Source organism: Sinohyriopsis cumingii, chromosome 13, assembly GCF_028554795.1.
Source record: "Sinohyriopsis cumingii isolate HCF-2022 chromosome 13, ASM2855479v2, whole genome shotgun sequence".
Classification (NCBI taxonomy): domain Eukaryota; kingdom Metazoa; phylum Mollusca; class Bivalvia; order Unionida; family Unionidae; genus Sinohyriopsis; species Sinohyriopsis cumingii.
In genome coordinates, this window is record NC_142973.1 from 3,996,450 (window position 1) to 4,140,628 (window position 144,179).

The following is a 144,179-nucleotide window of genomic DNA, read 5'->3' on the forward strand; positions in this document are numbered from 1 at the left end:
TTACAGGGACCCCTGGGTCAATCTACGTACAATGGAAATTTAACATGGCGAAAAATCGTGGGTCAATCTACGTACAAGGGGAATTTAACATGGGAATAAATCGTGGGTCACTCTACGTACAAGGGGAATTTAACATGGGATTTTTTTTTAAATTTTAAAAAAAAAATTTTTTAAAAAAGGGGTAGGCAATGGAAAGGCTATCTCTTTTCGAGAAATATGGCTGGCCCTGAAAAGGGCCTTTGGGTTTTCTTCTTCTTCTTCTAATTTCTTCTTTTCCTCCACCAAGTTCTTATTTTATCTCCTACACTCTTCTTCTCTTTCTTTTTTTTCTTCTCCTCTTCTTTCTTCTTCTCTTCCTCCTCTTCTTTCTTCCTCTTTTCATTTTCTTCTTCTTTTTCAATTTTTTCATTCCATTCTCTCATCCTTATCCTTTCCTCTTCATCCTCCTTTTCCTCCTTGATTTCTTTCAACAGATCACTAATGATTACCTTCATTTTTCGTAAATTGTTTATCTCCATCTTCACTCTATGGGGACTATAAGAATAGTGATCCTCGTTTAGGTTAACCAACATTTGCTCAAACATTCCTAAATTGTCCATGACGTTTTGCAATTTTTCCATTTTGTTAAGGTGGTTTGACGCCATCTTCTTTGTATTCTTTGCAGAATGGTTTGAACAACTAATACTGTGGGTTCTTATACGAAAAGCGCGAACGTGAAGGAAAACATCCCCCTAAAACATAAAATGGATCTTACCTAGATGATGACCAAACATCGCGCGTACGTGAAGGAAAACATCCCCCTACTTTTTTCATATAATATAACCCTAACTATACTCTTCACATACGCTAAGAAACCCATAATCTACTATTCACACTAACTTACTTCACCATTTACAAACACAAACACACAAACACACACTTCCACTATTAATAAAGAGTTAGTGTTTATATTCACACTACTCTCCCTCTACACATTGGCAAATTAATAGTTATTTCTTTTCTAGAGTATTGGGTAGCCCTGAAAAGGGCTGTTTTGTTTGGAACTTCATGGACACCTGGTTAATGGTGGCACCTTCCAGGCCTGGCGCCACATACACATCTTATCCCCCAGTTACTTTTTACCTTTTGGGGGCAGAGAGAGGAGGCAGGATATGTTGCTTCAGAATCCCAATTTTCGCTCTCTGGGATTTTGAAATTTCTTCTCTCCTTTTCCTCCTCCTCTTCTTTGTTTCTTCTTTCCTCTTTATATCTTCTTTCTTCTTCTTCTTTATATCTTCTCTCCTCCTCTTCTTTGTTTCTTCTTTCCTCCTCTCTTATCCTTCCCTCCTCGACAATGGCTTCCGCGGCCAGTTCATTTAATATGCGCCTGGCATATTCCAGATGCACATGAAGCTCCAACAGTTTCTCAAGTCTCGTGTTCATTTTTTGGTGTTGATCAATCAACAAGGGTAGCTGGACTGCCCAGCGAGTTTCAATTTATACTGAAAGCGCGGACGTGAAGGAAAACATCCCCCTAAAACATAAAATTCATCTTACCTAGATCATGACCAAAAAAACAACAACAACGCGCGGACCTAAAAGAAACACTCACTCACTTTTTTATGCTACCCATCACTATTTTAAAATTTTTTATAAATCACTTCAATAGACTATCCACATAAGCAAAGCAATCCAATCTAACCCCAAATATACACCTCAAACACCAAAAAAGACATAATTTTAATCTACTATCCACACCATCCTACTTTATCACTTACAAACACACAAACACACAATCCTATACACAAACACATACCCTCAAAATTTTTAAGAAAGAGTTAGTGTTTATTTTCACACTACTCTACCTACACACATTGGCAAATTGATGGTTATTTCTTTTCTAGAGTATTGGGTAGCCCTGAAAAGGGCTGTTTTTTTGTTGTTTTTTTTGCTATGGCATTCTTTTTTAGTTTCTAAGAATGCGATGTCCTCTGAGGATAGACTTTCTGGCAATAGGTCTGCTTCTTCGGAAAGAGAAGAAGAACTCTTTAGTGTCGATACGGCAATCGACAAAGCCTCTGTCAGCTTCAGGTTGCTGTTGCTGCTGTTGCTGTTGCTGTTGTTGCTGCTGTCTCTGAAGTCTGTACTTCTCTGTCCATTCTTCTTTCTCCCTGTTCATTTCTTCTCTGAAGAGCTCTTCTATCAGGTCTTCAGTGATTTTTAACATTCTCACATTCTCTATTTCTTCTGGTTTCGGTATCAGACTGTGTCTGACCCTATGCAAATTCACGTAGGCTTCGTTGAGCTTAGCTAGTTTGGAGCACATCTTCTTAGGAGGATGAGTCGACAATGGATGGCTAGACTGGGAACAACCCGGTTCTTAAAGTGAAAGCGCGGACGTGAAGGAAAACATCCCCACACGATTTTCGATTCGCAACGTTCAGTGATTGTCATGAGAGGGATAGTAAGAAATGAAAGAGCATCAATTCAACATTCTTATAGCTAAACAAAAGACAAAGGCATTTTTTCAAAACACAACATTTTTTTATTCAAAAATCACTTAACACTAAACAACAACTCTAACATTTTTAACAATAATCCAACACTATAACATCAAATAATTTTTTCAAATCACAAACTTTTTTCTCAATGGACAATCTACTTTAAACAGGGCTGACAACGTTGTGAATGAAATTGTGATTTCCACTGTTGGAAATCATTAGGCCATTGATGGACACTACGTTTCCTAGCTTGAGACAAAAGATAAGCATAATGGTCACAAAACCATCGATCTACTTTCACATCGTTTCTAGCAGAAGAACGAGGATCAAAATGAGTCACTAAATGTTCTAAGGAATAGCCCAGGCTGCGATGATGCAGAAAATACACACAGTACTGTCCACACACCAAGGAATCTGTGCCTTGTAATTTCACGTTATTGAATCGGGTGGTTTGAGCATTTCTTCTCATAAAGTCGATGATATCGTCTTCCAAAGGGGGCAATCCGTACGAATCGAAATATTCCACACATCCTTCTTGAGGAAAGTAGACGGCTACCCAGTGGGTTCCTGGGAGATGACTTTCGTCCGTGTTGATCACGTAAGCTTGATGGTCTTTAGGTTTGCGATGAGGGAGTTCATCTTTAGCACAGACGACAGGATTCCAAGAAGCCGTATACGAACTATGGTTCAAAAGGTAATAAAGTTCCCAGGTATCCATTGATTTGTGTTTTTTTTCTTCTTCACAGGTAATAATAAGTCGTCAATTCGATCCTGACTTTTTGCTTGAAAATGTCTGACGAATAAACGGTTATTCGTTCTGTTTCCTCACTCTGATTCAGGAGAGCTTCGATACGATGGATCTCTTGAGTGGTTAATGGTGGACAAGAATGTTCACGCAAGTCTTTATACCACTGGTGCAACACGTCTTTGTTTGAGATGAGACTCCAAGCTTCGTCCAGATACTCGTCCAATTTTTCTTCTTGACTCAACATCAGGCATTTATCGTGTTGAATTTGACTGGGATGATCGTTTTGACATCCATAACAATTTTTCTTGATCAATTCCGTCATTTTGTCGACCAAGTGTTTGGCAAAACAGGAGACTAAATGAGCTTCTTGTTCTGGCCATCTCGACTTCATCATGACAATTTCTTCGTCTTTGTCTTGGGATTCTCCTTCCACGGTCTCCTCACATTTCATGTCCAAAGTTTCTTCACTAGGTAAAGAGGGATAACAGTCTTCCATGGCTTCTAGTAATCTAGAATGACTTCTCTCAAACTGTTGATTTCTATTGTATTGTCAAATTCTGCATACAGGATCACGTTCAACGTTGGATCAGCAGGGTCTCGATTTGCAAACTCAATTTCCACACGAATCTGGCCAGATTTTATAGGGTGGAAATGTCCCTCGTCGCTGCCTTGGTCTGGAGTGAAATCGAAAGCCCACAAAGCGTAGCCTCCTGCATAATCTTCGTACGTAATACCGTGACTGGTATTGGTTCCTAACTGTCCGGTGGCTTCGTACAGGGACAAGTACGATCTCAAGTAATTGTTCTGGGCAAAGTTAGGCTCAAAGGGTCGTGTACACAAGGTCTTGCCGTCACGACTGACTTCGATTTTGGACACGCTAGAGTGTCGAAACTCAAAAGGATTTTCGTTATGAAGTCCATTGAAAGCTGAATTCCTGACGATACCAACGATCAAACGCTTGGGTAACTGTCCTTGGAACAGATGATCTTCGATCATGGATCGCTGTCCAACAGGAATGGTGAACGTTTTCACTTCCACACGTCGTATGGGATACTTGGCGGTCGTTCTGCTCAACGTCTGACTGATGTCGTTTCCCACTTTAGGTAACACTTCCACACGGCGTACGTAAAGTCTGGCTTCTTGGATAACAGTTTTGTATTCGTTGGCATGGGCCATCAAATGGAAAGCGGCAGTGCTACGATTCAGTCTCAGGCGAATATCAACTCCGTTCAGTAAATACTTTTCTTGTAACCACATGTCCAAATGCAAACGATCCATCAGTTCTAAACTACGTCCTTGCAAAATTTTAGTTCTACGTGTGTTAAACCCCACATTGTGAGGATTGTCATCTTCTGTCAGGGCTGTGTCGCTAAACGTGCCTGCACCTGCCGTGTCAGGTTTCCATACCACGCAAGCATCCAGATGAGTATTCTTGGCTTCTTTTCCGTACGTCAAGAGATTTTCCAAGTAGGCACGATATGGGTAAGTATCCATGCTGCTGCTGACCAGTTTGTTATTCAAGTACAAGTCCACTTCGCTGAACAAGGAATGCATGAAATTGTTGACGGGCGCTACCCTATCATTGGCTCCAGGATTGGTGTTGTCAGTTTTGATCACTTTGACTTTCAAATACAGGTAACTGCTATTCAGATCGATGTAATCTTCGGGTTGTCCTTTGATTTCGAACTCGATGGGAGCGGAATCCGTCAAAGAGGAGACGGGATGAAATTCCACCCACTGGGATTCTTGCATCGTCATCATGGTGGGGGGCATGGCAAACATATCCAGTTCCGTCTTGGAACAAGCACATGACTCTCGGTGCATCATTTTTTCTGTGTCTCAATAATCGAAAACGTCTAAGTCTCGAACGGTTCTTCTTTTCTTGGCTTTTCTAGCTTGAAGTCTGGTGAAAGGGTGTTTTCTTCGTCGTCTCTTTCTGCCTTGTCCTTGCTGAATGCCTGACTCGGTAACGTGCAGGGCATTTATAGGTGTGTCTCGTCGGCCTAAAATGTCTTTACCCGTTTGCAGCAGGACATTTTTGCCTGCCCTCATGAAGGCTTCTTTAGGGTTTTGTTTGTCGATGATGACATTTTGGAGAAATTCTTTGCCTTGCGTCAGTGCCGCATCTTTCAAGGCGTGCAATCCGCGTGTCACCATCGGTTTCAACACCGGGGCCACCGAACGAAAGGCCGATTTTAACATATCTCCTAAACCGTGTCCTCGCTGTCGTGCAACCCCTTGGTACACTGGATACATGACTTACTTACGAATCGTGAGATAACCGTTTTCGAAAATGGAGTTTCACCGTGACTTTTCCTTTGGTGAATGGAATATTTTGTCCCAAATCTCCTTTTATAGTAATGTTGACCGTGTCCAAATACGACTTGCTGACCGGCAAATAATGAGGATGGACAATTCGCGGTGAACGTGGTAAGTGTTTCCACCTTCCTCGTCAGCGTTTGCGGCAGAATCCACTTTGAAAGGAATGACACGCAGTAACGGCACGGAGGTGTGTCCCACCACGTTGTATTCCACCACATCGGAGTACACGAACATCAAATTCAGTCCTTGGTTCAGTTCTACTGGGGTACGAAATAACTTGCTAAAAGACTCGTTGTCGTAAACGATGGGTAATTCGTTGTTCTTGAGTATGCTCATTCTCAGGTTCATGTCTCCGCCCAACATGTCAAACAATTCAGGACAAAATAAAATGGACATGATTTTACTCCGCTCAAATCTCATCGAGAAGCGACGAGCTACTTTGTGGTACTCCATGGTGACACTTATTTTGGCATGCTCCAAAGCTTTCCCAAACACGCCATTAAACTTGGCAGCTATGACGTTGACCAAATGTTGACCACTGAAATAATAACCTGGGGGAATTAAAAAGTGGTAGGTCCATTTTTGAGTTTTCTCATTATAGATTTTATTGTCATACGTGACTTTCTTATTCAACTCCTGTTGCAATGACTCGTCATGAACTTCCACATTAAAAAAATTTTGATTGGGAATGACATTGAGGACTTGGGTCGGGTGAATGATTTCCACTAAAGCCACTTCCCAATGGGCTTCGTGATCTAAGGGGATGGCCTGAGGTAATTTGGCCGTGTAACAGCACAACGTGTTGTGGGGAAACACCTCCATGGAACTGTCACTGGGTAAGGTTAAGTAAAATTGGTTTTGGTGACTCATAATTCCAGAGTTCTGTGGCTGTCCGAGGGAATATTAGTGGATGTCAGAGGTGTGTCTCCGCCCAAAATGGGGTTCTGGTTGTGGTTGTTGGAGTGGTGACTGGCACTGGCACTGGACACAACGTTCCCGTTCGAGGAGAATTTCAGGGAGGGATTGGGAAGCAGGTAACCGATGCAACTGCTCAATAAAATGGTCCACAATTGTTTGTCTCCTTGTTGCAAACTCAAATTGGCGATGGCTGCCCCGATGACACAATACACCACGAAGATTTGGCAGAAAAAGACGATTTGCGTTTTAGGCACACGTTCTCCACACCACACCCACAAGGGTTGTTTTTGTAAATCTTGCACAGAAGAACTAGGGGAAGAAGGATTGGTCGACGTAGCTGCGTCTGCTGCTGTGTGAAAGGGCATGATGGTCACTTCTTCTTTTTATAGTCGATGACTTGCGAAGCGTCGATCCAAGAATCGAAACTGGGTGGATATCCTTTCCAACGTACTTTGACTTCTTTGACACGTCGTTTGCCCACTTTACGGGTTCTGCGTTCGAGAATGCTTTCGATGTCGTACACGTCGTCTTCTTTTTTGGTGACACGTTGTAACTCGGGCAAATAAAACGTTCCTTTGAGTACTTCTCCGTTCATGTCTTCCAATTTATAGACGGCAGGATGACGGCCATGTACTCGTCCAGTGACGCGAAACAGTTCGGTCGTCCAGTTAGGTAAGTAACCTTTGTCGAAAGTGCGTTTGGTTTTGCCAATGCGCACCCAATCTCCCACGGTCAACTCTCCACTTTTCTTGGGGACAGCCCTCGTCGGGGACGTACCGAACAGGCGCTCGAACACCAGCACTTCGTTGTCGGGAGTCACGTCTTGCGGGGCACGTCCGATGCTTCGATGGTAAGATTGGTTGTACGCTTGCACCAGGTGCGGTAAGATGTCGATGTACTTCAGAGTGTGGTGATGCGTAAAATATTTCCACATGCGTTCTTTCAAAGTACGTTGAAAACGTTCCACGATACTGGCTTTGGTTTCGGGATTCTCGGTGGTAAAAAAATGAATGTCACGTTTCTTTAATTCTTTTTGGAAAGCTTGGTTCAGAAATTCGGTGCCTTTGTCCGTTTGCCATCGAAGAGGGCGACGACCGCTTTGTTTCAACACCCGTTGCAGGGCTCGCACTAACTCGCTGCTGGATTTGGAAGTCAAGGGCACGACCCAGGCAAATTTGGAAAAGACGTCGATGACACAAAACAAATATTTGTAGCCGCGATTGTAGCTGGCCAAATGAGAGACATCGGCTAAATCGGCTTGCCATTGATGATCGATGCCTTCCACTCGGGTGCGACTTCTGGCAAACTTGCGTCGAATGGGTTTGTGTAAAGTGTAGGTAGCTTGTTCTTGTAACCATCGTTGCACTTGAGGTAAACGGAGACTTTTCAGTCGAGTTTTGGCAGCACGATACAATTTTTGAACTCCTGCGTAACCTGCAGGATGGGAGGGATCGTAGTAAATGCTGGCTAAGACTTTTTCCATTTTTTGTGTTGGTTGATGTGTTAATAAGGCACCCACTCTTGGAAGAGGCTACTCTTTTTCTCTTGGGGTATTTTCTTGGATTGCAAGGCTTTGCGTGTGCGACCAGCAATAGGTGTCGAAGAGGAGGAGGATGTCTGTGCAGGGGATATCTGTTCTTGTTTCACTTCTGTCTTCACTTTCTTTTTCTCTTGTGATGAAGAAGGGGTGGCCATCATCTTTTTAATCCATCCAATTCTGGAGGTAGATGGTGTTGTTAACTTGCGTACTTTTTCTGGTGGAGTTAGAAACCCTTCCTCTTCTTCTTCTCCTTTTTCTGTCTTGACCACTGGTACTGGTACTGGTACTGGTACTGGTGATGGTGCTGGACTTTTCATCAAGGTCTTAAAATCTTTCAGAGTGGGTAGAGCTGTTTCGTCTAAAGCTTTCTGGTGAAAGAGTTGCAATCGTTGCAAGAGTTGACCGTACTTTTGCGATTTTTCTGTTTCGGACAAATCTTGGCGATCCATCAAGGACTGCAATTCGTGTTGTAACTGGGACATTTCGCTCAAATTGGGATTGGGAGGTAAATGCGGGGTGCGTTGTTCTTGCCACCGATGGTATTCCATCCATCGTTTGTAAGGCACTAAAGCTAGTTTTCGTCCTTCCATGGGGTTGTCAGGGATGAATTCTGAGATCTTGGGACTTCCGAAGGCCTTTTTATCTTGCTCCCATCAGTCCTCCCAACATGGTTCCCAAGACTCCTTTTAGTATGGGGCCTAACAAGAGAGGTAAAATGCCTCCACGTTGGACCAACATCTTCTTTTTTTGACGAATGGGAATTTTCTTTTGAACCATTTTCCGAAGAACGTGACGATGTTTGCCTAAGCATTGTTTCTGGTGTTTGGACAAAGGGATCGTGCCTTTCAAAACGTTCAAACAACATTCGCACACGGTATCGATGACCTCTTTGGAGGCCGTTTGAATGAGTTTTTTTCGTAGGGGTGGAGAAGCTTTGGACAGGACAGATAACAGGTCCCCATGTTTGGCTAAACGTGGTGGCAGTCCTTTCCTTTTTTTTCCTTGGGGTTTTCTGGAGGGTGACATTTTTGCTTGTGGGTTCCGGGACATTCACCGAACAGACACTAACGTCGATGACTTAACGCACACCCTTTTATCTTTTTTTTTCTGGGACTATCGCTTTGTCATAAAGGTGACAATGTTTTTCCGAAAATCGCCAAGGAATCCTCCCCTTTGTTGACGCCTCTTTTTCTTGGAACGACTGTGTCTTTTTTTAGGGTAACGTCGATGCTTGGCTAAGCGCTTTGTCGGATGACGCGTCTGCCTTTGTCTCTTTCTTTTGTGGCTTCTTGGAGGTGACATCTTTTACAAGTTCACTGATACCCCCGACTTGGTCACAGGTCTTTTTATACTGGAACTCGTCGCCACTGATTGTCTTTACGTTTTATCAGTTTGAGGACAGGCATGACACGTCGTGCAGGGGTACGTAACGGACTAAATCGAGCCAGTTCTTGCTTGGACAAATCCAGTAAACTTTGTAACATGCCCGATCTTTCATGGACTTTGATTTTGGGAGAAGGTACTTTGTGAGCAGCAGCCACTGCCGCTAAATTGGAAGGTCCTGCCACTGGGGAAGTTCTTTTGGGGGTCATCAACGGAGAAGTTCTTGGTGTGATCAACGTCTCCAAGTACTCTTCAGTTCCTGGTGACATCAACGGAGAAGTGGACAAACGTGAGGCTGCCGGAGACGCTGTGGCAGGTCGTGGCTTGCGAGTGTAAGGTTGCGTCCTGGCCGAAGTGCCTCTCTTGCGACTAGTTTTCTTCTTCTTCTGTGGACTTTTCTTTTTCTGGGGACTTTTTCTCTGTTTCTTTTTCTGGGGGCTTCTTTTCTTTTTCCGGGGTGATGGTGGTGGTGTCTGGTAAGAGGAGGGTCCTGCCACTGGAGAAGTTATTCTTCTTGGGGACCTGGTCTTTTTCTTTTTCTTCTTGGGGCTTCGTTGGACTTTTGTCTTGGGGATAACTTTGGGGGCATTAGGATCCCATCTTAAGAGTGAGCGAATGATGACCCCTCCTAGAGTACCGCTCCCTCCAGGTTTCAAAATGATTTGTTTTTTGGTTTGAGTGTCGATGCGGGGATCGGCCAGTTGGACCAAAGCGACTTTGTTTCGATCGAAAAAGCGTTGGGTTTGATGAGGAATCTGAATGATTCCTTGGAGTAATTGACGTGCCGTCACCGTGAACCATCGTAAGACTTCTTTGAGACTAGCTTCTAAGACACGGGCTCGTGTTTGTGGATCTTTTTCTCGGCTGATGCCATACAAGGCACGAATCAATTTGACGGGAAGATGCGACTGAAGGGACGTCATGTTCACACTGTGTGAGACAGACGAAAAAGGGTCTGAGGTTTTTATAGATTTTTTTCATGGGGAGTGAAATGAAGTCGAGGACGGAGACGTGTACAGGACAGGCCCTCCGTCTTGGCACCAGTGGTGAAACAAGTGGGTACGAAATCGCAAATCCTCGGGGGTCGTAGGTTTCAAATCGACGAGTAAATAGGCGTGTGGCGTTTGAGTGGCATCGTCGTACGCCTGAGTCAGCCAAGGCGTTCCTAACTGTTTGGCTAAGACTTGCACTTGCGATTTATCTCGAGGGCTTTTAAACAAGACCACGTAATGCGCATTGAGACTGATGGTGCGATGGGCTTTACTTTGTTGAAACAAATTTTGGGTGATGTAAACGACACTGGCATTACGGTGATGCCCTTTGCGCGTAAACCACAATTTAATTTCTTCTTCGTCTTCTCCTAACATGTCGTCGAAAATGACCAAATGGGTTAGACGGGAGTCAGAGACGATGCCGTCGTCTTCTTTAGGAATGCCTTCCACAAACACGATGGAATCGCCTTGACTTTCTCGCAAGAGGCTGTACGCCGATTGCCACTCTTTGTAACACCACACGATCCGTTGAGGGGGCCGATCGATCAAATGATGTTTATGTTCGATCAAACGTTTGACGAATTCGGTTTTGCCTGAACCGCTAGGTCCAGCAATGAGCATGTTAAAGGGATGGCGAAGATACAAAGCCTCCCAACTGGCACGATCTAAGTGTTCGTCGATGACTTTGACAGTAGAGGAAGAGGGAGCAGAGACAGCAGAGGTAGCCATGGTATGAGAAATGTCACTTGTGACACGAAAAAACAAACAAGACAAGAGTTTATATACTTTTTCAGAACACGTTTATTGAATGTTTCAAATATGAACACGAAAGACAAAAATACATACAACCCAAATAGTGATGTACAGGAATATAAAACACAGCAAAGCGATCAAAGTGGAATATAAACAAGTGTCTGTACAACATGTTTTGGTTAACCAAGATGTCCTAGGGACAGTGTGTAATGTTCTTACAGTCTCTACATGAGGTATTGTCACACAAGTGTCCTCCCGGAATGACCTTTCAGGCATGTCCATGACAGTCCTGTCCTGAAGCGAGTGGTTGTTCTCGGTGACGGGTTCTTCTGGCACCGTCACTAACACAGGTTGAAAAGTAACTTTTTTCCTTGAACAACTCTTGTGCATACTGGGCCACTTCTTGGGTCCAAGCCTCAAAACCCCCCTTTTTCCAATCACGAACATCTGTCCAATGAGGGTGTAAGTCACAAGCTACACACATATCGTCATACACGTCTTGGGTCGCTAAAAGTTGACGAATCTTTTTTTCCTGTTGAGGTCGAGAAGTATCCAGATGAAAACGCAAGGCTTTGAGCAAAAGGAGTTTTTCGTGACCATTTAAGGCCATGGAGGTGGTAAGTACTGATCGTAAAGAGTCCACAAAGAATCGGCTGGTAAACGAAATCCCAGAAAACAAGTCACTAAGACACACACCACTTGTCGTCCAAAATTGAATGGATACAGTTCTTGTAATAATTGATGGTAATGATCCACGGTTTGAATATGGTCATTGAGTTCCTTCCACGGAATCTGTTGGATGACATGTGACATAAACCGTGGCATGGCAGCCTGTTTTTATATTCTCTTTTTTTCGGATGCAATAGACGTACTTTCTAGCCAGAGATCTTCGTTCTCCAGTAGGGAATCTAAATCTTGCATACTGTAACCGAAACGTCAGAGTTCGTTTAGGTGTTTCCTCTTCCTCTAAGTAGATTCCACGTAAAATATGTTGGTAATCCTTTAACTTGTCTTCCTCAATGTATTGCTGTAGGTGAATCTCGAAGTAACCATAATTATGAACATGTCGATCATTAGCGACCTCAAAGTTTTGAACAATGTCTGACCATTGAAAGAATTTCTGACGAATCAGTTCTCTTATACCATTCAAGTACCAGTGGTTAAAGATCTGGTGACGTATCGGATGCAATTGTTCTTTACGTTTCACTTGTATTTTCACCAGCTCTCGGTAAATGCGTTCTCACAACTCCACAGGTAAGCCCAAAATGTACTCTTGTAAAGTATCCATAAGTATATACACTGTTTTTGGAATCGTTGGGTGGTAGCCAATAGCCTCGTTTAACTTTGTGCCTAATGTAATATCCACTCATAATCAGTCTTCTTGTACTTTGGAACAGAGCATAATTTAAAAACGGATGAATCACTTTGAGTTTACGTTTCACTTGTATTTTGACCAACTCTCGGTAAATGCGTTCTCTCAACTCCACAGGCAAAGCACGAATGTTCTCTTGTAAAGTATCCATGAATAGGTCATACTAAATCCTCTTTGGTCTGACACAAGAAATGTACTCTTTGCACAAACATGGTTTCACTTCAGTGTCGAATTTAAATCGTTGAGTCACTAATCTACACATTACAATTCGTTCAGAAGTTTCCTCTTTCACCAAGTTGACATTGTGTGAAAGATGTTGGTAATTCGTTAACTCTTCCTCTGGAATTCGATGCAGTACGTTTACAATGTAGTAGATAGAATCGTCAATACCAAACCATTCCTTTTTATAACCAGGAGGTCGTTGATCAATGTCTGTCCAATGGAACACTTTCAATTGAATCAGTCCTTGTATAGCCTTCAGGTACCAGTGGTTCAAACACCGGTGACGTATAGGATGCAATTGTTCTTTACGTTTCACTTGTATTTTGACCAGCTCTCGGTAAATGCGTTCTCTCAACTCCACAGGCAAAGCACAAATGTTCTCTTGTAAAGTATCCATGAACAGATGATTATGGTAAGAAGTTACTTCAATGTCTCGGTCCCACTAAAGGTAAGTAATGACAATTCGGTGACCATCGAGCATGTTCTACGTAGGCCGAATCTTGCGGTTCCCAGTGGTGAAGTGACACACCGCAACTGAAGCACTTGACTTTATCTCCTTCGCCCAAGTAGAAAAATCCGGCTCTGGCTAATTCTTCGGGGGTCGGTCCTCCCAGATACTTTGGCCATTTTCCTTTGAACGATTGAAGACGATTTTCAAAGTCGCAGTATTCCGACGAACGCACAGGAAACGAATATTCGTTTTTCACAGGTTCGTTTCGATGAGGGTTGAGTGAAATGGGTAGGAGTTTGCTCAGGGCTGGATGACATCCGTAGGGAGGTAAACGTGAAGGTCGACATTCCCCTTTAAAACGAAACCCAGTAAAATGTCCAAGAGGACGAGCAGCATCGCTTTCGCATCCCACAGGTTTGACACGCACAGCATCACTTTCCATGACAGGGGTAGGGGCACTAAAGTTCCCATGATGCTTTACGGCATCGCTCAGGTCACAAGGTACAGCATCGGTCCCATCGCAAGGCTCACAATCGCACTCGTCTGCAAACTCCGTTACGCAATTACAATGGTAACCACATGGACAATCGCAGTTTCCTTCCGGACATTTTCCGTCGCAATGCATGGGTCTTATCCATCCAATATTAGTCACACTAGAGGAAGATACAACTTTTTTACAATCCCCAAACTGAAACGATGTCTTTTTCAAAGTATTCATCTTGTTCGCTCGGTCTTGGTAGTCACAATGAACTATCGATCTTGCCTAGGGTTCCTTTTTTATATACAGACCAATACCGACGTGACCGTACGGTAAGGTGAAATGATTGGGAAGTCGAACTCGCTTCTGGTATACAATTTGATAGACTTTTTCCAAGGGCCGACTGACGATGTGGTGAGTGGGTAAACGTACAATTTTGTTCGGTTGGTAGGTGGTCACTTTAAAGTTTCCATCCTCTCCCGATTGCAAGGCTTCTTTCAATACCCCAAAGTTGACCACTCGACTGGTACGATAATTCAGAGTCAGTCCTTTCACTTTGCACGTCGTGTGCACTTCTCCTTGTTTGTCACGGTATTCGTAGCCGTAATTTTTGGGACCGCCACTGACGAAACTTAGAATCTTGTCGTCGGGATGTTCGTCTGTCCAGGCTCCTAAACGGTCTCCTTCGATGTTAGGGTGATGTTGAATCGGGTGATGGATGTAAATGCAACTGTCCGTGTCAAAGTACAGGACGCGTTCCCCTAACAGTTCTAAAGCTTCGTACAATTTTAAGCGAGCATGGGCTGTCACGTAAGCCGCAATGATGACATTTCCAAAAGGGTCGTCTTGTACAAAGTCCAGATCTTCTTCGTAATTGACCAAGATTAAATTCTCTCGAACGACGTCCACGTGTTTCATGTATTTGGTTTTATCGTGAATCATCTGGAAGTAGCGGGAAGGTTCTGTCAAATATTCCGTCTTGGGTAAACACGGTCGTTGTGCCATTTTACCCCACAAGCAATTTAACATCACTTTGGCAAACGATCGCCTGCCTTCGTTTTTCTCGATGTGGTCTAAAGTGATGCCTTCTTGTTCCCGGTATTTCTCTTTGAATTGTATTTGGTCTTCGGGAGTGTGACACCAGGAAGGATAGCCGCTGGCTTCTTGCTTCAGTTTCAAAAAGGCATCCACGTAGTCGGCGAAAATGCCTTTCTGAGTAGGGTCACCCTTGTGGTATTGTTGTGTCTTGGGAAAGTGGCAAATTTCGTACACTTCTAACAGTTGGTATCCCATGTCCAGAGCTTTGAACAATTCTACGCTGACCCAGGTTCCCGTCAAGGCACGTTCTTCCTGGGTGTGCTGACAAGGTTGGTCTTGGTTGCACGTTTCGGCACAAGTACGGCACAAGGGAAACATCAGTTTGCCTTGACAATGGTGAGGTAAGACGGGATGGTAGAGGTTGGTGGGAGGCAAAACTTTGCACTTGATCAAGCCTTCGTATTGTCGAATGTTTTTCAGGTCGATGTGTTCCGTCAGCAATTGTGGGTGCCCTACGGGAAAACGACAATATTTGCACACGTAGGGATACAGCGAACACACGTCCAAGTATTTGATTTCTTCTCCTTTCTCTTCGTCGGCTTGGTACAGCAAACAGGTGGCATTGGTCCTTCCTCCGTACAAACTATCCCTCGGGTTCAGCGGGTCCATGAACTGGTAACTTTCCACGAGGCGTTTAAACTCGGGATCGGTTTTCATACGGTGATCGTACTCGTGTTCCCACATTTCCACCACTTGGTATCCTTCCTGTTCTAACTTTAGGCGTCGCTGACAAGTGTCCTGGTACAAGTCTTCCATGGTTCGTTGCAAAAACTGATTTTTAGTACCACGGTCAGGGTAACAGACGGGACATCCGTGAAACAAGCAACCGTTAAACTCGTACACGATCTTGGGGTTTTCTAAGTCCCAGCCATCTACCGAATACGTTCCGATGGTCTTTTCGCCCCCTCCGTTGCGGGCATGCTGAATCCACTTGTCTTCCTTGTCGCACAAGTAATGTAACCAACGTAGGGCTTTGACCGAGTATTGACGCTTGACATAGTGGGTCGTTTGAGGACTGATGACAGCCACGGTGTTTTCAGGCATGAATCGTTGGCGGTACACTAAGGAACACGCTTTGGCAATGGTGCAAGCTTCTTTCAAAGGATCGACCCCTCCGTGTTCCATGAACAGTTCTCGAAATTTTCCACAGCAACGTCGTAAAATGTCCACGTCGGAACGACAATACTTTAACATTTCTTCCTGAAAGTCGAAGGGGTCAGAGGCATGAGCCTGGTACCAAGCGTAGAAAGCTTCTCGTTGTTTGGTACGCATGTTGTCGGGGTCGTAATAGTGAGCCTCAGGTAAATGGGGTAGAACGGCATGTTGATTGGCTTCCGTATTGAAAAAGTGTGGAAAGTACCCTTTAGCCATTTCTGTCATTCCAAACGTTTTAGGCATTCGACTCAAAGGCATGGCCAAGTAACTCATCGAATCTTTAAACTGTACTTGTCCCACTTGCATGAAAATGATTTTGGCTCCGTTCAAAGTCACTTTAGGACGCTCGGTGCCTTGTTCCGTATAGTACCTCAAAAGAAACTGTCCATCGTATCCGGAGAAATTGTGAGCCATCACCGTGGCATGACGATGACAATCTCCGTAACGTTCGATGTCCTCTTGGCTCCACGTCTTGTCGATGGGGTCTAAGACCCATTGTGCAAAATCGGCTAACGTGTTTGGTCCCCGAAAGATTTTTTCACGTCCTCCAGGAATCTTGCTGCAGTGAGGGCAATGACTGAAGATAGGTTCTTGAATGCACTTCTCGCACGCTCGATGAGCCACGCAGAAATTAGGAATGTGAATGCCAGTCTCTTGCATGCATTCGAAATCGAAAAAGATGAAATTGCCTTTCTTCTTGTGACCGTCCTCTTTCTCTGGTGGGGGTTGGTATTTTTGCACGTAGCATTCGTGTTCCAAGTCCACGATGTGGTGACAAATGTGACATTTTTTCTTTCCTCGACATACGTGTGCCTTGGTACTATTGGTACGTATGCCTTGTCCACACGTAGGGCACAATCTCAGCAGTTGACAAGCGCATTTCTTCTGTGAACCTTGCGTCTTCAGATGTTGTTGGTAACAGGTAGGGCTGACAAACGTGCGCAGACAAGTTGAACAAGGCACTGGTTCTTCGCTCAGACAGGGTGGAGAGGCCAAACATCCTGAGCATTTCCATCCACAATGTTTGTGTTGCTCTCGATTATTATAACCATAGTCACATTTCTCACAATAATAAACATATCCCAGGAATCCAGTGATACTGGTAATGGTATCGAAATGGTCATCGTGATGATAAAGGTGAATGTATTTTCCGTCCTTAAAATCTTGGCCTCGAAACAATAGAGGCCCGCGCATTTCTTGAGGGTGCACTTTCAAGGTGTATCGTGGAGCTAGGACATCTTGCAATTTTTGCATCTCGGGAATGCCACAAGGTGTGTCTTTGGGCAGTCCGGCTTGTTGTAACAGGAGTTCTGCTTCGTTTCGTTGTTTGGCTCGGTCGGAACGTTGAATAGTGTTCCAGGTTCTTTTCCATTCTACCGTGTCGTTCTTGTTGGCATAGGTTCGTCCCACCACGATGGCACGGGCTAAACACATCTGGTCATGAGGGTTGTTAATTCGGACGAGACTCGTTTTGGTGTTGCGAAGGTCGTCCACCAATAACATCTTTTTGCGTCCAGTCCCTTGAGGAGGAGAGACGTGGGTCATGTCCAGTGTGGCTTTACCATCGGTGATGTCAAACTGATCATTAGATTGTTGTACGTGTTGAATCTTGTCCATGACTTTGGAAGCAGTTAATTCTGCAGGGGTGCTAAACTCGATCCAAACAGGGGATTTCAAACCGTCGTGTTGTATGGAAAGTCTCAAGCGATCGTCTTCTTTGGGTTGACATTGTCGCTTGAGTGAAGTGAGCAAAGAATCCCACACCTCAGTTATGAACCCTTCTGCTTTCTCTAACGGCACTTCAGCCTTGAAATCTTTAAACTTCACCGTGTATTTGTAAGCCGTGGTTCTAAATTTTCTAGAGGAGCGCTTTTCCGTCTCTCGAATGGAATAGTAATTTTCAGGGTTAACTAAGGGTGATGAACTTGGTTTAGAGGGTTCGGATTCTGGTTCACTCATGTCCTCTTCAAAATCACTGGCATGAATTTGTGCCAAGATCTCAGCCCTGGTACGAGGCGATAGATCACGTTTCTGCCTCTTACTTTCTTCTTCTTTCTTCTCGAATGAATGGGATCGTTTCATCTTGAAAGCAAAAAGTCAAATGACTCAAGTTCAAACACCATAAACTACTTTATAGTCATAGCAGACCAGCGTATATAAAAGGGTGTGTGTCTTGTCCTTTCACTATTCATTTCACTCTCGAGCCGAGCACAACGATGGAAGAGACTGACCAGATGGAACGTTTCGTCAGAGCTTTGCGAGGGGTCATTAGAAAATTCTCTTCAGACCAGCCTACGGACTACTCTCCTTCCTTTAGAGATAAAAGTCAAGATACTTGCTATATCTGTCAGAAGAAAGGGCATTGGTCTTCAGAGTGTCCAGACCGTCAAAAAAGAAAAAAAACAGGGGATAAAAGAGACAAAAGTCAAGATACCTGTTATTATTGTAAAGAAAAAGGACATTGGTCTCCAGATTGCCCAAAAAAGAAACAAGAGGAGTCAGAAGAAGAGAGGAATTCTTCAGAAGAAGAGAGGGATTCTTCAGAGGAAGAGAGGGATTCTTCTGAGGAAGAAAGAAGACAGGTGAAGAAAAAGAAACAGGAGAAAAAAAGAAGAAGGGAAGAAAGCGAGGAGGAAGAAGAGGAAAAGAGTGTGACGGTGAAGAAATTCAAAAAACAGAGAGACTAAACAAGGAGAAAAGAAGAAATTAATGAACTTTTTATTAAAGTGTTGTGTTATAAATTGTGAATTGGATTGTAAAAAATGGAGAAAAGAATAAATGAATGATATAAGGTAAGTGTCTTTGAGTTGTGATTTTAAAATAAGAAGCTACACTCACGCACTCATACACAGACACGTATTAAAAGGGTAACATGGGTGAGTTTTTTTTTGAGTTATTGGCAAATTGAAATTGTATTTCTTTTCGAGAAATGTGGGTGGCCCTGAAAAGGGCCTTTTTTCTTCATGGTGTAGGGGTGAGTTTAAGCAATCAATTTTAACTGCCTTAAGCCTTTGCCACGGCCAAGGCCTACTTCTGGACTGCGTAATGTTGATGATGATAATGATTGGGTTGAAATCACTAAGGGTGGTACGGTAGGCTTAGTCACAGGGTTGACATGTTTGGCTCGGGAAGGTCGTATTCTCTTCGGTCGTGATAAAGAAGTCTGATACATTTGTTTCAGACTTCTTAACTCCGCTAAAATGTCCAACAGTACCGTGACCGTTTGATTTTCACCCTCTTGTTTCTTTGCTGCTACTTCTTCTTGCTGTTGTTGCTGTTGTTTTTTTCTTACCTCTTCTTCTTGCTGCTGTTGCTGTAGGAGAAAAGTCTGTTCCGCTTCCTTTTGTCGTTGTATAAATTTCTCCAATTCTTCTTTCTGTCTCTGTCTAAAATTCTCCACTTGCGGTAATGAAGAAAGTAACGAAGGTTCCGGAACAAATTCTTGCGAGGAGAGAAAATCCACAAAATCCCAATTCACCTCTTCTGAAAGTAAGTCCGGGTTCCCTTGGGCAGTCTCCCCTGCTGGTGCACCCCACTGGATCGTTTTCTGAGTTTCCGTCATGTTGAATCACTGTCGCATAGATTGACTGCACACAAGCGCTAGCGAATCTATATTGACTACGTGACGTCACAGACTGCTCTCTTCGGATTGGATGCGAGCTGACTGAATTCTGTAACGCGTGTTCGGATTGGTAAATGAACTCAATCCGTTTCAATCCTTCCTCCGCCTATAAATAAGCGCCGTTCAATGCATTGATTCACCTGTTCTCGTCGCTTCAAGATGTGGACTACAGTTGAGTCATCCACGCTTGTGTCTTCCATGATGTTTCGGACAGACTTGCTCATGTATGTCCGATCGAAGTGGACCGTTGTCCACAGGACAAACACCAGCCTGTGGATACGTAGGATCTACGTCGAAAGACAAGGATGCCTGAAAAGAGTGCTGATGTACGGACCAACAGTAAGACGCAGCCTAAGGACAAGAAGAAGACCAATGCGGTGCCATTTATGTTAATGAATACATTAACATAAAACCCAAAGGCCCTTTTCAGGGCCAGCCATATTTCTCGAAAAGAGATAGCCTTTCCATTGCCTACCCCTTTTTTAAAAAAAATTTTTTTTAAAATTTAAAAAAAAATCCCATGTTAAATTCCCCTTGTACGTAGAGTGACCCACGATTTATTCCCATGTTAAGTTCCCCTTGTACGTAGATTGACCCACGATTTTTCGCCATGTTAAATTTCCATTGTACGTAGATTGACCCAGGGGTCCCTGTAATGCTAATTCCCATTGTACGTAGGGTGACCCCATTCACTACTATTGCTGGTCTGCCAGTGGATCTTGTCACGGTGGATATCTTATGTGTGGTAACACTCCAAATGGGATCAGTCGCTCTTCGTTTACCACCTTCAAGTTCACCTGGTTCATATAAATATCTTACAGTAACATTACCCAGTATTTGCTGTTTTTCTTTCTTTCGTTGTAGTGGTATATTTTTTTGAAAAACACCTTGTGTTTTTGTGATCGCGATGGAAGGTTTCATGTTGGTTGTTCGAGTTATTTCATTATTTAGCGCAGTTATCACGCTTGGTAATCTTGCAACCCATTCGCGCGATCTCGCATCTTGAATAAATTTCCTCGCGTATTGATATCCAAATAACCGCTCAGCAAGTGTTCTATTGAATCGCTCAACAATTGCCTGATCACGGTGAATTTCAGTGTGTCCTCGTCGTATGGTGACGTTATGTTGTTTCATCAACGATGATACTGCACCTTGAAATTCTTTGCCAGGATCAACTTGTAATAAATTTGGCCAACGTAGACCACCTCGCCGATAAATTCTTTCAAACGCAGAAGCAACCTCAGATGCTGTTTTAGTTGTTAACGGTTCCGCATCTTTGTATCTACTGGCAACATCAACTATGGTTAACGCGTACTTGTATGTGCGTCTTCGGATAGTATCATGTGGCAGAAATAATATATCAGCCTGATGAACCTCATTTGGTACACTAACATCGAAATGCGCGAAGTGAATTTGTTTAGGACGCGGTAGATAAATTTGCCATATTGCCTGTCGGGATAACCAATTTTTGGCAACCGCGCGTGTTACTGATGCCGCGCTGGCAAGTTTATTAATTGCTGCGTTACCTCTCCAGTATCCGCTTGGGGAATAATAAATCGACTCCATTATATACCAGTACCTAACGCTAATTTACCTTTCATTGCGGATTTTATTAACCAGGATGTTAACTTTTCTTTGAAAGATTTATCAGGGATGGCATTTAACGCATGAATTAATTTCACATCCGCGAGATGGCGCTGTTGCAAATCCTTGCTTCGGTAAGCTACATCATGAGCATGGCACGCACTATCAATAGCGTTTATCGGATACTCACCGGGTTTTGGTTGATCCTGAGCATCAAGTCTGATATCAAGTCGGGTTCCTGGACCACAGTAATTATATCCTGGAAGATGTTTTTCTCCTGGGTATTTAGCCCACGGAGCTCCTGGCAGCGCTGTTAACTTGGCTGCGATATCACCTCCGCTTTTTTTTAAAATAAATCTAAATTTTTTGTGCCACATCGTTCACACTTGCCTGTAAGCGCTTGTCGATTATTTTTGTTGTAATTGTTGTCGTATCCGTAGTTGGGGTACGTGCTCGGCATTTCACACAATATAAATCCATATTTATTTTATGATATATTAAATGGAAATCACTGACTTTTCCGCGACAAAGCGACGAGAGCCAATCAAACATAACTCAGTGCTACCAAATTCTATCCGAATGATTATCATAGGTCCATCTGGGTCGGGTAAGACACAGTTGTTACTTAATTTAATAATGAAGTGGATGACGTGGGATAAATTATATTTGATAGCCCCGTCTGTGGACGATCAGCGATGTTATCAAGTGCTAAAAGATTTTAACGAAAGTGCAAAATCGATAAACGACGAAGATGTTATTGATTTTATAACTGACATCGAAGAAGCTCCATCCGTCGACGACCTTGATGGATCAATTAACAACTTAGTTGTGTACGATGATGTAATGTTGGATAAACAAAAAAATCCAGCCAGAATATTCTCCCGTGGTCGACACAAAAACACTGATGTCATTTATGTGACTCATCGGTATACACAAATTCCAAAAGAGATCAGAGATAATTGTAACGTTCTTGCAGTGTTTAACGGAGTTGACGCACACACGCTGAGAAATATTCATCAGACTTGGTGCAGTGGCGACATGGACATAAATAGATTCAGAAATTTCTTCAGTCATGCACAGCGAAAACCACACGGGTTTGTGACGATAAATTTACATGATCCTCGGACACGATACCGAGTTGGGTTAGATACATTTTTTAACTAAAAATCCTAAAATATTTTACATGATAGCAGCAGAGAGACTGACCCACCAACGTCGTCGTCGACGTCACCACGTGAAGAAACATTTTTATAGTGAGTTATCGCTGTCGAAATAACCCTTCTAGCCAGAAAAGAGGATTTAGTCATCATAGTTTCTGGCTAGAAGGGTTATTTTTGTGAAATAAGAACTTCTATCAGAAAAGTTTTCGATAGATGGTCCTGTTGGACGAAATAGTTGGTGGGCCCAGTCTCTCTGCTGCTATATTTGATCGGATTTATTTCAAATTGATGGCTAAATTTGCGTAAGTTTTGTTTGTTTTAAAAATGTGTTCATTGGTATTTTAACCATTGTAAACAGATTCATCTTCTAATTTGACAAAATTCGTCTTTCTTTTCTTTTTTGTGTTTGGTTATTTCTGTCTCTTCTTCTGCTTCGTGACAGATCAATCACATTGCCGTGACCGCTTCATCAAACATTTTGCTTGAAAGAGAACCAGTTAACAATCATGGCGACATTCAACTGGATTTCTGGTTTTCAGAAATTGTTTGCATCAAAGTTTAAGTTCCACGGTTGTAGAAAACTATATAATTTTACTAGAAGGCACAGATTCCGCATTGCAAATGTTGGAGCGATGGCTGCGACTGTTGCAGCTGTACAGGAGAAACCGAAATTACAAGTAAATTGAGACAAAATTGGAATTTACTGATCCGATACATATTTTCGCGGTAATCTATAGCTATTTTAAAGTTGGCACTTCAAATGATATCAGCTGCTTCTTTAAATAATTCAGACAAAATAAAAAGTAACTAAACTTCGATATATGGGTTACAGTTAATTTAATATCGTCCGTAACTCCGATATCGCGAACGTTATGCATTTCAACCTCTCATCGAAAGGTCAAGACACTCGTATTGTAGAGATGGATGGTAGTAGTCGCTCCTGAAACTGTTCAACCTTTGGTTATTATTACTCCATCAGAGACTCTATGACTGCCTACTGGTTGACTTCTGGGGGTCTCGTGACTTAACATATTTTCCTGTCTGACTTCATTACAAATTTTCAGTATTTACTGATATTTTTTTAAAAATATTTTCAGGTAGAATGTAAAGCTATAATCATTTTTGTTGTTGTTGCCATTTTCTGTATGCATGTTCCACAAAGTGCATGTGGAAGTGTAAACAAGCCTAAATTATGTAATCTAACAATGAAATAGACATATACATGTATTACTGTTCTGTAAATATATACCATCATATTATCACTAACTTGCATTTGGAACTGTTTTGTGCAGTTTGTACTGGTGTTTTATATTTCAAGTTATTAAAGTTAAATGGACCAGCAAAATTGGACAGAGTAGTTAGGCCTAATATAAAGTTTTTTTAATTTCTTTTTGTCATGAAAATCATTTACAAACATGTCAAGGAAAGAAGTAACCATTTTATTATTGTTTCATTGTGATTAAAAGTTTCCACGTATGATTTTACAAAGTACTACCCTATTATATGACTACTTCTTTTTGGCACAGTTTTGGAAATCTTCAGAAAGCAATTGAATTTTGAAAGTTAAATCTAAATGGTAGATGCCTTTTGACAAGTAATACTAAGAGGAAACTGATATTTGCTTCTTATTGCCATATCACAGTTTAAATGTTTGTAAGGGTTGCAGTATCTCTATCACCTCCTGAAATTTGAAAATGCATGGGCGTTATATGTCAAGCCCAACTGTAACTAACACAAACCCGGATCCTACATCGCATAGACACTGATCTACTTGTACATTATACAGTAACATATCTGGGTCTGTGCAGTGTGCATTTTAACTCAACTTATAAGTGAGTTTATTGTTTTGAGATCATAGACTCATAATATACAGTGTACGTCAGCAGCCTAGAAGAAACTGATTGGTTAGGAAATTTACTGGTGATGGATCAGCATATGCATTTATTGTACAATTTTTCTAATCACAGCAGTCATAAATAAATATCTTTTACATTCATTACCAAATTTGTTGTTATAAGATTTATGGATATGTCATATTTTGATGTAACACTAACACTGTGAATATAAAATTTTTAAATTGGTGTAACTTTCTTGAGGGTAATGCTAATCATAATAAGTATACACTGATGATGTCATAGTGTCCCCATGACACCTATTACATACTTGAAAAGTTATACCCCTCTTTCTGTGTTATGGAATCACAATAGCACAAGAGGTAGAGACTGTGTCAGACTTGTAATCCAAGGGTTGCAGGTTCATTATATGCTCAGGGCAGTATAGGTTGACTGTCTGTGTGTGTCCATAGTACTTGAATCCCATTTCCTTAGCATGATATAGCTAATGATGTGTTAAAAGTGAAAATAAAACCAACAACAACAAAAAACTTACCAGATGTACAGATATCGTGGTATTATTATTATTTTTTAAAACTTGGTTCCGAGTGAGTGAGTGACATTTGGAGTTTTAACATAGCTTAAAATTTTCCAGTCATATTGCTACAATGTCTGCAGTGTGGCAGTTTATAGTGATGTCTAGTACTGGGACCTGCCACAGACATAAAGCATTGTGTCCCCACCCAGTCACATTATCCTGACACCTGGCTGACCAGTTCTAGCACTAACCTCTTAATTCTGAGTGTTTAGCAAGGCAGCTGTTAGAATTATTTTTATAAGTCTTTGGTATGACTTGCTGGGGTTCGAACCTGTAAACTCCCGCATCTGAGGTAGATACTCTAAGCACTTGGCCACCGAAGTGGTTCAGGTTCTGTTTGTTATTACTAAATGCATATTAGGGTATGGAATATATAATTATAAGTTTATAAACTGTGTTACATAAAGTAGAAGCATTTGAATATTAAATAAAACATGGGTTTCATTGAATGTTTTGCCTTGTCTTTTTCCACTAAATTTTTAACATTGAATTGCTGCTGACAGATTGCATCATGGAAAAAAAAATCCATAAGTTGGGGCTGTGAATAATTACGTTGTGACCCAGGGATCAGAACCCAGTTGTTTGGGAGATACCCATAGTCCAGTGTAGGTTGCATTAATGTATTGTCCTTTTCTATCAAATTCCTACTGGTATTTTAAAGTCACATATTTGCACCAAATTTTAAATTGAGTTGACCAAACCCACCGTCACCCTTGTTTGGGTGACACATTTGATTACAAAAAAGTATTTGTAACATTCAGTATTGGAGTTTTCATCAGAATCAGATTGGTAATATTAGGGTTCTATAGAAGTTTTCATCAGATTCAGATTGGTAATGTTAGGGTTATCTGGGAGTTTTCATCATATCCAAATTGGTAATATTAGGGTTATCTGGGAGTTTTCATCAGATCCAGATTGGTAATATTAGGGTTATCTGGGATTTTTCATCAGAATCAGATTAGTAATATTAGGGTTATCTGGGAAGTTTCATCATATCCAGATTGGTAATATTAGGGTTATATAGGAGTTTTCATCAGATCCAGATTGGTAATAACAGGGTTATATAGGAGTTTTTGCCAGAATCAGATTGGTAATATTAGGGTTATCAGGGAGTTTTTGTAAGAATCCTGATTGGTAATATTAGGATTATCTGAGAGTTTTTGTTAGATTCAGATTGGTAATATTAGGGTTATATAGGAGTTTTCATCAGAATCAGATTGGTAATATTAGGTATCTGGGAATTTTCATCATATCCAGATTGATAGTAGTAGGGTTATATAGGAGTTTTCATCATATACAGATTGGTTATATTAGGGTTTTCTGGGAGTTTTCATCAGATCCAGATTGGTAATATTAGGGTTATCTGGGAGTTTTCATCAGAATCAGATTGGTAATATTAGGGTTATCTGGGAGTTTTCATCAGATCCAGATAGGTAATAATAGTGTTATATAGGAGTTTTCATTAGATTCAGATTGTTAATATTAGGGTTGTTACATATATCTGATTTAATTCATATTTATTTTAATTTAATTGTTTGTCAGTTTTAAAATTTTTATTCTATTATATGCTATTATAATGTAAATTTATTCACTGGAGATGGTATTTTTCCATAAAATTGGTTGACCTGAATCATTCTTTTTGTAAACACCAGGTATTGATCTAAATCCTGACCTTGTTTCAGAATTTGTAGCAACCTTCGTAAACAAGTTCAATTTTATTTTAAAATGATTGGATTTTGTCAGGGTCATTTTTGGTGTACTTGACATAAACACGATCACATGACCCCCCTTTTTGATTTTGCAATTCCGGTTTTTCCATTACTGCGCATTTGTTAGTTTCAATAGAGATGCATAGAGAGAGATTTCTCAGTTTTGGGCTTGTTACAAGTTATTTTGTTGTAGCCAGATTTACAGTTGTAATTTTCTTCAGATCAGTTGGATTTCAAAAGGATTAATTCTTTTTTTCTCTGGAAATATTTTGGGGAGTGCTCACTCAGAAATTTTGGAAAGACATTACTTACAAATTTACTTTGGATTCCAACACTGGAGTGTCATTATTTGTATTTCTACAAGGAACTGTAAAAGACAACACAATACAGACTTCACATATGTCATCTTCATCCATCTTGGATTTTCCACTAGGATTCGAACTTGAAATTATTAGAACATTTATTACTAGGACTTTTGCAATTTAATTCGTGGATATTCTTGGATTATTTGTGGATTTGATTCTTGAAACCGTAAATTCTTCTCCTTTTTTCAATTTTACAGAATTTTTCCAGGGAAATAAATTATTTGTTAAATTTTAAAAAGCTTGTTGTTTTCACTCTTTCTGTGTTACTGTTTATTCGAGCCTAAACACATAATAGGGTTATATAGGAGTTTTCATTAGATTCAGATTGGTAATATTAGGGTTATGTGCTGCACAAAAACTTCACTGAGTTGAATTGAGTAAAAATATGTACCAGTCAGAGGATAACTTTTGACCTCATCATGCTTGCTGTTTCTTGCATTTTTTCTTTCAAAAAGTAAGTCATAAATTTAATTCGGATTATCAACTGCATGTGGCCTCTGTGTCATTCAGATCCATGGACAAGTGATAAATTCTGCATGATGACTGTTTTTCAGAAATGTACTCATCTATAGCAAGTAAATCCAAAAATATTTGCTCAGCCCTGGTGTTTTTATATCCACACGTCATCTTTAAAGAGTCTCATGTATCAGATGACATGAATGTAGCAAGAGTTGGATCACTCATTAAAATAAGAAGGCAATTTGTAGGCCATCTGTGGAGACTTGAGGAGCAGTATTCAACAACAATGAAAAATAGGCCTGTGGATCTCACTAAAGATGTGTACATTCTTAATCAGAAAATTCAGAAGCGGCCTATCATTTTGGCAGAGTCCCACAGATTTACACATGGGGGTCCCCTGTGAGCATGGCATTTGGAAATAGACTTTTAGGCAAGTTTGATATGATATTGAAATTAAAATTTTCTTCCATCACTTTAAAATTACTTTTTCTCTATAGATATATTGTTAAAAATTACTAACATGCGGGACCCCTGTGAGCGCAAGAAATCAGTCTAATTGGCCTTAGGCCGGCTCTGAGAAAATTGAATCATTCTTTTAGATTCTTTTTTCATTTAAATAAAATTTAGTACATGCTTTATTTTATACTTCTGTCATATAATTTTGAAGGTAATTGCATTTTTTCACTCACTACAGACTTTCAGGAGAAATATCTTTTCCAATAAAAAAAAGTATTAATAATATATCATATTTCTAATTGAAGAGCAGTTCTTTCATTAAATTATATACTTGAGATTTTCAGTGTTTCTTCCATCAATTCATACAAAATTTCAATGAAAATAAATTGGCCTTTCTTTTTTATATTGCATATGAATTTCATATTTGTTTATAGAAAGCAGTTTAACAGATTTAGTAATCAATTAATATTTCATTGATAGATGTTTCATAAAATGTTCAATCATTTAAATTTTGTAATATTATTGCAGACAAATGAAATATACAGAAATGGATGATGGTGTCCATATACTGATTATAATTTTTCTTTACAGATGCCAGATTCCGGTAAGTTGTCAACAGAATACCTAATAAAAAGTGCTAGTGTAGCTACAGTGGACTCAGCAAGTGCTCTTCTCACACAGACCACAGTGGCTTTGGTGCAGGCAGAAAAGGAATATGCACAGGTTTGAGTTATCATATATACTCACTTATAAGTTGAGTCTTTTGGACAACAGCATAGACCCTGATATACTGTCACATAATTTGCCACCAGATTAGGGTCTGTGTTGTTTTTCTGATTGCCCAGCAAACTGTATTGACTCTTATCTGTTGGCACATTATGTGAAAGCATATCTGGGTCTGTGCAGTTTGCAGTTTGATCTGAGTTATAAGGGAGTATATATGGTACATGTGTGTAAAAGAAGCAGCTTTATTTGAGTTATAAGTAACTATATATGGTACATGTGTGTAAAAGAAGCAGCTTTATTTGAGTTATAAGTGACTATATATGGTACATGTGTGTAAAGGAAGCAGTTTTATTTGAGTTATAAGCAACTATATATGGTACATGTGTGTAAAGGAAGCAACTTTATTTGAGTTATAAGTGACTATATATGGTACATGTGTGTAAAGGAAGCAGCTTTATTTGAGTTATAAGCGACTATATATGGTACATGTGTGTAAAGGAAGCAGTTTTATTTGAGTTATAAGCAACTATATATGGTACATGTGTGTAAAGGAAGCAGCTTTATTTGAGTTATAAGTGACTATATATGGTACATGTGTGTAAAGGAAGCAGCTTTATTTGAGTTATAAGTGACTATATATGGTACATGTGTGTAAAGGAAGCAGCTTTATTTGAGTTATAAGTGACTATATATGGTACATGTGTGTAAAGGAAGCAGCTTTATTTGAGTTATAAGCAACTATATATGGTACATGTGTGTAAAGGAAGCAGCTTTATTTGAGTTATAAGTAACTATATATGGTACATGTGTGTAAAGGAAGCAGCTTTATTTGAGTTATAAGTGACTATATATGGTACATGTGTGTAAAGGAAGCAGCTTTATTTGAGTTCATTTTCTAAAGTAGCTTTGTTTCTGATATGAATATATTTGAAATCGATATTCTTATATTAGAGTTGATATGAGAAATTCATTAGGACTCAAATCTATATGATAATATCACACATTTCTTTTGGCGTCAGGGACTCTTCAGATAAAGTCGGAGAGAAATGCTGCTTTCGCATCATGGGTATTTGTATGACTGTCTGTCTGTAATGTCCTAAACTGCTGTGTGGAAATTCACCATCTTGGTAGTGTATACAAGTTACACTGTGTGGAAATTTACCACTCTTGGTAGTGTACTGTATATAAGATATAATGTGTGGAAATTCATGACTTGTGATCTCTTTTTGCAAGCTCATCGTTCAGACTTGGTTTTTGAACAAATACTGTATACATCAAATCCCATTATTATTAATAATAATAATATTATTATTATTATTATTATTTGTAGTAGTAGCAGCTTTACATATATTACATGTATTATTGTTATTACATTATCAATAGATTTAGTAATGTATTACATGTATTATTGTTATTACATTATCAATAGATTTAGTAATGTATTGCATGTATTATTGTTATTACATTATCAATAGATATAGTAATGTATTACATGTATTATTGTTATTACATTATCAATAGATTTAGTAATGTATTACATGTATTATTGTTATTACATTATCAATAGATTTAGTAATGTATTACATGTATTATTGTTATTACATTATCAATAGATTTAGTAATGTATTACATATATTATTGTTATTACATTATCAATAGATTTAGTAATGTATTACATGTATTATTGTTATTACATTATCAATAGATTTAGTAATGTGCACTATTCAGCTCATAAAATACATGTACTTTGTGACCTCGCTATAACAAGGTAGTTAGGAGCCAGAGAACCCAACCATGTTATAGACCAAAGCATGTTATAAGCAGCCAGGTCACTTAGCTGAAGAAAATGCATTTACCCCCAAAAAATCAGGGTGGGGTGGGGTAGGTAATAGATGCAGGCAGTAAAATACGTGTTTCATTGGCACAGTTACCATCTTAAATTGATGCATATTAAATGAGAAATACACCTCTAGTGAAAACAGAGAAGATATATATAATAGTTTATAATAGTTTACTTTATTTAGACAGCCACGAATGGGTATATATACGTGAATACTGTTTAGATATACATGCCTAATATATAGTATGAATAGAGTATCAACACCGTGTACTCACCCGTGAATATCAACATATACATTGAATCCACAATACAAGCGATTCCATTGAAAATATGCATACACAGAGATTTAAAATAAAAGGGCCATAACAAAGAATTCTGCCCTGCACTTGCCGGCACCTTGTGAATATGTTAACTTGGACATTAAAAACATTTTTTTAAATACCAAATTTGGTATTTTGGATATTTTCAAGAACATTAGAGATGGTTTCAATATGCATCAGTTCAAAAAAATGAGGAACGTACTTATATTGGATTCCTGAAGGTCTTTTGGCCAAAGGTAAGGCCCTTACAAAGACATCTTGTTATGACCCCAGGGACACATGATGGTGGTAGTTTTAGCACATGACTGTTGATGTGGATTTTTTTAAATAAAAAGAAATGCTGAGCTGCTGTGATGATGAGTTTTATTTTCCTTTTGACTTCCAATGAGTTTTATTTTCCTTTTGACTTCCGATGAGTTTTATTTTCCTTTTGACTTTCGATGTGTTTTATTTTCCTTTTGACTTCCGATGTGTTTTAATTCACCTGGTCAGAGTTAAGGAGTTTTCTTTCTTTTTGACTTCGGATGTGTTTTAGTTCACCTGGTCAAAGTTAAGGAGTTTTATTTTCCTTTTGACTTCCAATTTGTTTTAGCTTACCTGGTCAAAGTTAAGGAGTTTTATTTTCCTTTTGACTTCCAATGTGTTTTAGCTCACCTGGTCAAAGTTAACGTCCATCATCGATCTGTTCATCAATATTTCTGATCAAATTCTGATCTTAAGATGTAAGTTTATATCATCAAGACCTCGGAAGAGTTTGATTACAAGTGACATCCAGATATATTATAGAGATAATCTAGCATCAGATTGGTTGAGCTGATGAAAACCCTGGAGTCCACAGTTGTGATCATGTATTTAAGATTGTATCTAAGCTAAGTTAGATTATGGATGTAGCTAAGTTAGATTAGGGTATCATCCATTAATGATGTAATACTGCATCTGATTGGTGGACCATGTAAACACTCTACAGGCCATATCATCCATTAATAATGTAATACTGCATCTGATTGGTGGACCATGTAAACACTCTACAGGCCATATCATCCATTAATAATGTAATACTGCATCTGATTGGTGGACCATGTAAACACTCTACAGGCCATATCATCCATTAATAATGTAATACTGCATCTGATTGGTGGACCATGTAAACACTACAGGCCATATCATCCATTAATAATGTAATACTGCATCTGATTGGTGGACCATGTAAACACTCTACAGGCCATATTATCTGATCATTAAAGTCTAAACCGAGTTAAATTAAGAGTGACACCCATTAGAGGTGCAAAGTATTGCCAGTATAATGGTTTAAGGCTGTATGCTTTTCTGGTGGTACTTTCTGCTCTACTTTTTCACTGTACAAGTACTTCTGTTGTCTCCATCAGTACAAAATCCACCGAAATTCCGGAGCAATTTTGTTACTAATTTAATGGTATTAAAATCAGGTTTTCATTCTTCATGAGAAAATAATTCAATGGATTATATGAAATTGGTGTTTGTTGGCATGTGATCTTATATGTAGAGGTAATAAAATCTGTCAGCATAAATGTGGCATATGATTTTATAAACAGGTGCTTGCTGATGCATGTTTAACTATAACAGACTTTTATGTTAAGCATGACAGAGTTTTTCACCCACTGATTTTATAAACTCACAATTTTTTTTTCAGGCTTTGTTTGCCTTAGCAGTGTTGATGGAATACAAACTGAAAATTTTGGGAGATGAAACTGAAGAGAGTCGGATTTGGGGCCTCATCATAGAAGCCAGGGCTCTTGTCAAGCAGGCTAAACTGAAGAAAGATGTAATTCAATCTTTAGGCAAAACTCTGGATAAGAATTGGTTAAATTTAGTGTTATTGAACTAATTACATTTATAAAATTGTTTAGCAGCTGGATTTGAACAGTACAAAATACAAACTTATCATACTAGACTGAGTCTTATTCATCAAGATGCTGATCATGCCTTTGAGATCATTTTGAATGGCTTAGTGACCAAGAATAAGTTAGGGTTTTTTCACATATGGCTGTTCATTTTAAATATGCCATGGTACCCAGGCTGTTCCATTTAAAAATACATGTTACACAAGGCTATTCCATTTAAGGGAAGGCATTTTTAAAATGTATACCAGGGTACTCTTATTACTCAACAAGATCATATGACAATCATACAAAATTATAAATTGCATAAATGGGTGACTACACCTCATTGAAAGTGTCTTCCCTGGATCCCAAGTATATTTCAATTCAAACATGAACAAAACATCCAAAACATATCCTACAAAAACATCCAGAACATATCCTACAAAAACATCCAGAACATGTCCTGATAGTGTGGTTTTCACATCAAAAGTGCTATCATAAAACATGGACTGTGCTCATGCCAGGAGCACTGCACTTCCGACTTTGGACTAAATGCTTAAAATGTCTTGCATAATTAGAACACAGAAAGGTTCTTGATGTGAAGAAAAAAATCCATCTACAACAGTCTGGTTTTAGTTGTGCATGCAGCACATCATCGACCATTAACAGTGGTATGATGAAGGTAGCAGCGCTGACCAGTGCACTGAAACTTTGCTGTGGGAAGGAATCATTGTACACTTAGTGTAAAAGTAAAGGAAACAGTGCTAATCTGAGCCTGATTGTCTTTTATAGATTGTCTTTTAAACGAATCTTAAAATGTGAGGGGACACTCTGAACTATTGGAAAAACTTTTTTAGTAGCTAAAAATAAAATGTAACCATGACTTTGGATTTGCATACTGAATAGTTGCTTGACCTATGTGTTATCTCATAGGATCCTTTATGGTACAAAGGGTTCAGTGAAATTAGAACTCAAAAAAGTTCCTTATATGATTTTAGTCTCTTTCTTTACATAAAATATGAAAATACTTTTATTTATATTTAATTTAATTGTTTGTTTGTTAGATTTAATTTTTTTATATTCCATTACATGCTATTGTAATGTAGCATTGTTTACTGAATTTGACATTGTCCAGAATTGAAACATTGTAACTAGCTGCTGACCTTCAAAATCAGTGACAGTTTTGGTAAACAACTTTTTAAAAAAAATTTGTCTCAGAGTAAGAATCATTAAGTTGATATAAAATATGTGTCCATTGGTAAACAAACTTCTGTCTTTTCCAGAAGGATAAACTTTTGACCCTCATCCGGGATTCTGGCTATTACAGACATCATCTTGAATTTCATTGGGATTTGAACAGAGATTCACTTAGAACTTTTCATTGATAGGATATATATATATCTGCAAATAATTAGCATTATCATACAGGTTTGAGAATTTTAATTCCATTAATAATATCAAGCATTCTCCTGCCAAATCCAAGGATAGAACTTTCAGTTGTTTTTGTGTATATTTGTAATCCTATATTATTATTTCTGTATTCCTCGATTTCTGTTTTAGGAGTCTGGAATGACTGTACAGATAAGAATTAATTACTAGGTCAACATGTAGGTATATCTTGGGCACTAACTCTGAGGCATCATTTTTTGGTGATGTGTGCATGGTTGAGATAGTATAGGGATCAGTGCTTACATGCAAGGCATTGGGTGTAGTTTACCCACCACCTGGGTTTGAATCTCTGTAGTGGACAAATTCAGATTCTCTAACCTGTATAATAATGCTTTTTATTCATATTTATCAAAATTATGTTTGTATTATCCATAGGATCAAGTGATAGTACTTTTTATTCTGTTTTGGTTTCTATTTGCAATTATGTGTGTGTGTGTGTCTGTGTGTGTGTGTGTGTGTGTGAGATCCCAGAGCAGCCATGATTGCCACACATGACAGACAAATAAGCTGAAATGATCATTTGTTAATTCAACTTGTCAGATATTGCACATGAAGTTCCCATAATTATGCCATGCAATTGTTTGGTAATGATGTCTCCATAATTATCCCATGCAATTATTTGGTTATTATGTTTTCTACACTTGAGCCACAAAGCACAAGACAAAATAGATGTATAAGCTTATCTACTAGATTTATCATAAACCTGTTATTGAAGAATTAGGTTCTGTTAGTCAGCCTCTCACACCATGTGTTATTTTAACTATACTGTATGTTGGTTTGATAGTACATACAAGTCCCTAATTGAAAAGAACGTACATACAAGCAACAGTTACAACTAACCTTCATTACTTGTTTTAAGACCAGCTGAAATAAAACTTACAGTTGGAAATAAAACTTAAGTTGGACTTTATGAGAAATGCTTGTATTTTCAAAGTAGTAGGTCTGCTTGTTGTTAGTTAATTGTCATAATACTTCTTTTGGATGAAACTCTTTAGTTCTGAAACAAAATAAATCATGTTTATAGTTTGAGATAAACTTTGTGAAGCTTGGATAATACTAAATCATATCTTGAACCAAAAATGAAATATTTTCTGGTACACTTGATAATTAAGTATGTCAGTATTTTTATATTTGTAGGGTACATAATAAGGGGCAACATGGGTGAAACAGCTGTCTCATTGCCTTTCGTTTTGTTAAAATTGGCAGAGAAATCAAAAATTGACTATATCTTTTCAAGTTACTTCACTATCACCTCCTTTCTATTGTTCATCAAGTTTGGTTTATTTTGTTCAGAAAAGAATATAGACTCATCCTTTTTTCTGTTCCATGAGCAATGTGAAACAGTTTAGACATAGCATTTGATATGCATTTTGATCCACTTGTTAATGTCTGTGTTACATTTGATGATGTTCCTGGTTATCATTGTCCATCTGTCAAAAATTTCTACATATTCTCAAAGACCACAAGACCATCAAATATGGCATGAGGGCAAAGCCCAAGTGGAATGTGAATTGTCATGGTTGAACAAATATTGATGTCACCTCCAAATAAGGGCATTAAATTGTTTATAATGGCAAATCAGAACAAGACAGGGAAACACCTTTGAGTGAGGGAGACATTGTTTCGTTCCCTAACATGCGACTCTCTGACACTGTTTTATGAAGTAAATTACATTAAGATGTTGGCTGTCTGTTCATATGTTACCTGTTTTGTTTCTGCACAGTCTACAGTTTCCAAACTTTGTGGATGGCTTGCACGTGGTTAACTTGAGGGTCATAGGTCACTGTCACTGAAAGAAGAGGAGTGGTTTTCGTACAGTAACATTAGTTCTGTAGCACACAGCTGGACCAAAAACTTTGTGGACAGCCTGCACTTGTGGCAAGCAAGCCTATTGAATTTGGAGTAAAAGGTCAAGGTAACATTTCTGACAGAAGAAAAATTAATTTTGCACAAATATAGTTCTGTGTACCATCATCAAAACTTGTGGATAACTTACACATTAGGTAAGAAAGAAGCATATTAATTTTGGGGTCTAATGTCAAGGTCACTGCCTGGAAGAAGAAAAAGGGTTTTTGCATGTGAACTATAGTTCTAGACAATGTACCTTGATCAACATTTGTGGACGGTTTGAGTTTAAGGTATGAAAGATCAAAGGTCAGGGTCATTGTGGTTGAAATAAAAATGGGTTTTGCAGAATAGCTTTTGTTATGGAGATTATTCTTTTACAGAATTTTCTGGATGGTTTGCCAGTAAGGAGGACTATAAAACACAGTGTAGGTGTGTAATGTGCAGTTCACATTACTTTTGTAAAATTGGTGAGTTAGTCTTATTAGAGTACACATATTGGTGTTTGGCTAATTTGAGTAGTGCCCATTTCAGCACCACTGAAACTGATTACCGATTCAAGTCTGCCACCCAGTTTCAGATCCATAGATAGTCAGCATATGTGCTTATTTTAGATGGACTAAAAACACATAAAGTAATTTTTTAATTTGTTAAAACTGCACAAAATATTTAAATTTAAGTATTTAGTCGAATATTTTCAGTGTTTTGATCCTCTCAAAGGCACATATCATGTTTTATAATGTCACATTTAAACATTATACACAGTGCTATCAGGACATGTTCTGTGTGTCTTAAATGATAGTACCCTTCTTCATATACTCCAAGAGAACAATAAATTTATTATTATTGCATCCAGAATATTCTTGGTCATTAAGATCAAAATTTATTATAAAAGACATCTAAATGACTAAGACTTTGATATCATAAGTCTGAGTGTATCAGTAGATAAGAGGAAGTTGCTATGGTGTCTAGTGTTTGAATCCTGGAGAAGAAGTCAGTCATATAATTCTGTGAGACTTTCATTAACGGAAACCATGTGAACAGCCATGAAAAATAGATTGAGATGCACTGCTTACTGTGAGTAAAAGTAGGTCACAGAGATATATATTTTACATTAGAGTTAGGGTTAGGTTAGGAGTATTGATTGTTTGCAGCAGTGTAAGCAAGACTGAATTTTGGAGAATTCTTGTAAACATTTTGTATATTTTTTTGTTTCATGTAGTTGAGCTTATGGCAAATGGATATACTGCATGTCCTTGAATGCTTCGTGCATTGCATATTCATCATTTCCTGTGTCAACCACTAATGACCTTTCTGGTTTTATTCATTTTGACTTTATGATGGAAAGATCATTGCAAACTATTAATGCCCACAAAACTGAAAGGGCTATGTGTTTACTGTAAATTTAGAATTTTTTAAAAATGATTAGAGAACATATGTAGATGTACTGATTTTAAACTCCGTTTTGAAAAAAAAAACACTTTCTACCTTTTTATAATAATAATGTAATAAAAATGTTTGAGAAAAATCTTTTAAAAATAAGAAATAATCTTGTGCAACATTTTGTTAATATATCTTTTGTTTTAAATGCAGACTCTGGAGTTACTAATGTCCATAGTAAAGAATCTGATGACATCAGCGGCAGAAGCTGCTTATCTTTCAGGTATATTTATCACATTTGTAAATGACCAGGCATGAGAAGTTTTGGGATCAATAAGATTTGTTATTCTATAATGACTTTCTCATGAGGAACTTTTAGTGTCATCTGCTGGGATATAGTGCCTAAGCCAAAGACCAATGCACTACCAGACAACACTTAGTGTCATCTGGTGGGATATAGTGCCTGAGCCAAATGACCAATGCACTACCAGACAACACTTAGTGTCATCTGCTGGGATATAGTGCCTAAGCCAAAGACCAATGCACTACCAGACAACACTTAGTGTCATCTGCTGGGATGTAGTGCCTAAGCCAAAGACCAATGCACTACCAGACAACACTTAGTGTCATCTGCTGGGATATAGTGCCTAAGCCAAAGACCAATGCACTACCAGACAACACTTAGTGTCATCTGCTGGGATATAGTGCCTAATCCAAACAACCAATGCACTACCAGACAACACTTAGTGTCATCTGCTGGGATATAGTGCCTAAGCCAAAGACCAATGCACTACCAGACAACACTGTAAAATAGCAGGTTCCAAATGAAAACTAGATTAAGTACAGTGCATGACCCACCGGACACCAGCATAGCAAATGAATTTCAAATTAAATTTGCTAGTGTCTACATGTCCAAACCCTGATGTTGTTTATCAAAAAAACCACTGCACATAGGTAACAGCAGACTTAAAAATGTAAGTACTTGATAGTAGTGCCTGTTGGAACATGCCTATTGCTGGGTATTCAATACTGGAATCAAGGGGAAATGCATAATATCTTAATATAAGTCCCATTGCTGGGTGTAATATCCTGGAATCAGGGGAAATGCATGTTGTCTTAATAGAAGTCCCAGTGCTGGGTGTAGTATTCAGGAATCAGGGGAAATGCATATTGTTTTAATATTAGTCACATTGCTAGGTGTAGTAACCTGGAATCGGGAAATGCATACTGTTTTAATATTAGTCACATTGCTGGGTATAGTATCCTGGAATCAGGGGAAATGCATTCTGTTTTAATATTAGTCACATTGCTGGGTATAGTATCCTGGAATCGGGAAATGCATACTGTTTTAATATTAGTCACATTGCTGGATGTAGTATCCTGGAATCGGGAAATGCAAACTGTCTTAATATAAGTCCTATTGCTGCTTATATTATCCTGGAATCAGGGGAAATGCATACTGTCTTGATACGTCTTATTGCTGGGTATAGTATCCTGGAATCTGGGGGAATAGCATACTGTCTTAATATAAACTGGAACTTGCGAATTTATTATTTGATGAACCAAACATTAGACTGACCCTATATATGCCCGTATTTCGTCAAATATCAGACTGACCCTATATATGCCTGTATTTGGTCAAACATCAGACTGACCCTATATATGGCCGTATTTGGTCATTAAAAAGTAAATAATTCAAGATGAGCACATACTATGTCTAATGTAACTTTGGAATTACAGCTAAATCATGTATGGAATTACAGCTTAATCAGCTATGGCTTGGAATTACAGCTAAATCAACTATGGCTTGGAATTACAGCTAAATCAACTATGGCTTGGAATAACAGCTAAATCAACTATGGCTTGGAATTACAGCTAAATCAACTATGGAATTACAGCTAAATCAACTATGACTTGGAATTACAGCTAAATCAACTATGGCTTGGAATTTTAGCTAAATGAACTATGACTTGGAATTACAGCTAAATCAACTATGGCTTGGAATTACAGCTAAATCAACTATGGCTTGGAATTACAGCTAAATCAACTATGGCTTGGAATTACAGCTAAATCAACTATGGCTTGCACTTTGGGCAAGGAGAGAATATGCTGATTGTGGTAAAAAATTCAAAGATCAAGGTCACAGTGACATAAATAAGTGTAGAGTTACTATAAAATAATTAAATTACAAACCTAATTATTGCTTCAAAATTTTTAAGGCTGGTTTCTTGTTTTGAGAAGGATGTAAGTTGATGATGTTGTGGTCAACAGCTCAAATGTCCAGGTAAAATGCCCAGGTCAAACCAATCCAGACATTATAACTTGTGTTTGACCCGATCTTGCAACAGACATCAGAAATTGTTTACCTTTGTGGCAAAGTTGCAACCTATTTCTTTTAGGGTTTAAAGATCAAGTATGCAAGGTTGATGTGCACTGAGTCAGGTATGCCCTGCTTACTATACATGTACTGAATTATTAAACATGGGGTAGACATATACATGTATTGAACCTTTTGTGGTACTCTTCTTTACAAATTGCTGGCAGAATCAGTTTATATTTTGGAAACTAAATGCTTTGTTCAAAATATAACTATGGCCTTCATGGTCTACTATAAAACACTTTCACCACATCTTGTTTGAATATGTAATGTTTTGTTTCTTCATAGAAAGAAATGCACAAGATTGACATAAGTGATATTATTTATTTGTGTAATTTTAGCTTCTCTAAATATGTGATGGCCTGTCAATCAACATCTGTCTTTATGTTAGTGCTAGCTTGTTATAATTACTCATCCTAAACTGTTTGGAAGATTATCCTGAAACAATATACACACTTGCATCCCATGGTCTAGTTGGTTCTAAATGAAAATGGTGCTGCACAACTCCATCTGAATGGGTAGTTATATCAACCTGAGGTTTCACTAAAAGTCTTCTTATTATAATGTCTAGTTGGCCCTAAATGAAAATGGTGCCAGTCTAACATCCATTATTGCCACCAAAACAAACAGCTTAAAAATCTTGCTATCACTACTTCTCCTGAATGGGTCAACAGCAGACTTCTTATGATGTTTAGTTGGTCCTAAATAAAAATGGTGCCAGTCTGACATCAGTATGGCCACCATCATGGACATCATGAAAATCTTATTGTCACTACTTCTCCTGAATGGAAAGTTGGGTCAACAGCAGACTTCTTATGATGTTTAGTTGGTCCTAAATAAAAATGGTGCCAGTCTGACATCAGTATGGCCACCATCATGGACATCATGAAAATCTTATTGTCACTACTTCTCCTGAATGGAAAGTTGGGTCAACAGCAGACTTCTTATGATGTTTAGTTGGTCCTAAATAAAAATGGTGCCAGTCTGACATCAGTATGGCCACCATCATGGACATCATGAAAATCTTATTGTCACTACTCCTCCTGAATTGAAAGTCATATTGACATGGGAGCTTTCACCCAAAGACCTATTATGATGTCTAGTTGCTCCCAAATGAAAATGGTGGGATCTGACCTCTAATATGGATGCCAAATTGGCCATCTTGAAAATCTGTTCACTACTCCTCCATTATGGATGAGCATATTGAGTTTTCACAAAAAGACTGCTTATGATATCTGTCTAAATAAAAATGGTGCTGATTCAGCATCTAATATATACCTTTTGAAAATCTTAATGGAAAGTCATATCGCTATAGGGTTTCCACTAGAAGACTCCATATAATATCTGGTTTTTGCTAAATTAAAGTGGTGCCGATCTGACCTCTAGTATGGCTGCCTTGATAGCCATTTTGAAAAGCTTGTTATCTCAACTCTTCCAAGATAGATAGCTAATCAACATGGGTTTTGACCAAAAGGCTTCATCTTATGTGTTTAGATGTTTCTAAATGAAAATAGTGCTGATCTGACATCCAGTATAGCCACGTTTGCCGCCACCTTGTTTTATGCTACTGTTCCTGAATGGATAATCAGAATGACATGAAGTTTTCACCAAAAGATTTCTGATGATGTCTAGTTGGCTCTAAGTAAAAATGATGCTGATTGGACATCCATTATGGTACTACAGAAGACATACAGGGATTAACTCTATAAACAAAGTGTACAACCTGGTTGCACCAACTTGAATAGATGACAGCTTGGTGACTGGGATGTAATCTCTGTAACAATGGGGAAAAAGCCAAAGACAACAAACATCACAAGACTTTAACACTATCAATCAAATCCCTCAAACAGTTCTCACTTGCTGGTTTAATAGACAAAGACCTTAGTCACCCCCAGGCAATACAGATTAATTTTAAAGACCAGCAATATATGTGACATGTACATTAGCCTGGTTTACAGACTGTACCATCTGTCACTATATACAAAATGGTTGCCAGAATCCTTTATTTTCCCTTCTTTTTCATGCATGTTTTTGATAAGAACAATCTGTACTATTCACGTGATCGTTCTTACAAATACACGATACAGTCATTCATAAAGCTGGATACTGGGTCCTACTCATAGTCTACATATTGGCGGTAGCTATGATGGTCCTGCTACGATAAGGCCGGGAACCAGGCTAAGTGCTTGAATACTCTGCAGGTACTTTAGACTGGTTTACAGCAGAAAATATGAAACACTATAAGCGTACCTAAAAATTTCATATTCTGGTAGCCAGCCTATTTTTCTTTTTCTTTTTTATTCGTTGTCATCAATCACAGTTAAACATTTTTTTTTAGTATTAATATACAAACAATACCCAGATTATCTCACTTCCTGAAGTGCTTCCAGATTTAAATAAAAAGAGTAGTTTTATAAAAAAAAAATGGCCTTAACAAACAAATGGCCCAGATGGATATAATATCACTCACCTGGCTAACATAACATAACAGTTGATTATTGTACTAAGCAGGTTCATGTAATATGAAAGAAAACAGCCTAAGTAAACTATCTTGCCAAACTTATATTGATTTTATATCTTTATAAAATTTCTTTCAAAAGATAAAGGTATAATAAATATGCACAGTAACTTGCTCATATCTTAAGTTATCCATGTTCTTAATGATAATAAACACAAATAGTTCCAAAATATGGCTTCGTGGGTGGTAACAAGTTTAGTCAATCTGATGCAAGGTCACGTCTTAGAAAAGCGTGGTTCCTGCTTACTTTCAAAATTGCCCAAGATCTTATTGACATAAGCCTACATTCCAATTTTGATCTTATTGACATAAGCCTACATTCCAGTTTTGATCTTATTGACATAAGCCTACATTCCAATTTTGTTCTTATTGACATAAGCGTACATTCCAATTTTGATCTTATTGACATAGGGCTACATTCCAATTTTGATCTTATTGACATAGGGCTACATTCCAATTTTGATCTTATTGACATAAGCCTACATAACAATTTTGATCAGATTATGGCATCCAGATTAATAAGCTCAGCCAATAAAATGTAAGGTCACCTCATTTGTATGCATGGATGTCAATCATTATTTAACAGTCCATGATAGTGATGACATAAGTATGTACTCCAAGTTGGATGAAAACTTTGGCCTCTTTAGTGGTAACTGTGTCAGCCAATTAGATGCAAGATGACCTGATTATGCATAGATGCATTCCTGAGGTTATGGCATAAATTGAAAGTAATATTCCTATAGTATACTTGTAAATTGGTCAACAATTCCTCAAAGTTTTGAAGTAATGATTATTTATGTATAATTGTCAAACAAATTATTTTACCATTGTCATGGCAGGTTCTTATTCTTGAATTGCGTGTCGCCTGCATTTACGTAAAATATTTGACCTTTGAAAAACCTCTTTCAGTTGTTATTTGGTAGAAGTTGATTATCTCTGATAATTTATTATTTATCAGGTGCAGAATATGCAGGAATAAGTGCAGGAGAACGATTGCACAGTGCAGAGAGGCATGTAGATGCCATGTGTGAAAGTGAAGCTGCCAAGGCAAAACTTCAAGAAATTGAGGTTCGGAGCATTGAGGTTGAAACCAAACATGCAGAGGACAAGGAGAGAAAAAAGAAAAAGAAAGAAAATGATTCAGAACATGTGGGGTCAGATAGTGAAACAGTTTATTCAGAATCTGAAAAAGGAACTTTAGGTAGCAGTCCCATATTGGATACTAGTAATGAGGCTGACTCATTGTGACAAAAACAGAACGAACTTGTACTAAATAAACAGTTAATAACTTCCAAATGGTGTCCCTGTTTCATTCACCTGGTGTGATACTTTACTGGGACTCATTTGAATAAAAGCAATGCATATTTTTTAACACAAGGATTATAACATAATTTAAGGTTGATCCTGTTGAGAAGTTAATCTCTCATGGCAAAAGATAGTTTTTATTTGTTTACTTGTCAAGCATTCAAGTGAACATGTTTGGTAAAAGTTGAAATAGAAGAGTTTTTGAACCTTTATGAAAATGTGAAATTTATTAAACAAATGTAATATATGCCATGAGCTCTTTGTAGTGAGTTTCATAACGTTTCAGGTGTAATAAACTTGAGCTTCATGAATAATGCGTTTTTGTGTTATTCCATACTTTTGCTATGTAATATTTATAGATATTTTGTCATAGTGTACCATAAGAATAGTATAATGGGGTTTTAAATAGCTGACAACAGTTTTACATAAGATTAGCATAATGGGATTTAAATAGCTGACAACAGTTTTGCATAAGATTAGCATAATGGGATTTTAAGCTGATAACAGTGTTACACAAGATTAGCATAATGGGAATTAGATAGTGGTAACAGTGTAACATAAGATTAGTATAATGGGATTTTAAATAGTGATAACACTGTAGCATAATGAGATTTAAATAGTGATAACAGTGTAACATAAGATTTGTATAATGGGATTTTAAATAGTGATAACACTGTAGCATAATGAGATTTAAATAGTGATAACAGTGTAACATAAGATTTGTATAATGGGATTTTAAATAGTGATAACACTGTAGCATAATGGGATTTTAAATAGTGATAGCAGTGTAACGTAAGATTAGCATAATGGGATTTTAAATAGTGATAGCAGTGTAACATAAGATTAGCATAATGGGATTTTAAATAGCTGATAAATGTATAGCAACAGATTAGCATAATGGAATTTTAAATAGTGATGACTGTGTAACGTCAGATTAGTATAATGTGATGTTAAATAGCTGTTAATGCAATAATGTCATAAAATGTCAAGAGTGAGTTCATTTGCTTCTAACAAACTTCAATATATAGAACTCTTTGCAAGCTAATTTAAGTGCAGTGTGTTGAAGTGTGGCTTATTCAGTTAATATACATGGGTAATGCAATGTGTTGAAGTGTGGCTTATTCAGTTAATATACATGGATAATGCAATGTGTTGAAGTGTGGCTTATTCAGTTAATATACATGGATAATGCAATGTGTTGAAGTGTGGCTTATTCAGTTAATATACATGGATAATGCAATGTGTTGAAGTGTGGCTTATTCAGTTAATATACATGGATAATGCAATGTGTTGAAGTGTGGCTTATTCAGTTAATATACATGGATAATGCAATGTGTTGAAGTGTGGCTTATTCAGTTAATATACATGGATAATGCAATGTGTTGAAGTGTGGCTTATTCAGTTAATATACATGGATAATGCAATGTGTTGAAGTGTGGCTTATTAAATCAGTAGATAATAGTGCAGTCTGTTGAAGTGTGCTTTATTAAAATGAGTACCTGATTAATGCAGTGTGTTGAAGTGTGACTTATACAATCAGTGTACATGATTAATGCAATGTGTTTAAGTGTGGCTTATTAAATCGGTGTACATGATTAATGCAATGTGTTGATATGTGGCTTATACAATCAGTGTACATGAGTAATGCAGTGTTTAGAAGTGTGGCTTGTTTTGTCAGTGTACATGAATAATGCAGTGTGTTAAAGTGTGGATTATTCAATCAGTGTACATGATTGATGCAGTGTGTTGAAGTGTGGCTTATGAAATAAGTGTACATGAGTAATGCAGTGTGTAGAAGTATGGCTTATTGAATCACTGTACAAGATTAATGCTGTGTACAGAAGTGTGCTTATGAAAAATATGTTGCAAGCACAGATTAGAAGGAAAAATACAAATTTGAAGATGTGAACTTACCATAAAGTTAAAAAACATTTGTATGTATTAATAGACCTTTTCATCAGAAGGTTCCAGAAACTGGAGTTCACAGTGGTCATCTTGAAAATGTTGTTATCACAACTCCTCCTGAATAGTTGTATCAGTATGGGTTATTTGCTAAACTCCTATCTTATGTTGTCTACTTGGTCCTAATGGTGCCATTCATATAGTCACTGTGCCTGCCACAGTGCCAATCTTGAAAATCCTCTTCATGCTATTTCTTATGAATGAGTGGTCATATCAATTATTATGCTAAAATTCTCTCCATTGTACATTTAGAAAATATGCACAACTTCATCTAATACCTGTCCCGTTTTCAGATATACCTAATAACTGCAAAGCAGAAGCATATCAACAAACTATCTTGCCTTTTGATTTATTTTAGAGTTATTGCCCTTTCTGAATGCAGTGTGTGGCCGAATCTTGTGGACACAATTTGTATTATAGTTTTTGATGGATTGCTGTGAAACCTAGTACATATTATGTTCATCATTTGAACATACTGACAGCTGGATACAAAATGTTGATAGTCATGGAGTGCTGTTGGGAAATCAGTATGGCTTCAATATCAGCTAAGTTGAAATTTTTTTTATATTAACTTTACCTGACTGGATTGTCATATAAACAAGAGATTTTTACACAAAGACTTCTTATCATGTGTGGTTGTTCCAAAATGAAAATGGAGACAATCTAATATTCAATATGGCCACCACAGCAACCATCATGAAAATCTTGTTTTTGCTACATCTCTTTAATGAAAGACTTCATATGGTGTCCATTTGGTCTTGATTAAAGCAGTTGTGTCAGTCTGATATCCAGTATGGCTGCCAAGCAGCACACATGCCAACCCCGATAGAGGTGTCAAAAAAGTGTAATCTGAGCATAAAAAGTGTACTCGATATATTATATGCCATAATTACAGTGCACTGTATGGAAAATGTACATTTATATTTACAACTAACTTGGATCTGCAGCAGGTCAAAGTTCTTGGCAAAAATGGGTAAATCTATGTGGATTAGAACCAAAATACAAATACAAAAGTGACATATTATTTACATTCAACACTCACTCTAACTAGTCTACCAGTCTATCTTTTGGTGAATGATTGTGATGTGCACATATTCTGTTATATGTTCCAACTCTTGTATTATATCACTCTCATATTCTTCTTTTCAAATTTGCAAAGCGGTGTTGATTGGTTCTTTTTCTGATTGGACATGTTTTGAAGTTGAAAAAGATCCATTTTCTTTAACAATTTTCATCCACATTTCACACCAAAAAAAGTACCATTTCGCTTAACATCTTGCACCATTTTCTTTAAAAGTGCAGACTGGTCAATTAACTAGTTTGATTATCAATGAATCTGCAAGGCAAAGTTTCAAATTAAGATACCTGTTTTCTTGGAAATGGGTCATATACATTTGCTATAAACAGAAAATAAGGAAAGTACATGGAGGTCAGGGATAAACTCTTACACTAATCTTATACAAAAGTAAATTTTTAAAGATTACTCTAAAATTTATATGATGAATGGGATTAAAGAGATGATAGTAAAAATGACAAACACAACTCTATTGCTTTATCTTTATTTGATTGTTTAGTGTACCAGAAAAGAGTATTCCGTATACAGGTGAGTGTAAGATGCAATTAGGTGAAAAAGAGCATAATGATTACGAGTGAAAGTGGCTTGTTCTCAGTGACAGGTGTCATACGAATAACATCGTCCCTCTGAGTGCCTCATTCAAGCAACTGGCCAACATTTTTCTCTGGCTCTTTGAGGAGAAACAGTTGGTCTCAAAGGCTTCAGCTCCATGATATTGGACACATTCTAGCATCATGGTAGATGTGATACTGGGCATGATAAAGAGAGAAGACAGTTTTAAGTCAATTCTATATCTCCGAGAATATTTACCCAATCACATTACTTAAAAACCCTCCCAACAACCGTGCCATGCAAGCATCCTCGTTAGTATATCACTCGGCTAAAAACTAGCGACACCTGGCAGTGGCAAAAGGATGTAATGGGCAAGATATATTGCCATTTGTCTATATAAGGTAGACAGTATAAAGCCAATCTTTGTCTTTTAGTAGGGCTGGATTCTCGAGGTAGCAGGCTAATATTCCTAATGTAATGTGATTGGGTAAATATTCTCAGAGACACTTAATTTACTTTAGACTTTACATTGCACCCAGTATATAACTGGTTGAAGAACCCAAGAAAGCCTGGTTAGAACCACCAACCCACAGGAAGCTACTGGCAAAATATCTCATGTACCCTCATCGGGACATGTCTTTGTAAGAACAAGATTTTTATTTATCTATTATCTGATAACCAAATTATGAAATATCTTGCAAAGTTGTAAAACTGTTCTGTTATTTAAAATGTATTTCATGAAAAAAGAAGACAGCAATGTTTGTGATACAATTGAATTTATTAAAGTTTTTCTTAGCTTTAACAGTATATAAACAATAAGAAAACAATTAAAACACAGATTGTAATGTAACTTGGATAAAGCATAACAACAGCAACTACTGACACATTATACTTTTGTAAGAGTGAATACACAAGATATTATTTAAAAACTAGAGTACTGTGAACACATTATGACCATGTTTAACAGTTAAATGCTGACACTGCTTTATACTGGAGATTATTGACCAATCACCCTGACCTTTGGTCAACATATGTGGTCTTAAACTAAATTGGCTATGCAGAAATCTTTAATTTCTTATATGATTTACCATGACCTTGACCACCGACTCTAATGGTTTCTTCATTATGTTCAATGCCAATAATCCACAATATGAGCTTAACCTATGTGTAAATCATCCACCAACTTTGGTCAAGGTACTTGGTCAAGAATTGACATTTATTTGCAGAAACCAATTTTTTCCTGCGAGTTACAGTGACCTTTGAACTTTTGATCCCAAAATTAAAAGGCTTCTTCTTTAGCCCAATTGCAAGTTTGGACCTGCTGTTATGTGTAACTAATTCTATTTTGTGGAAACCATTTTTTTCTTTTAAACACACTACGCCTGATCACTGACCCCAAAATCGACAGGCTCCTTATTTATCCAAAGTACAAGCCATCCACAAAGTCTAGATGGTGGAAAAAACAAGTTATTGTGAAAAAACAAAAAGATGGATAGACATACCATAAACTTAAGGTGGAGGTATAATATCTGCAGAATACCTTCCATGTGAAAATGAGGCAATACAATAAAAAAAATATTTCTATTCATACATATTATGCTGATATGTTTCATAGAATTTAGTTTTAACGCTGATATGTGTTTGTATAAATATAAAAATATATAAAATATTCAATTTAATGGCATCAAATTGACACAAAATAGTTCACTAATATATTTTTTCAGAGCAGGCATAAAAAGGATCATCTAAGTTACACATCAGGGGGATCACTATCATAACGTAATGGATTTCCAATTAAAATGGGGATTTGTCTTTTTTCATCAAGTTTACAAATCTGATCTTTATTCTTCATCTCTGATACATTTTTTTTTATAAATGTCAAGATCTGGCACAGACATTTCTCTTCAGGTAAGATATTATCTGAAAAAATATAGTACACAGGAAGTAACATGCATGTATATAAGAGGCCTGAGTGGACCTGAGATCATTCACCCACTTAGCATCTGTCTATTAGCCAAATTCAGCATAAACTGTCCAAAGGTCCCTATGCCAGGAGGCTTCTATTCCAATTATGTTCATCTTTCTTTTACAATAAAGTTGTGAAAATGTTTTTCTACCTATTAAGTGGTTAATTGGCATCATTTATAAAAAGTTTAAGGCCCTTTACAACAGGATGCTTTCTTTATAGTTGGTCCAATTCTATTCAACAATTTTATAGAAGAAAAAAAAATGGTTAAAATGTTTATTTTAACAAAAATGACCATATTCGATTGCAGATTGGCATTACTGGTATAAAAATGTAAGCCTTGAATGTCAGGATGCTTTCTGTTGATTTGGTCAAATACTGTTGAGCAGTTTTTGTGAAGTCACTGAAAGGTTTTTCTGTTTTAGTCATATTTAATGGCAGATCAGCATCCATACTTGTAAGCTTTCTAGGACACAGTTTCCTGTTAAATTTGGTACAATTCAGTTCAGTATTTTTTAAACAGAAAAAAGCATTTTAAAGGTATTTCTGTTTGAGTAATAGTGGCTATATTTGATGGTGAATTGGCACCATTTCATGCCAAGGTAATTTCTATCAATATTGGTTAAATTTCTGGGGAAAAAAGTAATTTAAACACTTTTCTATTCTTTGGGGAATTGCAGCAAAGATTTTGTAAAGGTCTTCATGCCAGGATGTATTCTCTCAAGTTTGGTAAAATTCTATTCTGCTAGCAAATCTGTCATTTAAAGGTGTTATTATTACTGGTAACAGTGGCCATATCTGACAGATCAGCATCATTTGTAGAAGCTTTAAGCAAGATTTCTGTCCAATGTGATCAAACTTTGTAAATATTTTTTTTGTAATGGTGGCCATATTTGATTGCTGACTGGCATCATTTGTAAAAAGTTATTCATGCTTTCTGTCAAATTTGTCTGTTCAGTGTTGTTTTAGAAGTCATCATTCAATGTCTATAGTAATAGTGACGATATTTTCCAGCATTCTGGCAAAATTTATTTAAATCTGAAAGCACTTCAGGCCCCAATGCTGTGCCAAATTTGATCAAAATTGGTCAAGTGCTTTTTAAGAAGTTTAATATAACAATAGTGAAGCACAATGCATGATGGATTCAGGGCCATATCATAACACGCATGAATCTTCACAGGGCCTTACCATAACACGCATGAATCTTCACAGGGCCATACCATAACGTGCATGAATCTTCACAGGGCCATACCATAATACGCATGAATCTTCACAGGGCCATACCATTACATGCATTAATCTTCACAGGGCCATACCATAGCACACATGAATCTTCACAGGGCCATACCATTACACACATGAATCTTCACAAGGCCATACCATAACATGCATGAATCTTCACAGGGCCATACCATAATAGGCATGAATCTTCATGCATACTGATTAAGATATGATTGTCTTCACTAACCTTCACATTTTTTTCAAAAATGTGCTTAATGAGTTGAATCAAATTCCAATATTTTACACTTGATAAATAAAACAAGAAATGTCTAACAGAATATTCCAGTGTATTGAGTGCATTCACGATCCCACTCATTCAAAACCTGAAATGTCCATTTTTGTTGTATCAACCTCACATGCTTTGTGTAAGGGAGATTAGTTGCTGCAGAGATGCAGTAATTAGCTTTGTGCCCAAATGAAGAATTACAAACATGATCCCGAGTTATTAGTCTATCAACAAGGGTTTTTATTAGAAGATCCTGTGGGCCTGCTCTTACTGTTGGCAAAATGCTGCTGAGTTTGAAGGCTCTGTGAGATTTGGATTGTTAATGTAGCTTTGAACAATTTTCAGTTCATATCGCTACGATGTCTGCAGCATGATAGTTTATAGTGATGTCTAGCACTGGGGCATCATGCCGAAGACATGTAGCATCATGTCTAACCCAGTCACATTATCCTGACACCAGACAGACCAGTTCTAACACTAACTTTTTAATGGTGAGTGCCAAACAAGGCAGCAGCTAGTACCATTTCTGTAAGTCCTTGGTATGACTCCACCAGGGTTTGAACCCATGGCATCCTGCAGTTGAGGTGGATGCAGTGTGTGTGTGTAAATATATATATTAAGAATGTAAAGTTTTACAAAGACAACGGTTTGTTTTATTAATTTGTCTTGTCTATGTTTTGTATTTGCCTTTGAAAAAGACTCATTAAAGAGTCAAAAGCGCTTTGGCTCGTTAGATACTAGTTTTGCACTGTTCGTAGGCAGTTTATTATACATAAATAAATAAATATATATATATATATATATATATATATATATATATATATATATATATATATATATATATATATATATTCAATGATCTAAGTTAAAGAAAACTTAAAAAGCTAACAAATGTAGAGGTAAATGCATTTGTAAATATAGGCTGAAATTAGTGCCATAAAACACAGCCTTTCAAAAAGTACTTACAATATATAATAACATTGTTGAAGGTATCAATATTCAGAAAAAAGCATACTGAAAGTATAAATGGATATAGGAGATTCATTCATTCAGAGAGTGTGTCACTCACAAGACATTGAATCGGATCTAATAATTAAATGTTACAAATGCAAATACACTCTAACAGCTGCAAACACAAATTTCTAGCAAGGAAAAATTAATCTGAGTATTCACAGCTTCTATTTGCTCTTGATTTTTCCTTTCACCCTATATACAAATGTGGTTTCAATGTTAAATTACAGAAGTAAATAAACTCACCTCTGTTCACAGAAGACCGTAGACATAAACAAGTCTCCCAACTGACAGAACTTTATCCAACCATAAACATATTTACGCAGTTTCTTTTTGCAAATATGACTCAAAAAGAAATTTGTTTACATGTTCTGTACAGAGGTACTGTTCCAAATCAAATACTGCCAATATCTGGTAACAAATACGTTACAGTAAATGTGGGAATTTCTGCATCCAGTAATCCTATTTCACATGAAAATTGCAACAATGTATTATTTAGTTGTGAAAGTTATATTTTAGAGTAAACATGTACTCTAGGCCTACTGTGTACCATATCAAACAATGTAACATCTCACGCATTGATCATTCTGTTATGAAAAATGCTTTTGTCTTTATAAAATGTTCTGTTTATTCAGATGGACACTTGTTCTTTGAATTATAGTTTGCAAAGAAAGTACAATCTACTTTTACTAGTTCAGCTTTTGTTTGGGACAAAAAATGAAAGGTGCACTGCGTGACAGAATGAATGAAATTATTCATTCTTCTGTCTAAATAATTTCATTTGAAATAATAACCATGTTATAAAAAGAATCTCAAATGGGTAATGATTTAATATTAAATTTATGAAACTCATTGAATAATGTCCAGCTTTTGCTCACCAATGCTTGCAAAAGCTGGACATTATTCAACATGTTTCATAAATTCAATATTAAATATTACCTATTTGAGATTCTCTATGTAAACTATGACAAAATAAAAAATTGCAAAAAAAACCTCATAAGTATTCATAACAAAACAATTTTAATAATAATAAAGTGAAACCTGTCTTAACAAATATCTCAATAAAAATATGCCTGTTCCAAATGAACACCTAGGAACCTAGTTTTAATTTGACTAAATTAACTAATATCTATTTATAGTATATATTTATAGTATATGGCTTAAAGGCATATCATCATAAGCCTGGCTAAATAGTGCTGAGTCAGCCAAGGCATCTCAAAAAGGCATATAAAACAAAAATTGTAATGGCAAAATAAGTGAAATCCTCAAAATACAAAGTAAAATGTTTATATAAAACTGATTTTTTGAATAAAATATACCTTCTCAGAGTGAACATCTCACAGGCTGCTCCCAACTGTTGCTTTTTACAGGTGTCAAGTCTATTATACCACCACCAGTATTCTACGTACAATGCCAACAGGGAACCTTATGTAGAGACGATACCTGTCCTCATCTTACAAAACTGAATGTCCTTAATAGACAGGTCTTAGTGTTTGGTACATCATATATCTCTTGCTAAAATGATTTCTACTTTTAATTCAATCTGAGCAACAAATAACTTGTATAAATTATTAAAGATGATAACGATCATGTGAGTTGAAAAAATCAAAACATTTTTTATTATCTTGCATAAAAACTTTAACTTTAAGTACCATTTTCATTTACAATCAACAAGACATTATACAAAGTCTTTTAATAAAACCCCAAGTTGACATGACCATTCAAACGAGTAGCAATAAAAAGCTTTTCAAAATGGCCACCTTGATGGCTATACTAGAGGTCAGATTGGCATAATTTTTGTTTAGGACAAACTAGACATCACAGAAAGTTTTTTTCTTCATGACAACTGTATGTACCATCTATCCAGGAGTAACAATGACAAGATTTTCAAGATTACCACCACTCTACTGGAGGTCAGATTGGAATCATTTCTATTCAGTGCCAACTAGAAATAAAAAGAAGCGAAAAACCCATATGACTTTCCACTGAGGAGCATTGATAACAATTTTTTTAAAGATGGCTGCCATGTTGGCCAAGCTGAATGTCAGACTGGCACCACTTTCACTTAGGATCAACTACACATCATAAAAAAAAATCTTCTAGTGAAAATCCCATGTTGATATGACCATCCATTGAGGTGGAGTAGTGATGAAAAAGGTTGTGAAGATTATCATTGTGGTATCTACATTAGATATCTCTGTGGCACCATTTTCATGATAACCAACAAAACTTTCAGATTAATGTGTGGAAAAAAAACTTGAACTAACAAACAGACAGACAATGGATGACAGACCTTCCCATAAGCTTTTTGCTTCAATACCAATATATGTAAAAATTAACAACTTGTATAAATTTCCAATGATTTACAGTTTACATCAATTAACGGGTAAGACATCAAACTGGTTTCCTGATAAAGCAGAGCACAATATATCCAAGTATTCTGAACATAATGGTGAAGAACAGGAGTGGCAGAATGTATTGCCAGTAGTTCCAGGTGACATTGTAATACTGTAAAACCTCCTTTGATGGAATAGTATGAGAAGTGATGTTGGGTTCTCTGCATGACACGAACACAGAACTGTTCCTATTACTGGCACACCTGTACAAAAGAAAAAAACAAGGATTCAGTTTAACTGCACTGTAACAATGTGTCTTAACTACACACTGTGCTATAATGTAACAACACTGTAACAACGTGTCTCAACTGTACAATGTGCTATGATGTAAGAGCACTGTAACAATGTGTCTTAATTGCACACTGTGTGTGTTATGATGTAACAGCACTGTAACAATGTCTCAACTGTACACTGTGCTATGATGTAAGAGCACTGTAACAATGTGTCTTAATTGCACACTGTGTCTGTTATGATGTAACAGCACTGTAACTATGTCTCAACTGTACACTGTGCTATGATGTAAGAGCACTGTAACAATGTGTCTTAATTGCACACTGTGTGTGTTATGATGTAACAGCACTGTAACAATGTGTCTTAATTGCACACTGTGTGTTATGATGTAACAGCACTGTAACTATGTCTCAACTGTACACTGTGCTGTGATGTAACAGCACTGTAACAATGTCTCAACTGTACACTGTGCTATGATGTAAGAGCACTGTAACAATGTGTCTTAATTGCACACTGTGTGTGTTATGATGTAACATCACTGTAACAATGTGTCTTAATTGCACACTGTGTGTTATGATGTAACAGCACTGTAACAATGTGTCTTAATTGCACACTGTGTGTGTTATGATGTAACAGCACTGTAACTATGTCTCAACTGTACACTGTGCTATGATGTAACAGCACTGTAACAATGTCAGTATTTTGGATTTCTGGTTCCATCTGTTGAGTGCGATGTGTTTATATTTGCAACAGGAAAAAACAAAACAATCCAACCAAACAAGTAACTCCTCCACCAAGTACATAAAGATAAATGTCTAAGACCCAAACTATTTTTTTTACAGTCTTATGCAGTCCTTATTCATCCTAAAACTTTCAAAATTCCATGTATTTCTACTCGAAGAAATTGTTAAGATTCAAAATCATGTACCAGAGTGGTAAATAAATTCAGTATTGTAGGAGGAACTGATTTATGCTGACCTAGAGAAAGCAGTATCTACAAATTCTGGACACAGAGTGAACATCACACCACAATACAAACATCTATAAATTCTGGACACAGAGTGAACATCACACCACAATACAAACATCTATAAATTCTGGACACAGAGTGATTATCACACCACAATACAAACATCTATAAATTCTGGACACAGAGTGAACATCACACCACAATACAAACATCTATAAATTCTGGACACAGAGTGAACATCACACCATAATACAAACATCTATAAATTCTGGACACAGAGTGAATATCACACCATAATACAACATCTATAAATTCTGGACACAGAGTGAACATCACACCATAATACAAACATCTATAAATTCTGGACACAGAGTGAACATCACACCATAATACAAACATCTATAAATTCTGGACACAGAGTGAACATCACACCACAATACAAACATCTATAAATTCTGGACACAGAGTGAATATCACACCATAATACAAACATCTATAAATTCTGGACACAGAGTGAACATCACACCACAATACAAACATCTATAAATTCTGGACACAGAGTGAACATCACACCACAATACAAACATCTATAAATTCTGGACACAGAGTGAACATCACACCACAATATAAACATCTATAAATTCTGGACACAGAGTGAACATCACACCACAATACAAACATCTATAAATCCTGGACACAGAGTGAACATCACACCACAATACAAACATCTATAAATTCTGGACACACAGTTAACATCACACGATGATAAAATGGAGTTTAAACCAACACAATATGGGTTTGTATTTTAACTGATCTATTAATGAAGAAAATTCTTCATGTTGTAGATAATGCATACTGATATAATGGTGAGAATATAGTTAATAATAACTTACTGAACTGGAGGAGCATCATGAAATTCCAGAAACATCAAAGAATGGAAGGAATAGTGCAGGAAGGAGACATATTTCAGCCAATCCAACCAGAATGGCAAAGACCTTGTGAAAAGGCCACCTGTAACAATTTTATAATGTAATAATCAATATTTCTTTGTGTTTTAGAAATTTGGAAGAAAACTTTACATGTTTCATAAATCCGTTCTATAGAATGTTTTATATTCAATTTACACAATGATCTTTTCAATGTTTTGATACCAAGGTTCATACAAGATCCTTACTTTGATACCAAGATTCATACAAGATCCTTACTTTGATACCAAGATTCATACAAGATCCTTACTTTGATACCAAGATTCATACAAGATCCTTACTTTGATACCAAGATTCATACAAGATCCTTACTTTGATACCAAGGTTCATACAAGGTCCTTACTTTGATACCAAGATTCATACAAGATCCTTACTCTGATACCAAGATTCATACAAGATCCTTACTTTGATACCAAGGTTCATACAAGATCCTTACTTTAATACCAAGATTCATCCAAGATCCTTACTTTGATACCAAGATTCATACAAGATCCTTACTTTGATACCAAGGTTCATACAAGATCCTTACTTTAATACCAAGATTCATACAAGATCCTTACTTTGATACCAAGATTCATACAAGATCCTTACTTTGATACCAAGATTCATACAAGATCCTTCCTTTGATACCAAGATTCATACAAGATCCTTACTTTAATACCAAGATTCATACAAGATCCTTACTTTGATACCAAGATTCATACAAGATCCTTACTTTGATACCAAGATTCATCCAAGATCCTTACTTTGATACCAAGATTCATACAAGATCCTTACTTTGATACCAAGGTTCATATAAGATCCTTACTTTGATACCAAGATTCATACAAGGTCCTTACTTTGATACCAAGATTCATACAAGATCCTTACTTTGATACCAAGATTCATACAAGATCCTTACTTTGATACCAAGGTTCATACAAGATCCTTACTTTAATACCAAGATTCATCCAAGATCCTTACTTTGATACCAAGATTCATACAAGATCCTTACTTTGATACCAAGATTCATACAAGATCCTTCCTTTGATACCAAGATTCATACAAGATCCTTACTTTGATACCAAGATTCATACAAGATCCTTACTTTGATACCAAGATTCATACAAGATCCTTACTTTGATACCAAGATTCATACAAGATCCTTACTTTGATACCAAGGTTCATACAAGATACCTACTTTAATACCAAGATTCATACAAGATACTTACTGCATAGGTCCACATAGTACCACACTTATTTTAATTAGATTGAAGATGGTGCTGATTAACGACTACAAAGAAATGAATCTAGTATCATAACTCAGTGTGTAAACAGTTCTCTATAAAATATATAAAAGTGAATCTAGCCTAGTGTAAGTCTAGTCTATGCAAACCATTCAGACATGATTTTAGTTTCCATCTAAAAAGCTGAAAAAATTTTAAGTGGGGTTTGGGGGTCCTCCCCCAATGGGGTCTCGAAGAACAGCGCCCCCGATCTGAGGATCCAGTGTAGCCGAAGGCCCCCAGCCAAGAGCACGGTTTACACTCATATTAACCGGGTGGGATATTTCGGATTAACAACAGAACACGTAATGACGACACATATATATGATTTAATGTGGCGATTTATATGAGTAGTGGATTATGAAGATGTGTGCGTATTTATAATCCAAATATTGGATCTATTTAACAAAAAAACGCACAGTTTCAAAGATGAAAAAAAAATACAAATAAATTTAGTTCAGTAACCCTAAAATACAGGATAAATGATTTCACAAATGATTCAATAATGGAAAGATGAATATAGTTCACTCAAATAGTAAACAATGTAAGTCTTTACACATAGTAAAAAATGTATTCGCTCAGGTAGCTAAATTATGTCACTAAACAAGAACGGATATACAATCTATCCTTCCAGTCCTGAATAATACACTGGGTCTTACTAACCCAGAATTAGCATACAGCTAAAAATACATGTGTGGAGATGCACTCCGTCACCCGTGCACCTTATCCGCTCCACAGCTCCTCTGAATCAATTTCACAACCAATATAGACTCCGGACCCTCGGAATACTATGATCACTTGAAACATTAGACCCTCCGGACACTTGAAATATTAGACCCTCCGGACCCCCTGGTCCTTTGACGGCTCTACAGCTGGGTCACCTTAGTCACTCTTGACATTCCAGACGCTAGACATTAGACGCTCCGGCACCTTAAACGCTCCGGACACACGGACGTTTCTACCCTCTGACAACACCGGACACCCCGGATATTCCTACCATCAAAACACTCACTCACTCTCAGCCCTACAGCTGGAGTTGTGCGAATCCTTTTAGCAGGCCGCTTGCTGACAAAACCATTAGTATTGTCAAACGCATCTGAAACACACAAAAAGCATACAAATATAATAAAACAATTTCAGTGCTCTGTTATATCCGAAATGATCCCACTTCTGACACCATTTATTTCATGTGCATGTCAGTGTTCACATTGTAATTAAGTCACAATAATTTCTCAATTTTTGCAGCAAATATATTATACTTCTCTCTTTTCATAACAAATCTGTAAAATAAACACCCAAGCACATCAACTACCGGTATATACAATTAATCCCATACATTCACTTGTCTTTTTCTCCAGTGGACACAACCTGTTGATATGCCTCTCAAGCTCTTTTTGCGGCTTTGGCAAAGATTTCTTTAGCCTTCCTTTTTGTCACCACTTACTTTTTGGGCTCAATGTGCAATCATTTCTTTTCCTTCTCAATGAGAGTCTCTCTCCTTTCAAGCTGGTGCTTGTATTGGTGACATGCAGTGTGCATATTCTGACAGAGGGCTACATCGGTTCTTTCATGCAAGAAATCTTTCTTCTTATAGTAATTAATTGCACTTTCCCCAGATGCCTTCTGAGCTTCAATTTTTCCATATGCAACTTTTTTGTAGGTGCTGTTCCAAACTCTTCCGACTACAATTACTGTAATTCACATATTTATTGCAGAAGTCACAAAATGCCAGTCCTCTAGCATTCAGTTCTCTTATAAACCAATTAAATTTCCATCAACTTTTCGCTCCAGCCATTCCCATGTTTTTTAAACCTTTATGCAATTTTTTTGTGTTATGGTCTCTCTCAACAACACAGTACAACACGTTTTGCAAGCATGCTTCTTCTTACCATTGCCATCAGTTTCCATTACACGAAGATTCATTCGATGAATTTAAACCTTTGATGAATCAGAATACTCTTTACGAGTGTCTTGTGCTAACTAATATATGGAACGAATAATTTACAAGGGTTGCTGCAGAATGGGAGGGTCAGACTGTTTTTAAAAAACCAGATCAGAGATGATATAAAAAAATGGACTATATCAAGAAAAACCCGATTCAAGTAAGGAGAAAAGTGGAATTCCACTTTAAAATGGAGAAAAATGTCTGACCATTGCAACTGTAAATTAGACTGAAATGGTTGGAAAACAAGACCCGATATTTACTGGCCTCTATTGATCAATCCACAGTAAGAGATTTGTTAATTAAGAGTTCTGGTTCTCAGGAACTCTTTAAACAAGAGTTACTTCTCTTTTAGTAAAACAAAATTTAACATACTTGTTTGTGTCATGAAAATAAAACTATATTAATGAGAGTTTACCATCACGTTATAGTCTTAAAATTCATAGATATTTCAAGCATATGTTAATGCTAATAACAAACTGCTTTCCACAACCTGAAATTTTAAAAGTAAAAGTGTACATTTTGTTTTTACCCCCCTCCATCATTGGCAAAGATGAAACTGTTATGAAAATTTTACATCCAGCTGGCAATTGCCAAATGCTCAAATGTATCATAATTAAAATGGCAACAATTTTCATGCAGCTTATAATTGTTACAAACCATGAACTCAAATTTCCAACAAACCATGTACTCATAGTTCCAATACACAAAGATCCTTCTGTGAAAATAAATAATACCAATGCACTGATTTAAATACAACTGAAAATGTCATTTTCTCCAAAACCTTGACAAATGATACCCATAAATAAAATATGAACTGACAGCTAAAATATATTATGAATCAAAACTACTTATGCTGTTTTGTAGTTTTATTTAAGCTTTGGAGATTTATGTACTGAAATTGATTTGTACCATGTAGCTGGCAAAATGGCGATCTTATTAATGGAACAAAATTAAACATGCTGTTTGCAGTGTCATTCCAGACTTGGGATGCTGTTTGCAGTGTCGTTTCAGATCTGGAGATTCACGTTTTGCAAATGATTCATACTTTGCAAGATAAATTAATTTAACATCATCCAATTATTAATAAAAACACATCTGCTCTCTACTCAAACTGAAGTAACTTATGATTATCCAAATTCATATTTACATGATAACTGAAAGAGAATGTGTTAATGCAGATCATTTAAATGCTAATTAATCTAACAGTTAGGTCTACTGAAGTATAACGTTAAGAGCTTGCAACGAATTAACCAGACCAGATAAGCTCTGTATCAATTTTTATAAAAGGCTTCTCATATTTGTATATCTTGCTAGCTATATATAACCATCGTCTATTTCAATTGTGATATATTAAATCTTGCTAGCTATAAATAACCAATGTCTATTTCAATTGTGATACATTAAATCTTCTGATGCACATACACACACACACACACACACACACACACACACACACACACAAACAGCTAATCTGCTAGAGCATCACACATAATCCAAGGATTGCAGGTTCAATACCCAACCAGGCCAGCCCATCAGTTGCCCGTGTGTGTCTCTGGGAGAAAAACTTTATTCCCATTTCCTTGGTATTCAGTGATGTGTTACCATTAAGACTTAACATTATACGATCAATCAATGATTAACTGAACTGTTAAACATAAAAAACATTAACAGAGTCCAGAAATTTATTAACTACGACCAATAGTACAATTAATTTTAAATATACTCTTGACAATTCCTTGACCCATATAATGGTAATTTAGTGGTGTATTGGTAATTTAGCCCCAAAATCAATAGGCCTCTCCCATACCTTAAAGACAGACCAGACAACCAACTTAACACAGCTCTAAATTATTCAGTATTATTTATCTTAAAATTCTGACTCGATACAATCAACCGTAAGCTAGATATTTCATTTTAAATGTACATGTAAAAATATTCCCATAGGCCATGTACAATCATCTTCCATTACTCAAGTCCCAATGACATCACTGGGGGAACCCATCGCTATGAATCACCATTGTTCTATCATTGTTGAGTGCAAAGTTTCCTCCAATTGTTTTTGGAGTGCATGCTTTATTAGACATGTGAAAGAGGTCTATCATTGGTGGATGAGTAGTTTGATGATATATTTACCAACATTTTTGGACATTTACATTTTGGGACATTTACATTTAGGACATTTACATTTTGGGACATTTACATTTCGGACATTTACATTTGTGGACATTTACATTGTGGGACATTTACATTTTGGACATTTACATTTTGGGACATTTACATTTGGGACATTTACATTTTTGGACATTTACATTTTGGGACATTTACATTATTGGACGTTTACATTTTGGACATTTACATTTTTGGACATTTACATTTTGGGACATTTACATTTTTGGACATTTACATTTTGGTACATTTACATTTTTGGACATTTACATTTTTGGACATTTACATTTTAGGACATTTACAGCTTTGGACATTTACATTTTTGGACATTTACATTTTAGGACATTTACAGCGTTGGACATTTACAGCTTTGGACATTTACAGCTTTGGACATTTACATTTTAGTACATTTACATTTTAGGACTAGGACATTTACATTTTAGGACATTTACAGTTTTGGACATTTACATTTTGGGACATTTACACTTTTGGACATTTACATTTTGGGACATGTACATTTTTTGGACATTTACATTTTGGGACATTTACATTTTGGGACATTTACAGTTTTGGACATTTACATTTTTGGACATTTACAGTTTTTGGACATTTACATTTTTGGACATTTACAGTTTTGGACATTTACATTTTGGGACATTTACATTTTGGGACATTACATTTTTGGAATTTACATTTTAGGACATTTACATTTTGGGACATTTACATTTTTGGACATTTACATTTTTGGACATTTACATTTTGGGACATTTACATTTTTGGACATTTACAGCTTTGGACATTTACATTTTTGGACATTTACATTTTAAGACTAGGACATTTACATTATAGGACATTTACATTTTTGGACATTTACATTTTGGGACATTTACATTTTAGGACATTTACATTTTAGGACATTTACATTTTTGGACATTTACATTTTGGACATTTACATTTTGGGACATTTACATTTTTGGACATTTACAGTTTTGGACATTTACATTTTGGGACATTTACATTTTGGGATATTTACATTTTGGGACATTTACATTTTTGGACATTTACATTTTGGACATTTACATTTTGGGACATTTACATTTCGAACATTTACATTTTGGGACATTTACATTTTTGGACATTTACATTTTGGGACATTTACATTTTTGGACATTTACAGTTTTGGACATTTACATTTTGGGACATTTACATTTTTGGACATTTACATTTTTGGACATTTACATTTTTGGACATTTACATTTTGGGACATTTACATTTTTGGACATTTACATTTTGGACATTTACATTTTTGCACATTTACATTTTTGGACATTTACATTTTGGACATTCACATTTTTGGACATTTACAGTTTTGTACATTTACATTTTTAAAAAAACATAAATCATATGTTTAAGTCAGAACATGGGGTGAGAGAGAGAAATAGTACTTTGTGACTGGTCAGTGAAAATTGTTTTGAAGCATAATGAGTTGCAGCTAAAAGTGAATTTAATTATTTTAAATTAACCATGATTGGCAAAAATAATGTAACATTAAACCACAAGAATAAAAGAGTGAAGGAAAGAACAAAATGCTAAGGAGAAAGATTAAGGGAGGGAACAGAACAAGTGATTAGGTGCAACCTCAATGCCATAAAAATAGAATATAAACAACTATCAGTTTTACTGCTGGCTAAAGGTCAACAGAAAATACAATTTACACATTCCTTACACAGACTTTATGCAGACTACTACAGCATCAGATGAATTCAAGACAGGCATGACTGGTGGTCTAGCCCATCCCACCGCCTTAAAAATCGCTGACAATTTCAGATCTTAGCTCTAAACCTGGGACCATGAGGGCAAGACAAGTTTTTATAGACAGTTATGAATCAATTATCCAACTTCACTGTTAATTGCTAGGATATATTAAGGCTGTTAAATACAGTGTTCCAAGTCAAGTGGCTTCTTGTAATATAATATCCATAGTCAGGATCGGAAATTATAAATTAACAATGGTTCAATGATCAAATATCCATTGTTAATTAACTGATGGGCTAGAATTGTGGCTATTAAATACAATGCTCTATGTTAGATTGTTTCATTTAATATAAATAACACCTAAACACACATGTACTGAATATACAAGACTCTTTTGAAATGATATCTGTATTGTCAAAAATACACAATCAACATAAAGACAATGGATTCCTTATTTGGTATCTATTACTATTGTACAAAATGTCTGCACATTTTTGTGTGTGAAGTAAATAATTAAAAAGATATAAAAATTGTCCTTTTTGTGGTGATTCTGGCAAGATTTTGAAATGCAAGTCAGTGCTAAACTAAGTGAAATATCTGAATGAAAACGAAAATAGATGTCAGATGTAGTCAACATATTTAATGAATAAATGCACATCATTTAAACAATATTGCAAAAAAAATTAAGTTTTATTGGCACTATCATTGACTATTCTGTATGATGTCCACTACTCCCCAATGAAGTCACAAGCTCATGCATGCATAATGGCTGTTTACAAAAGGTTACTTGGTTTTTTCTGTAGAGATTGCATTTTTATGATAATTAAACAGCTGTATTTTTAGATCCTGTGAGTAAATATGCATAAAATATTGATATGAAATGTCTAACAAATAAGAATTGATGATTGCATTGTATTGCATTCTGGTCTACATTTTAGTACAAGTCCTCCATAAACACTGGTCCAGGTGTGTGGTCTACATTTAAATACAAATCCTCCATAAACACTGGTCCAGGTGTGTGGTCTACATTTAAGTACAAGTCCTCCATAAACATTGGTCCAGGTGTGTGGCATACATTTAAGTACAAGTCCTCCATAAACACTGGTCCAGGTGTGTGGTCTACATTTAAATACAAATCCTCCATTAACACTGGTCCAAGTGTGTGGTCTACATTTAAGTACAAGTCCTCCATAAACACTGGTCCAGGTGTGTGGTCTACATTTAAGTACAAGTCCTCCATAAACACTGGTCCAGGTGTGTGGTCTACATTTAAGTACAAGTCCTCCATAAACACTGGTCCAGGTGTGTGGTCTACATTTAAGTACAAGTCCTCCATAAACACTGGTCCAGGTGTGTGGTCTACATTTAAGTACAAGTCCTCCATAAACACTGGTCCAGGTGTGTGGTCTACATTTAAGTACAAGTCCTCCATAAACACTGGTCCAGGTGTGTGGTCTACATTTAAGTACAAGTCCACCATAAACACTGGTCCAAGTGTGTGGTCTACATTTAAGTACAAGTCCGCCATAAACACTGGTCCAGGTGTGTGGCCTAGAACTAAAGTCACCATGTAAAACTTTTTTTTCTTTTTTTTAGTCATATGACTTTGACTTTTCACTTTTTGACTACAAAAAAATATGCATCTTTTCTTAGCCAACATGTAAGTGATCCACAAACTTCAGTGGAGGTATATGGTTAATAAAAATTTAGTGATGAAATCATTTTTCTTTATTTTAGTCACAACGACCATGACTTCTGACCTCAAAATCAGTTTGTTTCTTCCTTATCCAAAGTGTAAGCCATCCATAAGGCATGGCCCTGGTCAGTGAGGTACTTGTAATATTACTATTCAGAAGTCATTTTTCTTTGTCACAGTAACCCTCATCTTTGACCTTTTGACCCCAAAATATACAGGGTTCTTCCTTACCCCAAATGCAAGCCATGATCCAAGTTTGATAACTGAAGATTTAGGAAATGTAATCCTAAATCAACTGTCTTCTTACTTACCCCATGTACAAGCCATCTGCAAAGTCTGGTAAAACTGTTAATGGTTAGACAACTAGAGCTGTGCAGAAATGATGGATGGTCAAATCATAACATGGCATCTCTTGACCAAATTTAAGGGCTTTTCAAGAGTTTGTCATAACTTTGTTCAAGGTTTTCCTTAAAATAATGTACCTACTTTTAAAGTTGAATTCTGTATTCTTATTTATGTTATTTATGTAGGGTGTATCTTCCCAATTTTAAAATAAATTGTGAAAAGTTTGTCTTGAAATATAAACACCAACATATACACCATAAACAAATACTGCCATTACTGATTTTCCAAACTTTGTTAAATAATTTCATGCCATCAAATCATTGTATTGTATCTTCCAAGCTATAAAATAGCTGCACTGTATCTTCCAAGCTATCAAATCATTGCATTGTATCTTCCAAGCTATTAAATCACTGACTGTATCTTCCAAGCTATCAAATCATGCATTGTATCTACCAAGCTATCAAATCATGCATTGTATCTTCCAAGCTATTAAATCATTGACTGTATCTTCCAAGCTATCAAACCATTGCACTGTATCAACCAAGCTATCAAATAATTGCATTGTATCTTCCAAGCTATCAAATCATTGCATTGTATCTACCAAGCTATCAAATCATGCATTGTATCTTCCAAGCTATTAAATCATTGACTGTATCTTCCAAGCTATCAAACCATTGCACTGTATCTACCAAGCTATCAAATCATTGCATTGTATCTACCAAGCTATCAAATCATGCATTGTATCTTCCAAGCTATTAAATCACTGACTGTATCTTCCAAGCTATCAAATCATGCACTATATCTACTAAGCTACGAAATCATTGCATTGTATCTTTCAAGCTATGTCCATCATTTTACTTCTTCGGGTATTCTACCATATCATTCAATTTTTCTTCCAGATTATTTCATTTCTGGACCTTTTCTTTCTTTTTTCCCCCAAGACAATCAGACTGAATGGTAAAATGTCAATTATCTTGTAGCTCAAACATGTTAAAAATTTTGGGTTGTGACATGAGAAAATCAACTCTATTAACTTTAATTAATCCATGATGCACAGAGAAGTCATAATAACATTATGGAGCAAACATGTCTGACGCAGATGTGTTTATTGATTTTACTGATACAAATTTTGACATGTGACCGATCAACAAAACTTTACATCTGCACATGTGGCTAACTATTAAGCTAATCATTTTGGAGCAAACATGATGAAAATGAAACCATATTTACCTAGAAGCATGATTCCCATCTGTAGCATGATGGACACAGTCATTGCCTCAGAAACTTCCATACATGCAATTCCAACAAATAGTCCAAAACTCTGAAAAATTTATTTGGTTTATTTTTATTCATGTTACTTTAATTAGGCAACAAGATCTAATAATGTAGTATCATTTATTTCAGTGGGTCTCAATTTTCTTGGTTTTGTTTTAAAAAAAGACATTTTCATGGGTACTAACTCTCTGCCGGTATTTAATTTCATGGACTAACATCAACAAATCCCCCAAATAAAGAATAGAAAAGAGCAAAACTACAACAACAAATGATGGACACATTAATGGAGAAAGCTATAGCACAAATCAAACACCTGTCAAGTTAATTCACACTCAAGACTAAAGCAAGCCATTATGGCAAACAACACTAAACTAATAATTTATTAAAGTATATGTACACGATCTCTTCCTTTAAACACAGTCAATAAAGTTGCACCATCAATTACTTTCTAACAACCATGGCATTAAGACAGTGGATGAAAAGTGGAAATTCAACTTAGATACCCATCATTTTGGATAATGTCATCATTCCACATGTGAACTTAAAAATATGACCAGCTGATCCTTGCAATTAGCAAACAATGTTCACCATCTGATGTCTTCAGAGAACATAAAGTACAAAGATACTATCTAAATTAAACAACAATGGAATTATTCCTTGCTCTGAGCTTGCCTCATGCATGAGCCACCTTCAGCCACTAGATTTATTTCAAACCTTATTAATAAAGCAGATTCATGCTGAATGAATAACTGTGGCTCACACTGAAAGATCAGACCTCATTATCCATGACTTTTTCAGGGTTATTTACCCAACAACATCTGTTTGTACCAACCAACTGGTTTGACACAATTCTGATTCATGGGTTTGATCCTGAAGTCAGTGAAGTGTGAGCTTCACTATTCTGTGGTAATTAGTGTATATTCAGTCTTTCAATAGTAATTGTTCTTCAAGCAATACACTGTTTGTTTTTTAAGTAGATTACAGAAATGATGTTGACTTAACACAAAGCTTTGTTGATCTCTAGTAATGAAACAGAGTAAAACATGAGCGGCAGAAGACTTTCAGATGCTGCTAATTTTTTGTTGGGTCTTTAAATTTGTTGTTCAGGGCAACAACAAATTCCATGAAAATTGATACCCCATAAAAATTGATACCCCATGAAAATTAGTGATATGACAGTATAATGCTAAGTCCTCATGGCCCACCTCCCATCTCAGCTCTTAGCGTTTGGTAGCATTTCATGTGAAGGAAACTGGAATATTTGGAAGAAGTCAACCAAGTCTGTGAGTTATCCAGAAATTAGTTCTTTTGAGCTGCACACCTTCTGAACCCATGAAAAAGGATTTATATGAATTTTTTTAACATATGTTAGGAATCATTGCATACAATTTCTGAAGGTTTGGCACATTTCCATTTAAATTTTCTTTTGTTTTTCTTTAATGAATCTTTATTGTCTTTTGTAATGTTTTATATTGCTAAATAATTTGACTTTTTGATAACATGACATTTTAATGTCTTTTCCGTGATCCAGTCATTTACCTGTCCTGCAATAGAATCAATAAACACTGTTCCCAAGGTGGCAAAGAAGGCAGCAATACCATTCAACCCTATGACCCAGTAAGCAATCACAACAAAGACAGTAGGCTGAATAATAATTAGCAATAATTCACTGGTCATCTTAGCACAATAGTATGCAGAGAGTCGGTACCATCCTGCACTTCTCTCCTTATTGATGACAACCCTCTCCATAGGAACTGCAATTACAAATATATTATTAATTAATATATTATTAATTTGTGGAATGCTAAATGATTATCAAATAAACTAATGTATGTCTCTTCTCATATACTTTGTGACTTTGCTTTTCCTTCCATCTGAAAGTTTTTTACTTACCATATCATTTATACATTCCTTTGCTCTTAAATTGACAGGAAGTTTTGAAGTTGTTACATTCAATTAATCTCTTAAAAAAGATACTGGATATACATTATTTATAAAATTAACTCACAGTACAATCAAATACATTCTATTGCAGTTTTGTTTACTTTCATGAGTAAATATTTTTGTGTTTTTGTAGAAAAAAGACATTTTCTTGGGTATCTGAATTGTTGGATTTGCTTCAATCTAAGTTTGCATATTTACTGGTATTTGATTAATTTCTACAAAATACCCCACACAGAACAAAATCAACAAAAATATGCCAAATGATGGTCACTGAAACAGTTAAAATACTACTACTACCAGTATGCACACAAATAAAAGACCTGTCATGGTCAATCCATTACACCATATTTCAGTCTGCGCGCTCAATATCAAACACAGTCAATCCATTACACCATGTTTTAGTCTGAGTGCTCAATATTAAACACAGGTCAATCCATTACACCATGTTTTAGTCTGAGTGCTCAATACTGAACACAGTCAATCCATTACACCATGTTTTAGTCTGAGTGCTCAATATCAAACACAGCCAATCTTTAATGAAGTACAGCTATATGATCTTTACTTAAACCACTGTCCATACAAATGCATCATCAGTACAGTCTGACAATTATGGCATTAACACAGTGGCTTAACAGTGGTAAAAAGTTATTTGGACAATGCCAGCATTTCATACGTAAACCACATTTCATACGTGAAAAAAGTACATGACCAGTTGGCCACTGCCTTCAGCAATCAGCAGCAAGTGGCAATCTTTCTTTGTACAAAGCACATCTAAGTGTGAAGACTATCTGGAAATCTTTCTTTGTACAAAGCACATCAAAGTGTGAAGACTATCTGACAATCTTTCTTTGTACAAAGCACATCAAAGTGTGAAGACTATCAAAGTGTGAAGACCATCTAAGTGTGAAGACTATCAAAGTGTGAAGATGGTCTAAGTGTGAAGACTATCTAAGTGTGAAGACCATCTAAGTGTGAAGACTATCAAAGTGTGAAGACCATCTAAGTGTGAAGACTATCAAAGTGTGAAGACTATCAAAGTGTGAAGACCATCTAAGTGTCAAGACTATCAAAGTGTGAAGACTATCAAAGTGTGAAGACTATCTAAGTGTGAAGACCATCTAAGTGTGAAGACCATCAAAGTGTGAAGATTATCTAAGTGACAAGACCATCAAAGTGTCAAGACTATCAAAGTGTGAAGACTATCAAAGTGTGATGACTATCTAAGTGTGAAGACTATCAAAGTGTGATGACCATCTAAGTGTGAAGACTATCAAAGTGTGAAGACCATCTAAGTGTGAAGACTATTAAAGTGTGAAGACTATCTAAGTGTGAAGACTATCAAAGTGTGAAGACCATCTAAGTGTGAAGACTATCAAAGTGTGAAGACTATCAAAGTGTGAAGACCATCTAAGTGTCAAGACTATCAAAGTGTGAAGACTATCAAAGTGTGAAGACTATCTAAGTGTGAAGACCATCTAAGTGTGAAGACCATCAAAGTGTGAAGATTATCTAAGTGACAAGACCATCAAAGTGTCAAGACTATCAAAGTGTGAAGACTATCAAAGTGTGATGACTATCTAAGTGTGAAGACTATCAAAGTGTGATGACCATCTAAGTGTGAAGACTATCAAAGTGTGAAGACCATCTAAGTGTGAAGACTATCAAAGTGTGAAGAACATCTAAGTGTTAAGACTATCTAAGTGTGAAGACTATCGAAGTGTGAAGACTATCAACATGTGAAGTCTATCTAAGTGTGAAGACCATCTAAGTGTGAAGACTATCAAAGTGTGAAGACCATCTAAGTGTGAAGTCCATCTAAGTGTGAAGACCATCTAAACGTGAAGACTATCAAAGTGTGAAGACCATCTAAGTGTGAAGACTATCAAAGTGCAAAGACTATCAAAGTGTGAAGACTATCAAAGTGTGAAGACTATCTAAGTGTGAAGACCATCTAAGTGTGAAGACTAAGTGTGAAGACTGTCAAAGTGTGAAGACCATCTAAGTGTGAAGACTATCTAAGTGTGAAGACTAAGTGTGAAGACTGTCAAAGTGTGAAGACTATCTAAGTGTGAAGACCATCTAAGTGTGAAGACTAAGTGTGAAGACTATCAAAGTGTGAAGACTATCTAAGTGTGAAGACCATCTAAGTGTGAAGACTAAGTGTGAAGACTGTCAAAGTGTGAAGACCATCTAAGTGTGAAGACTATCTAAGTGTAAAGACCATCTAAGCGTGAAGACTATCAAAGTGTGAAGACAATCAAAGTGTGAAGACCATCTAAGTGTGAAGACTATCAAAGTGCAAAGATATCAAAGTGTGAAGACTACCTAAGTGTGAAGACTAAGTGTGAAGACTGTCAAAGTGTGAAGACCATCTAAGTGTGAAGACCATGAAACTGTGAAGACCATCTAAGTGTGAAGACTATCAAAGTGTGAAGACTATCAAAGTGTGAAGACCATCAAATTGTGAAGACCTTCAAAGTGTGAAGACTATCTAAGTGTGAAGACTGTCAAAGTGTGAAGATGGTCTAAGTGTGAAGACTATCTAAGTGTGAAGACCATCTAAGTGTGAAGATGATCTAAGTGTGAAGACCATCTAAGTGTGAAGACTATCTAAGTGTGAAGACTATCAAAGTGCAAAGACTGTCTAAGTGTGAAGACCATCTAAGTGTGAAGACTATCTAAGTGTGAAGACTATCTAAGTGTGAAGACTGTCTAAGTGTGAAGACCATCTAAGTGTGAAGACCATCCAAGTGTGAAGACCATCTAAGTGTGAAGACCATCAAAGTGTGAAGATGATCTAAGTGTGAAGACCATCTAAGTGTGAAGACTATCTAAGTGTGAAGACTATCAAAGTGTGAAGACTATCAAAGTGTGAAGACTATCAAAGTGGGAACACTGTCTAAGTGTGAAGACCATCTAAGTGTGAAGACTATCAAAGTGTGAAGACTATCAAATTGCGAAGACCATCTAAGTGTGAAGACTATCAAAGTGTGAAGACTATCCAAGTGTGAAGACTATCAAAGTGGGAACACTGTCTAAGTGTGAAGACCATCTAAGTGTGAAGACCATCTAAGTATGAATACTATCTAAGTGTGAAGACCATCTAAGTGTGAAGACTATCTAAGTGTGAAGACTGTCTAAGTGTGAAGACCATCTAAGTGTGAAGACTATCTAAGTGTGAAGACCATCAAAGTGTGAAGACCATCTAAGAGTGAAGACCATCAAAGTGTGAAGACCATCTAAGTGTGAAGACTATCAAAGTGTGAAGACCATCGAAGTGTGAAGACTATCTAAGTGTGAAGACCATCAAATTGTGAAGACCATCTAAGTGTGAAGACTATCTAAGTGTGAAGACCATCAAAGTGTGAAGACCATCTAAGAGTGAAGACCATCAAAGTGTGAAGACCATCTAAGTGTGAAGACTTTCAAAGTGTGAAGACTATCAAAGTGTGAAGACCATCAAATTGTGAAGACCATCAAAGTTTGAAGACTATCAAAGTGTGAAGACTATCTAAGTGTGAAGACGATCTAAGTGTGAAGACCATCTAAGTGTGAAGACTATCTAAGTGTGAAGACTATCAAAATGTGAAGTCCATCTAAGTGTGAAGACTATCAAAGTGTGAAGACCATCTAAGTGTGAAGACCATCTAAGTGTTAAGACTCTCAAAATGTGAAGACTATCAAAGTGTGAAGACTATCTAAGTGTGAAGACTATCAAAGTGTGAAGACTAAGTGTGAAGACCATCTAAGTGTGAAGACCATCTAAGTGTGAAGACTATCTAAGTGTGAAGACCATCTAAGTGTGAAGACTATCAAAGTGTGATGACTATCTAAGTGTGAAGACCATCTAAGTGCGAAGACTATCAAAGTGTGAAGACTATCAAAGTGTGAAGACTATCTAAATGTGAAGACTATCAAAGTGCAAAGACTATCAAAGTGTGAAGACTATCTAAGTGTGAAGACTATCAAAGTGTGAAGACCATCTAAGTGTGAAGACTATCAAAGTGTGAAGACTATCTAAGTGTGAAGACGATCTAAGTGTGAAGACCATCTAAGTGTGAAGACTATCAGTGTGAAGACTATCAAAGTGTGAAGACCATCTAAGTGTGAAGACTATCAAAGTGTGAAGACTATCTAAGTATGAAGACTATCTAAGTGTGAAGACTATCTAAGTATGAAGACTATCTAAGTGTGAAGACTATCAGTGTGAAGACCATCTAAGTGTGAAGACTATCTAAGTATGAAGACTATCTAAGTGTGAAGACCATCAAAGTGTGAAGACTATCTAAGTGTGAAGACTATCAAAGTGTGAAGACCATCTAAGTGTGAAGACTATCAAAGTGTGAAGACCATCTAAGTGTGAAGACTATCAAAGTGTGAAGACTATCTAAGTATGAAGACTATCTAAGTGTGAAGACTATCAAAGTGTGAAGACCATCTAAGTGTGAAGACTATCTAAGTGTGAAGACTATCAAAGTGTGAAGACTATCAAGGTGTGAAGACCATCAAATTGTGAAGACCATCAAAGCTTGAAGACTATCAAAGTGTGAAGACTATCTAAGTGTGAAGACGATCTAAGTGTGAAGACCATCTAAGTGTGAAGACTATCTAAGTGTGAAGACTATCAAAATGTGAAGTCCATCTAAGTGTGAAGACTATCAAAGTGTGAAGACCATCTAAGTGTGAAGACCATCTAAGTGTTAAGACTCTCAAAATGTGAAGACTATCAAAGTGTGAAGACTATCTAAGTGTGAAGACTATCAAAGTGTGAAGACTAAGTGTGAAGACCATCTAAGTGTGAAGACCATCTAAGTGTGAAGACTATCTAAGTGTGAAGACCATCTAAGTGTGAAGACTATCAAAGTGTGATGACTATCTAAGTGTGAAGACCATCTAAGTGTGAAGACTATCAAAGTGCAAAGACTATCAAAGTGTGAAGACTATCTAAGTGTGAAGACTATCAAAGTGTGAAGACCATCTAAGTGTGAAGACTATCAAAGTGTGAAGACTATCAAAGTGTGATGACTATCTAAGTGTGAAGACCATCTAAGTGCGAAGACTATCAAAGTGTGAAGACTATCAAAGTGTGAAGACTATCTAAATGTGAAGACTATCAAAGTGCAAAGACTATCAAAGTGTGAAGACTATCTAAGTGTGAAGACTATCAAAGTGTGAAGACCATCTAAGTGTGAAGACTATCAAAGTGTGAAGACTATCTAAGTGTGAAGACGATCTAAGTGTGAAGACCATCTAAGTGTGAAGACTATCAGTGTGAAGACTATCAAAGTGTGAAGACCATCTAAGTGTGAAGACTATCAAAGTGTGAAGACTATCTAAGTATGAAGACTATCTAAGTGTGAAGACTATCTAAGTATGAAGACTATCTAAGTGTGAGGACTATCAGTGTGAAGACCATCTAAGTGTGAAGACTATCTAAGTATGAAGACTATCTAAGTGTGAAGACCATCAAAGTGTGAAGACTATCTAAGTGTGAAGACTATCAAAGTGTGAAGACCATCTAAGTGTGAAGACTATCAAAGTGTGAAGACCATCTAAGTGTGAAGACTATCAAAGTGTGAAGACTATCTAAGTATGAAGACTATCTAAGTGTGAAGACTATCAAAGTGTGAAGACCATCTAAGTGTGAAGACTATCAAAGTGTGAAGACTATCAAAGTGTGAAGACTATCTAAGTGTGAAGACTATCTAAGTGTGAAGACTATCTAAGTGTGAAGACTATCAAAGTGTGAAGACCATCTAAGTGTGAAGACTATCTAAGTGTGAAGACCATCAAAGTGTGAAGACTATCTAAGTGTGAAGACTATCTAAGTGTGAAGACCATCAAAGTGTGAAGACTATCAAAGTGTGAAGATCATCTAAGTGTGAAGACTATCAAAGTGTGAAGACCATCTAAACCACAAGGGATTATGGACAGACTCCTACTACTAGAACTGACAGTAAACAAAATCACACTGATACAAATGGTTTGAGAATCAGGTCATAGAGGACACAAAGGGAAAAGGATGACATCACTGGTGAAGATCAATGTTTTGTATAAGTGGAACATAATTCAGGCTAAACGGATACTTATCTTCCATAAGAAAATGTCTGAGAGATCAGACCTAATTATTTGCGGCTTTGAGAAAGCTGTGCAAGTGTAATTCCACAATATTAGGATTATTTGCATGAAAAATATGTGAACCAAGAGATTTGACTGACAAGATCTTTCACTGTTTCTGTCTAAAAGATTCACTTAAGTGTGAAAGTGTGAATACTGTACTGTAACTGATTTATATATACAGTGACATGCAAGCTTTAGTACTGTACTGTAATTAGTTGATATACAGTGAAGTGGATATACAGTGAAGTGGAAGCTTAAGTACTCTACTGTAATTAGTTTATATGCAGTGAAGACTGAGAATTAGTACTGTACTGTAATTAGTTTATATGCAGTGAAGACTGAGAATTAGTACTGTACTGTAATTAGTTTATATGTACAGTGAAGACTGAGAAATAGTACTGTACTGTAATTAGTTTATATACACAGTCAAGGCTGAGAATTAATACTGTACTGTAATTAGTTTATATGTACAATGAAGTGCAATCTTTAGTACTGTCCTGTAATACGTTTTTATAAACACTTAAGTGTGATCTTTAATGCTGTACTGTAATTAAATTTTAAACACTGTATAAAGTGTGAGCTTTAGTACTGTACTGTAAATAGAGTGCATTCATGAAGATTTAATTATCAAGTGTGCTTGAAGCATTAGTTATAATATTTAACAGCTATGTTAATTTAGATTAAATTGAATGGATAAATTGAAATGCTTAGGCTGACCCTGTCTTAGAAACTTGTAAGGATGTCCATCAGTAACTGCACACATTCAGGCTGACTTCAATTAGTATGGAGTCATGGCCAGGGAGCGGTGTTGCTGGTCCCTCAAATCATGTGACGCTACAGGGGTGACAAGACCTCAGAATAATGTATCCACCTCAAGTGGAGCAGCTCTCAAAAGATTCTTGCTGTGGTCCAGCAAGACTTCACATGTCACCAAGGAGACATCCCTGTGGTGATGGAAAATATCCACAGACAGCACCACTGACATGATGTTTTTGCCACAGCCTTCAGCAAGTGCTTAAGCACTGATGGACAAAACAGTTTCTCCTTTACCAGGCTAAAGCATGTAGCTGAAAAGAGAGCAGCATGGAAGGTGATCATCACTAGGTTCAAGCCACAAACTCCAATGCCTCCATGACATCTACAAGGATACAGGTCCCAGCTGATTTCCCCAAGACTTCTACCAGGAGACAAGCCCAGTTCCGAGCTGAAATCCAAAATTAAGACATAAAAAGTCTGGGAGAGAGAGGTGGCTTAAGAAAAGGCCAAGCAAGGTAATGAACCTGACAGCTGGAGGCAGAGACCAGCAGCTGGAGTGACAAAGAGGAAAAAGATTCCTTATGCTGCCTGGCAGATTCTTGATCCATGGATAATTCTGCAAAAGCTTCTGAACCATTAGCAGGGTGCAGGAGTAGCAAAAGATCTGAATGAGAGCATGACCCAGAAAGCTTCTCCAAATGGGAGATAATCTCAGTGTCCTCAGCCACAGAAAACTTTGGGCACAAATCTGGGGAAGAAGGCAACTAGACTTCCTTCTCCTCCAACACCTGACCCAACAGGTTGGAAGGAGTTCTTCAGAATGAAAAGGAAATTCTGTCCTGAACCCTCTCCTGAGGCTAGATAAGGCTGTCTATCTGGCATCCCTCAGCAGAGAGGGAGACATTGAATTAGGCTAGACAAGGCTGTCTATCTGGCATCCCTAAACAGAGAGGGAGACATTGAATTAGGTTAGACAAGGCTATCTGGCATCCCTCAGCAGAGAGGGAGACATTGAATTAGGCTAGACAAGGCTGTCTATCTGGCATACCTCAACAGAGAGGGAGACATTGAATTAGGCTATACAAGGCTGTCTATCTGGCATCCCTCAGCAGAGAGGGAGACATTGAATTAGGCTAGACAAGGCTGTCTATCTGGCATCCCTCAGCAGAGAGGGAGACACTGAATTAGGGTTTGTGTCATCCCATAATCATTCATAGGGAAAAATGGGACTAACACTACCATTGGGTTCAATGCGATTACTGATTCCTAAATAATAGGTGTACTATTGCTTGAATGGCATATTCCGGTGACCAGTCAACAATCAAAGACTGGTCAGCACCGAAGATCTGACAGACATGCCTTGGTGCTATCAGAGCAAGATCCCTGCCTTTAACCATCATTGAGTTTGTGTGACTTACATAGGTCAGTCACTGGCACTATGTCATCTTACAAATGTCAGTCACCGGCACTATGTCATCCTTGAGAGGGTGCTGCTCATCCATTCTAGGAAGGCATGACTTGCACACAGACACTTTTTCTCCATTAGGAGGGGTGAAGGGTCTATCCTTCAAGCCAAGCATCCGGTATACTTACCCTAAATACCATTGAGTATGAAGGGGTACAAAGAAAAGAAGCACAGTCTGCTGAACAAGGAGCAAAATCCTTTGAAAATTAGCACAAGGAACACAAAACACTTTCAAACAATGCAAGATGAAAAACATAAAAAAGATTATTATTGGCCAAAAAAAAATTTAAAAATGACAATAAAGGCAATTTATATGAAACTGACAGAAAGATATAACACTGCAAACACTTCTGAAATCATAAGTGAAATCTATCTGGAAATTTAAAAATTTAAAAATTCATATTTTGTCATCTTCTTTCAAACACAGCAACTATATAGATGGACATTAAGAAATCAAAGAATTTACAATGCAAATAAATGTAGGTTTATTGTATTTAACTTACATGATGTTACAGCATCAAACAAAGGAATGAATCCCCAGTGAGCAGAAATGAAAAACACCTGAAAATAAATATTCTTAAAATGAACTGATTTCATAATATAGCAAAGCATTTGATATCACATAAAATTTTTATTTTCTTTCTTCTAATCCAGAAATATTTGGTTCAACATTTGGGGAACTGTGATTGTACATGCTACAAATATCCATGAGATTTTCCCTCTCTTCATATTAGAAATTTACTCCGATACAATTAAATGGTTTCTATGAATCTGACCTCTAAACTCTAAATTCAGTCAACAGGCAAACAGGATACACATTTATTCTGAATAACAATTCTGAATATCATTCAGAACCATATCTGTAGTCAGGTAAAACAACACACTATACACCTGATGCTCAGTCAGGTAAAACAACTCACTATACAACTGATGTTTAGTCAGGTAAAACAACTCACTATACAACTGATGTTTAGTCAGGTACAACAACTCACTATACACCTGATGCTCAGACAGGAAAAAACAACTCGCTATATAACAGATGCTTAGGTAAAACAACTCAATATACACCTGATGTTTAGTCAGGTAAAACAACTCACTATATAACTGATGTGTGGGTTAAATATTAGGATCATTATTTTGGTCTGAATCAAGTATATTATGTTTACCATGTTCTGTATTATAATTTTAGTAAATACCTTGTCTATTTATAGTTTGGATTGTTGTGCCTTAGTTGTTTTTTAAATATATAACCTTGTTTATCAAGAAATTATTCATTCACACTGCAAGATCTTGAAGCAGAATCATTTGTTGCATTCAGTATTTCATTTGGGCCAAAATTATTTATTCACGTTATTATTCTCTGGAATTACAAAAGGGTAAATGCTAATCTTGGACAAAGACATTCATCTGGAATTATAATCAATTCAAACAAGGATATCTTGGATTACATTGTTATGATTTATCAAAAAACTGTTGGCACATCATAACACTTCAGGCCATTTGTACATTAGTACATTCAAGACTACAGGCACATAAACACATTCAGCATTGGATCTTATTTGGAATAAAACTGGAGTTTAATCTGAATTGTATTCATTAGAATTTGTGAAAAACTTTATGGAGTATGTGGAATTTAATTCGCATTACTGCAAGTTCATTTAGAATTTTCCCTTTGTATTCTAGGGAAATAAATTATTTGTTGAATTTTACAAATCTTGTTGGTGTTCATGATCTTCTATTACTTTGTTTAAGACCATAGAGTCATCATACCATCAACAATATAAAAAATAATGTACACAGATACATGCCAAAAGCAAAGTACTTTAAGATAATATTTGCCATGCATTAAACATACAGTTTAATACTGATCTGTATGCTGGTATGACTGATGAGCAGGGACAGACAAGGGACACTGCGTGATGATGCTATGCAACACCATTCTTAAATTTTGCCATATAAAATCAAAACGAGGTGTAAGTAGCTTTAATTTCACCAAACCATTCTGAAGATAGGCAGTCAAAATTTGCATACAGAGATCTTACACTTTCAAAGCAGACAAAAGAAAACTGAGGACATTTCTGATTTGCATAATTTTGTCAAATTCATTACTTTAGTAGATTCTATGTGCCTAATTTTTTGAATCTGTATGCATAAATGGCTTTACTTCCTAAATCTCTGCAAAGCTCAATGTTTGTGATTTTTAATCTGACCATGAAAACTGCAAAAATACCACTTATGAAAACTTCATCAAATACAGTATATTATTTTAAATCATAAAATTTGCAGTGAGTAAATGATGCTTAAAAACCATACTGTTATTTTCAAACAACACATTTTAATAGTAAATTATATTTCTCTGAGATAATTACCTGACAACATATTAGGAATTAATGTCTGCTACTTCCTTAACCTAGCCTAAACCAGAATGACAAAATAATTAATCTTTCCCAACTACCAGTATATACGATAGTGACTATAAAAATAGTACCTTTGTAATGAAACTCATCCAAGATACTATAATTACCTCCCCTTGCAGTCACTAACTGGCTTTTTTTGTTGTTGTTGTAGGGTTTAACGCCATTTTTCAGCACAAGATAGTCTATACATGGCGGCCAGTATTAATGGTGGAGGAAGAACCCGGAAAAACCCCAGAAAGAACCACCGACCCACGAGAAGCTACTGGCAAGCTTTCTCACATAACCACATTAGTCGAATCCGAGACTCGAACCGACGCAGACAGAGGTGAGATGGCAGTGATCCGTAATGGTGAGCGCTTTAGACCACTCGGCCACTCGGGGCCCCCACTAACTGGCAACCTGTAAACCAGATGATTATCCAGTAGTTTAAGCTTGAGTGATACATGAACAAGGATACTCATATTTGTGTTCTGTGGGCTTAATCATAAAGTGATCAGGTAAGTATTCAAGGAGAAATATAAATTATGATAAAAAAAATTTATTTCTCCATTAAATACATTACTCAATCACACTAACATCATGAGAATAGATATGAGGAAAAAGAAAGGCATGAACATTCAACCTCTACCTTAATCACTACTCAGAGGACATAATGGTATGGGTGCTCATGCAAAGGATAGAACCACCTACTGAAAATCAGCAAAAATAAGGGATAATAACTAGAAAAACGTGATTATCACAAACACAAATAAACAGTATGAAGAAATGTATGGCATTTCCTAATCAATGAAACATTCTAAGCAAATCCAGTACAAATCTGAAGTCAAAGCCCATGATGTGGTTTTACTGGCCTTTAGATTCAGTGGACATCTGGGCAACTGTCACTGATACTACCATATACAGTTTTCTTCTCTACAAAGCTACATGATTTAGATAAAAGCTGGAGACAGTCCACTGTGTGTGCCTGTTAAGAGCCTTAATAATGTCTTGAATTCAACAGTTGCACTGAATGCAAGGCTCAAAGAGATGACTCCAATCTTATAAGCTGATACTGTGTCAGATTTTAAAATACACAGAGTGAAACACTCACTTCAGCAAAGAAGAAAAAAGACAGGGGAGTAATGTCTTGCTTTTCCGAATTCACCAGAATGCTTTCAGTTCATTTAAGGTAGCACCTGAAAGTATGAACTGGGTCTTTGAACCTTGTTTCTATTGAAGGATATAGAGAGGAAAGGGAGTGAATGCTGAGATGCCAACCTTGACTGATATGAAATAGGAATGTTAACTTTAAATTCTGAAAACTAAACGTAAAAGAAGGAACACTTAAAATTTCTATCTGATAAAAATAAATCTCACTGGTACAGTCAAAGTGTGCCTTACAATCATTATTACCAGCATGCTTAAGTCCATAGAGAAAAGACTGCAGATACTTGGTATTCATTTGTTGTTGATACATTGCATATCCTGTTTTAATTTTCACAGCATGTGTTTTTGTTGAACATCTTTCTTCCACTTTCTAAGGTAAATTAGGGCACTTAGCCAATGTGAATTTGATAGGTCAAAATTCAAAAGCACTTAGCCAATATGAATCTGATTGGTCAATATTCAAGGGCACTTAGCCAATGTGAATCTGATTGGTCAATATTCAAGGCCACTTTGCCAATGTGAATCTGACTGGACAATATTCAAGGCCACTTAGCCAATGTGAATCTGACAGGTCAATATTCAAGGGCACTTAGCCAATGTGAATCTGATTGGTCAATATTCAAGGCCACTTAGCCAATGTGAATCTGACTGGTCAATATTCAAGGGCACTTAGCCAATGTGAATCTGATTGGTCAATATTCAAAAGCACTTAGCCAATGTGAATCTGATTGGTCAATATTCAAGGGCACTTAGCCTATGTGAATCTGATTGGTCAATATTCAAGGGCACTTAGCCAATGTGAATCTGATTGGTCAATATTCAAGGCCACTTAGCCAATGTGAATCTGATTGGTCAATATTCAAGGCCACTTAGCCAATGTGAATCTGATTGGTCAATATTCAAAGCTAGTTAGCCAATGTTAATCTGATTGGTCAATATTCAAGGCCACTTAGCCAATGTGAATCTGACTGGTCAATATTCAAGGCCAGTTAGCCAATGTTAATCTGATTGGTCAATATTCAAAGCCACCTAGCCAATGTGAATCTGACTGGTCAATATTCAGTTGGTTCTGTAATACAAGCAGATATATATACAATCATACAGGGATTACAATCAGTCATGATTTAGACATAATGGTCTTCAAACTGAAGTCTGCCTATATAAAATTTTATATGACTACAAAATCAGAATCTGACAGAATCATAACTGAATAATCTGAGGAATTATTCTGCCAAAACTGAACTGTTTGGTATTGTGTGAATGATCAATTTATTATTAACCATGAATGACAACTAGATCTTGGCCACGAATCCAGAATAAACTTTGGTGAGTGTTTAAAATTTTATTTCTCATTAAATTACATAGTCTACATGGGGCAAGATTAATATACAAAACATAGACAACATGTGCACTAACTCAAGTAGCTCTCACTCAGTTAGCCGTATGATGCAATGGGGTTTAGCCTACAAACATCTGCTAGAAGGCAGGCAGCTTGGCAGGCTTTGTTGGGAGAGCAGCTAGTATTTGCTGATGGTAAAGAGTTAAGTTAATTCCTAATATCAATGTTATCAAAAAATATATGCAACAGAGAAATTATTTTCAATAACACAGCTTCCTCATTAAAATTTGGTTCAAATTCTGTATTCTCTAAAGTACAGTTACGCACAACATATGATTGAAAGAAAGTAACTGCATACTGCCCCCATCCTATCCCATAGAGTTTCTTCAGTTCTTGGCAGCTGGAAGTAGATGAGACATACAATGGCACAGATCAAGAGGTTCTCCAGGATTTTCATCTTTTCCAGGATTCTTTTCCGAGATTCTTGGAAAGTGCGGAGAGTCAGCTGGGTATACTGTGTGACAAAGCATGTTGGCCATTTTTTGTTGTCATCATTAGTTGGTTTCTCAAGGTCAAGCAAGCTCATATGAATACTGCCAGGGTCTATTAAGAGATAACAATCTTTGAGATATTTCAAAAAGCAACAATTTTCAAGATAATGTGATATACAAAAAATGAGTTTCCCAGTTTAAATTTTTGTGTGTGTCCATAATAACATGCATACATGTATTAAAAACAAATGCTAATAAAATAGTTCCCATTAAAAATTCTTAAATCCTACAAACAATGTCTGAATAACTGTTCACTTTTTAACTGAATATCTGCACATGAATGACTTTTTAGGGCAAACTGAGTAAACTGCCTTGCCCTGAATGTGCAAATTGTTTAGAAAATTATTTTCATCCAAGAACACTTACATAATGACAATCAGGGAAACTAACTCTGCTATCCCCTGAATGCAGCACTCCCAAAAAGATGAAAAGTTCATCTTTTCATTTAAATACCATACAGACCATGGTGACTCCAGTTTTAAGCTGAGCAAGACATCAACTAGAATTCTTGCATTCAGGAGGTGGTGTTCAAGGGTTTTATAATAATGTGATTGACATTTCCCTTATTTTCACTTATTATGGCAGCAGGCAGTTGGAGAGATGTTTGTCCTCCTCTTCCAACTCTAATGATGCTCATAGTTAGACATTCTGAAGTCAGCAACACATGATCTCTTTCCTCATCAGCTGTTTTTATTCAGTCCATTCCATAGCAGGATCTAAGTGGGTCAAGGTTATCCCCATACTCACATTGTGGGTTATTCTTATCAGGGTCTTCATCCATATCAGTGTAGAACATCCCCACTGACATGGACAAACTATTGCCATTGTTTTTAAATGGATCATGAAATCACTCGAATGGAGCCACAAACAAATGACTCAAAGATTGGGTTGTCCAGGCAGGTCTTGCTATTGCTAGTATGGCTGGCTACTTAAGTATTATGCATGGCTATGGGTTGGACAATCAGTTAGATGGTTGGCTCTGGAACCACCTGTTCTGATGGTTGGCAAAAGAGACAGATCGGTCAATTCGATCCTGTATTCTTCCATATACGATGGCACTATCAACCAGTTTTTGACATGGCTTATCAAAGTGATGTACCTCCAGTCACTAGACAACAGACATGGCCTTCCAAACAACTGAACTGTCTGGTCAACTGCCAAAGCTGCAGTGCACAGCATGAAAGAATGCTGAAATGGATCACCAAGATCTGAAAAATACACCATGTGCTCAGAATCTGGCCTGAAGGCCATGCTCAAACATTTATGCCCACTGGTCTGCCTAGATAAAGGAGATGGAGGGACCTTCTTATATATGCTCTACTTTCTATATACAGCCTTGTAACAGTCATGCAGACAAACCTATTCAAAGGCCAGCAACTGCAGCATCACTTTACTTCCTGTACCAGTAAACACATCAGCTCTAACAGCATCTGGACAGACAATAGGTACAGCAACTCTGCAATCCGTGGTTCTCCAATGCGCCAAAGGTAATTATCACAGCATTGTACATCTAATTTGGAAGGGGTTACCAACAGAATGTCCCTCACTATGCAAGCAATCAATACCATCTTTGGGTAAAGGCTCAAGACATCACAGTGCTCCATACAATACTTTACACATGTCATCTTGCTACTGATGCTTTTCCACAATGCCATGGAATGAAGATATTCTGACCATAATATACACACACTGCATGCTGGGAAATGAACACTGTGTGCAAGCATGAAACAATGTGCAGCCTCGTTAGCTTTATACTTCTTACACTTACTCCATTATCATAACCACTGTTTAACTGAAAGAACAAGAAAGTCCAAAAGATGGGAAATGAAAGTTTTCACCAATCATAGCAACATACGTTACTTAAGCAGAAATATATATGCCGTGAGTGCAAATAAACTGCCAACAATACACATCAAAGATACTATGTTGAAGCACGAGGTCAGAATAAAGTCCACAAATGTGAAAGAATTCACATAAACATTGATCAAAAGCACACAAAAAGATAATGATTACCACGTGTAGTAAAAACCTTAGTATACTCTGATATACAGACTTTCTTGATGGATGGGTTGAAATCAAGAAGATATACATAGGATTTCTGGAAGTCTTGCAGGACTATATTGATAGTGTTGATCTGAGGCTGAAAGCTCAAGTCACCATGCATTGGTAAAGGGGAGGTAATAGGCAAGAGTTTCTTCCCTTAACTATATGTCGTACTGATAGAAAAGTTTTATTATTTGAAAGGGCGGGATTCAGGAGCCTGAGTTTATTTTCCATACATTAATGTAATCAGGGAATCTATTCAATGGAAAAACACTATGACAGCTAACAGGCAACCAATTCTTTGTGTAGCAAACTAACCAATGAGCCACTTTGGCTGCCACCTACAAACAAATTAGGAAAAGGTACTTGGCTTAATTATGAAGCATAAAACATTGTCCTTTTCTGAAAATCTTACAAAGAAGGAATGGAGTACAACCAATGTGATCAGTACAGGCATGACAAAATTATTAAATTCTGAGTGTATATGAATGAGAATTGGTTTAATTATACTTAAAAATATAAAAGGGTAATATGTATGTCAAAAATTGCACAGAATAAACCAAACATTTAAATACTGATACATGCATGTATATCAACATCTCTTTTGTGCATATTGCATTTCTGTAAACCCGATGAGCCAATTAAACATAATTCTGAGAAAAGGACACACAGAAAAAGCTGCCATTGTTGCCTGTTGTGCTAATGGACAAAACAAATTTCATCCTTGATTATACCTGAAATATTAGCATCCACCTCAACATTTGCAGCTGATGCTGATGGTTTCCTGAGGATCTTGTAAATAGCTCCTCTTATCTTGGTGTTGATATGTGATGGCTTTTCAGGTACATCCTCCTCTGTTGAAACAGACTGCAACATATTTCCTGCAGCAGGGTACTTCCTGAATAACAAAGAACAAAAACAGATAATATTTTCTAATAACTTGTATGAATGTAAACTAAAAGAGCAAACTAAAATTAGAAATTACATGCCTCTTTTGACAAGTAAATGATGAACTGCATTTGTTAAATACTTTTGCTATGTTGCCAAAACTTTATGCAAATAAGTCTCAAATCAAATTCATCTTAAACAAACCTACCAAGTCTAGATCCATTTAGGTAAGTAAAATGAGAAACAGACATGTCAAAACAGAAGTTTAACTGTAGCTGTCATAATAACATGGTGAATTTTTTTTAAAATTTCTTGTTGTTAAGAAACCATGAATTTAGAGTCCCAAAGAATCAGGTTACAGCCCAAGAGAAGTTATACTTTCCTACCTGTAATTAAGTAAATTCTTTCAGACTGCGAACAAAAGTTTAAAAAAATATCTCACATGGTTAATAAGGAATTAAAAGTGTTAATTAACAATTATTACAGTCTACTTCTCTGTATTCCACCACCACTAGGCTACATGTCTGAGGAAATGTTTACTAATGACCACTTCTTAACTACTACGATAGGCAACTGATAGTAATTTTCACTGCCAAAATAGACCAGTGACTGCTGGGTTTAACTGATCTGCCAGCAAAATCGTTAACTGATGGCGCGTATGTAAGCAGTAATTTCAAGCCTGATACCACCTAAATGGGTAACTGTGGCAGGAATTTACATTCTACAAATAATTTTTACTTTTTCATCAGATAAATATCACTTGTTCCATTGTTTTTCTTATGAATCATTTCACTGTACATTCCTGCACAGTATTTGGTTAAAACAATATGACAAGAAAACATTCCTACCTGTTATGATACTCTGTCCTTTTCCCTGAATCAGGTACAGTTGTCCCCACTGCAGGGTTCCATATTGGACTAGACTAATTGCCATGAATGATAGGCAAATCCCCATATACCCTGGTAGCTTAAAGAAGCTCAGTCTAGATATCCCAGAATCCTCAGAGGCTGCAATCAAGCATGCAAGCAAAACATGAAGCAAGCAACCAAAAACCAGTTAAACAAACAGAAGCAGTGAATAAGTATATAGATAACTTTTAAAATGTATTATCTCATGTGATCAAACCTGGTGCAAAGGTGGAAAGCAAAAGCATTACCCAGAGCACCTTTTACAGGATTCTTCTGTATAACTAGTTAAGCAAAGTTCATGCAGGTTTGGTAAATGGGATTCAAATGTGTGGTAATACCACTCTATGGTATGGACATGCAACTAACAAAGGTGACACGAAGAATCATTTAGGCTGAGTCAACCAAAACAAATTTGGTTCCATTAAAAAATTATTTTTTAGAAAGAATGAGTAGGCTTCATTTCCAGATTTTCTAGATCCATGGGAACATTTGGTGGTATGACAGGATTGGAAGTAGATGATCCTGGTTTAACTCAAACCATATGAATTGGTACATTTTGGTGTGCTAGCCCCTTTCACAAAACTGAACAGTTTTCTTTTTTTCCTGGACTGACTTTCTTTATTTTTCTTGTAAACTAAAAATTAGCTGATTCATCTGAGGATGAATGGTGAATACTTTTACACTGAAAAGCATATGACTACAGTTTGCTGTTGCACTAATTCAAGATTCTAATTAACTTACTGGTATTTATTTCCCTTCCAGGATTGAAATAACTAAAATGCATTCAACTGCAAACCAGTCAAACCTTGAGAAAAGATCAAGTCCAACCAGTGTATACATAAAAAAACATCTTAATTTATCATAGATGGCCAAGGAATAAAAATCTTCATCCACTCTAAATGAAAACTGTGAATTATAGATGCATTTTAAGTATATGGTGGGCAAAATAATTCATAAAAAGTGAAACAGCATCTCAAATGTGGATGCACAACTTAATGCCATCCCTGTACCTGGTATTACCTTAGGAAAAAAATCCAATAAAACCACTTAAAACTAATCTACTAATTTCACTCATTTGCTGGAACAAGTGGGAAAGACTCTGAGCCCAAAGATTTAGCTATTCTGTTCAAAATCTTCCTTTGTGTTCTGCTGATTGAAATGTTCATTAGTTAATGTGCCTGGCTTGCGACTGAAAGGATGAATGAGAATTAGAACTTTACCATTGGATTAGCCAAGGTTGGCTACTATGTTGTCACTGGGGCAAGGCACTTTACTCCAATTGCCTCAAACACTAATATAACTACTTGTATGAAATCCTTTGTGTTCTGGAATGTTTTAGAATTTTGCCAACCATGTATGATTCCTATATAAAGTGAAACCCAACTATAACATGCTTCATTAGAGCGTGAATTCAGACAAAGCATGAGAGTTACAGGGGTTTCTGTAGTTTTGCAACCATTTTACCTACTTCTATAAGTACTACTACAAAGTTTGAATACAAAAACAAAAAATAGTTTTATTTTATAACTGAGTAAGATGTTTTGTATTCCTGAAGAAAAAATATATCATTTTCTTTATTTTTTAAAAGATGTTAGCTCATTAACAAGCTTATAATCGTTAATATAACTAATCTTCAACCATGAAAAATAAAGCCTTTGGATGTTCTTTGCTTTTTTCTTCAATGCATCCTGTGAACAATTCTTTTTTCAATCCAGGGTTGTTGTTGTTGTTGTGGGTTTTAACGCCATTTTCAGTACATGATAGGCTATGCATGGTGGCCAGTATTAATGGTGGAGGAAGAACCTGGGAAAACCCTGGAAAGAACCACCAACCCATGAGAAGCTACTGCCAAGCTTTCTCACATACCCACACTGGCCGAATCCTAAACTCAAACCCATGCAGACAGAGGTGAGATAGCAGTGATCCATAATGGAGAACGCTTTATACCACTCGGCCACTCAATCCAGGGTAAGCAATAGCCAACAAATGTTTGCTCAGTCATCCAGCATACTCAACCAAGCACGAAACAGTCTTAAAAGTTTCTCACCCAAATGTTTAAATCAAATAATGTACATAATGTTCAATCAACAACCCACTTTAATGGTAAAGTTATATTATGTACAACTTGAACGGCTGTGGACCACTGACACCAATATGACCATCTGTGTTGTACAGGTGGAGGGATATGCTAATATAATCAACCATACAACAGTTTTTCTAAAAGTAAAACAAAATTATAGTGATTTACTGCACGTACTAATAACCCTATTTTCAGTCAACCAATGACATGGCAACATCCATTCAGCAAGTTGCACCTGCATATCAAGCAGACAATTATGACTATGGTAACTGTTGGAAAACAGGCTGGCATTCTTTGAAGGTACGATAATGAGAAATTTTGATGCAGGCCTAATAAGTTGTTGTTGTTGTTGTTGTTGTTGTAGGGTTTAATGCCATTTTTCAGCACACGATAGGCTATACATGGTGGCCAGTATTAATGGTGGAGGATGAACCCGGGAAAACCCTGGAAAGAACCACTGACCCACGAGAAGCAACTGGCAAGCTTTCTCACATACCTACACTGGCTGAATCCAAGACTTGAACCCATGCAGACAGAGGCGAGATGGCAGTGATTCATAATAGAGAGTCCTTTAGACCACTCGGCCACTCGGGGCAACCCCTAATAAGTTGAATCTGTGAGCTAAACACTGATGCTTAAGTTATTATACTATGTGAAGTGTAGACAGAAATACCAGTGTCAATTATTAAATAGATTGTAGAAGCATTGGAAAGTGTCCTTTTCTGTAATTTTATATAATTCATATGTAAATTTTAAGAAATGATAAGACCCCCTGTGGTTTTCTAAATTAATGATGTGAGTCATTTAGCATGAAATTAGGTACTTTAATTCAAATGGAATAGAATAGAGTCTATTAGCATGAAATTAGGTACTTTGATTCAAATGGAATATAACAGAGTCTATTAGCATGAAATTAGGTACTTTAATTCAAATGGAATAGAACAGAGTCTATGAGCATGAAATTAGGTACTTTAATTCAAATGGAATAGAACAGAGTCTATGAGCATGAAATTAGGTACTTTGATTCAAATGGAATAGAACAGAGTCTATGAGCATGAAATTAGGTACTTTGATTCAAATGGAATAGAACAGAGTCTATGAGCATGAAATTAGGTACTTTGATTCAAATGGAATAGAACAGAGTCTATTAGCATGAAATTAGGTACTTTGATTCAAATGGAATAGAACAGAGTCTATGAGCATGAAATTAGGTACTTTGATTCAAATGGAATAGAACAGAGTCTATGAGCATGAAATTAGGTACTTTGATTCAAATGGAATAGAACAGAGTCTATTAGCATGAAATTAGGTACTTTGATTCAAATGGAATAGAACAGAGTCTATGAGCATGAAATTAGGTACTTTAATTCAAATGGAATAAAACAGAGTCTATGAGCATGAAATTAGGTACTTTGATTCAAATGGAATAGAACAGAGTCTATGAGCATGAAATTAGGTACTTTAATTCAAATGGAATAGAACAGAGTCTATGAGCATGAAATTAGGTACTTTGATTCAAATGGAATAGAACAGAGTCTATTAGCATGAAATTAGGTACTTTGATTCAAATGGAATAGAACAGAGTCTATGAGCATGAAATTAGGTACTTTGATTCAAATGGAATAGAACAGAGTCTATGAGCATGAAATTAGGTACTTTGATTCAAATGGAATAGAACAGAGTCTATTAGCATGAAATTAGGTACTTTGATTCAAATGGAATAGAACAGAGTCTATGAGCATGAAATTAGGTACTTTGATTCAAATGGAATAGAACAGAGTCTATGAGCATGAAATTAGGTACTTTAATTCAAATGGAATAGAACAGAGTCTATGAGCATGAAATTAGGTACTTTGATTCAAATGGAATAGAACAGAGTCTATGAGCATGAAATTAGGTACTTTGATTCAAATGGAATAGAACAGAGTCTATTAGCATGAAATTAGGTACTTTGATTCAAATGGAATAGAACAGAGTCTATTAGCATGAAATTAGGTACTTTGATTCAAATGGAATAGAACAGAGTCTATTAGCATGAAATTAGGTACTTTGATTCAAATGGAATAGAACAGAGTCTATTAGCATGAAATTAGGTACTTTGATTCAAATGGAATAGAACAGAGTCTATGAGCATGAAATTAGGTACTTTGATTCAAATGGAATAGAACAGAGTCTATGAGCATGAAATTAGGTACTTTGATTCAAATGGAATAGAACAGAGTCTATGAGCATGAAATTAGGTACTTTGATTCAAATGGAATAGAACAGAGTCTATGAGCATGAAATTAGGTACTTTAATTCAAATGGAATAGAACAGAGTCTATGAGCATGAAATTAGGTACTTTAATTCAAATGGAATAGAACAGAGTCTATGAGCATGAAATTAGGTACTTTGATTCAAATGGAATAGAACAGAGTCTATTAGCATGAAATTAGGTACTTTGATTCAAATGGAATAGAATAGAGTCTATTAGCATGAAATTAGGTACTTTGATTCAAATGGAATAGAATAGAGTCTATTAGCATGAAATTAGGTACTTTGATTCAAATGGAATAGAACAGAGTCTATGAGCATGAAATTAGGTACTTTAATTCAAATGGAATAGAACAGAGTCTATGAGCATGAAATTAGGTACTTTAATTCAAATGGAATAGAACAGAGTCTATGAGCATGAAATTAGGTACTTTAATTCAAATGGAATAGAACAGAGTCTATGAGCATGAAATTAGGTACTTTAATTCAAATGGAATAGAACAGAGTCTATGAGCATGAAATTAGGTACTTTAATTCAAATGGAATAGAACAGAGTCTATGAGCATGAAATTAGGTACTTTAATTCAAATGGAATAGAACAGAGTCTATGAGCATGAAATTAGGTACTTTAATTCAAATGGAATAGAACAGAGTCTATGAGCATGAAATTAGGTACTTTGATTCAAATGGAATAGAACAGAGTCTATTAGCATGAAATTAGGTACTTTGATTCAAATGGAATAGAACAGAGTCTATTAGCATGAAATTAGGTACTTTGATTCAAATGGAATACAACATAAATATTCTAGAAACTAAGCATCTTCGTGCAGATTTTCAATGGAATTACTATATGGATGCAATGAGTGAGTATACTTAAATTGCCAAGTTTCTTGTACACATGTACATATGTACCACTGCCAGAACATAAAATTAAACATTTAATGACTCTTTTATTTATCTTTTCTTAAAAATGCATAAGGTTGGTAACTGTATCAATGAAGCCTGTAGTTTGGTGCCCAACTTTGAAACCCCCACACACCCCAAGACATGACTGACTGAAAACCCACACATACCCCAAGACATGACGGACTGAAAACCCACACACACCCAAAGACATGGCTGACTGAGAAACCCCACACACCCCAAGACATGACTGATTGAAAACACCCACACCCCAAGACATGACTGACTGAAAACCCCCACACACCCCAAGACATGACTGACTAAAAAAACCCACATCCAAAGACATGACTGACTGAAAACCCCCACACACCCCAAGACATGACTGACTGAAAACCCCCACACACCCAAAGACATGACTGACTGAAAAACCCCACACACCCCAAGACATGACTGACTGAAGAAAAAAAAACACCCCCCCAAGACATGACTGACTGAAAAAACCCACACACCCTAAGACATGACCGACTGAAAAAACCCACACACCCCAAGACATGACTGAGAAAAAAACCCACACCCCAAGACATGACTGACTGAAAACCCCCACACCCAAAGACATGACTGAATGAAAAAACCCACACACCCAAAGACATGACTGACTGAAGAAAAAAAAACACACACCCCAAGACATGACAGACTGAAAACCCCCACACACCCCAAGACATGACTGACTGAAAAAACCCACGCACCCCAAGATATGACTGACTGAAAAACCCCACACACCCCAAGACATGACTGACTGAAAAAACCCACACACCCCAAGACATGACTGACTGAGAAAAAACCCCACACCCCAAGACATGACATACAATAGTTTCTTCAGTTAATGGACTTGCTTTGATATTGCATCATACGGTACATAGTAAGAGTACAGCACATTGTGTGGATCCTGACCATCATATATATATATATATATATATATATATATATATATATATATATATATATATATATATATATATATGATCAACCTGGATTTTGCTGCTTTGATATGAGTGATACACTAAAGTCTTACTTACTTGAACATAAGAAATGTACATGCTGTTTAAACACTTTTCTTGTTTGTTATGACATTTTTTTTTACAGTTACTGTATTTGGATGCATAATTTATGTACTATGTAATTTTCACTCAGTCTCAACTTCTCTCCACATGTTTAGTTACACAGCAAGCTGTGTATAATCATTACCTTTGCCTGGACCTGTTTTTGCTTTCCCTCTTTTTTCAACTGCATCTGCAGGCTTATCGACAATAGTAAACAGGATCACAATTGAAAATCATATAGCTACTAGACCTGAAAACATCAAAGGATAAAAAAATAGTGACTCATGATTACAACATCAAATATAGCAGAAAACGTTTTTATTCCAACCTACCTGGCATGCACTTAGTTCAAAACACTCTGCTGATCATAAGAAATTTCAGACAGGTAGGTTGTAATTACAAATGTGAATGATGTAAGATTTAAAAATTTCAAGGTGCTGTTTAATTAACTTAAATATCAAGACTGCAGAAACATCTTTTTAAGTCAACTGATTGTTGTATTCTGAAAACATACAATAATGCCACTGTATTTTTGTTACAAAACACCAGAACTGGACTGACCTTATGAAAACAATTTTGAAGTTTATCTTTTTCCTCCACAACTGGCCCTTGTTTTTCTCTTAAGAGATAAAAAGGTATCTCCACTCTTAGACAGTTGAAATTCTCTAACTGCTCCATGTTAACTGAAACTGATCCTCCTCGGAAGCTAAGTATATTTCTGATTTCTGTTTTTATTTTCCAAAATCTTCAAGACTCAAAACAATGGAAACATCAGAATAAATCAAACTCTCTATCAGTGAATGCATTTTTAAGCAGTGTCTCTGCCATTTCATTCACTTTTCAATGATAATTTAGTGTTGGATCAAATTTCTTTGTAGCTTGTTCTACAACATTTTTTAATTTTCATACAATAGGACAAAAAAAAAAGATAAAATAATCTTGACAGCTTTACCTTCAATTACCATGCCTGTTTTCCAGCCCGAGGTAAGTATAATGTATGCAGTGATGAAGGGACCCAGAGTACCAGCTACATTAACTGATGTTGACAAGATGCTCCACATGGTCCAAACTTGATTCTCCAAGTACACTAAAAGAAAAGTTTTTTCAAAACATAAATAATTTCAGATTTTAATATCAACTAATTTTTGCAAATGTTACCCGCTCTAAAGGTAGCCGATAAAATAACTTGTGTTGCTTTAATGGCTTAAAAGAAAAATTCTGGTTTATGGTTTCCCAAACAACTTTATTATTTAACCGCTGATCCTGGATTTTTTTGTGCTTTCTTCTAAAAAGAAAATTTAATAACATTTTTTTTTTACCAGTGAGTCTGCATGTGGATTAATTCCTTAGACCTGGTTAAGGCTATAAAGCAGGCATGTGTAACTTCCTCCAATGCCTGAGCTGTAAGAGCAATTTTTAACACCACACCCTATGATGTAAAAAGGCTGATAAGACCACAGGGCTATAGTTTGCACATGCCTTCTACAAAGCATAATAGTCACTGAGATGCTTTTATTAATTTGCAGTATATTTAAACTGCTTTAAGATATAGACTAAAGATGGAAGTGGTAAGCAATGACAGACCTATGTACCATTATTTTCAACTGCCCAGCCCCCACACTCAATCATTTTGCCATCAAAAACTTCAGTTAAACTAAACTGGTACACAATTCTTGTATGACAAATTTCTTTGGATGACCCAACATCATATAATGTGAGATAAATCAATAGTTCACATGGTGCTAATACAACAGACTTGGACTAGATATCAAAATGTTATAGTAATGGTATCATGCCCATAGACAGGCATTATTACTAATTGAAAACAAATTTAGATTGCAGTTCATTACAATAAATACTGGTAATTTAATTAAACAAGTACTGACCTCTTTGTCAGTGAAAAAAAACATTTTCAAACCTTCAAATTATATCAGGGCTTTGTGTTGGCCAACATGAGGTTTACTGGTTCATATGACTTCATATTTGACCCCAACAAAGCCTATTTTTCTATACTGTCTGATAAAGAATTTAAATTTTGAATAACTTTAACAATTAATCATACTAATATCATAATCACTAACTAGAATGCCACTCAATGTACTTCTATCCCTCTTGTAGTTCTAGTATGGTTATGAATCCAATTAAATTGACCAGATTTTACATTAACGATGCTACTTAATTTATATCACTCACTGTTTTTGGCTCATGGCAACCAATTATAATAAGATCACACAACACTATACTTGTGTTTTCTAAAGCACTATCATCCCTTGTTATAAAGTTCCCTCACTTTTAAGGCTCTCAGGAACAGTAATATAAAGAGGGACTGATTATAGGTCTACACCAACTATACGTTAACATACTGTCAAAATTTTATATTAATTTCAATGCAGCATGGAATCCTCCAGAAAAAGGGGCGACTGGGTTTTCTCTGCATTGTATCAGATGCCAAAATTAGTAGAGATTATGCACATTCAGGCAGGTATATTTGTTTCCCCTGTTCTTATGGGTTCCCTAATCCTACCGGAATTTATTATTTCTGTTTCACATCAACACATCCTCTGATGGTCATTTATAGTGATAGTTTGGTTAATAGGAAGTATTTCATCTTAAAAAATATTAAAATCTCTCAATGTTTTCTTTTCTGGAAACTGAGAAAAAAAAAAGAATGAATTAACGGACAATTTCACAAGATCTACTTTCCCATTTTACACCCAATACAAATATAAGGCCCTTACATCTCACACCAGAAGCCAGGTCTCATCCTGCATGACTGAATACACACAATGGTTTTCAGTGATGTCACTCTGGTCACATTATCCTTGTTTACATATTGTTTGCTGCCCATGGCATGGTAGACAATATGGGTTGCTGAACTTAAACTTTGACCTTTTCCCAAAATGGTGCACTTATTTACAAATCTTGCTATAATTAATGATATGCCAAAATATATCAATGAAAATTTAATCCCGTAATTAATATTAATTAATACATTAAAAAGAAAGCAGTAATGAATAAATAGACAATTATCTCTAATACTTAACAGAGGCAGAGAAAATAAGCACAAACAAAATGGAAGAGCAACATGTACAAAAACAACGTAGCCACATAATGAATGAATGAAATGTATCCTTTAATAGTACATCCATAAATGACGTGCAAGCAAGAATCAGTCATAGAAATATGAGGATGTGATTCTGCAAAGAAAAGCTTTTCCATAAATTAAAAAAATAGGATTTAAAGAAGAGCATGTTTTGACAATAAAATAGCAATGTGTGTAAGAAAAAGTATGGAATTCAAAAGTCGACAATCCAGAAATGCTTGTTAACTACCAGCTGCTGATTGCTGTAAAGTCGGGGAAAAAATATGTCTTATAACACATGACTCACTTCTTAAACTACTCAGAAATTCAAGTATTGAGAAAATAATTGTCTTATGGTGCCTGAGCATTACCTCTTCAATAAATAACTGGATATAAAACTGTATTTACTCAAATTGTTATAAATATGCAGACATCAAAACTACTGTCAACCAGTAGATATCAAAACTATTGTCAATATGCAGACATCAAATTTATTGTCAATATGCGGACATCAAATTTATTGTCAATATGCAGACAATACAATACTTCTCAGCTGTTTGCTCATCATAATTATTAATGGTAATTATAGCCAGTAATTATCAGTGTCTGATAAAACTGCACATCTAAGAAACAAACAGCAGAATGGATAATAAGATCACTCACCGCTCATATGAATTAAAGTCAGGTACTTTGTCAGCATGTTGGAACAAATGCCAAGGTCTTGAATTTAGAAATCAACAAATATTCATGAGATTTCCATCTACAAACACCTTTATGTGTCTGATTGTAAGGAATAAATTTGACATTTTTTGTACTAATATCCCTGTGGCTAACCACACTGTACAGGTGGCCATCCTAGAATGGTGTGTGTGTGTGTGTGTGTGTGTGTGTGAGATTTGGATTTTTAACATAGCTTTAACAATTTTTCAGTCATATCTGCCATGTGACGTCTAGCACTGGGGCATCATGCTGCAGACATGTAGCATGATGTCCCACCCAGTCACATTATACTGACTCCAGGCCAACCACTTCTAATACTAACCTCTTAATGCTGAGCGCCAAACAAGGCAGCTGTTAGTACCATTTTTGTATGTCTTTGGTATGACTCTGCTGGGGATCAAACCCACGACCTCCTGCATCTGAGTCGGATGCTCTAACCACTAGGCCACCGGCGCAGTTCTTAGAACGGTAATTTTAAACACAAACCCATTTGTGTCAAGAGATTCTAGACATAAAATGGGGTTGGCAACTAGTGGGGGGGGTAAGGGTCATTCAAGAGAGGGGCCACTGTACTGATTATGATTTGGCATGTTGTTCATGTAACTCTTTTCATTTCAAAATCTGTCAGGACCAAGCTATAGTGATTACATCATTTGCCACGAAAATACAAGACTCTTGTTTTAGATGGCAGTAGCCACAATTCCACTGGATGTATATTGCAAAATTGGCATAACTTACAACCAACAAGTATGCCACTTTAATTACTGTCTTTTATTTATGATTCATTTCTTGTTCTGTAATTAATAGCAAAGGCATCATGAATGTATTCCTACACAGTTTTTAATGACTGTAAATTGGGAAAGTTTTTATTAAAAGAAATACGGCATAGACATCCTATAATATCTCCATTATTAACAGCAAAGGCTTCATGAAAGTATGTCTACAGTAGGTTTTGTGCATGAAAACTTTGTGCCAGTTGAAGTAAGATTAAGTTCAAGGTCACAATTGTTACTTTTGGCTCTAGGACTGACTCTGAATGGATACCTGATTGGCAATTCTCAAAGTAATAATTTTGCATATATAGCCACTGGCAAGACTGTTAAGTGTTATCACACTGTCTGCAATGATGAACATAAGTGTTACTTCTATCTTGCTGTCCAAAATAATAGCCCCCAGCAAAAACTGTTACTGGTATCTCACTGTCTGCAACAATGGTCATAAGTGTTACTTCTATCTTGCTGTCCAAAATAATAGCCTCCAGCAAGTGTTACTTGCATCTTGCTGTATGCAACTATAGCCACCAGCAAAAACATTGCTTATATCGCAGTATCTGCATCGAAAGCCACCAGCAAAAAAATTACTCGTATCTTGCTGTCTGCTGACATGAGCAAGACAGAAAGGAAAAAGAAAATCCCTTGAAGGGACTGATCCTCTACTGCCTGAACTTTTTTCTCTCCAGAAATCAAGATTTTTTTTTAACTGCAGAGTGCTAAAACATTGATTGATATTCTTAAATTATAGCAAGATTTTCAAACTGCTCAGTGTTATGGCTATACCAGACGTCAGATCAGCACCATTGTCATTAATGACCAACAAGACATCATTTTCATTTAAGACCACACACAGAGCATGAGTCTTTTATTAAAAACCAATGTTGATATAAGAATCCATTCAGGAGATGTAGTAATAGCAATATTTTCAAGATGACCATACTGGATAACTATGCAGCTCCATTTTGGAATCAATGTGTGTATAAAGGGTTATAACCAATCACCCAAGTAGTTTTGGAGTAGCGATAATAACTTGTGATAATGGATGAACAGAGATAACATTTGAAATGAAGAAAATGAATTTTACATTCTAAGCAATATGATCAAAACCTTCTCAATGATCGAATAAAAACAACTAATGATTTTATTGCTTCTTTAGGTATGGAGCAATTAGTAAATAAACCCATTAGAGTAACATGCACCTGTAAAACACTTACAGACCATATTTACACCAACAGAAAAAAGCAATGGTTCCTAAGATTGGTTTGAGTGACCACATTGCAATTTTTCTAAAATGTAAAAGTCAATAGCAATCAAATAAAAAAATATCCACAAATCCATTACTTTACAGTTAGACAATGTTTATCACTTGCAGTTCTTCATGTTATATTACATTACAGGTCAAGTGAAAGTGTATAAAGAGGGATCTGATAAATAATTCATTCTTATTTTTAAATCAGCCTGTGGAATACCTTTGCTATCAGAGTTTACAGTTGTGTTCAGATATAATTTCATAGGAATTATTTTTTTAATTATTCATTGGTTGTTGTTGTTGTTGTAGGGTTTAATGTCATTTTTCAGCACACGATAGGCTATACATGGCGGCCAGTATTAATGATGGAGGAAGAACCCTGGAAAACCCAAGAAAGAACCACTGACCCAGGAGAAGCTACTGGCAAGCTTTCTCACATACCCACATTGGCTGAATCCAAGACTCGAACCCATGCAGACAGTGGTGAGATGGCAGTGATCCATAATGGAGAGCGCTTTATACCATTCAGCCACTCGGGGCCCCTAAATTATTCATTGGAATTATTAGGTCCTCATTGTCTTTGGATAAACACATTATTTTGTAATTATTGTGAACTCGTTCAAAGACATTCAAGATTGCATCATTGTGGTACATCATGATATTCAAGACTATCGAGATCCATTTGGAACATTATATTTTTGGATTTGTGATACTTAATTTGCTGCCTTCACTTTTTTGTTACATATGTTAAGACCTAGTGTCATAACACTGTTTGTTTTACATATTGCAAGAAACCAGCTTTACACAAAAAGACGAGAACTTAATGTCAACGCATTTCTCAGTATACATTTTGTTTTCACAAATTAATGTTATTAATTTTTAAAGTGTATGTTTTAGTGAAAAACACAACAGTTGCTAATACAGAGTGACCCAACTGACTAATGTTCACTCAAGGCATGAAGCTACAGTAACAGGCATAGTGGCTGACTTCAACATAACTTTGTTTTTTCACTGAAATTAGTTTTTCACAAAATGAATGGCCATTGATTGAGTGCAGCAGTTAATATAGTGTACACAATTCCATGCTTTACAAAAATTGTCATACTCTGTTAGAAACAATGTTATTTTCTAAGTTTATAGATAAAGCTACACAATGACATATTCTAGCATAGCTCACATATCCTATTTTTTAATTGGAAGATATTACATTATTCTTACTGAATAAATTCTGAAAAGAATTTTTTAATACATGATCAAACATGTATGGTTTAAACAGTAATGTATTCATTTGTCTCCTCTTGAGTTTAATTTGTATCACTGCTTTCAGTAATTTGTTCAAAGTGGGTCATGCAACTAGTATGGAATTTAAAGTAAGAATTAAAAGAAAACTATGAAAAATTAAAAACCAGAGCAACAAATGCTTTATGAAATTTAATTTACTGAGAAAGAATTTCAGTGGTACCACATGACTCAGAGCAGAATCTAATTTCTGCATGCATATATGATTAGTTATACATGTAGTTGAACAGGAAAGTACAATGTATGCTCAACAATGTGACAATGGGGAGATATTCTGGAAATTTAAAACTATTTTGTCAATGTTACACACATTCGTCTGTCCATATGCACAGCTAGGCCACTACTAAACACCACTAGAAATGTTGCAACTGCATGGTTTGTGCAAAAATATGAAACTGAGACATGCAATAGTCCAGATTAGGACTAGTAGTTTCTCCTATCTGTTTGTTTAGAGCAGTGGTTTTTAACATTGGTTTGTGGTATAAGCCCTGTGACCCATCAAATGCTAAAAAACCAGTTAAGAAGGAAATTTCAAATATTTAAGTTTGAACAGCATGGTGACCCAGATTTGGGTTTTGAGCATTGATTCTCACAGTGAATGCAATAAAATCAGTGAGGGTGCTATTTATCCCCTCTACAGCCAAAATAAAATTTGTGATGGATTTCCACCGGACATAGTGGGCAAATCCTTGGATAATCCATAATCCACAATGTATGTACTGTAGATGATACAGATCTGCTATAGTTTGGATTCAGTGCAATACACATGTATTTCATTATCCCATTAAAATATATTTGGTCAGATCCTACTTTTTTTTAAATCTAATCTGGAAAGCACTGCTAAGACTTAAATTTTTTTGTACAAATGCTTAATTTTTAACTTTTCAGAATTTAGTAAAAGAAATTGGGTTGGTTTTTTTATGATTCTTACTCTGCTTAATAATATTATCTAATTACCTGTAAAGATTTACCTGGAAAAGCTAAGGCAGTCAGTCCAGATGAGAAAAGTGCAATGGACAGCAGGTATTTGGATCTAACTGAGTCAACTAGGATACCACATACAAATTTACTCAAAGTGTAGGCCAACATTTGGCTGCTAGTAATTAGCCCTGAAAAAATTTCAAACTTTCATTAACATGTAAATTTAACATTAGTAATCACCACCATCATCACCGAGCTCTGAAAAAAGTAAAACTTTCATTGGTATATACACTTATATTAATAAAGTCATTGTCACGGAATTGTATAAATTCCTTTATTTATTAAATACATGTACTCAAGTTTCATTTTTTTGTGTACAACGATATCCAAGGGTGATTTATGCATACTGTACAATATTTCAAAACCCATGCAAAGTGCTTTCAATGGGAAAAACCGAATACTTCCAGCACACAAACATGTATGTCTGCACCATCTGTGTATAAATGCCTCACCGTAAGACTAAATCTTCACATTACGGAATGTCTTGTGAGCGGTCTAGTTACTTACTTGCACATCTTCAGCTGTAGAGGTATGTGAGTTATTCATTAATTTCTTGTGCACAAGCTATAACTATTGTACTACATTTATTTTTTTAATATTTTCTATGTAGCTTCGGCTTACACAGTATAATGCAAATATTTTCTATTCTTGTTTGTGACTTAGCATGAGATTTATATTAGCAATAAAAATGCATTTTATTAAGAAACATTTAGTACCATGGGATTCTTATTGGACACAGGCAGGTTCACTTCTGAACCTTTTTGTTGCTTTGTAATCATTGTGCCTATAATTTAATCTGTATAGCTTACCATATATAACATCATTATGTTTTATCATAAGTGCCAGTGTCATGCATAGTACACGATGTTAAATTTATTTTCAGCTGATCAGAGTCAACGTCTTACCAGCTGTAGAGCTAACCAGAGAAGTTGACCAAAGCACATGTAAAGCTGAATCATAGCAGCTGACAAGCTGAGTGAACAGTATTGCTGGTCGAGTGGCAGGTGATTGTGAGACCGATTGGTTGGCGCTGACTGCTTGTTTGACCAAGGAACTGAATGGTGGTCAGTGACTACCTGGAATACTGACTGCTTGATTGACCAGTGTTACTAGTAGTCAAGTGTGCTGGTAATGGAGTGTGTAACTCCAAGCATGTAATCTATTAGCTGTGGGCTAATTTTGGGGTTTGTAATACCCAGTGTTTTGGGATTGTAAAGATATTTTATATATCTGTTCCTTTGTTTTCACCATTTTACTATTTCAGTAAAATACCTCATTTTTCACTATTTGAGTGAAATCATTTTTTCTATTTTTGTAAAACACTTCATTTTTTTCATCATGTGAAATTACTGTGAATCATTCACCTTATTCCTTGTACTGTGTGAAGTCGTTCATTTGTATTTTCATTTATTGCATTACTAAGTTCATGCAGATTATGTTAATTTGTCCAATCTCTGGATCTTAAACATGCATATATTAATCATATTTCTTTTCTCATTCAAGTCATTCATCATTAAACATTGTATTTGTATCACCATCAAAAGTGTTCTGTTATAAATCCAAAATCCAACAAGGTTATCCTGTTACAGTCATCACCATCATCATCACCAATTCATTCATCAATACAGCAGAACCTGTCTTGAAAGACCACCCCTTCTGCCAAAAAATAATTGTCTCACAAAACAGGTGGTCTTTCATAACAGTGGTCACTCAAGAGAGGTTTAAATGTATACAGTCAGCTAAAAAGCTGCAAAGTAATGTATCTATAACAAAATCAGACTCATTAACTTGAGGTGGCAAATGACAATATCCTGCTGTCAAGTGAATTTTCCAATCCATCGTCCAATCAGGCAAGTGCTGATTGAAGAATGACCAGAGATTATTGTCATGAAAAGGAAGTTCTATTGAGAATACCAACATTTTTTTCCATGAAACTCCAAACTTTTATCAGAAATTTGTTTCTCTTTGATAGCAATCTCATTCAAATATTTCATGCACACTTTTTATTACTAATAATGCTTAACAGAGAAAGAGCCGACTGATTTCAGTCTGAAATTAACCAACAAAAGTTGTCAGAAGGGTCACAAAATAAGTTCCAGGAAAACAACATCCTCACAATCAAATTTACATAATTAAAATCATCAACATCAACATTGTCTATAATATCTGCTTAATAAGAGGTTATTCTGGGTGATTAAACAGTTTTAATACTTGCTTGACTGGGAGAGTGGAATTTGGGGATTTTTCAACCACTGAATCACTAACAGTTTATTCACAAAATTAAAAATCAGTCCAAATCTTGATAATGCTCATGTCTGGTTTCACCTAACAGCTTACATTTTCACACACATTGTAATTTCAATTAAACCTTGGTGCATGTATTTCCATATGATGCATGTATGCAATGGCTGAGAGCACTTAGGTATATGACTGGCCAATGAGTGATGTTGGTCTTGCTGACCAGCAACAGTCTGGAGTAAAAGCCCATTGATTTTGCAATGTGAACAATCTCTACCACTCTTTAGTGGAGAAGACTGTTGATTTCTCACTGCTTAAGGTCTGCATTGAATGGGTACTTGGGGATGTCAGTAACTGATGGGACCCTGGGCAATTGGGGAGAGGCACTGAATGTGATATGGAGGCTCATTGAAACAACTTACCAGGTCCCTCAATTGTCATATCAAATACTTTTTGATTCACCAGCAAAAAAAGAGAAGTATTCTCCTCACCTGAAAATAGGCAGTCTAAGAGAAAAACTGGAGTAAAAATGATACCCTTCTCTATGCTTCTTGTCCACATTTGTACTTGAGTACAGTGTAGGACTACTTCTATGGGTATCCTTTCTATCCTTTGATTTCCTTCCTGAAAATATCTCCTCAACACATGTGCCCAAGGAATATTTCTTTCTGGAGTAGCCTGCTTACATACTTCTTCCACCTAACCATTAAAGAGGATGCTAGAAGTGAATGGCTGTGATCTAAGTTTGGCTTTATGGTGGTCTTTTAAAAAAGATGTAAGTGGAGAGCACTGCATCTCTTTCTGCCAGTTGTAAATTTGTCATTATTGTCAAGGCACTGGCTGGTATGTGCTGTGATGCTTGATTCTGTACTCACAATATTCAGGAGAACAGACTCCCACACATGTCCAGTCGGAATTGTCGTTGGGGTGGATAAACTTTCTCATTGTTGGAAGATTGCCACTGAGTCTAAGTCCAACACTGACCCTATCAAGATCACATTCTGGACTAAGTGTTGTGTGTCCGGACGGGTTTCCAATACATCTCTACTGAGTAGAGTTTGGAAAACATCTGTTTACTGCTGGGGTGTCTGTTTGAAACAATCAGAAACATCTATTGACAGCAGGGTCCTGCAATTTTTAGTGTAAGCAGCCTGGAAAGTCATCCCCTCAACCTGACTGTGGTAACAGTTTGAATACCAGTCAATTTTTCCTAATTAGCAAGTCAACAGATGCTGGAACTTGGGATAAAGCTGTTGATGGGAAAGAAGGAGGTGGACAAAATTTTGGTGGTAACAAGCAGAAGACTTGTCATCATTAGCAAAGACAATAAAGCAAGAATATGGTGATGCCAAAGCCTCTTTAATCCAAGATGTACATGTAGCTGGTGAAACTGTAAAAAGTGGTGTCCAATCAAACTAGCAGTTTGTCCCAACTGAAAAATGGTATTTTAAAGACGACTGCTAGTCAAGTCCACCCTTGTAGTGGCATATGCAAATGATAAGCTGATTCCATGGGTACTGGGGCAATTAACTGGACACAGAATACGTCAAGTGCATACAGCATTATAATGGCTAGCAGATCCATAAACATGCACACGGTCTGATGTCAGGCAGGCATAATAGACAAAGAAATTCCCTCCCTTGACTTGAAAGATCAAGCTCAACTTTGGTGTTGACCTGTTGTTATCTGATTCCAAAGGTCAAAACTGACAGAACAATTCCATCTTATCCACAAAACCAGTCCCTAACTGCATAGTATATGAGTTGACTTGATGTTCTCACTCTGGCTTATATCAAGTTGGGAGAGAGATATCAGGCCTACTGATTTAGTCCAAATAAAAGACTTGACATATGGATGAAACTCTGCTGTGCTTCACTCTCATTCCTGGACAGACTGTCAATCAGAAAGGGGTTAAACGTGTGAGCATTTGTATGAGTGGTGCAGATTTTAAAAAACCTTACTTTAATCCTTGCAGTTTCTGGTTCAGGAAAGGTGTTGTCTCCAATGAGAACTTTTCATGGTATGAGGAAGCTAAAAAAATATTCATACACCAAAAGTATTGATCATACATGACCATACATGAGTGCAAATGACAATCTTTTTGCTAGCATGGGTTACAAAAAGCATCATTAAAGCAAGTTATTGCTGTGCATACTATTTACCCTGCAAACATCGATGCCCATTTGTATCAATGACTACAGATGGCAAACAAACAGAAGCCAGGTTGGTGATCATCACAAATGACAGTGAGCAATGAACTCATTGTTTGAACAGAATATAACAAATAAAGGTCATTTTATTACAAAGCAAGCTGACCTAGGAAAAATTTTGAATTCTTTTAAGCATGCTGATTTTTTTTTAAATACCAAGTCACCCAACATAGGAAGGCCAACTTTGGTTCCTTTTCACTGGTATTCAAAGAAATCCTGAAAATAAACTGAAACAATGGAACAGTTTTTAAAGTGACACAGCCTAGTGCTTCATGCACGGACATTGAAGACCCAACATTTCCCATAAGATTTGGATGTGAAAATAAAAATAAAATAATTCGATGAATTTGTGAAGGCTAGAAGACAAGATGATTTCACCAACAATTTGATCATTAACATTGATGTACTTTGATCTCATTCTGGGATGGACTGTCAATAAAAAGGGGGTTAAAAGTGTGAAATTTGCATGATTGGTGCAGGTATAAAAAAATTAAACTTTAGTATAGTTTTAAACTTTTAAAAATCTTACTTTAGTCCTTGCAGTTTCTGCCTCAGGAAAAGTGTTGTCTCCAGTGAGAATTTTTCACGGCATGAGGAAGCTAAAAAAATATTCATGCACCGAAAATATAAATTGTATGTATGCAGAAAAAGGGCTAGGTTGATGAGAAGATGCTGCAGTGTATTAAAGTGTTTTATCTCAAGTACCAGGAACACACTTTAATATTTTTTTTTAATGAAATTAAAGTTTGAGTATATTTTCTATCATGTAATATTTGAATGATTTCAAAGTTGTCCCACAACTTATGACTAAAACAAAAACATGCATCCCAGAACATGTAGTGCACATAAAATTTACTTAAAAAATCAATTTTTGGTGTCCCAACAAAAAGTGTCACAATATAGATGGCAAATATGGCAGTCATTGTGTGGTACTAACTGTAAAATTAATGTGTGCAGGGTTCACCAGAATGCAGAAATCCACACAAAAGCATGCATACTTTTATTTGGAAGTTCAAACAGCTCTGTCTTTGGTATGCATGACTTTTTGCTGGCAAAATTTTCTTTTATAAGATCTGTTTCTACACGAGAGCGTGAATCATGTAGTGTGCAAGCAATCAAATAAATTTTAATGTTATTAGGTGAAGCTGTAAAGGTTAGATCTTAAAGAGATTAAGACATCTGTTATTAGATCTTAACAGCCAAAAAGATTAAGATACCTGTTATTAGATCTTAACTGCCAAAGAGATTAAGACACCTGTTATTAGATCTTAACTGCCAAAGAGATTAAGACACCTGTTATTAGATCTTAACAGCCAAAACGATTAAGATACCTATTACTAGATCTTAACTGCCAAAGAGATTAAGACACCTGTTATTAGATCTTAACTGCCAAAGAGATTAAGACACCAGTTCTTAGATCTTAACAGGCTATCAGATTAAGACACCTATTATTAGGTCTTAACTGCGAAAGAGATTAAGACACCTGTTATTAGATCTTAAGAGCCAAATAGATTAAGATAGCTGTTATTAGATCTTAAGAGCCAAAGAGATTAAGATACCTGTTATTAGATCTTAACAGCCAAAGAGATTAAGATACCTGTTATTAGATCTTAACTGCCAAATAGATTAAGACACCTGTTATTAGATCTTAAAAGCCAAAGAGATTAAGATACCTGTTATTAAATCTTAACTGCCAAATAGATTAAGACACCTGTTATTAGATCTTAACAGCCAAATAGATTGACACCTGTTATTAGATCTTAACAGGCAAAGAGATTAAGATACCTGTTATTAGATCTTAACAGCCAAAAGAGATTAAGATACCTGTTATTAGATCTTAACTGCCAAATAGATTAAGACACCTGTTATTAGATCTTAACAGCCAAATAGATTAAGACACCTGTTATTAGATCTTAACAGCCAAAGAGATTAAGACACCTGTTATTAGATCTTAAAAGCCAAAGAGATTAAGATACCTGTTATTAAATCTTAACTGCCAAATAGATTAAGACACCTGTTATTAGATCTTAACTGCCAAATAGATTAAGACACCTGTTATTAGATCTTAACAGCCAAAGAGATTAAGACACCTGTTATTAGATCTTAACTGCCAAAGAGATTAAGATACCTGTTATTAGATCTTAACAGCCAAAAGAGATTAAGACACCTGTTATTCGATCTTAACTAACAAATTGATTAAGACAACTGTTATTAAATTTCACTTCATACTGATCATTTTAATCCAAAGACTAATCATATGTGCATGTTATCTGACAAATCTCAGCATAGTTTTAATCCATCATATTATATTATTTCATCTATTTTAATATATTAGTGTACTTACTATTAAATGTTCTAATAATTAAGATTAAATTTAAGCATCTATAGGTGTACAATGTAAAGAATGAGTGGATAAAAGTGTGAGAGAGGATACAAATTCTGCTTATTAAAATGTTATATTAGATAATTAGTAATTGTGTTTTCCTTGTCATATCTTTTTTGATAGAAGAAAGAAAAGAAATTATCTTTTCTCTCTTGACTTAGAAATCCTTACATGATATTTGAAGCATTTAAATTTTATCATACACCACCTTTATAAAAACTATGAAAAGATTTTGGAATTGTTAATTAATATTGATGGGTGGCCGAAGACAATGATAACCAAGCAGGAAGAGATTGGACTTTCCTGGGGCAAGGCACAAGCAATTGCTTAAGAATGGCATATATGGCAGAAGATAGTTGCAGCCTTATGTCCCAGACAGGTTCAAGAGGACTAAATAACTAACTGGCATATCTCATCCTAAAATCAGCTGTTTATCAGTGACATGGACAGCTATGTTCATTTCTGAGTGATTATGTGTACTATCACAATGGCAGCTTTACATAATTCCTGTTGTGCCAATTGCAACGATCAGCATTATTCTTGTGAGACTGACAGAAATAAATTAGTAATGGAATAGGACATTCCCATGGGCCCAACATGGGCTTTATGCACTGGGTGTCATGACTGTAAGAAGCAAAAATGCAATGGCAACCCAATGAGCACTGGGTCCAGAACTTAAGAATTTTGATCCTAAACCTGCTGAAGATAAATTTTTCAAGCTTGTTCAAGAAAAAAGTGAATGTAGTATACTGTGTTGCATTAAGATTAAATAAAAAGATTGGTTTGAATTGTTTCTTCTTTCAGAAAATTTAATGATTTTAAATGGAATTAAGATAATTAAATAAATGAATATAGAAAAGAAAATGTAATAACCTTGATTTCACAAAATGTAATAACCTTGTTTTCTTCTAGTTGCACACATAATTAAAGAATGGTAATGCAAAGTCATTGGGAACTATTATAGTTGCAACATGATAAACAATCATAATTATTAACTGTCTTAATTTTTATGTTAATTATAATTCTAAATATTTCAGAATGAATGGGCATTCTCAATCCAATTCACACATTATGTTCTGATTTATTGCTCAGGGGGAAAAAGTGTCATTATTGGGACTCCTTGTTTAGGACTATGAAGGGGTTCTGGAATGTAATTTTCCAAATCATATGGAGGATGCTGGTGTGATCAGTTTTTGTAAATAAGGTTAATTATCCTCAGTTACACTGATAGTGACTAGGATAATCCCATTTAGTGTGGACAATAATCAGTGGGAAAATAAAACCTGACCGTTACACAGCAGTGCAGTGGATGTATACGAAATATTTAAATGGCTGATCTCAACACAAAAAGGCATTTTGATATACAGGAGTGTCAATACACAAAATATGCAAATGAGGATGCATGGGCTATGAAAATTGCGAGTCCCAGTCTGCTTATACATGTCCATGACATGGCGATGCAATCTACTGACAGCTTTGGTACTTGTACAGAGTTTCATTAAAATACAGTGGTTCCAAAGTTATACTCCAGACTGATACAAGTCACAGAATTAAATTTATCCTTGCTGTTACCTTGACATTGAGGCTGAGGATGTGGCTATAGTCTATGACATGCCATCTTGTCATGGCAAGGGAGCATAACTATGGTACACACTACACCAACAAGTTACATGTTTTATAAGCCTGCATAAAACAGTTATCATGTTATAAAGTAACAACTGGAATGTAAATTCAGGGCTCTCAACCAAGTTTCAGCATGAGGAGTTCTGGACTCTTCACATAAGGCACTCATGAGTCCCCAGTATATTTCTGAGAGTCCCTGGGATACAACTGGGAGTGCTTCACCTTCAAAACGATAGGAAAGAAAATGAAAAAGTATATACTCATTGTTTTATTACATATCAAAATTGAATTCTTAGCCATTTATAATATTTAAAATTAAAAAAATCTGTAAAAAAAATGTTAAGTTTAAAACACATATTCATTTATAATTTTTTATCCCTACAAAACTTACAACGCAAAAAACAATAGAACAATAAAATCATCAACAATTAGTTCAATCCCAAGAACATTGAATTAAAATGTTGAAATGAAGTTTTCTCTGCAACCATGAATAAAATATCTAGCAATACACTTTATCATATATATGAACCTAATTTACCAGCATTAAATAAAGTAATGACAAAATATACAAGCACCTGCTAAGAGAGAATATTGTCCAAATCAGACACTGAGAAAGCTTTTATTACTCTCATTGTTTAAATCTGTATATTTATATTCACCAATTTAAGTTAGATACCATTGCTACAAAAAGGGCATAGTTTATTTGCTGAATAATCACAGGTGCTTACATAACACACTCAATATAACACTGGTTTCTTTAAAGACATGTATCCTTTTCACAAGATAATTACAGTGATAGGATTAACTTTTAAGTAGTCACCCCAACTTCACCTGTTTACTTAAGTCTAGCCTTAAGGTATTCTGCAAACTGGCCATGGCTGACCTAAATATTAAAGGGTAGTGTCCAGGAAGAAAATGAGGCACATCATGGAGACACATTATAGGGAGAAAGGGTGCATCCTATAAGAATTTCACACATAATTGACCCAGAAACTCAGGTCACTGAGAGGACTGTAAATTCATGCTGCTTGCATTTTTCTCTGCGTGTGTGTGTGTGATGAGGATTTTTAACTAACTTTAACAATTTTTCAGTCATACTGCTACAATGTCTGCAGTGTGGCAGTTTATAGTGATGTCTAGCACTAGGGCATCATGCCGCAGACATGTATCATGATGTCCCACCCAGTCACACTATCCTGACACCAGGCTGACCAGTCCTAACACTAACCTCTTAAAGTTGAGCGCCTAGTGAGGCAGCTGTCAGTACTATTTTTGTAAGTCTTTGGTATGATTTGGCCGGGAATCGAACCCACGACCTCCCTCATCCAAGGTGGCTACTCTAACCACTAGGCCACCAGAGTGGTCTGCATTTTTCTAATCTGCATACTTTTTAAATTCTGCTTTGTGATCTTACAACTGAATGAATCATTAATCCGTATACTGGTCTGCGCAATCTTCCAAAGTCAACCTTGTGCAATTTACCAATTTTGGATGATCATGATAATAAATTGTTCAATGTCAACCCTATGCTCTATATATATATATATATATATATATATATATATATATATATATATATATATATATATACCGGTATATAAGTTACATTAAAGTTGAACAAAAGTGAACAAAAAAATACAATTAAAAACAAATGAGTCAATAAGAGGTAATTTAGCAGTCTGTATTACGACACCCAAGTCTACTCCAAAACAGGATACATGCATCACTCTTTTGTCACTGTGTGGAACTAGGCAATCAGCTTAAAAGCGTTTCTTTGAAATTTAACATTCAATTTCGTGGTATTTAAGATTAAACTAAATGATTTCCGTTCAACTGAGAAAATAATTTCAATTGAAAAACATCATTTTAAGTGTTAAATGTTGTAAGCTGTTTCAGTTTGTTTTGGGGTTTTTTCAAGAGCTTAAGTTAGGGTGTCTTGGGATGATCACAGGGGCTTGTATCATTATTTATAATTTACCAACATAATTTTAAGTGTTAAATGTTGCAAGTTGTTTCAGTTTGTTTTGGGGTTTTTTCAAGAGCTTAAGTTAGGGTGTCTTGGGATGATCACAGGGGCTTGTATCATTATTTATAATTTACCAACATAATTTTAAGTGTTAAATGTTGTAAGTTGTTTCAGTTTGTTTTGGGTATTTTTCAACAGCTTAAGTTAGGGTGTCTTGGGATGATCACAGGGGCTTGTATCATTGTTTATAATTTAGCTGTCATACTAGTCCTCCAATGTAAGACACATCACCTGATATTTTTGTTCTGGGGGTGATGGGTATTACTGCCAAACTAACGGCACTCTGTAGTGTGTTTTAATGTCGACTAACAGTGTAACGCAAGTCAAATTTTCAGAAATATCTCACACAACTGACAACCAATATGCCATTTTCCTACAAAGTAAAGTTATAATGTTTTTGTCAGACTTTACTTACCCTGATGTCTTTTATCTAATAAATTCAAATTCTCACAAACGAAATGAACCTGTTTTCAAGTTTCAATGGCCTACATTTCATTTGGCAGGAAAGCAATGAAGGCCAGTAATACCAAAATCAGGTAAAGTTGAAATATTATTTTTTAACAAAATGAACAAAAATATATTATGCCTATTGGAACTGTAAGCAATGTTTAATTTCGTTCAAACATTTACCCCACATGAACCTACTAAAACATAATTCTGCATACTTTGACTAATATCGCAATGCAACAAATTAAAATGTATGTTAATGGAACATGAAAATACATCTATTTGCTAGTGTCATATTTTCATTCCGCCAGGATAAAGACAGCACAGTAAGTATATTCATTACACATAAATTAGAGGAAGAATGTCAATATAGACTGCCAATGTGTGAGATATTCCTGAAACTTTGACTACTCGTCTCGATTTCAACTGACATCGGAACACACTATACAAGCCCGTGATTTGGATAGTAAGGTATAGTCTGGTTCCCTGCTTAGTATGCTCCCTGCGTTGCCCTCCGCTATACTAAGTCAGGCGAATGCCGACGCCATATTGTCACGTGATCAAACAAATAGCCTCACATGGAGAGATCTCGGTAATCTAACCGTGGCACACTTATTGTTTTAATATTCTCTTTGTTAGTGACACAATGCGAACTTTACTAATACTTTCGATTTGAACAATAGCAGTCGTTAACCAGCAAATCGGCAACTTAGGTATTTTTACAAATATTTCTACAATTAGGCGAAGACAAAGTATAGGGATACACACAACAATATTTTGTTAATATTGCACGTTTCCCAATAAGTTATCTCAAAAATTCCTTTTCCAAACGATTCCTTGATAAATTTTACGTCGAAATTGATATGAGGTTATGTGCGGAAGCTTTAATTTTGCCAAAGATTAAGACGAAAATATCTTCTCCATTTTACCAGGGGTGAGGGTAACGATTGTTTTGCAAATATTGCACATTTCACACTGCGTCATCCAAAATATTATAGTTGCAATGAATTCCTTGACCAATTTTATATAAATATGTATATATCGTTTTCCATGACAGCCCAAATTATGTCAAATATCAGGATCGATACAACAACCTCTTCTACGAAGGGGCGAAAGTGACGACCTTTGTCAAATGTTGCACATTTCGACGGCATTCCATTTGCTAACAATTACTTTATAATTATTACGTCGGAATTGGTATAAGGTGATAGATGACATCCTTATTTAGCAAAAGGTTAATATCAAATCCCTTCAATGGGTGGGGGTGCACATGCATTTGCCAAAAAATGAACAATTTAGAATCATCTCTATGTTTCATTTGCAATAAATTCTTTGACAAATTTTACATTGATATTAATATATTGTTCTATGTAACAGCACATGTTTTGCCAAAGATTAGTAATGATTAAGCTAGGAGTTCCTCAAAGAGAGTAATAATTTTGGTCGATTGATTCAGGGGCAATTTGTAAATAAAAAGGTACATGTTTTTGCAATAAAAGGACTTGATTCATCTTATTGAGTTTTGGATATCACCTTTTTAGGAAATTGAGATAAAACATCATTCATGATTTTATATTAGATTATATAAACATTAAACATAAGAGGAGTCAATATAAAACAACACAGTTTAAAGAAATTGTTTAAGAGTTGTGTTGAGAGTCAGAGTGGATAAATTTAGAAGGGCATGGTGGGGGTAAAGGATTCCTCTGTTCATATGTAGCTAGCACTTATTAAAACCAAAACACTAGCCTTCATTTATGAGGGTTTGCTGGAGGCTTGGATTGAGGTCGAGTATGGAATGAAACATCTCATTTTGACTGATTCATCCAAAATGTACCAAATTGGTAAAATCTTATTTACTCTGGTGTTCTGTTTACATGGGTATATTTTTAAAACAAATCAAGCATTTAATTAAACTATACATACATGCCAAAGTTTATGATGAAATCTTCATGGTATTAAGTTAAATAAATATCCTTTTGTTAAGGGAACTTAAATTTAATATTGTATGTTTAATGACTGACAATAAAACAAGATATGTGAAGCATTTATCATTAAAAAATATGCTTTCAATAATACCTTTATTATATCTACATTTTTTCACAATAGAAAATGGTTACAAAATTAATAATAATCACTGTATCATTTAAAAATACACTGAATTGATTCTTTGATACCTAGTGAAAATAAAAAATAAAAAACATGTTTCTCGAAATGTTCTAATTTGATTTTATAGAATGGAGCATCATTCTATTTTCCACACCTATTGTAAAAGAGAGAAGTCATCACCAACAGGAACAACTCCTGTGCAGATAGAGAAGCACAGACAATTAGAGGTATATTATATTATTTACAGTTGCCGTTGGCAACATTCTGTCCTGACTGACTTTAGACAAATTTTGAATGTCTAGCCTCAAGGTTTGCATTCAAGACGTTGTTTAACGAGATGCTCATTTTATGTTAATGCTCACTTTGCCTCAGATCTGTTACAAAAGTGAAACATATTCTCTTAAAACTACACAGGAATATTTGCATTTAACTCATCAATAAGACAAGTAAATAAGTATTAATTAAAATCAATTGTTTATCATTATTGATGCATCTGTAAGCTACACATGGGAATATAAAAAGTATTTATTATTATAATGAAGTACTGTAATGAAAAATCATACACTCACTCTATGTATCTGAATGTTTAACATGCCATTATTATATGCATACATCAAACACACTGTGACACTTACATTTACTGTATTGCAAGATGACTGTATTGTATTTATGACATCATGTGTGTCTTTAAATTGAAATATATTTTATGACGTGTGTTTTTACATTGAGATATGACATATAGCACACATTTCATTGGCTTATAGCTTGTAATCCAGTATTATTTCCATTATATTCTCTGTGTATTATCTTGGTTATTATAATAGTTGTTAGCAGATAACAGCCTTGTAAGATTAAGGTTTGAAAATGTGGTCTTTATTTCCAGAAGACAATAGGTAAATACTTGCATTATTAAGTAGCAATACAGTTATTTGTCTTTCCAAATTCTTGATAAATTTAAAGTATTTGTTACTGAGTCTGAGATTTATACGTCAAGTACCAACTCATACTTACAGCTAATTTCAAACATTATAGCTCATAACTGTTCATTGATTGCAGTTCCCAGACCAAAATAGATCGTACAAGAAATGGATCAAAGAAGAGAAGTTAGCAATGATGGAGTTTGTGGAGGAGCATGGTATACCATCAGTAAATGTTAAGAAATTCTGGGAGGAGTGTGCACACTACATTTTCCAAACTACTGGCCTTGTGAAATCAGGTTACATTTAGCAAAATATATACAGAATATGAATCTCTATGGATCTTAACACTACCTACCTTTTAACTGCACCATCACCCACTCTGGACCAATATACTTAAATTGAATGTGTTCCATTAAATAGCTTCATTGAACAACCTTCATAGAATTAATTTGTCTGAAATTTGTGCCCTCATCATTGCATTGTACTGATTAATGTTACAATTGCCTGGAGCCATATACTTTGAGAGCAATGGAGATGTTGGTCAGGTTATTAGTCTGTCCATATTTTGGAATGTAGGTGTAGAAAAATACTTTGATAAAATAATTTATTTACAGCATGTCCGGTAATTATGATACATTTTGTGATTTGAAAATATTTTATTAATTGTCTATGATTAAGAAATATTAGTTTTTATTGTCAGTTTGGATTGGTTGTAAACTTCACACTTTGTCCAGGTCTTTTCTTTTAAAGGGCCAGGAATTTCTAAATGCTAGAACTGGTGAATAGCCTTAGTTTAGTGTACCATAATGGGTTTGGCTTCATTGTCTTGGGTTGTGTTGCAAAAAGTCTGTGATTTCTTGCTAGATCATCAAGAATCCAAAGGTTGATAGTTCATAGAAATTGTTTGTGGCAATACCCCATTTAATATATTTCCTTGCCTTTGAATCATATCAGGCATTATTAGCCACTTGCCATAGGTCAGGCATTATTAGCCACTTGCCAAAGGTCAGGCATTATTAACCACTTGCCATAGGAAGGCATTATTAGCCACTTACCATAGGTATGCATTATTAGTCACTTGCTATAGGTCATGCATTATTAGCCACATGCCATAGGTCAGGCATTATTAGCCACTTGCCATAGGTATGCATTATTAGCCACTTGCCATAGGTATGCATTATTAGCCACTTGCTATAGGTCATGCATTATTAGCCACATGCCATAGGTCAGGCATTATTAGCCACTTGCCATAGGTATGCATTATTAGCCACTTGCCATAGGTATGCATTATTAGCCACTTGCTATAGGTCAGGCATTATTAGCCACATGCCATAGGAAGGCATTATTAGCCACATGCCATAGGTTAGGCATTATTAGCCACTTGCCATAGGAAGACATTATTAGCCTTTTTCAATCCTTGTTGTCACTGATGTTGAAGCATAAGTGTCATAATAGGATTGACATTTAGAGCTAGTTAATTAATATTGTTGAGTAGTTAAACTTTATTAGTGCATGCTAAGTCATTAAAGCAAAGGCGACACTATAAAAAAATAATGGATTGGGTTCAAATCTCGCTTGGCCATTGTGGGTGAGGAAGCTTGCTAGTAGATTCCCATGGCTCGGTGGTTCTTCCCAGGGTTTTCCTGGGTTCTTCCTCCACCAGTAAGTTCAAAGCAACAACAATAAATCAATCACACCTAAGCAAACAATATGGCCACCTGGAAGTGTTTGTCTACTATTTTCATGCAAATTTTGCCTCTGAAACTAGATTGATGTGTTTATTTTGAGTGAAACATTTTGAAGAAAGTCCACTGACCTACTTAGCCTAATATTTTTGATTTGGTTGTAGCATGTGCAATCATATAGCCTGTGGCTGTGTAATCCTTTTGTTTTTATATTGATTAGGTATGGTGTGTGTTTTAAAAATGTTTATATGAATTTTTCTACATGTTCAGGAGATTCATGCAGATCACAGCATGCCAGGGTGAAATGCTTGTTCCCTTCTGCGTGTTTGACCACTGATGAAAGCACCACCACCATTAGTGACATGTCCAACAGTTCAACAAAAATTGAAGCATCAACTCAGTATGATCACATTTATACTTGTACAGTATCTACACAAACAGACCTAGTCTTACCAGTCTTGGACATAAGGTATAAAACATGAGGTATACATTTGTTTAAAAAGCATCACACTGTAATACAAAATTTAGAGGAAGAGACAGTGGAGATGGTAGGTTCTTGAACAGGCATTTTAAGTTGAAATTAAATGTAGATAAATATCATTAAATTGTGATATAATTCAAGATGTTTTACACTTAATGGCAGTCTGTGGATATAAAAATCTGACAGGTGCTGTAGTCGAAAAATCAGAAATGACTGTTAAGCTATAATCTTATTTTGTTTCAGCAGATAATATCTTACATGCATTGCTGCAGCCAATCAAATTGGAGAAATGGCTTTACATAAGCTACTATACATCAGTTGCAGTGTCCATTGACACAATCAAAAACCTAAACTCAATTACTTGTAGTAGCCAAAGTACCTCTATCTGAATACTCACTCACATAACTACACACAACATGTAGTCCTTCCACTTAATATTATTAAAACAAACATGATATATGTATTATTTGATTTTTACATATATCTTTTTCAGAGAAACTCAAAGAGAGTGGAGCTATATTTCTGTACGTGATAAATTGCCAACATCAAAAAATGAAGTGGAAACATTAGCTACCAAATTATCAGATACAAGGTTATCATCATTTGATGATGTAACTCTCTCTGACAGAGCAAAATTGCTGCATGCTGCTCTATATACTTCCACTGAACAATTGCAGAGACTGTGTTAAATAGCGATTCACTCAGAAAAGCTGTAAAGATGTTATTCATTTGGAAAGTTGAACAAAAGGCATCTTCAAAATGTATAAGGGATGAAAGCAGCATATTATATCCTAATCGTGACTTAACAGCCTTTCCATGGAATGATATATGCACAGAACTTTTTCTGAGTAACCCGATATTGGCTGAAGTATTACTAGCAGTAGCATTGCCAACAGGCAAACTTGACATGACTCAGCCCATTAGGTCACTTCTGCCCAAGTTAGGACTTATATATTCAATACTTATGAGCAGTAGGTTTGTGGAATTATCACTTGTACAGAAGATAATAGCTATCACTATGAAAAATGAACAGACTCATGAAAAGGTCTAATCTATTTTCATTTGTTATGTATTGTTTTAATTGCAGTATTTTAACAGTTTAACTTGTTGACATGAATGCATGGCATACTTTCTGACATTTCATGGTTTTAAACATTGTCCCCAAATGTTTTCAGTGCTTGAACACTTTAATAGGAAGCTAGCACTCAGTTTATTATTTAGTCAAATGATGCCTCTCAGAATTATTATTTTTTATTTTCAGAAGATGTTATTGTTACTTGCATGTTTTATTCAGCTTTGGTTCATCTTTCCTTAAAGTCACAGGATATTTTTACTTTTAGACCAACTAAAAACAGACATTGAATTCTCATCATTTTGAAATAAACATAATCTAGAAGTCAGTAGTTGTGACCAGTATTGCCAGTAAGTAGGGGAAGTTATTTCCTATTGACGCATTTGATTTCTATCATACATGATAAGATTTGGGTGACACAATGATTGAGTTGGACACTTTTATTCACCTTAACTTAGTTGTTACAAGATTGCTGCCCTCTTACCCAAATTTTTCTAACTGCATCTTGATATTTTGCATGTATTTTTTCAAAATCTTGCTTGTGAATTTGTTACATAGTTTTGAATGATTTTATTTTGTTTTTCAGAGTTGTTTTCATCTTTTATATATTCATTATTTCTGGCCCTTTTCTTACCCTTTTTCAGATTTCTAAAGAAAAACACACCTATTGGAGGTCTTACAAGATGACTAGAACAGCTTTAAAAAACATTTATTCATCCATGTAATTAATTTTCCAAGGAATGTACGAGCCATTTCCAGTTCTATTTACATGTTCTTTAGATTAAATAACATGTAATAACTTGAAATGTTATATGGATAAAAGATGAGTAAAATTTCTTTTTAGCTGAATAGTAAGTGCATAACCTTAATGCTTAGAAATGTAACCAGCATAACCAAGTTCCAGTAATTATCATTTAAACTTTAATGGATCAAACATGAACCAAACTGTTTCATAAAGGAACTTCAGTTTTCAACAAAATCTTATACAATTAATATTATATTTAAAAATACTGGTATACATTGTAAATGGCTGACAGGATATGATCAAACTACAAATGTACATTGTGAATCAATATCATGATATAACACTCATTTTCTACCAATGTTTATTTATAAGGATTATTTTGGACGCATGGCTTGGCATTATAAACTACTATAACTTAGTGGCTGAGCATCTGTAGACACAGATACAGGTTAAAATCGTATGTCTGGCTGATCACTCACGTACTGCTAGTTTATTATACATCTGTCAATTTTATAAGCAGTCAGCTGTCACAGGCAACAATATCTTATCTTTTATTGTCGATACAATGAAGCAGATGAGACCTTTTCTCTAGTAAATAATAGGAGACATCAGTATGATAATATGATACAAGGTTTCATTGATTTCTTTCTTGTTCCCAACAGGTTTTTGATAGATTGCAGATTCTGGGTGTGTCCAGTAGCTATGAAGCTACCATTAGAGAAGTTGAAAAATTAGGCAATTCATGTTTTAAGGACCTGCAGTTAGCAGTCAGGGAAGGAAGAGTTTTCAGAATTGTTGGTGACAATTTAAATTTTACAACTGGGGTGCGACATGAAAGGGAAAATTATCATGGAGGGACAAAACATTGGTTTGCATCTGCTGCTATTGTGCAACACATGACCTTTGCCAATCTACCAGACCAGCCACAGGGATCGGTTCAAGACCTAGCCTTGGATCAGCTGTCTCCTTCAGAGAAAGATCAGAGAAGGTTAAAATCCAACTACACAACCCTGATTTTAAATGCAGCAGTGTATTATCTCCCCTTTCTGCAAAAGTTTAAAGATTTTTATTGTAGTGAAATTGAAGGTGAATTTTCTGAGGAGCTTGCAAATAAATCAGTCATAGTTCCACTTCCCATTCTTCCTTACAATGAACTGCAGTATAGTGATGTCTGTAAGATAATGCAGTCGTACAATGAAACGATAGATGGAATCTATGGATGCACAGATCATCCTCCAGTGCATATAGGTGGTGATCATTGACCAGGGAAAGATTTAGTGGTGCAAAAGGATTACATCAAGGTGCTTTTGTTGCCTGAGAGAGACTGAGGGATCTGTATCCAGTTACTTTTGAACTCTGGCATACAGCTATATGCACAAGGTATCTATCTATTTGATTTTGTCCTGCAATCTGTTTCATACCAAATGTACTTCCAAGTGTGTCATTTTGACAAAGGTCACAGCATATAAATTCAGCTGCCTCATATGGACAGTCAAAATAGTTTTTCAAAAATTGGCATCTGCAGCCAGTTTCAAATGTTAAATATCCTTTCATATCCTTCTCCAGATGTTTTGAAGATAAGTCATTGTTGTTGTAAAAAATTATGGCTTCAGCTTTAAGGCCATCCCTTCCGGCTTGACCATCCTCTTCAACATACTCTGAAGTGAAATGAAAATATGTATTCTTTATTCTACAAAGAGTCCATGGCTCTATCCTAGAATACAAGTATACTAAAATAGAACATTCTAAACAATGTATGGTTTTACCTGTGATGTACCATGCATTATAAGCAGACTTGACAAGCATATATATATATATATATAGAGAGAGAGAGAGAGAGAGAGAGAGAGAGAGAGAGAGAAAAAACCCACATGAAAACATAGTATTGGATTCATGCTTGAAAGGCTAGTAATTTCTCATATCCTAAAGACAAGTTCAGGATATGGTGGAAGTCAATATAACAATGGGTTTTCCTGCTTCATTTTCCTTATTAAAATTTATAAGGAAAAAATGTCCACTTTTAGTAGACTTGATGGGAAGAGAAATATTTATACATACATGTATTTGAATTAAATATTACATTCCTTCCAAGACTACTAAAATCAACTAATTAAACTGGTCAATTAATTGAGAACACGAGGAAGAAGTTCATTTTCTATCCCTGTTTTGTGCACAGACCTTTTCTTAAGGACCAACAGACTCAAACTATTATATCTGAGGCAGTAGAAATATGCAGGTATCAAATTATATATATTTTCAGACCTAATATACATATAACAAAGACTTTATGGTGTGCATGAGTATACCTTTCACTAAAGATGGGGATCCAGCATGAATCACTCTATGCACCCTTCTAAGGTCTGCCCCCATTCCAAGTGCAGTTGTCGCAAAAATGATTTTTATGTGATTGTTTTCACTTGAAAGACAGCACAGAATATGTTCATTTACTTTGCTATATTGTGGAGAGTGGTACTGCACAACAATGCAATTTTCTTCCTTTTTTTCTCCATTGTACAGTTGATCACCTAGAAGTAGCTTAGCTTGCTCAATAGCTTTATCACACCATACAAGTCTTGTGTAGACTATTGTGACAGGAAAGCAAGACCCAGTCTCCTTTGTTCTAATAAGATCCTCAAACAGTGATTTGAAAACAGTCATAAGGTGAAGTTGGTGTTGTGTCTCTTGAATATGGTGGTCATCTTCTTACCAGCAAACTGATGTTTTTTCGAAGAAGAGGTGTACAATTAATTATGCTGCATCTGGAAAGTTTCAACTCTTTCTTGATAGATTTGATGCTGCCTTTATTAATAGTTGCTGTCATAGCACACACTGTACAAACTGGGAAAAGAGCCCGAAGATTTTTAATCTCCTTGTATGCAGGTCTAAATTCATCCTGCCACTGCAAAATGCAGTGGGCCTCATCAATAATCAAGCATACCTGTTTCTTTGTCCATTCAGCCTCAAGTAGGCATTCAAGAACATGTTTATCCATTATGTCTTCTGGGTGTCCAACCATATATGAAAATTCACCCATGCATAAGGTGCTGTGATCTTGAAAATGTTCAGTGACACATATCACATGCCCATCAAGAGTGGAGCAAAGCTGATTAAGAATGGCATTGAGAGGTTCCAGTACTACGACTTTGCAGTGAAGGTAGAAAGGAATCAGTTCAAAAATCAAAGTTTTTTTCCATATCCTGTGGGTAATACAACAACTAAGTCTTTGGATTCTCTCAGGGTGTACAAAGCATCTATTTGTCTGGGCCTGAGCCCAGTAACTGGTGTCTGTGAAGCAAGAATTGTCTGGTTATATTTAATGACAGCTTGTTTGAGATTACACATCCGATCGAAGTAAGCCATCTGCAAATGGGATGAAAATGAGAAAGCTTTGATAATGTAACACTGGCAAACAACCACTTTTATGAAGATTGCTATTTATCAATAAGTGTACATGTGATTAAATTAATTTTTTCAGTCAGCAAACCAATCTTAGTATGAAGCCATTTATCGTTCATGCAGTCTGTCTTCTGAAATATTTTCACAAATACACTGTACCATGTCGTTAAAATATTGTGATTTTTAATGTCAATAAAAACTACCTTAATTTATTTGAAGCAGATTTGTTTTAGAGGTTGTTCTTAATGTGGGTGTGTGTGTGCATATGTGTGTTGGAAGATACCATTACTATCTGAATGATAATGGATATTCAAGACCATACAAAGTGTTCTGTATCATCCAATTTAGTTGAAATCTGTTGATGTTGGATAAACTCGTTTGAAAATGTTCATTCTTACTACATAACCCCCTTTCTAGTTTTTCTTTCTATAGCACATCTTAAGTTGAAACCCTCTATGCTTCAAAAGGACTGCACATACATGTATCTCATAAATATACTTGATGAATACTTCACTGATTAACGCTTATCCAAGTTTGAGTCATATTCTATTGATGCATATTAAATAATTATCATGAAAACTACATGCATCATGATAGGCTGGCATGTGTTTCAGTACGAATACTGTATAAAGTGTATGTAGAATGTGTGTTTAAGCTGATGTTCATTGTAACACAAGTATAACTGAACTCCTTTGACTCACTTGATATGAATATTACATAACTTATTTCTTATTAAAGAACTCATTTGAGACTATACACACAAAACAATCGTAAGACATGCTGCCACTTTCATTTTTTTTCCTTTCATATGTGTACACATGGAGGTAAATTGAAATATGTATCACATTTGCATATAACTATACGTATTCAGTTATCAGAACATGACAATGACAGATGAATAGAAACTAAGAAAGTCACATATGCAAGTGTTATATTTGATACATTTCCATTTAAATCAAAGTAACTCAGAGTTACTGCTGTCCATATTTAATCATACAAGGCTCAATGATTTCTTTAATGTACATGTCAGTGTATTTTATTTGTTTTTTTTTTATTTAAATCCAGCAACACATTTGGTTAAATTGTGAAATAACTGTTTGGACATATATTTGGATGAATGATTGTGACAGTGTAATAAATGAAAATACTGTTCAATTTCATATCATACTTCAGTAACGATAAAAAGTACAAAATAAATATGAAACATTTGTCTCAACTTGTCTACAAAGTTAGCCTTAATAATGCATCTCTCAACATTACAGTGATACTGAAAATTAAGTTTATACTAAGTTTTGGCTGTTTATTAACTAAATATTGAAAACAGCATTCATTATGGAAGCAAATCAAATTAGTAATGAGAACATTAAAACTTCTGTACAGTGCTTAACATTAAATGTACTTACATTGTCTTTCGATTATGATGATATGATATAGTGAGTGAATTTTTAAGAATCTTACCAATATAAGCATGTGAATGAAACCTGAATGCAGTTTGTTTTGGAAATCTTGCAACACAGCAGCAGCACATTCAATTTTTATCATGTGGAGGCAATTAATGTGCCTTGCCTAATGAATAGAATATATTTACAGTAATATATTAATATCAATGTAAGTGGTGTAGCAAGAAATTTGGCTCCTACACTCCCAAAGACTTATTGATAGGGCCCACTCCCAATAAAGTTTGATGTTATTTTAGGCTCCTTCACCACCACCACAGGTTGTGGGGGATGCTATGACATTTTCTTTCAAGAAACCAATTTGAAATGGAACTGACAGTAAGAAATGTCCAATGTTAGCCAGACTGTCAGCCTAATAAAAAAATGGTTGGTGTTTTGGACTTAATCTTTCACAAAATGTGGATTGTCATTTTCAACGGTACATCAATATCATTGAGATGATGCTGACTAAAATATTCAGTTTTTGGCAACATTTGCCTCCCCCCATTGAAGGGATTTGATATTAACCTTTTGCTAAATAAGGATGTCATCTATCACCTTAAGCAGCAGAGAGACTGAGCCCACCAACTATTTCATCAAACAGAACCTTCTATCAAAAACACTCTTGATAGAAGTATTGTCTTCACAAAATAAACCCTTCTGGTCAGAAAACACTGATAAATAGGCTTTCTCCGCTGACAGAAGGGTTATCTCATGAAAAATATCTACCTATATAACTACTTCTCGATACAAGGGTCTACTAGACGAAACATTCAGTGTTATTTCAGTCTCTCTGCTGCTTGAAATACAAAGTATTTCTAAAAATCCTAGAATTTTTAATGCTTGCATTTCTAGTTAAAAATTGTATCCAACCCAACTCGATACCGTGTCCGAGGATCATGTAAATTTATTGTTACAAATCCGTGTGGTTTTGCCTGAGCACGACTAAAGAAATTTCTGAATTTATTTATGTCCATGTCACCGCTGCACCAGGTCTGATGAATATTTCGTAACGTGTGTATGTCAACGCCGTTAAATACCGCAAGAATGTTACAGTTATCTCTGATCACTTTTGGTATTTGTGTATATCGTTGAGTTACATAAATCACATCAATGTTTTTATGCCTGCCACATGAAAATATCCTGGCAGGGTTTGATTGTTTGTCCAGCATCACATCGTCGTACACAACTAAATTATTAATACTCCCATCAATATCATCGATACTCGGTGCTTCATCAATATCAGTTATAAAATCAACAACATCTTCTTCACTTATCGATTTTGCACTTTCGTTGTAATCCTTCAGTATGCTATAACACCGTTGATCATCCACCGATGGTGCTATCAAATATAATTTATCCTACTTCATCCACTTCATTATTAAATTAAGTTACAACTGCGTCTTACCCGACCCAGATGGGCCTATAATAATCATTCGGACAGAATTTGGTAGCACTGAGTTATGTTTAATTGGCTCTCGTCGTTTTGTAGCAGAAAAGTCAGTAATCACCATTAGATATATCATAAAAATAATATGGATTTATATTGTGTGAAATGCCGAGCACGTACCCCAACTGCGGATATGACAACAATTACAACAAAAAATAATCGACACGCGCTTACAGGCAAGTGTGAACGATGTGGCACAAAAAAGTTTAAATTTATTTTTAAAAAAAAGGAGGTGATGTTGCATTCAAGTTAGCCAAGTTACCAGGAACACCGTGGGCTAAATACCCAGGAGAAAAACATCTTCCAGGAACTAATTATTGTGGTCCTGGAACCCGACTTGATATCAGACTTGATGCTCAGGATCAGCCCAATCCAGGTGAGTATCCGATAAATGCTATTGATAAGGCGTGTCATGTGCATGATGTAGCTTACCGAAGTAAGGATTTGCAACAGCGCCATCTCGCGGATGTGAAATTAGGTCATGCGTTAAATGCCATCACTGATAAATCTTTCAAAGAAAAGTTAGCATCCTGGTTAATAAAATCCGCAATGAAAGGTAAATTAGCGCTAGGTACTGGTATATAATGGAGTCGATTTATTATTCCCCAAGTGGATATTGGAGAGGTAGCGCAGCAATTAGTAAACTCGCTGAAGCAGCAAAAGTTACAAAAGTTACTGCTAAAAATTGGTTATCCCGACAGGCAATATGGCAAATTTATCTACCGCGTCCTCAACAAATTCACTTTGCACATTTTAATGTTAGTGTACCAAATGAGGTTCATCAGGCTGATATATTATTTCTGCCACATGATACTATCCGAAGACATACATACAAGTACGCGTTAACTGTAGTTGATGTTGCAAGTAGATACAAAGATGCTGAACCGTTAACGACTAAAACAGCATCTGAGATTGCTTCTGCGTTTAAACAAATTTATCAACGTGGTCTACGTTGGCCAAATTTATTACAAGTTGATCCTGGCAAAGAATTTCAGGGTGCAGTATCATCACTGATGAAACAACATAACGTCACCATCAGACGAGGACATACTGAAATTCATCGCGATCAGGCAATTGTTGAGCGATTCAATCGAACACTTGCTGAGCGGTTATTTGGATATCAATACGCGAAGGAATTTATTCAGGATACGAGATCGCGCGAATAGGTTGCAAGATTACCAAGCGTGATAGCTGCGCTAAATAATGAGATTACACGAAAAACCAACATGAAACCTGCCATCGCAATCACAAAAAAACATATACCGGTACGACGTGATTCTTCATCACAGCCGATACTGGGTGATGTTACAGTTAGATATTTATATGAACCGGGTGAACTTGAAGGTGGTAAACGAAGAGCGACTGATCCTATTTGGAGTGTTACCACACACAAGATATCAAACATAACAAGATCCACTGGTAGACCAGCAATCTACGGGTTGGATTCAACTGCTCCTCAACGCGGATTCACACGTGAGCAATTACAAGTAATTCCCGAGGACACACAATTACCACCGCGATCACTTAACTAGCGCCTCTACGTCGATTGCATTCAAGACAGGTCAACATGATATTATCACGTGTATGACCGCGATTGTTATCTTTTCTGTCTACGGTAAATTGTTTTGAATTTGTATTCGAATACTGCCATAGCATTATACAATTACAGCTCGCGCAGTGATTATTCTGCTGTTGTTTTAACTCAATAATAAATTCAACATCAAGGTCGAAATCGCGATTATTTTTTTTGTCACTCTGTTTGTAACCAGAGTTTTTTTCTTATTACATCATCATCGGTGATGCTGTTGTTTTCATTATTAATTTTATCAGCTATTGAATCTTCCAAGACAATTCTTCGCAGTTGAGATATTCTTCTGACTCTGGATACAGCTAAATAGACTAAGTTTGACCATTCGATTCGATCATCAACGATCCAGACAGTTGTATCACTGATAGTTAGTTCTTGAGATGAATGAATTGTCATTGCGTATCCTAGCGTCCACGGGGATTTATTCATTTTTAGTGCATCTTTGACAGCATTAATATCAACTAACACAATATCATTCAATACTAAATTCTGTTTCCCTGACTCCGACGCAGTCAGGCGCCCTGGTATATCAACATCTATATTTTGTAACCGCGTATCAGCTGGTCTATAACATAACGGCACTGGCAGCATTGGAAACTTTTCTTGTTGTAATTGAAATAGCTGTTGTTGAAGTGTGTCTCTGACTATCTTTCTACTTGCCACTATCAAATCGTCTGGTTTCCACACACCCCACAAGTCGCTCATCGAAGTTTCAGGAATCATCTCGCGCATAATTTCACATTGAATTTTATTCGGCTGTAATCTGATTAATGTTTTAAATTCTTTCAACGTTGCATCAAGTGCTCTATGATCATCAGACACTTCTTCGTAATAATCAACAAAATCTTTTAACCAATCATGCGGAGATGCGCCGACAAACGGAGGTGGTTGACCGTGATCGCCGCACATAATCACTGCAGTATTTTTCGTTAGCAGCCAATCAAGAAATATTTTTAATGTTTCCAATGGTACCGTACATATCTCATCCCAAATTATTTTCTCGGGAATATATTTTGTTCCCATTCGATCTGACGTCCACACACCGCCGCTGTATTTGAAAAAGCTGTGATAAGTACAAGAATTGACTCCTCGTTGTTTCATCTCCCTGGCAAGCCTGTGTGTAGGTGTTAGCACAATCATATCCGATTTTCCAAATAATTCAATCGCTCGAGTTGTCACCCGGCCCGTTTAAATAAACGGTTTTGTGTCTAGTGATCTGATCATACACAGATGGTGCGTTCGATATTTCTGACATTTCTGATTTACAATAATCATCCTTAATTGCAACATCAGCGGATTCACAATATTCGTGTAACATCTCCGTTTTTATTCTCCACGAACTCCATGATTCATCGCAAAAGTCTTCGACTTTCCTTGTAAAAGCCAGTGATTCTGAATATTTTTATTGATATAAAATGAATCCGTTGCAACTCTAACTGCGGTGTCAGGAAATCGATTTATCATTGATAGCAAATTTATAGAAACATAACGCAGCATTGAAGATCTTAGATGTGTGTATTGAGGCGATTCTCCGTCGATATAACTTACAATTGTGCCCAACTTTTTCCCGTCGGACAAGAACACATCCTCCCGATTACAAAATATATTTCTCGCAACAGCGTCAGCAATTATAAAATCCAGTTCAGCATCATCGATAATCAGTCGCGAGTGATGTAGTTTGTGATCATATGCAGCACCTTGAGTAAATTTACCAATTATTCTTCGTCCGAGATCTTTTGCTATTTTTTCACTATTGCTATGTTTGATCTTGAGAACTTTAGGAGCTTCTTTAATAATGACATCCATCGGGGTATTTGGACTCTCTCGTGCATACTCGCTAATAACTTCATCTACACTGACACGCTCCGGTGTTGGCAACCAAACTGAGGTCTGCGGTTGATATGATATGATTGCTTCACTGACAGTCAACGATACCAGTATTCGGCTGTCAAGCATATATCGCAATAACACTATTGGTACCAAGCGCTTTTCACTGAAGTGTCTGCCAAACCAAACATAACAGCACGGATGAAGTCCCACGGCGAATTCAAACGAAGTCACACGAGCAAATCCTGTCAGGTCAAAGTCGGGTAAAGGACCGTTTATAGCAACTCGTTTCATCGAGGGTAGTAAATAGGGTCACCCTAGCGACAATGGGAATTAGCATTACAGACCCCCCCTGGGTCACTCTAGCGACAATGGAAATTTAACATGGAGAAAAATCGTGGGTCACTCTAGCGACAAGGGCAATTAACATGGGAATAAATCGTGGGTCTGTCTAGCGACAAGGGAAATTAACATGGGGGAATAGAGTTTGGGCTTGTCTAGGGACAAGGGGAATTGAACATGGGTTTTTTTTAAAAAAAAAAAATTAAAAAAGGGGTAGGCAATTGAAAAGTCATTCTCTTTTCGAGAAATATGGGTGGCCCTGAAAAGGGCCTTTGGTTTTTTCTTCTTCTGCTTCTAATTTCTTCTTTTTCTCAACCAACTTCTTATTTTCTCTCCTACACTCTTTCTCTTCTTTTCTTTCTTTTTTTCTCCTCCTCTTCTTTCTTCTTCTCTTCCTCCTCTTCTTTCTTCCTCTTCTCATTTTCTTCTTCTTTTTCAATTTTTTCATTCCATTTTCTTATTCTTATCCTTTCCTCTTCATCCTCCTTCTCCTCCTTTATCTCTTTCATGACACCACTTATTATGTCCTTTACTTTTCTTACGTTATTAATTTCCATCTTTACACGATGGGGACTATAGGAATAGTGGTCTTCATTGAGTCTTACTAACATCTGCTCCATCATTCCTAAATTGTCTAAAACCTCTTGTAATTTTTCCATTTTGTCCAGTTGGTTCGAAGCCATCTTCTTTGTAGAATGGTTTGAACGACGAATATTGTGGGTTCTTATACTTAAAGTGCGGACGTGAAGGAAAACATCCCCCTAAAACAAAATTGATCTTACCTAGATCATGACCAAACAACGCGCGGACGTGAAGGAAAACATCCCCCACTTTTCTCATTTCATATAATAAAACCCTAACTATACTCTTCACATACTCTAAGAAACAATAAAGAAACTACTATTCACACAAACTTTACTTGAGCAGTTACAAACACAAACACAAACACTCGCACTATTAATAAAGAGTTAGTGTTTATATTCACACTACTCTACCTACACACATTGGCAAATGGATTGTTATTTCTTTTCTAGGGTATTGGGTAGCCCTGAAAAGGGCTGTTGGTTTTTTTAAACTCCAGATGCACCTATCTAATGATGGCACCTTCCTGGCCTGGCGCCACACACGCATCTTCTTCCCCAGTCTCCTTTCACCTTTCTTCTTGGGAGTGCAGAGGCGGGATGATTGGCTTCATCATCCCAATCCTCTGTCTCTGGTATCTTGTAAGTCATCCTCTCTCCTATTTTCTTTTCCTCCTCTTCCCTCTCTCTTCTCTCCTCCTCTTCCTTCTTTATTCTTGCTTCTTCTACTATGGCTTCCGCGGATAGTTCATTTACTATGCGCCTGGCATATTCCAGGTGCATCTGGAGTTCTAGCAGTTTCACAATTCTGGTGTTCATTCTTCTGGTGGTGTTGATCAATCAACAAGGGTAGCTAGACTGCCGAGCGAGTTTCAATTTATACTGAAAGCGCGGACGTGATGGAAAACATCCCCCTAAAAACATAAAATTGATCTTACCTAGATCATGACCAAAAACAACAACGCGCGGACCTAAAAGAAACACTCACTTTTTATGCTACCCATCACTATTTTAAAATTTTTTATAAATCACTTCAATAGACTATTTACATACGCCAATCAATCCAATCTAACCCCAAATCTACACCTCAAACACCAAAAAACATTATTTTAATCTACTATCCATACCAACGTACGTGAGCACTTACAAACACTAACACACAAACACATACCCTCACATTTTTTAAAAAAAGAGTTAGTGTTTATATTCACACTACTCTACCTAAACACATTGGCAAATGGATAGTTATTTCTTTTCTAGAGTATTGGGTAGCCCTGAAAAGGGCTGTTTTTTGTTTTTTGTTTGCTATGGCAATCTTTTTTAGTTTCTAAGAATGCGATGTCCTCTGAGGATAGACTTTCTGGCGATAGGTCTGCTTCTTCGGAAAGAGAAGAAGAACTCTTTGGTGTCGATACGGCAATCGACAAAGCCTTTGTCAGCTTCAGGTTGCCGCTGCTGTTGTTGTTGCTGCTGTTGCTGTCTCTGAAGTCTGTACTTCTCTGTCCATTCTTCTTTCTCCCTGTTCACTTCTTCAGTGAAGAGCTCTTCTATCAGGTCTTCAGTGACTTTTAACATTCTCACATTCTCTATTTCTTCTGGCTTCGGTATCAGACTGTGTCTGACCCTATGCAAATTCACGTAGGCTTCGTTGAGCTTAGCTAGTTTGGAGCACATCTTCGTAGGAGGATGAGTCGACAATGGATGGTTAGACTGGAAACAACTCGGTTCTTAAAGTCAAAGCGCGGACGTGAAGGAAAACATCCCTCTACGGTTTTCGAGCCGCAACGTTTACTGAGTGTTATGGGAGGGATAGTAAGAAATGAAAGAGCATCAATCAAACAGTCTTATAGCTAAACAAACCACAAAGGCATTTTTTTTCAAAACACAACATTTTTTATTCAATAATCACTTAACACTAAACAACAACAACTCTAACATTTTTTTTAACAATAATTCAACGTTATAACATCAAACATTTTCTAAACAAATGACAAACATTTTTTCTCAATTGACAGTCTACCTTAAACAGGGCTGACAACGTTGTGAATGAAATTGTGATTTCCACTGTTGGAAATCATTAGGCCATTGATGGACACTACGTTTCCTAGCTTGAGACAAAAGATAAGCATAATGGTCACAAAACCATCGATCTACTTTCACATCGTTTCTAGTAGAAGAACGAGAATCAAAATGAGTCACTAAATGTTCTAAGGAATAGCCCAGGCTGCGCTGATGAAGAAAATACACTCAATATTGTCCACACACCAAGGAATCTGTGCCTTGTAATTTCACATTATTGAATCGGGTGGTTTGAGCATTTCTTCTCATAAAGTCGATGATATCGTCTTCCAATGGGGGCAATCCGTACGAATCGAAATATTCCACACATCCTTCTTGAGGAAAGTAAACGGCTACCCAGTGGGTTCCTGGGAGATGACTGTCGTCCGTGTTGATCACGTAAGCTTGATGGTCTTTAGGTTTGCGATGAGGGAGTTCATCTTTAGCACAGACGACAGGATTCCAAGAAGCCGTATACGAACTGTGGTTCAAAAGGTAATAAAGTTCCCAGGTATCCATTTGTGTGTTGTTTTTTTCTTCTTCACAGGTAATAATAAGTCGTCAATTCGATCCTGACCTTTTGCTTGAAAATATCTGACAAATAACCGTTTCTTCGTTTCGTCTCCTCACTTTGATTCAGGAGAGCTTCGATACGATGGATCTCTTGAGTGGTTAATGGTGGACAAGAATGTTCACGCAAGTCTTTATACCACTGATGCAACACGTCTTCGTCCGAGATGAGACTCCAAGCTTCGTCCAGATACTCGTCCAATTTTTCTTCTTGACTCAACATCAGGCATTTATCGTGTTGAATTTGACTGGGATGAGCGTTTTGACATCCATAGCAATTTTTCTTGATCAATTCCGTCATTTTTTCGACCAAGTGTTTGGCAAAACAGGAGACTAAATGGGCTTCTTGTTCTGGCCATCTTGACTTCATCATGATCACTTCTTCTTTTTCCACGGTCTCCTCACATTTCATGTCCAAAGTTTCTCCACTAGGTAAAGAGGGATAACAGTCTTCCATGGTTTCTAGTAATCTAGAATGACTTCTCTCAAACTGTTGATTTCTATGGTATTATCGAATTCTGCATACAGGATGACGTTCACTGTCTCGTCCAGTGGCTTTGCAAACTGAAGTTCCACACGAATCTGGCCAGATTTTATAGGGTGGAAATATCCCTCGTCGCTGCCTTGGTCTGGAGTGAAATCGAAAGCCCACAAAACATAACCTCCTGCGTAATCTTCGTACGTAATGCCGTGACTGGTGTTGGTTCCTAACTGTCCAGTGGCTTCGTACAAGGACAAGTACGACCTCAAATAATTCCCGTCACCAAATTTAGGTTCGAAAGGTGGGGTACACAAGGTCTTGCCATCGCGACTGACTTCGATCTTGGACACGTCAAAGTGTTGAAAGAAGAAAGGATTTTTAGCGAAAGCTCCGTTGAAGGCTGTATTCTCGACCATACCAACGATTAAACGTTTGGGTAACTGTCCTTGGAACAGATGGTCTTCGATCATGGATCGCTGTCCCCTAGGAATGGTGAAGGTTTTCACTTCCACACGTCGGATCGGATACTTGGCGGTCGTTCTGCTCAACGTCTGACTGATGTAGTTTCCCACTTTAGGTAACACTTCCACGCGGCGTACGTAGAGTCTGGCTTCTTGGATTTTGGTTTTGTAATTATCGTCACTATCAGCCAATAAATGGAAAGTGGTACTGCTCCGATTCAGTCTCAGGCGGACATCCACCCCGTTTAGCAAATATTTCTCTTGCAACCACATGTCCAAATGCAAACGAACCATCAGTTCTAAACTCTTTCCCTCTTTGATTCTGTCTCTTCGTTCTACAAATCCCGCATTGTTGTCTTTGTCTGCAGCACCTTTGTATGTTTCAAACTGGCCTGCATCGTCAGCTTCCCATACCACACAGGCATTCAGATGAGTGTTCTTGGCGTCTATTCCGTACGTCAAGAGATTTTCCAGGTACGCTCGGTAAGGGTAAGTATCCATGCTGCTACTGACCAGTTTGTTATTCAAGTACAAGTCCACTCCGCTAAACAAGGAATGAATGAAATTGTTGACGGGAGCTACTAGCTCAGTGTCTATAGTATTTCCATCCTTATCTTGAACTTTGACTTTCAAGTACAAGTAACTGCTATTCAAATCGATGTAATCTTCGGGCTGTCCTTTGATTTCAAACTCGATGGGAGCGGAATCGGTCAATGAGGAGACGGGATGAAATTCCACCCATTGGGATTCTTGCATGGTCATCATGGTGGGTGGCATGGCAAACAGATCCAGTTCCGTCTTGGAACAGGCGCAAGACTCTCGGTGCATCATTTTTTTTGTTCTTTCTCAATAATCGAAAACGTCTAAGTCTCGAACGGTTCTTCTTTTCTTGGCCTTTCTAGCTTGAAGTCTGGTGAAAGGGTGTTTTCTGCGTCGTCTCTTTCTGCCTTGTCCTTGCTGAATGCCTGACTCGGTAGCGTGCAGGGCATTTATAGGTGTTTCTCGGCAGCAAGACATTTTTGCCTGCCCTCATGAAGGCTTCTTTAGGGTTTTGTTTGTCGATGATGACATTTTGGAGAAATTCTTTGCCTTGCGTCAGTGCCGCATCTTTCAAGGCGTGCAATCCGCGTGTCACCATCGGTTTCAAGACTGGGGCCACCGAACGAAAGGCCGATTTTAACATATCTCCTAAACCGTGTCCTCGCTGCCGAGCAACCGCTCGATACACTGGATACATGACTTACGAGTCGTGAGAGAACCGTTTTCGAAAATGGAGTTTCACCGTGACTTTTCTTTTGGTGAATGGCATATTTTGTCCCAAATCTCCTTTTATAGCAATGTTGACCGTGTCCAAATAGGACTTGCTGACAGGCAAATAGTGAGGATGTACAAATTCGCGGTGGACGTGGTAAGTGTTTCCACCTTCCTGGTCACTGGTCGTGGTACTATCCACTTTGAAAGGAATGACACGCAGTAACGGCACAGAGGTGTGTCCCACCACGTTATACTCCACCACATCGGAGTACACGAATATCAAATTCAGTCCTTGGTTCAGTTCTACAGGGAATCGAAAAAACTTATAAAATTCCGTATTGCTGTTGATCTTCGGTTTAAAATTTGGAGCCATTTTTGTGTCTCCACCTAAAATATCAAACAAGTCACGATTAAAACTGATGGACAACGTTTGGGTATCCTGAAATTTCATCAGTAAGCGATGAGCCACTTTATGGTACTCCAGGGTGAAACTTTTTTTGATTCTGTTCAGGGCTTTGCCAAAGGCTAATTCGAACCTGGAAGCAATGGTGTCCACCAAATGTTGGTCACTTAAATAAAACCTTGCCGGAATTTTCAAGGTGTAGATATTGAAGGGTGAATTGTTTGATGGTCTTGTGTCCCCTGAAAACCCGATGTCATTCATGGCTTCTTGTAATTGTTGGTTCAGGATTTCGACCTCAAAAGTGTTTTGCTTTTCGTTGATGTTTTGGATTTGTGTAGGGTGAATCATTTCTACTAAAGCCACTTCCCAATGGGCTTCGTGATCTAACTGGATGGCTTGAGGTAATTTAGCCGTGTAACAGCACAACGTGTTGTGGGGAAACACCTCCATGGAACCGTCACTGGGTAAGGTTAAGTAAAATTGGTTTTGGTGACTCATAATTCCAGAGTTCTGTGGCTGTCCGAGGGGTTAGTGGATGTCAGAGGCGTGTCTCCGCCCAAAATGGGGTTGTGGTTGTTGTTGGAGTGGTGACTGGCACTGGCACTGGACACAAGGTTCCCGTGGTTCCCGTTCGAAGAGAATTTCAGGGAGGGATTGGGAAGCAGGTAACCGATGCAACTACTCAATAAAATGGTCCACAATTGTTTGTCTCCTTGTTGCAAACTCAAATTGGCAATGGCTGCTCCGATGACACAATACACCACGAAGATTTGGCAGAAAAAGACGATTTGCGTTTTAGGCACACGTTCTCCACACCACACCCACAAAGGTTGTTTTTGTAAATCTTGCACAGAAGAACTGGGTGAAGGAGTGGTCGACGTAGCTGCGTCTGTGTGAAAGGGCATGATGTTCACTTCTTTTTATAGTCGATGACTTGCGAAGCGTCGATCCAAGAATCAAAACTGGGTGGATATCCTTTCCAACGTACTTTGACTTCTTTGACACGTCGTTTGCCCACTTTACGGGTTCTGCGTTCGAGAATGCTTTCGATGTCGTACACGTCGTCTTCTTTTTTGGTGACACGTTGTAACTCGGGCAAATAAAACGTTCCTTTGAGCACTTCTCCTTTCATGTCTTCCAATTTATAGACGGTAGGATGACGACCATGCACTCGTCCAGTGACACGAAACAATTCGGTCGTCCAGTTAGGTAAGTAACCTTTGTCGAAAGTGCGTTTGGTTTTGCCAATGCGCACCCAATCTTCTACGGCCAACTCTCCACTTTTCCTGGGGACAGCCCTCGTCGGGGACGTACCAAACAGGCGCTCAAACACCAACACTTCGTTCTCGGGAGTCACTTCTTGCGGGGCACGTCCGATGCTTCGATGGTAAGATTGGTTGTACGCTTGCACCAGGTGCGGTAAGATGTCGATGTACTTCAGAGTGTGGTGATGCGTAAAATATTTCCACATGCGTTCTTTCAAAGCACGTTGAAAACGTTCCACGATGCTGGCTTTGGTTTCGGGATTCTCGGTGGTAAAAAAATGAATGTCACGTTTCTTTAATTCTTTTTGGAAAGCTTGGTTCAGAAATTCGGTGCCTTTGTCCGTTTGCCATCGAAGAGGGTGACGGCCACTTTGTTTCAACACCCGTTGCAGGGCTCGCACTAACTCGCTGCTCGATTTGGAAGTCAAGGGCACGACTCAGGCAAATTTGGAAAAGACGTCGATGACACAAAACAAATATTTGTAGCCACGATTGTAGCTGGCCAAATGAGAGACATCGGCTAAATCGGCTTGCCATTGATGATCGATGCCTTTCACTCGGGTGCGACTTCTGGCAAACTTGCGTCGAATGGGTTTGTGTAAAGTGTAGGTAGCTTGTTCTTGTAACCATCGTTGCACTTGAGGTAAACGGAGACTTTTCAGTCGAGTTTTGGCAGCACGATATAATTTTTGAACTCCTGCGTAACCTGCATGATGGGAGGGATCGTAGTAAATGATGGCTAAGACTTTTTCCATTTTTTGTGTTCGTATGTTAATAAGACACCCACTCTTGGAGGATGCTACTCTTTTTCTCTTGGGGGTATTTTCTTGGATTGCAATGCTTTGCGTGTGCGACCGGCAATAGGTGTTGAAGAGGAGGATGTCTGAGCGGGGGATATCGGTTCTTGTTTCACTTCTGTCTTCACTTCTGTCTTCACTTTCTTTTTCTCTTGTGATGAAGAAGGGGTGGCCATCATCTTTTCAATCCATCCAATTCTGGAGGTAGGTGGTGTTGTTAACTTGCGTACTTTTTTTGGTGGAGTTTGAAACCCTTCTTCTTCTTCTCCATTTTCTGTCTTGGTCACTGGTAGTGATGGTACTGGTACTGGTACTGGTGATGGTGCTGGACTTTTCATCAAGCTCTTAAAATCTTTCAAAGTGGGTAGAGCTGTTTCGTCTAAAGCTTTCTGGTGAAAGAGTTGCAGTCGTTGCAAGAGTTGACCGTACTTTTGCGATTTTTCTGTTTCGGACAAATCTTGGCGATCCATCAAGGACTGCAATTCATGTTGTAACTGGGACATCTCGCTCAAATTGGGATTGGGAGGTAAATGCGGGGTGCGTTGTTCTTGCCACCGATGGTATTCTATCCATCGTTTGTAAGGCACTAAAGCTAGTTTTCGTCCTTCCATGGGGTTGTCAGGGGTCGATTCTGAGATCTTGGGACTCCCGAGGGCCTTTTTATCTTGCTCCCACCAGTCCTCCCAACATAGTTCCCAAGACTCCTTTCAGTATGGGACCTAAGAAGAGAGGTAAAATACCTCCACGTTGGACCAACATCTTCTTTTTTTGACGAATGGGAATTTTCTTTCGAACCATTTGGCGAAGAACGTGACGATGTTTGCTTAAACATTGTTTCTGGTGTTTGGACAAAGGGATCGTGCCTTTCAAGACGTTCAAACAACATTCGCACACGGTATCGATGACCTCTTTGGAGGCCGATTGAATGAGTTTTTTTCGTAGGGGTGGAGAAGCTTTGGACAGGACAGATAACATGTCCCCATGTTTGACTAAACGTGGTGGCAGTCCTTTCCTTTTCTTTCCTTGGGGTTTTCTGGAGGGTGACATCTTTGAGTCTTCAGGAGTACCAAAAAACACTGATACCCTACTTGGTCACACGCCTTTTTTATACTGGAACGGGTCGCCACTGATTGTCTTTACGTCGTATCAGTTTGAGGACAGGCATGACACGTCGTGCAGGGGTACGTAACGGACTAAATCAAGCCAGTTCTTGCTTGGACAAATCCAGTAAACTTTGTAACATGCCCGATCTTTCTTGGACTTTGATTTTGGGAGAATGTACTTTGTGAGCAGCAGCCACTGCCACTAAATTGGAGGGTCCTGCCACTGGGGAAGTTCTTTTGGGGGTCATCAACGGAGAAGTTCTTGGTGTGATCAACTTCTCCAAGTACCCTTTAGTTCTTGGTGTCATCAACGGAGAAGTGGATGAACGTGAGGCTGCCGGAGACGTAGTCACCGCCGTGGCAGGTCGTGGTTTGCGAGTGTAAGGTTGCGTCCTGGCCGAAGAAGAAGTGCCTCTCTTGCGACTAGTTTTCTTCTGTGGACTTTTCTTTTTCTGGGGACTTTTTCTCTGTTTCTTTTTCTGGGGGCTTCTTTTCTTTTTCCGGGGTGGTGTCTGAGAAGAGGAGGGTCCTGCCACTGGAGAAGTTTTTCTTGGGGACCTGGTCTTTTTCTTTTTCTTCTTCGGGCTTCGTTGGACTTTTTTCTTGGGTATAACTTTGGGGGCATTAGGATCCCATCTTAAGAGTGAGCGAATGATGACCCCTCCTAGAGTACCGCTCCCTCCAGGTTTCAAAATGATTTGTTTTTTGGTTTGAGTGTCGATGCGTGGATCGGCCAGTTGGACCAAAGCGACTTTGTTTCGATCGAAAAAGTGTTTGGTTTGATGAGGAATCTGAATGATTCCTTGGAGTAATTGACGTGCCGTCACCGTGAACCATCGTAAGACTTCTTTGAGACTAGCTTCTAAGACACGAGCTCTTTTTTGTGGATTTTTTTCTCGGCTGATGCCATACAAGGCACGAATCAATTTGACGGGAAGATGCGACTGAAGGGACGACATGTTCACACTGTGTGAGACAGACGAAAAAGGGTCTGAGGTTTTTATAGATTTGTTTATGTGGAGTGAAATTAAGTCGAGGACGGAGACGTGTACAGGACAGGCCCTCCGTCTTGGCACCAGTGGTGAAACAAGTGGGTACGAAATCGCAAATCCTCGGGGGTCGTAGGTTTCAAATCGACGAGTAAATAGGCGTGTGGCGTTTGAGTGGCATCGTCGTACGCCTGAGTCAGCCAAGGCGTTCCTAACTGTTTGGCTAAGACTTGCACTTGCGATTTATCTCGAGGGCTTTTAAACAAGACAACGTAATGCGCATTGAGACTGATGGTGCGATGGGCTTTACTTTGTTGAAACAAATTTTGGGTGATGTAAACGACACTGACATTACGGTGATGCCCTTTGCGCGTGAACCACAGTTTAATTTCTTCTTCGTCTTCTCCTAACATGTCGTCGAAAATGACCAAATGGGTTTGACGGGAGTCAGAGACGATGCCGTCGTCTTCTTTAGGAATGCCTTCCACAAACACGATGGAATCGCTTTGACTTTCTCGCAAGAGGCTGTACGACGATTGCCACTCTTTGTAACACCACACGATTCGCTGAGGTGGCCGATCGATCAAATGATGTTTATGTTCGATCAAACGTTTGACGAATTCGGTTTTGCCTGAACCGCTAGGTCCAGCAATGAGCATGTTAAAGGGATGGCGAAGATACAAAGCCTCCCAACTGGCACGATCTAAGTGTTCGTCGATGACTTTGACAGTAGAGGAAGAGGGAGCAGAGACAGCAGAGGTAGCCATTGTGTGAGAAATATCACTTGTGACACGAAAACAAACAAGACAAGAGTTTATATACTTTTTCAGAACACGTTTATTGAATGTTTTTGCAAACATGAATACGAAAGACAAAAATACATAAAAGCCAAAGGCTTAAGTACAAGGATAAAAGGCACATGATAACCATTAACGTGGAATAAAAACAAGTGTCTGTACAACAACATGTTTTGGGTAAAGTTCTAACCAGTTCTATAGCAGGGGGTAAGGTCACACAAGTGTCCTCCCGAAAGGGTCTTTCAGGTCTGTCCACGACAGTCCCGTCCTGGGTGACGGGTTCTTCTGGCACCGTCACTAACACGGGTTGAAAAGTAACTTTTTCCTTGAACAACTCTCGTGCATACTGGGCCACTTCTTGGGTCCAAGCCTCAAAACACCATTCTTTCCAGGCACGGACATCTGTCCAATGGGGATGTAAGTCACAAGCTACACACACATCGTCATACACGTCTTGGGTAGCTAAAAGTTGACGAATCTTTTTTTCCTGTTGACGTCGAGAAGTATCCGGATGAAAACGCAAGGCTTTGAGCAAAAGGAGTTTTTCGTGACCATTTAAGGCCATTGAGGTGGTAAGTACTGATCGTAAAGAGTCCACAAGGAATCGGCTGGTAAACGAAATCCCAGAAAACAAGTCACTAAGACACACACCACTTGTCGTCCCAAATTGAATGGATACAGTTCTTGTAATAATCGATGGTAATGATCCACGGTTTGAATATGGTCATTGAGTTCCTTCCACGGAATCTGTTCAATGACATGTGACATAAGTCGTGGCATGGCAGCCTGTTTTTATATTCTCTTTTTTTCGGAAGCAATAAAGGTAATTTCTAACTAAACATGTTCATTCTCCAGTAGGGAATTTAAATGTTACATACTGTAACCGAAACGTCAGAGTTCGTTTATAAGTTTCGTCTTCCGCTAAGCAGATTCCACGTAACAAATGTTGGTAATCCTTTAACTCGTCTTCCTCAATACGTTGCAGTAAGTGAATGTCGAAGTAACCAAAATTATGAACATGTACATCATTGGCGACCTCAAAGTTTTGAACAATGTCTGACCACTGAAACAATTTCTGACGAATCAGTTTTCTTATACCATTCAGGTACCAGTGGTTAAAGATCTGGTGACGTAACGGATGCAATTGTTCTTTACGTTTGACTAGTATTTTGACCAGTTCTCGGTAAATCCTTTCTCTCAACTCCTCAGGCAAGCCCAAAATGTTCTCTTGTAAAGTATCCATAAGTATATACACTGTTTTTGGAATCGTTGGGTGGTGGCCAATAGCCTCATGTAATATCCACTCATAATCAGTCTTCTTGTACTTTGGAACAGAGCATAATTTAAAAACGGACGAATCACTTTGAGTTTGCGTTTCACTTGTGTTTTGATCAGTTCTCGGTAAATGCGTTCTCTCAACTCCACAGGCAAAGCACGAATGTTCTCTAGCAAAGTATCCATGAATAGGTCATACTAAATCCTCTTTTGTCTGACACAATAAATGGACCGTTTGCACAGACATGGTTTTACTTCAGTGTCGAATTTAAATCGTTGAGTCACTAATTTACACATTACAATTCATTCAGAAGTTTCCTCTTTCACTAAGTTGACATTGTGTAAAAGATGTTGGTAAGTCTTTAACTCTTCCTCTGGAATTCGATGCAGTAAGTTTACAATGTAGAACATAGAATCATCAATAGCAAACCAATCCTGTTTTAAACCATGGTTTCGTTCATCAATGTCTGTCCAATGGAACACTTTTAACTGAATCAGTCTTTGTATTGCATTCAGGTATCAATGATTCAAACACCGGTGACGTAACGGATGCAATTGTTCTTTACGTTTCATTTGTATTTTGACCAGTTCTCGGTAAATGCGTTCTCTCAACTCCACAGGCAAAGCACGAATGTTCTCTTGTAAAGTATCCATGAATAGGTCAGTCAGTACAATTTACAATCTTGTCATAGAGCAAAAGTAATCCGCATAGTAAGTAATTTCTGACCACTGCCACTCAGGGTAACGTCCAAGAATGTCACTGAAATCTTGTCATGTAAACGGTCTAAAGTGGTATAATAGGATGAACGCACCCTTGATCCAGAGAAATCTAACACATTGGTTAACTTTTTTCACTTTCCTCTTGTGAATATCTCGGCACAAAAGTTCTACAGTTACCCATTGAAATTTCACTCTGGCAAGTCCCTGCCAAACTTCCTTGTAGATCTTCTCTTGCAGTTCTTTAGGTAATGATTCAATATCATTTTTGAAATGAAGTTTAAATACTGGTCTCGGTGATGTCCAACCTTTGACTCCTAGCCATTCTGGTTTCTTCTTCAACGACATCGTAAGTTACTTCAATGTCTCGGTCCCACTAAGGGTAAGTAATGACAATTCGGTGACCATCGAGCATATTCTAGGTAGGCCGAATCTTGTGGTTCCCAGTGGTGAAGTGACACACCGCAACTGAAGCACTTGACTTTATCCCCTTCACCCAAGTAGAAAAGTCCGGCTCTGGCTAATTCTTCGGGGGTTGGTCCTCCCAGATACTTAGGCCATTTTCCTTTGAACGATTGAAGACGATTTTCAAAGTCGCAGTATTCCGACAAACGTACAAGGAACGAATATTCGTCCTTCACAGGATCTCGATGAGGGTAGGGTGACATGGACAGGATTTGCTTAGGGCTGGATGACATCCGTAGGGTGGTAGACGTGAAGGTTGACATCCACATTTACAATGAAACCCAGTAAAGTCTCCAAGAGGACGAGTGGCATCGCTTTCGCATCCCTCAGGTTTGACACGCACAGCATCACTTTCCGTGATAGGAGTAGTGAGAACAAAGTTCCCATGATGCTTTACGGCATCGCTAAGGTCACATCGTACAGCATCGTTCCCATCGCAAGGCTCACAATCGCACTCGTCTGCAAACTCCGTTAAGCAATTACAATGGTAACCGCATGGACACTTGCAGTTTCCTTCCGGACATTTTCCGTCGCAATGCATAGGTCTTATCCATCCAATATTAGTCACACTAGGGGAAGGTAAAACTTTTTTACACTCCCCAGACTGGAACGATGTCTCTTTCAAAGGATTCATCTTGTTCGCTTGATCTTGGTAGTCACAATGAACTATCGATCTTAGACATTGTCCCTTTTTATATACAGACCAATACCAACATGTCCATACGGGAACGTGAAGTGATTGGGAAGTCGCTCTCGCTTCTGGTACACGATTTGATAGACTTTTTCCAAGGGTCGACTGACGATGTGGTGAGTGGGTAAACGTATAATCTTGTTTGGCTGATAGGTGGTCACTTTAAAGTGTTCATCTTTTCCAGACTGCAAGGCTTCTTTCAATACGCCAAAGTTCACCACTCGACTGGTACGGTAATTCAGAGCCAATCCTTTCACTTTGCACTGCGTGTGCACTTCTCCTTGTGGGTCCCGGTATTCGTAGCCGTAATTTTTAGGACCGCCACTTGCGAAACTTAAAATTTTCTCGTCGGGGTGATCGTCTGTCCAGGCTCCTAAACGGTCTCCTTCGATATCAGGGTGCTGTTGACTCGGGTGATCGATGTAAATGCAACTGTCCGTGTCAAAGTACAGGACACGTTCCCCTAACAGTTCTAAAGCTTCGTACAATTTTAAGCGTGCATGAGCTCTAACGTAAGCCGCAATGATGACATTTCCAAATGGGTCGGCTTCAACAAAGTCCAGATCTTCTTCGTAATTGACTAAGAGCTAATCCTCGCGAACGACGTCCACGTGTTTCATGAATTTGGTTTTGTCGTGATTCATCTGAAAGTAGCGGGAAGGTTCTGTCAATTACTCCGTCTTGGGTAAACACGGTCGTTGTGCCATTTTACCCCACAAGCAATTTAACATCACTTTGGCAAACGATCTCCTGCCTTCGTTTTTCTCGATGTGATCTAAAGTAATGCCTTCTTGTGCCCAGTATTTCTCTTTGAATGTCTTTTGGTCTTCGGGAGTGTGACACCAGGAAGGATAGCCACTGGCTTCTTGCTTTAGTTTCAAAAAGGTATCCACGTAGTCTGCGAACATGCCTTTCTGACTGGGGTCTCCCTTGTAGTATTGTTGTGTCTTGGGAAAGTGACAAATTTCGTACACTTCTAACAGTTGGTATCCCATGTCCATAGCTTTGAACAATTCTACGCTGACCCACGTCCCCGTCAAGGCGCGTTCTTCCTGGGTGTGCTGACAAGGTTGATCTTGGTTGCACGTTTCGGCACAAGTACGGCACAAAGGAAACATCAGTTTGCCTTGACAATGGTGAGGTAACACGGGATGGTACAAGTTCTGCTTCATTTCGTTGTTTGGCTCGGTCGGATTGTTGAATAGTTTTCCAGGCTCTTTTCCATTCTGCCGTGTCGATCTTGTCCGCATAGGTTCGTCCCACCACGATAGCCCTGGCTAAACACATCTGGTCTTGAGAATTGTGAATTTGGACGAGGCTCTTTTTGGTGCTGCGAAGACCGTTCACCAATAACATTTTGTCTGCGTTGTCCGGTCCCTTGAGGGGGAGAGACGTGGGTCATGTCCAGTGTGGCTTTTCCATCGGTGATGTCAAACCGGTCATTGGATTGTTGAACGTGTTGAATCTTGTCCATGTCTTTGGAAGCGGTCAATTCTGCAGGACTGTTAAACTCGATCCAAACAGGAGATTTCAAGCCGTCGTGTTGTATGGAAAGTCTCAAGCGATCGTATTCTTTGAGTTGACGTTGTCGCTTGGGTGTGGTGAGCAAAGAATCCCACATCTCGGTGATGAACCCTTCTGCTTTCTCTAACGGTACGTCGGACTTGAAATCTTTAAACTTCACCCTGTATTTGTAAACCGTGGTTCTAAATTTTCTAGCGGGACGCTTTTCCGTCTCTCGAATGGAATAGTACTTTTCAGGGTTGACAAAGGGTGGTGAACTTTGTTTAGAGGAAAACTCTCTGGGTTTGGATTCTGGTTCACTCATGTCCTCTTCAAAATCACTGGCATGAATTT

General features: G+C 36.9%; 4 protein-coding genes across 6 annotated transcripts; 2 read left to right on the top strand and 2 right to left on the bottom strand.

Moving 5' to 3' along the window:
* Positions 1-22,440: 22,440 nt before the first annotated feature.
* LOC149784862 (diablo homolog, mitochondrial-like) lies at positions 22,441-43,630 on the top strand. Of its 2 annotated transcripts, none has more exons than XM_089978437.1 (5): positions 22,441-22,580; positions 28,289-28,420; positions 32,253-32,384; positions 37,330-37,399; positions 42,970-43,630. In XM_089978437.1, the coding sequence occupies exons 2-5, from the start codon at positions 28,289-28,291 to the stop codon at positions 43,257-43,259; spliced, it is 624 nt and encodes a 207-aa protein (XP_089834563.1). In that variant the 5' UTR covers positions 22,441-22,580; the 3' UTR covers positions 43,260-43,630. The 2 variants fall into 2 exon arrangements, with proteins under 2 accessions (XP_089834563.1, XP_089834562.1); XM_089978436.1 differs by lacking the exon at positions 22,441-22,580 and adding an exon at positions 22,759-22,955.
* Positions 43,631-49,249: 5,619 nt separating this feature from the next.
* On the bottom strand, positions 49,250-86,072 carry LOC149784863 (uncharacterized). Its single transcript, XM_089978438.1, has 8 exons — positions 85,937-86,072; positions 84,935-85,098; positions 81,965-82,209; positions 77,208-77,265; positions 67,959-68,173; positions 66,375-66,465; positions 55,880-55,997; positions 49,250-53,988 (listed from the first exon to the last, which is right to left on the bottom strand). Exons 2-8 carry the CDS (start codon positions 85,074-85,076, stop codon positions 53,784-53,786), a joined length of 1,074 nt encoding a protein of 357 aa, XP_089834564.1. The 5' UTR covers positions 85,077-85,098; positions 85,937-86,072; the 3' UTR covers positions 49,250-53,783.
* LOC149784864 (glucose-6-phosphate exchanger SLC37A4-like) lies at positions 85,495-103,236 on the bottom strand. The gene is made up of 6 exons (XM_089931260.1): positions 103,098-103,236; positions 100,428-100,565; positions 93,286-93,420; positions 92,479-92,565; positions 85,937-86,095; positions 85,495-85,499 (listed from the first exon to the last, which is right to left on the bottom strand). Exons 1-6 carry the CDS (start codon positions 103,234-103,236, stop codon positions 85,495-85,497), a joined length of 663 nt encoding a protein of 220 aa, XP_089787386.1.
* Positions 103,237-111,941: 8,705 nt separating this feature from the next.
* LOC149784865 (uncharacterized) lies at positions 111,942-119,857 on the top strand. Of its 2 annotated transcripts, none has more exons than XM_089978440.1 (5): positions 111,942-112,077; positions 113,601-113,700; positions 114,530-114,689; positions 116,349-116,547; positions 118,276-119,857. In XM_089978440.1, exons 2-5 carry the CDS (start codon positions 113,602-113,604, stop codon positions 118,316-118,318), a joined length of 501 nt encoding a protein of 166 aa, XP_089834566.1. In that variant the 5' UTR covers positions 111,942-112,077; position 113,601; the 3' UTR covers positions 118,319-119,857. The 2 variants fall into 2 exon arrangements, with proteins under 2 accessions (XP_089834566.1, XP_089834565.1); XM_089978439.1 differs by having other exon boundaries at positions 119,039-119,857.
* Positions 119,858-144,179: the final 24,322 nt, after the last annotated feature.

What these genes read in the sequence shown, in the direction of transcription:
- LOC149784862 (XM_089978436.1), top strand. Translation starts at nt 22,785, where the DNA reads ATGGCGACATTCAACTGGATTTCTGGTTTTCAGAAATTGTTTGCATCA. An exon ending in AGGAGAAACCGAAATTACAA is followed by an intron (nt 22,956 to 28,288) that starts GTAAATTGAGAC and finishes TTTTCTTTACAG; the next exon opens with ATGCCAGATTCCGGTAAGTT. An exon ending in AGAAGCTGCTTATCTTTCAG is followed by an intron (nt 37,400 to 42,969) that starts GTATATTTATCA and finishes ATTATTTATCAG; the next exon opens with GTGCAGAATATGCAGGAATA.
- LOC149784863 (XM_089978438.1), bottom strand. Translation starts at nt 85,076, where the DNA reads ATGTTGCAGTCTGTTTCAACAGAGGAGGATGTACCTGAAAAGCCATCA. An exon ending in TATGGGATAGGATGGGGGCA is followed by an intron (nt 77,266 to 81,964) that starts GTATGCAGTTAC and finishes ATTTATTTTCAG; the next exon opens with GTGTTTTTCATTTCTGCTCA. An exon ending in CATGATGCTCCTCCAGTTCA is followed by an intron (nt 53,989 to 55,879) that starts GTAAGTTATTAT and finishes TCTTTTGTACAG; the next exon opens with GTGTGCCAGTAATAGGAACA.
- LOC149784864 (XM_089931260.1), bottom strand. Translation starts at nt 103,236, where the DNA reads ATGTGGACAAGAAGCATAGAGAAGGGTATCATTTTTACTCCAGTTTTT. An exon ending in TATGACAATTGAGGGACCTG is followed by an intron (nt 100,566 to 103,097) that starts GTAAGTTGTTTC and finishes AAATTTTTTCAG; the next exon opens with GGCTAATTACTAGCAGCCAA. An exon ending in AACAGGCATGGTAATTGAAG is followed by an intron (nt 92,566 to 93,285) that starts GTAAAGCTGTCA and finishes TAGCTATATGAT; the next exon opens with TTTCAATTGTGATCCTGTTT.
- LOC149784865 (XM_089978439.1), top strand. Translation starts at nt 113,602, where the DNA reads ATGGAGCATCATTCTATTTTCCACACCTATTGTAAAAGAGAGAAGTCA. An exon ending in AGAAGCACAGACAATTAGAG is followed by an intron (nt 113,701 to 114,529) that starts GTATATTATATT and finishes CATTGATTGCAG; the next exon opens with TTCCCAGACCAAAATAGATC. An exon ending in TACTGGCCTTGTGAAATCAG is followed by an intron (nt 114,690 to 116,348) that starts GTTACATTTAGC and finishes CTACATGTTCAG; the next exon opens with GAGATTCATGCAGATCACAG.